Below are 143,040 nucleotides of genomic sequence, written 5' to 3'. Positions count from 1 at the left end.
ATGTCAAATGTGTGCATAAATTAGGTATGTATATGCATATACGGTCAGCTAAGTGTATAACTAGACTGGTATCTAATTGCAATAATTATTAAATGAGATGGGTCTAACTACAGTTGTGGACCCCTAACTAAAATTTTGTTCTTCTGTGCAGCAACTATGGGAGATGTTAAGGGAAGAAACGAGGGCAGTGGTTTTCAGCCTGTGTTCTGTGGACCCCAGGGGGTCCGCAGACTATGTCTAAGATTTCCAAATGGGTCATCACCCCCATTTGAAATTTTTTAGGGGTCCACAAATAAAAAAAGGTTGAAAACCACTGAATTAGGACATAGGAATTGAGAAGGAAGAAAAGGTAAATCTGAAGAAGAAAAAACACACAAAACAGAGAGAGAATGAGGTGAGGGGGAAAAAGTTAAGACGATGGTTGCAAAAGGGCTAGTATGCACCAATACAATGTGGCGTCACTTGCTTTTCAATCCCAGTCTGACTACATTTACTTTGATGCCATGTTGCACAGAAAAAAGAAAGCTTTTCTGTCTGTCTTGTGCATATGTGGTGATCTTGACTTGTGTGAGTGCACTGTACCTTAAAAATATCTGTGAAATATTTGGAGGCCTTCAGTAACGTGGTAAGTGTGTTTAAACCAGTGGTTCTCAACCAAGGGTATGCATATCCCTGGGAGTACGTAGAGGTCTTCTAGGGGGTACATCAACTCATCTATATTTGCCTAGGTTTACAATAGGCAACATAAAAAGCATTAACAAAGTCAGTACAAACTAAAATTTCATACAGCCAATGACTTGTTTATACTGCTCTACATACTATACCCTGAAATGTAAGTACAATATTTATATTCCAGTTGATTTTATAATTATATGGTAAAAATGAGCAAGTCAGCAGTTTTTCAGTAATGGTGTGCAGTGATACTTTTGTATTTTTATGTCTGATTTTGTAAGCAAGTACTTTTTAAGTGAGGTGTAACTTGGGGGTAAACAAGACAAATCAGACTCCTGAAAGGGGTAAAGTAGTCTGGAAAGGTTGAGAACCACTGTGTTAAACTACCAATGTTTTATTTGTATATCAAAGAACCGTGTGGTACAGATAACTTTGCCTTATCTCTGGCTGGTCTTTCAGCAGGTATAGTGTTGCTGCAGTCTTCATTTTTTTTTGGTGAGATTGCTTTGTGAAGATCTGTGTTTTATCATTTTTCCCCCTATGAAGTCCTGAACCTTTTCTACAGACATTGATATGCTGGAGGAATTTGCCTATTTAAGAACACAAGAAGGAGGGAAGATTCATCTGGAATTGCTGCCAAATCAAGGAATGTTAATCAAGTAAGGGGAAAAAAATATTTGTTTTCTATTTCAAATGATCTGAAATGCATTCTGGTTGTCTGTTTGATTTATCTGAGCTTATGGCTAGTATGTTTGTGTTACAGTATTTCTAACATGTAGGAGGTCAAACAAGGCCATGGATTTGTGTCTCCCCACCAAATTCAGGGCTTTTCGGTGCACTTCAACTTTAAGCTTGTCTAACTGCATTTTTTGAATTGTGTTGCACTGGAATAACTGGTATTGACTGGCTACTGTATTACTTTTTCATTCTGAAACTTATACTGTAACGGTATTCTTAATTATTTAGGCATTAGGTAAAACATATTAAGAACTATAATTACAATTATTAAGGGGAAGCTCCCTTTTATACAGTTATGAAAGCTCACATGGAGCTATGTATAAATTACAGTCGGAGTAAACTTAATTAAACCTCTGCCTGGTTTTCATCTCATCTGAGCACATAAGCTAAGCAGAGTCAGGCTTGCTTATTACAAGGTGCTGCAGGAAATCATTTTGGTAAGTCAGTAGGAAGCAGACTTCCTTTTGAGTCAGACTAGACCAGTGCCCTCAGCAAGGTCTTGGAGGCAAAAGTGTCTTTGAAGATCTAGAAAATTGGTCATAAAGAGCCACTGGCATTTTTACAAATGTTGAGGTGTTAAACCTTGTGTCCTGGCCAAGTTCCAATGTTTTTAACAGTATTCTGGCTACTAATATTCCCACTACTTACAGGCTAAGGTTTTCAAAAACAGGAGCTTACAGTTAGATTCTTGAGTCCATATTTAGGTTCCTTAGTACGTCTGGCCTGACTTTCAAAAGTGGTTGCATCCACTAGCTCCCATTGAAGTCACTGAAGTTGTGGGTGCTTAGAACTTACAAAAACTCCAGCCACACTCTCTGTGTGTGTGTGTGTGTGTGTGTGTGTGTGTGTGCAAATGTGCCCAGCTATTTGATGGCGTCATCGTCAGCCAGGTGGAGAACTGACAGCCTGCTGTCAAAATAAGTCAGTGGGCACTCGTCAAGGATATGCAACATAGTCTGAAGTTGACCCAGCTGTATCGCAGATCATTATAAAAAACCCATTTAAAGAGATTTTGGTGTTTAAATACGCACTTAGGAGCCTAACTTTAAGCTTCAGATTTTGAAAACCTTGGCCATGACATTTTTCACTCCTCTTCCTAAACTATTATGTAATAAGTTGACTATTTAACAGTATATCTGTGGTGCTGATCCTCCTGGTCATGGTTATAAAGCTACTCAAAAGTGATGACCTTTATGATGCTGCCAGTCTGGAGAGCAGTGCCAAGCATGGTACTGTAAGGGAGAGACCATGCTTTACAGATATATAGGGAATTAGAAAATGTAACACTGAAGACCTAGGCTACCTGGGAACTTTCTGGGCATTGCTTCATGTTAATTACAATAGTTTAATACCATTTTGTTGTTCTTTCTGTCCTTTCTTATTGGGTAACCATTATGCTCAGTGTTCTAACTGCACCAGCCAGGAAATAAGAGAAAAGCATTGTCCATTGCAAGAGAGAGAATCTTCCTAGTTGGCCTCCTGTCCAGGTAGTACTTTGCCTCCTGTATCATGGAAGCAAACAGGTACAGATGCCCAATTCCTTTTGCCCCACTAATCCTTCCTCTTTCTGGATCCTGACCACTCCCCACTCTGATATGTTTGGGCTGCACCTTTCTTCCAGGAGGCACAGAGGCTACAGAATTTTTCCACATCCCCAGCAGTTCTGTGCCAGATTGTTTGCTACCAGCCAACAGAACAGAACATCAGCTCAGTTCTCCTATCGTACCCCGGTAGAGCTTGGCAGTATCCAGGCAGTAGTAGGTGGTGTGTATTCATCCCAGCTGTCCCTTCATCTGACTCAGTGGTTTCAAGAAAAGTCTCCATGGACGCTCTGCATCTTTGCTTCTTACCTCACCTGGCAGTAAGGTGACCTCTTCCATATAAGGACATCATCATACTTGTGCTTAAAAAGACTTCTGTGATGTTTTGCAGCAACAACCCAGACAGATCCCAATGAGCTCTTTCCTCAGTACTGAATGCGCTTATGGGCCCAGCACTGCAATATGGGAGACGTATCCCAAAAGCTACTTTCTTACTAGGTGGCAGTTTTAGTTGGTGTGACTTGGATTAATTGTTTCTTTGCCTTACGTTTAGTTTTCCCTAGATGCTGCAGTCTGGCCTACCCTCAGAATTGGTTCCCAAACGGAATCCAGGGTTCCACCTTGTCTACCAGCATTTTGCCCAGAACCTTCCACTTCCCTTCTGAGGAAATTATATTCCTCTTGGTCATGGGCTTGCCTGAGCCAATGGAGCATCTCACAAACTTACCTTGTCTTACAGAAGTCCCATTAATACTCACTTTAGGCTGATCTTCCTGGGCCCGGCAATCCACAAAGTAAACAAAACCATTTCATTGACTGACAAAAGGCGCAGTCAGCCAGGTTCTGACCAGGCCAGATTTCTTGGGTTAAAATGGGGAGATCCTTCTCCACTCCCAGCTTCACCCAGACCTGGCCCCCGGAAGAAGCAACCAGGGTGTACTAGGCATTTGCTGCTCCCTGCTGTGCCCTGACTGGTTCCTACGAGCTCCCAGCCTTTTTCGCCACTGGAGAACTGAACATTCATTGGTCTTACCTGCAGCTGATGGTGGGTGGCCTTTCTAGGCAGCTCCTGCAGGACTAAAAGCTGTGCTCTCCCCCCCCCCCCCCCCCATCCTTCCAAAATGACACACTGGGGTGCTCCAATGTGGTGGGGTCTTCAGCAGGGAGCAGCAAATGCCTGGTACACCCTGTTACTCTTCTCCTGAGCTCAGGAAAACAGGCTACTATTTGTGTACTTCAAAGGCTGCAACGAGGGCAGTGTAGCTTGGAAGACCTTGCTGGCCGTAAGGATAAAGGATTATAGCTGGCGGGTTTATAATTTAGGCTGGTAAAATTCATATGTTTGTCACATTCCACTCTAGCCCATAGAGATGAGATGGGGTAGGGGTGCTGAGCTGTGTGCCTCTTTCATCTGTGGTGAGGCCCCCTAGTGGTTTTTACATACATTCCTTTACTGCTGTCACTAGATTATCTGCAGTGACATCTGACTTCAACCATTCAGTCGAATGGCACTTCAAGCTCCCCTGTAGATAAACCTTCCTTCAGAGTTACACTGTTTTCTATGTCCACTGAGCGTAATGGTGACCTGTTAGGATAGGAGAAAATGAGACTGTATGACAAGGAAAGAATTACTAACTTTAGGCTCCTATTTCCCAAAATCTTGTCCTGAGAATAATACATTATAAATGGCAGTTAATTGCCTATCACGTGGTTTTGTCACCTTGACTTGAAAGTAGATTTGTTTTTTCTTTACTCCTCAAACATATTTCTGAGTAAAATTTCATTCCTAGTGTAAACTGAAACAGATTTTAGTTATAACTTTATTCAGATTTCTACACTTAACTCTAGAGTTTATCCAAACATTTCCATCTTGATCTTCTGGTTTTTATGTTTCACTTACCAAATTTGAAAGAATGAATTACAAGATCCTCAGAGTTTTCCTTTATTGTATTGGCTGTTCACTAGTCAGTATTTTAATATTCTCAAACTAGCACAAGCCTGGGAAATACTTCTAATTTAATATCAGATAGCAAGAATCAAGTTTCTAAATCTGGAATATGCCTGGAATGTCTCACAGTTTAACAGGTTTTTGATTGGGTATATCAGCTGTCATTTGCTATACAAAAACAAAAAACAAGGTACCTCTTGTTAAAGTATCTCACTTCCATGGCAGTACTTCGCAGTTTGGTAGAAATACAGGCATGTATTAAGGAGTGTGTATGGAAATCATTACTGTTTGTGTTTAAAAAATATTATGTACATGCACAACCGCCGTTGCAGTCTTGTGGTGATGTACCTTTAGGCAGTCAGATTGCAAAATTTGGTATGCCCTTTAATGTGTATCACTTGGTGCATGCATTTAGCCCTGATTATGGCTTCCTGTAAGCAGCAGTGAAGTAACAGGCAAAGAGAACCGGTTTCCAGTCCTGCCCTGCACAAAATACTGGATCAGATTTTCAGCAGTGCTCAGCACCCAGCAGCTCCCATTGTCCTGATGTAATTTCTCCCTGTCCTCAATGTCTTCTTAAAAATCTGACCCCAGTTGTGGGTACAGAGCACTTTTGAAACTCTGTCCCACTAGTTTAACTAATCTTTGTGGACCAGTTATTTCAGACCATGGTGGTCTAATTTTGCTGCTACTCAGCAGAAAAGTAACACCCGCCCCGCATTCTCCCTCTCTCTTCCTTTGAATGACTTGACTGACTTTTTGCATAGCTCTCCATCCCCCTGCATTAGTAAATGATAAATACTGGCCAGAATGTTCACGCTTGCAAGCCTGAAGATAGGCACCTATGTCCATATTTAGGCACCTAGTATTGCGTGGCCTGGTTTTCAAAGGTGCTGAGTAACTTCAGCTCCTAGTAATGCTAAGGCAGGTGGTGGATGCCGGTCATTTCTGCAAATCAACCTATTTCCTTAGGTGCCCGGATATGGATTTGGGTGCCATTTTCAGGTACTCAAGTTGGAAAATTTTGACCACTATTTCTAAACCAGATTTCTTAAGTCTGGTCAGGTGGGACATGGAATTTGCTTTTGTTAGCCATCTTGAGATTTGGATTCTCTGCTTGCTGTGGATCACACATGTGCTATGGACATGTGACTTGTCAGAGAGGGTATGAACCATCTTTCAGCTATAACAACCTGTGGTAGCTGGTCGATAGCCAGATGACCAAGACTTTACAAGAGACTGCCCCACACCCAAGTCAGAGTATTTTCTCGGTGTGTGAGCCCATATCAAAAGGGAGAAGGTTTAAAAAGGTATATAAGTGGGGGGCAAAATGCCTAATGAAGAAATGACCATTTGCCATTCCATGTGCAATTCACGGGGTTAGCATTTGGACACTGACATTGGCACAGCAGCTCAAGATGCTAATCTCTAATACTTTGGTTTTCTATTTTAATTTGGAATGACGAAGGAAAGGCGATCCATGTACAAGTTGCAAGATTCTTATGTGTCACATTAATGCTGAAATGTACAGAACTTCACTGTTCAGAAGATGGCCACCTGGCTTGGGCTCAGCACGAGTTCCCTTAGGTCAAAGTTCTAAACCACTGGACCCAGCTGAGATGTGTCTTGCCACCACTACTATGATACTTGGCTGCTTCCTGTGCTCCTGTAATTAATTCCTTTCTGATTGCAGTCAGTGAAAAGCTCTTGGGGACAGTGACATTTCTTTGCAATGTGTCTCTGGATGGCTTCTGCCCCTCACAATATCCTTTGTCCTGGTGTATATTTTGACTGCCACTGAGGCACAGACTTGCAGTGGTGTCCAGGTTGATGTCCCCAGGGCTCATGCCACCTTTACTTGCTCTCCTTCAAGCATCTTTTGGAGGCCTCTCTGCATTATCACTCCCAGGGCATGGAGGTCACTTTCTGCAGCACCTTTATTCTCCTGTCCTTTCCCTGACTGACGGTCTGCACTTCTCCCAGGAGCACTGAGGCAGGACCAAGAGGTTTGGCTGCATGCAGGGGCGAGGACCATCATTCTTGGAATTCTCCAGCGTTTTCTGCCTCCACCCCCTGTGCAGACAACAAACTATGGGCTCCCCATCCTGCTTCCTCTTTATGGACCTTTGTTTATCTGCCCACAGGCTGTTGACCTTAGTGGAGTTTTGTGCCATGTTGCTTCTTATCCACTAGAGCATTTCTTGACATCAAGCCTGGGTATTGTAACTATTGCTTGATACATTGAGATTTTTGCTCAGCACTATTCTGGAGACTTTTGACTCCTTCCCATGTCTTTCAGGTGGCAAAGCAAACCAGTAACTTCAAATATTGTTGTGTGGTCATGCTGTGTGTCTCTTAGACATGCATGCCTGGAGTCTGGAAATAAACTGGCTGAACTGTCAGATGTGCTCACAGATGTAACTATAAGTTCTCAGTTCCTGAGAAGGGCTCTTCAAAGCCCTATTCTGATAATTCTTCTAACTCAGCTACAAAGCTAGCACAAAAAGTCTCAAGAGTCCAAGTCAAGATGCCATTGCAGGCACTGAGACTGTCGGCGTCTCTCTGGAGGGTGCAGATCTGACAGGAGAGATTGCGTAGCTCCCATTCCACTGCACCAAAGTGTGCAGATTAAAACTGTGTCTGATGCCATTCTGCACCAAGACCTCTGCATCCTTGTTGCTTCAATGCACCCAACAAGTGATGCATGACAGAATCCTCATTACGCAAGGCATTGCTTCAACTAAAGTTTTGAGCTTAGTCTCGGTTTTGTTTTGTTTTTTAAAAAGGGCTTTGTTCTCTGTAGCTATGCAGTTGGATCTGGCCACCTCTCTGACTCGTTGATTGCCACATTAGGTTCTGATTCCCCAGCCCTGCTGTCCTGAGTTTGCAGCCTTCAAGTTGATTGCACAGAAGGCTTCTCTTACAAAGTTGCACCTTGTTTGGCTAACAGTTATCAAAGTTTACTCGCAGGATTAAGTTACTTTTTCAGACTGCTACATACAGATAATATCACTTTCCACACGCTCCCTTCAGCAAGTCTTGGAGTTTAACAAGAACCTGAAGCTCCTCTTTCTGAGTGCAGGTTTCTGTAATGTTGGCCTTCTGGCCTCCAAATGGCACAAGCTGTTGTGCTTGATTATCATAATCCTCTCCTTGCTGAGACACATCCACACAAGCTGTAAGTAGAGAAGATGTGTGGAGTTCCCATGTAGCCAGATTGCCTAAAGCCTGACTTCTGGAGAGGATGAAGGGCTTGGGCATTGGGAAAGGGCATACTTTTTGGAGAGAGAATAATCTTTGGTGGTGTAGCTAAGTTCCTCCTCAAGAACTTAAGCGCCTTAGACAGAAGAATAGCTAACTCAGTTTTCATCAACACTCCAACTCTGGAACCAGCCTTGCTCATGTCCTAGACTGAAAATGCCAATGCATTTGGCTGAAAAATGGCGAATAGCAAAGGAAGCATCACAGGAATTCATCTGAAGTTGATCGCAGTCTAGTAAGCCTCTGCCATCTGTGACGGACACGATTTTGTGTGTCACTGTGTTTTACATAAGCAAGCACGGAGGAACAAGATGTTTCTTTATTCAGAAGCCTTGTAAGTGGGGGGTTGGACAGTGCCCACAAGTCATTGCTAGCTTCCTTACTTGAAAGGAAATATACTGTTGCCAACAGGTTTGACCAGCTTGTAGGAGTCCCTCTGCTGGAAGTAATGGATCAGCCAATAGGATTGTGGATCCCTCGATAATCTTGTTATGACATTTCAGTTGCATGAGGAAGGGCATATATACAGCCTTAGTCAGCAGTACTCTTCTTGATGGTTCCAAGCTCATAGCACTGCAAAGGTGCTTGCACCCTAAAAGCATGGCCCTACAGAGGAAATGTATCCCACCAGAATAACTGATAAGTCACCTCTTGTTAAGTTCAGGAGGGACTCTGTGCATTTCTTGTCTTGCATTGAAGTCCAGCGTGTAATGGAATATTCATTAACTAAGCTGCTGAAAGCTCCCGGTGAGACACTTAATAATACCTGTGAGTTCATTACAGGTAGGTAGGGCACTTTTCCCAGGGGTGGTGACGACTTAGCCCACAGAGTGAGTGAACTTTGGGGCCATTGTGCCTGATGCAGTTGTTCAAAGAGCAGGCAACGCTAGCGTTCTGCATTCCTCGCAGACCTGGTGACAGCGTTCTGTCTGAGCCAATCCAGTAGCCTGCCATGGCTTACCCCAGCAAAACCCTTCTCCACAAACTCTGCCAAAGCTCCCTAGACTTTTACTTGGAGAATGCCAAAACCAGCTACTTTTAGTTTACATCGATTCAGTATGTACTGGGAAAGAACTGTCTCTCTGATTGTATCTCATTGCTACAGCCTGGCAGGTCTACTGGTGTTCTCCTGCAGGCCACAAGCTCTGCTGTGTGTCCATTCAAGAGATGTGCAAAGCAGCCCCATGGTGCTTTCGGCACATTTTCTGAGCAACATTGCTTCCATTCAGCCTCAGGCCAAAGGGGATTTTGCTTCTCCTCAAGTTTATAGAAACACTGCCTGACATCACGGGCCCCAAAACACTCTTTTCTGTGATTGTGTCCCTTCTTGCATGCTGTTTTCTTTAGGGCAGTATCTTCTCTCTCCACATACCAGGATAAGGTTTGTGTCATTCTTGCTATTAAAGGTATGCAGCGCACAGTTTATTGCTATTTTGGTTGCACTGTTTTTTCTTGAGAGTCATCTTTGCAGCTTTTTTAGTCTCTAAGAATGGGGATTTGCTTTGTTTGGTATCTCTTGTTGGTCTCTGCAGATATACACCTCAGCAGATTACTGCTCCCTGGTGACTCAACATTCTCTTACTTGGCATTGCTGATATATACATTTAAAGAATGTCCATCTATTATAGAGTAATTTTGCCTCCTGCCCAAAAGGAATAGATTACTGGCCCAGCTGAAATTCCTCACTGGGGAGGAAGGAGGGCCCAAAGCTGTCTCTTGTATGTCCTACCACATAGAACATTGAGCTAAGGGAGCTCCTGTCATGGCCATGTGAACAAGCAAATACCTACGAATAGTAATTTGCTGAGATGTGTATCTGCAGAGAAGAGAGATTACAGGTAAGTAATAATTACACGTGCTCAGTTCTCCATTGCATAAAGGTAAATTGTCTGATACACCCCATTGTACTGCTTAAAAACAGAGCGGAAATCTGGATCAACAGCGTGTCACCCTTCTTGCTACAGCATCCTCCCTTTTCCCATTCAACTTTCCAAAATGGTCTCCTGCTGCTCTTCACTAAAATCAGTGTTATGGGTGCTGAGGAAAACATCCCAGAAAGCACTGCTGTACACTCCCTTTTCCCATTCAACTTTCCAAAATGGTCTCCTGCTGCTCTTCACTAAAATCAGTGTTATGGGTGCTGAGGAAAACATCCCAGAAAGCACTGCTGTACACTCCCTTTTCCCATTCAACTTTCCAAAATGGTCTCCTGCTGCTCTTCACTAAAATCAGTGTTATGGGTGCTGAGGAAAACATCCCAGAAAGCACTGCTGTACATTGGATTGTATTTCCACCCACTTGTGGCATGATGAGCCCTGGAATGGTCTATTGTGGGTGTGCTAGAGTGATGGGTAGAGGGGGCTCTGGCCTTCTCGCCTCCCCTTACTTTAGCTGAACAGTTGGTCGCACTGTGATCTCCCTCCAGTTCTCTTCTGTATCTCTTTCTGGAGAGTTGTTTTGCAGCACAGGTGAGTCAGTGTGGTTTTTTGAATGCTGCTGTTTGCTGTTTTTTAAAGGACTTCTAGCCCTCCCATGGGGTTACTGCAGCAGGAGTTCATACCTGTACTACAGCCCAGCATACAGACTGCTGACAGGTACCAAGCGGAAAAACCCTGCTCATAGTGTGCTGTGTTTTGTCAACATATTTTTACTGCCCATGGTTTTCAGCTCTTCGTTATTCAGTACTTTTATTCATGGTTTTTTTTTTGTTTTTCATTTGTGCCTACTTTCTTTGGGAAACCATGTTGTACTAGTGTAACATTTATTTTTTTCCATAAGTTGCCAAATGTGTATATGTTCTTCAATTTATTAATAACTGTCGAGTTCAAACAAAAATACAGGGATTCAGATCAGATGATACAGAAGTCCAGTCAACTTATTAAAATGCTTCTCAAGACTTACTACCCCATTGGATCTACTTGTAATAACTTTTTTCCTCAACCAAATTGGTTGCAGTTGAGAATTTTCTTCAATGCGTACTTTGCTGTTAAGTCAGAAACACTGGCTTCTGCCACATGCTGCTAGTAATAGTCAGTATTATGAGTTTTGTATTGATATTTTGTGTTCCTGGTGGCTGATTGACACTGAAAACTTACACTGGCATGGCTACATCTCTCAGGGTGGGGGGGGTGTGAAAAATCCACGCTCCTAAGAGATGTACTGAAGTTGACCTAATGCCTGGTGTAGACAGCACTAGGTCAGCGGAAGAATTCTTCTGCTGACCTAGCTACTGCCTTGGAGAGGTGAATTAACTACAGCAATAGGAGAACCCCTCTCATCCCTGTAGCGAGTGTCTACACTGAACCGCTACAGAGGTGCACCTGTACTGCTGTGGTGTTTTAAGTGTAGACATAGCCTAAGGGCTTGTCTTCACGTAAAGCGCTACAGTGGCACAATTGCACCACTTTGGTGAAGACACTTCTTCCGTCGGCATAGTTAATCCACCTGTCTGAGAGGTGGTAGCTATGTTGATGGGAAAAACTCTCCCCTTGACATAGCACTGTCTACATGGGGCAGTATAATTGTGTTGCTCAGGAGTATGGATTCTTCACACCGCTGAGCGACGTAATTATACCGATATAGGTCTGTAGTGTAGATCTGGTCTTGGATAGGAGCTGAGTGTGCAGCCCACCACTGTCATCAATGCTTGTGAGAAACTGAGGCAGTGAGAATGGAAAGCAGGATTGTCCCATAAGCTGAATGTACAGAGCTCTATTTTCAGCACCACTTGTTAGCATTTTAGTGCCTGGCTCCCATTAGCATTAAAAGTCATAACAGGATATCCATATTAAAATCATTTTCTACTATGTTAAGAGTTGATGTCTGGATATTAGTTCCCTTTAAGTTGAGTGCTAGCGGAGCCATTTGCTATTTCTGTGTAAAGTATTAAAATAGACTTGCTATTTAATTTAATTGCCAGGGAAGTTTTCTCTCTCCTTTTGAGAGGGAGCGATTTGTTGATACAGATATTCAGTGTAGGAGATAAAATACTTAAATAGCTGGTTTTGGTTTAGGACAGTGCTTCATTGGGGGGTTTAATTTCTAGATCGTTCCTTTCGGCTGATCCCTCCCCCAGCTCTGGATATGTATGGGTTGTTGCCTCTTTCCATCCTCGCTTTAACTGGATTTGCTCCTAGTTCCTCCCTACTCCCTGAACTTCAGCAATTCACTGACTCTCCCCCAGAGCCCATTTGTGCTGAGGCATTTGCTAAACAGCAACTCCCTCCTCCTCCCAGAGCAGGGACTAATGATACAAGGTCAGGGACTCTATATTCAGTCCTGGACCACTGCCAAAAAACCCAACCCACTGCCACACTAAAAGCCCAGTGCGAGTGAAGCTTGGAATCCCAGTGTTCACGTGTTATAGAACGTTTCTCTGACAGCAGCAGTTGAGGACAGTGGGCTCTGAAATTGTGTGAATGGAAATGGGTGTTGAGGGGCAAAAACAGACCTTAGAATGGCAGTCTGATTAACAGCTGATATCACATGACCTGCTCTGGCTAGAACCACTTTGGTTGCAGCCGTACCAGAACCATTGTGCTTTTTCCAAGTACGAGTCTTGGACTTGTAATCAAAAGAAACCTTTGATCTTTGCCTGGAAGCTGACAGACAACTCCAGCGAGAGCTGCTGACCTCAGTCTGATACTAGACATAAGGCACTCACTGCCTCTTGGGTTAGTGTAAGTGTCTGATCAGCTCCCCCAGGCTTGTATGTGCGCTTCTGCACCCACCCTCAGAGCTTCCCCACAGCAGCAGTGAAGTGAAACAGACAAGAGCCTAGCAAGCTTCATGCTGCTGTTCCTGATAAACCCATGGCAGGTCCAATTCCCCCCTGCTGCTGGGGTGGGAACTCAAACTTTTGTTAGTCTCTTTTGTACTTTTGTCTCTGCAACTGCCGTGACAGTGATTAGAATGGGGAAGTGTTGGTAGCGATTTCCTTCCTAGTGCAGGACAAGCACTGCTGGGGGGGGAGGGTGGTGGTTGCCGCATGGAATAGTGAGTGGACATTCCTGCTAGCTAAAACCAGTGACACTTGATGATTTAAGCATTAGACTAAAGGCATTTAAAGATCCCAAAACTGTCTTAAAATTCAAGTAAGCAAATGAACACTTGAAAGTATAGAAAACATCTTAACTCTCTTCAGAGATGGAAGGTAGATGTTACACTTTATTTCAAAGTGCTGTGTGTATGAAGGCCTCATCTATTGCTCAGAGTAATTCTCCTTTGTCATCTTTTGTTTCCTTGATGACTTCAGGCATCACACAGTAACCCGGGGAATAACTAAAGGGGTGAAAGAGGATTTCCGCTTGGCTATGGAGCGCCAAGTCTCACGCTGCGGGGAGAATCTGATGGTGGTGTTACACAGATTCTGCATTAATGAGAAGATACTGCTACTTCAGACGCTGGCCTGAGTGGAGCGGACAGTGCAGCAGGGTGTCTTGCTGAGAAAGCAGAGGGCTGTATTATATACTCTTAACACAACATAGCTGTTGCAAAGGGACTGTTCTAAACTAATCATGCTCATGTTGTTATGGGACTCGGTCCTAGAGTACATGTAAACTGAAGTTCATACTTAATCTTATTTTGGTAGATCAGACAAATTTTATAAATAAATCATTTGAAAATTCTTTGAGAAGTCAAATGTTTGTGTAGCTTCCATAGCTATTCTGGAGTCATGGTGTGAGAATTGCAGCTAAGGAAGCACTTTAACAGACTAAATTTACATTGAACATCAGTGGCATTAGTTTTCCTGGTGGGGCTGAATCAGGCTCCCATTGACTACCATGGAATGTTGCTTTGAAAGGAGGTTAAGGGCCTTGAAGTAAATCTAGTTTGGCAAAAACTGTGCCATCTACACGGTCCATATAAAGTCAGTTTGTAATGGCTTGAAATGTTGTGCCAGACACACAACTGTAAGCCAGAGCATCTATATCAGTTCCCTTTATGAAAGACGCCAGAACTGTCTTAAAACTGTTCAGGTGTTAAGGGCTATCCAATATGGCGGTCTGTTTATTGTAGGTAGAATAGCGGCACGCTGTGCCCTGAAACATAGTACTGTATACAAAGACAGGCAGACAACACAGGTCAGGCAAGTTACTGTGTCTTGGCTAAACAGGAAGATACTGTCCCTTAGGCACCAGAAAGTCTCCATTCCCGTTCCCCATGAAATGTAAACTGAACACATGAGCCCTTTTTAGTAATGAATCCCACCAGAAATGGCATCATCTCTGGGGAGTCCAACTTCAATATCTTATCTCCCAGAAGAGACCATCATTAACCCAATCAGATTTTCCAGAATATCCTTTTCTGGTAGAGTAAATACGATATGATGACCCAGATTGATGTTGCAACCAGGTTCTGAGCCAAGTGTTCCCCATGGGACTGACTGTCCTTCATCTTCCACTTAAAAGGGAAATAGTTCTCAAATACTTCATGCCCAACATAGACCAGGATTGAGTTCATTCCTTAAAATAAACACAAAGAAAACAATTCTATACTCCATTGCATTCTAAGAGCAAGCTGTAGCAGCAGGGGCTGGCAGAGTATTTACGGGAAAGGGAATCAGGAAATCCTAAGCTTCAAAGACAAGTTGTTCCTGTCACTAACTTGCCCTGTAGCCTTGAATAAGTCACTTTACCCCTCTGACTTCACAGCTAAAGAGTGATTAATAATTCTTACCTGCCTCCCAACAGCAGTATGAACATGTAGAGAATGTAGTTTTTTAATTAAAGCAAAGTTTAAGGATCTTTTTTAATCAAAGGTTTTTCATTGCAAAACTATTCTTGAAGGGAAACATTTTAGCAGTAGGTCTTGCTGCTTGACATGGCAACAGAATGTTAATTTTACTGATAAGGACAGGACTAAACCACCTATTGCATCACAGATAACTAAATATGCTTGAGTTTACTGACCTGGGTAGAAAAATGGAGCACCTGACCAGCATCTCTTGACATCCACAAGATAGTATATCAGCAATAAAAGCATGAAGGCAAAGCAGCTCAAGGTTGTCACATAAGAGATTGACCTACATATTTTCAATGGGAATATAAAAGTATATTTAGAGAAGTTCAATATGGACTGATGTTGCTACAGTTAAATACATTGTGTCCATATAGCTGGAGAGAAACACATTGAATAGTAAAAAGTTACATGTCTCTACTTACCATAGATTCTTATTTGCAGGAATAAACCCTTCATCTTTAGAGCATTTTGTCAAGATAGCAGAAATAATCCCCTGAAATAATGAGTTTGGAGTTTATATGAACTTTCACTGCAGCACATCTTAGAAATAGAAAGCTTGTGCTGCATGAAAAGATGTGGTTGTTAATGAGTAATTTAAACTTTTAAGAAAAGATGTTACTTACCATGACTACACTCCATATAAAAAACCTACTCATTATCTTCTTGTGCTGGTCTTTGTAAAACAGGAATATTTTTCCTGCCTATAAAAAACAAAGGCATAAAAACCAGTAAACATACCAGGTATTTTCCACCAGCCACTTGCAGTAGAATGGAGAAGCTTAAACTGCTTTATTTGTGCTAAGCAGTTGGAAGACCGAGATTAGGAACTCTTCTAGGAGAATGCATTCAGGTGAAAAACAAGTGATGTTTGTTTAGCAACAAAAAAAATTCTGATTTCTACCCCATGTGAGTAACTACACCCACACAACTTTTACAGCTGCTCCAGTGCAGCTCCTATTAAGGCAACTAAAAAATAAGGAAAATCCAGAACAATCAAGGCAACATTAACATTTTCACCAACCTAAATGGCCATGCCTTGCCACCTATATACCATTATACCCAAAAGCACTCCTTGACCCTTCAGGGCACACACTCCCTTTCAGTTCCAATCCACGTAGCCGATTTCTCAAACTCATACTCAGACACAACTAATGGCACCCCATGGACAATGCAGAACTCCTTTCCTCCATGGGATATGCAGCGTGCCATTCTACCTGACAAACTAGGGCGGTTGGATATCACACCTAAGTCCAGATACACATATCTAAAGTCAGCCACTACAAGGTTGCTCCCCACACCTAGTATCTGAGACCCCCCTAGTTATTTTTGGTTTTAAGTGACAGGCTACGAGGGAACTTTTGACATGTTAATGGTTTGAGTGGCAACGCGCCGTCGCCTATTCTGGAAAACGAACACATACGACAGGTGCTAAGCGCGTTTGAGAGATGAGGACGGTGATGGAAACACCACAGCCAAGGTTCTCTAACATATGAGCTTAAATTTAACAGCCTGAGTCCATTTTTAATCTTACTTTCAGAACCCCTGAGCAGCCAGCTGCTACGAGTGATTGCCAGACCTCACCACAAGCCACTGGTGCGATGGTTCTAGGCCTCCCCAGATAGGACAAACAAGGGTTTCAAGAACTGAGCAAAACACCTGGTTTTTTTAAACCTCAGAATCACGCAGGTCAATGTACCTCAAATTTTGATTTAAAGCCTCTGCCAGCTGGCCCCTCCTGCCCTGCCAACTTGGACTCAGGAGGTTTTCAGAGCGTTTGGCTAGTTTATAATGGAACTGTGACTGCAACCTTACCTCTAGAGAAGATGCTGCCACTCCAGCTCGAAAAGCTCTTTTTCCCCTTACCCCCACCTTTGACAAAACACCTTCAGTTGTTTCTGGGAGACGAAGGCTTGCTGACAATGTAGGTTCAAAAAGCAAAGACGGTACCTGAAGTCCCAAAAACGCCATGAAGATTGAATTAATTGTTCCCAAGATGCCTTCGGGATCATAGGCCACTGTTGTTTGGTAGAGCACCTTGCAGAAAGAGAGATTTAGGATTAAAAAGATATGCACCCAGCCCTGAACTTCCTTCTCCCCTCTCTCACCCTGGGGCCATTTCCCTAGCCCTCCGCTGAAACCTGACTGTTGTCAATGCCAGATTTAGATTTCACATTGAAATCATTCCATTTACACTGTATGACAATCCCTCCTCAGAACACAGCCCAAGGAAATGGTCTTTGGAGCAGAACCCTCTCCCCACAGCCCCCAGGCCAGTGTGCTGCTGATGTAAAGCTGGTGAACTTGCTGAGTTGCAGATAGGCCAGGCCAGCCCCACCCATCCACAGCAGTTCCCAAGTCTAGCCTCTCCACCTCCCACAGTGGTACCACCAGAGTTGTCAACTAAGTTTCGGAGAGAGCTTCTAAGCAAGGAAGAGCCCCTCTTAGCTGTCACATCCCAGACAGAGTGGGAGAGTTGGCATTTAAAGAAGGAAGTAGCTTTTTCTTCTTGAAAACTTAGCTAATTTTATATTAAAGTTGTTGACATGTTAACACAGAACCTAACTGCAGCAAGTCAATGGTTTATGTGCAAGTCAGAACCACTCACATTGGATGATGGGTGTTGGTAAATATGCTTTTCTCCCAAGAGCAAGTGATCAATATAACCGGCTGCTCCTCCGGTGCAATTGGGATATTTTCCAAAATCCCCAATGCCACCGGGGCCAAGGTAACCACTGGAAAGGAAGCAAAAGGCCATGGGTCTTTGCAGCGCTATTCTGTTGAAAGGCTTAAGCATGAACAACAATGCTAAGTTTTGCTGCTCTTTAGGGATCTGCTGAAGCAGAAACTCACCCCCACAGGCAATCAGGTCATACACCGAACTACCTCCTTCCCTGGTACAAGTCGCAAGGGGAAGGGCAGCCCAGAGGAGACACTGGCCAATGCCTGGAAAGCAGAGCACCTGGTAACTAGTTACCACCAGTGCGCTCTGTAACTGCCAATCCCCACAGGCAAACTAGACACGTGCCAGACTCAGGCTGATCAAGACAAGATCAACTGTCAACAAGCCATAGCACCAGGGCAGCCAAAGCCCAGCACTGCCCAGCCTTGCCCTTAACTCCAAAAGGGAGAGCTCACCTTCCCAGCCACCAGCCCAGCCCCTCGTCCCTCGCCCCCCCAAGAACAGAACAAGCCAGTGCAGCATCGGTGCCGAAAGGCAAGGAAATGCTCACGGACTCCCACAGCAGTAAGGACAACACAGGGGAGCTCCAAGAGACCCCTCAGGCTGCAGCCACTTGGAAACAAGTGGCTGACAAAACTCCGTGGTGGGCAGCTAGGTGCTGTTAACAAGAAATCCCCCAGAACCCAGTGCCTTGATGCTATGAGACCCTCAGCCAGTGTCAAACAGAGACTGTACTTGGAAATGGCAAGAAGAGGCCACACATGACTAGTCAGCACCTGAGGCTAGTGGCTGGGGAAGCAAGCACTGGCAGGGGAGGACATCTCCAATGCTGACTGCACTCAGAAAGCAGCTCATTGAGAAGGGGCATAGAGATGAACAAGGTACTTTGAACAGGCTTAGTAAGGTCCCCATCCAGCATCCCACAAGCCCAGGCACTTCTAGAAGCAAGGAGAGTTCCAGGCTGTCTCAGCTAGAAGCACCACGCGTCATTACTAGGACCCAGGTGCACGTGATCTCTTTACAAGGAGGGGAGGTCCTCATCTGCCTGAGCACACAAGCTGCGGCAGGGATGTAGCTGGCAGCAGACAGCAAGCATCAACAGCAGCAGCCTGAAAGCTCAGCACATATGAAAAGACTGGCTTGTTGAGATGTCCTTTCGGGAAGAGAGCTCCTCATTCCCGTACCTCCCAGGGGTGCAGGGAGGAGACATGCATGAGAGATGCGAGCTGCTCAGATACTACAGTGATGGAGACCATAGGAGAACCTCAGAGGGAGATTTTAAACCTGCTTCTTACTTAGGTGAGTAATAAAGATGTCCTCTACATAAAGCCAAGTACTTCACTGCAAAGTGGGGAAGGGGATGTTTCACTGAGAAACATTTTCCTACTGACTCAGAGCTAGACATACTGAAACATGGTCCCTATGCAGCAGAATAACCCCTGACATCACACAGAAAGCACCCAAAGGAAAAGGAATCCAAGCATTCAACTTACTTTGGGCAGCCAGGTACAATTAACAGGAAGGTCAAACCCAGCCAAATCGCCTCCAGCGTCAGAATGAAAACCCACTGTGGCCAGTAGAGCAGGATATCCCGCAGGGCAAAATACGGGGTCTCCTGCTTAAGAGGTAGGGAATAAAAGGAAAACTAATTGGCAAATGATCACTGAGCATTTGGGGAAAAGACACCTTTCACTTTCGAACAGTCCCCTGGCACTGCAGATGGTTGGGAGTGATAACTGCAGAGTTTGCAAGGCTTTCCATTGTAACATCATTTTCACACACCCACAATGTCTGAAACTGACATTCACCAGGTTTGCCTTCAAAAGTGATTTTGTTTTGAAAGTCTGAGCAAAATCCTTTCTGCAGACTGAGAGTCACAGACAGGAAAACAAGGCACTTTTCCTTGTTGTACAAATCCTAGCTATGCTAAAGTGGGTGAAATTTGAAACTCTGGATTCAGCATGGACTAAACCCTTGCTTGGCTCAGTTGGGGGTCAGAAAGATTAAAATAAAAGCACTATAAGTGATTGGAAAGGGTCATGTCCCAGCATGCTTAGTGTGTTTCTGCTAAGCCCTGCTTTCTTAGGGCATTACTGCCCGGTCTGTCTGCCTTGCCTTCTGGCCCAGAGGGTGGTGCTCAGACTGACATGCAACAATTCTAGAAGAGGGAAGCATTTGGAGCCTTGAAGTGGACAGTGGACTGAATTAAGAGTTCAAAATTACACCTGTGTTTCAGCACCCTTGGAATCCAAGAGGCATTGATTGCAGATCAGGAAGGAGTGAGTTCGTAAGGACCTCTATAATCCTTTATATGGCAACCAAGCTGGGGCTAGCCATGCGGAGTAGTTGAAATGCACCCTGCTCTGCTCAGTTCCTGAGCAACCCCCTTGCACTGCTCTGTACAGTTAAACAGATATTAATCTTGTGCAGCAGGGCTCCTAAAACCACACAAGAGCTGCCGGAGACAGGACTACAGTGGCAGGCACGGGAGGGGCGACCATCTAGCAACAGACTGCACGTGCAAGAGGCAAATGTGATGGTGCTGTGTATCCTACACGTGTTTACAGCCTGCCCCTCCAGCATCATCGAAGACAGAGCTATAGCCAAGGATCACTCACCAACGTATCATTCTCAGCCACAGCTTTAGCAAACCCGAGTTCTAAGACGGCAACCACAAGGTAGGTAAATCCCAGTCTCTGGAGTACACCTGGAATCCGCAGATTACTCCAAGACACTACAGGAAACACACACACAATGTAAGAGGGGGGCTGCTGACCTATTACGGTGGCTCTCTGGCAATGCACATTGGTAAATTCTGGCTCCTTCTCAGGCTCAGGTTGGCCACGCCTGGGTTAGGGCCTATGTACTCATGCTGCCTCAGGGAATGTCTATGCAGCAAAGAAAAAAACATGGCTGACCCCTGCAAGCCGATTGCAGAGCTATTTCATTGCTGTGTAGACTTCCGGGCTCAGGATGGACCCTGTGTGTAGGAGGGTCCCAGAGGAGGTGTGTGATGCACTCACTTCGTGCCCCACTTCCACAGCTTTGGGGATATATCCTACCCACCCCGCCTCACTGTACAGGGAGGGAGAAGGGCACAAGGCAGGACCGTCCCATGAAACTCAAGCAACACACTTGCACTGCGCCCCTTCCTTTAAGCACAACTTTTCCTACTCCAGGCTTTCCTTTCCCACTCCCCTGCAACTTCACAGTCCGAGTACAGTTGTTATGATCAGGATACAAGAGGAGGGCGTGACGGTCTAAAAGCAAGAACTGGGAGGTCCCAGTCTCCTATGGACTGGATCTCTCTCTGGAAGTTACGCTTCAGTCAGTTACTGGGCTCAAATAAATGGCTGAACGGATTAAATTCTCCAGCTTGTGTTACACAGGAGGTCAGACTAGATGATCTAATGGTGCCTTCTGGCTTTATAATCTAGGACTATAAGTAAGGAGACAGCCTTAAACCAGACAGTTGTTGAGTTATGTAGCACAGCTGAACAGCTCACCATTCTTGGCCTGTTACAGCACTTGCAGAGAACTGCCCTCTGCCTGCAGTTGGTCCATGGGGTGGGACTGATCATATATTCATTCTATAAACAGCCAGGTAAAAATGGGAAAGCTACAAATTCCAAAAAGGACAAACAAACAACAAATGAATTCTCTCCACTTACAAGGTCCAAGGCAATAATTGGGATTGATGATTATGACGCCTATTAGAAACAGCAAGAAACTCCTCCAGAGAGCTTTCCCCAGCACTTTCCACTTCGAACATCCCCGCCTCAGCATGGAGTTCAGTGACAGTGAAATTGAGGTGCCCATGATAAACACAAACCTAGAAATGCAGGTAGCTGTGAAATGGGTCTATTCAGGGGAATCACGACTAATCACACATACTCCAATGCTGTGGCTCCTGGAAGCAGCGGCATGTCCCGCCCCGGCTCCTATGTGTAGGGGCATCCAGGGGGCTCCACACGCTGCCCCTACCCCAAGCACCGTCTCTGTAGCTCCCATTGGCCAGGAACTGCGGCCAATGGGACCCGCAGGGGTGACGCCTGTGGACGGGGCAGCACGCAGAGCTGTCTTGCCGGTGCCGCGCCTCCGCGTAGGAGTCGGGGGGGGGGGGCAGCATGCTGCTGCTTCTGGAAGCTGCGGGGGCGGCAGCTGCGGACGGGGCAGTGTGCAGAGCCGCTTGGCCACGCCTCCGTGTAGGAGCCAGAAGAAGAACATGCCACTGCTTCCAGGAGCTGCTTGAGGTAAGCGCCGCCCAGAACCTGCATCCCTGACCTTCTCCCGCGCCCCAACCCCCTGCCCCAGCCTGATCCCCCTCCCACCCTCTGAACCCCTCGGTCCCAGCCCGGAACCTTCCCCAAACCCTTCTGTACGCCAAACATCTTATCCCCAGCCCCACCCCAGAGCCCTCACCCACCCCCCACACCCTGAACCCCTCAGCCCCAGCCTGGAGCCCCCTCCTGCACCCTGAACTCCTTATTTCTGGCCCCACTCTGGAACCTGCACCCCCAGCCCACACCACAGCCTCAGCGCAGAGCCCCCTCCCATATTCCAAACCCCTCTGCTCCACCCCAAGCCTGCAGCACCCTCCTGCACCCTAAACCCCTCATCCCTGGCCCAACCCCAGAGCCAACACCTCCAGCCGGAGCATGCATCCCCTCCCGCATCCCAATCCCCTACCACAGCCCAGAGCCCCCTCCCGCACCCTGAACTCTTAATTTCTGGCCGCAGCCGGAGCCCTCACCCCCTCCCGCACTCCAACCCCCAATTTTGTGATCTTTCGTGGCCCGCCATACAATTTCCATACCCAGACGTGGCCCTCAGACCAAAAAGTTTGCCCACCCCTGTACTAGCCCATAGGACATATATCACATCACCAGATTAGCCCTGCCCCTGGCACAGCAGCAGACTCTCATTGGTCTGTGCTTAAAAAAACAAACAAAAAAACCCCCAAACACATACACCCCAAAATCCATTTTCCAAATGGATTTAAGGTGCATTTCAGTGCAGTTTAGCAGCATTCCACTGTGTGGCCCTTCTCGTCTACCAAGGGGAGACATTTATTCCTTTCAGGGAGTATCCTTCTTCAAACTCTCCTTTGCTGTGAAGCCCACAGAAACCTTGACAATGGTTCGGCTGTTGGTGTGCTCAGGTCACAGCTCATCATGCTGACCAATACTGTCTCATTGTTTCCTTGTATTTCCCGGTCTATCTGTCAGTTGACTTTGTTGTAAGCTCTTTGGCACAGGGACTGACTTTTTGTTCTGTGTTTGTACAGTACCTAGCACAATAGGGCCCTGGTCCATGACTAGGGCTCCTAGGCGCTATGATAATACAAAATAATAATATTCGCCACAAAGACTTACCATGGAAACACAAGATCTGCCAGCGTTAAGCCTACAAAGGAATCATTAGACAAGTTTTAATTGCCTCGAAAGACTGAACTTATGATGACCCTCATTTCTAAGTCTGCAGAGGAACTGCAGAATGCTTGTAATGATTCAGTAAACCAAATTCTTAAGCAGCATCCTAAGAGATACTGACAAATAATTACTCCTTTGACTGTATCTGCTTCACTTTCCCTTCAGTTTGTTTGCCCCAAACACTGTCTGAATTAACGGCTGTGTCACAGGGAAGACTTCTGGCATGGGATCTTCACAATTTACCATGGTATTAGCACAGCACAACGTGTTACAACACAAGACCGTCAAGCATGATCACTGGGGCAGGCCTGTCATTAATGTTATCTGTACAACACCTAGCACAATGGGATCGTGACCTGGCAGTCACCTCTAGGTCATACCACCATAAGCGTTAAATAATAACACGGCCACTCAAAATGTGTGGCTGTGTTAAAGATGTAAGCAAAAAGGTTGTGTGACAATATAAAGCCTTCCCAAGATTGTCGGATACCAGGAACAATCACACCGTGCTTTGAAATATTCTCCTGCTAGATGCTGGGGGCTAGATCCTTTGCTGGTGTAAACTGACGTAGCTCCACTGAATTCAATGGAGCTATACCTATGTGCACTAGCTGAGAACCTGGCCCGGTCTGTTCATTTCTGTGACTAAGGACTGCATTACATGTATGAACCATACTTTACCATTCCAACTCTGATGTCTGAAGAACCAGTATTTTCCTCCTCCGTAATTAACAAATACCATAATTATGAGAGAGAGCCTAAAAAGACATAAAAAATAATGAGAACGCACGTACAATATTGTGTGTCAGAAACAGACATACGCTTAATATTTTACCCCGTTAAAACATTTTTCAATCTGTCTTTTTTTAAGCAAGATTATAAAAAGAACAGCCAAGCATGCTGTCCAGGGATCAGTGAAGGACCTTCATTCAGAGGAAACTGACGTTGACTGAAAGAAGGAGAGAGCACTGAAAAGTCACATCACTAAGCATGCTGAGTGTGATTTTTGTTCATATTCCCATATAAGTTCACAAAGCTGGCTTCCCACCTTGCTCCAGCCCAATTCAAAATGTTTCAGGAAACCCAAAAACTAGGATCCTACAGTTCTTCCCAGTTAAATGGACCCCCTGGGGCTGTCAGATCTCTAAGCCAGAGATTGCACTGATTGGACCTAATAATTCCATGTACTCCACCAACTTCATTTAGGAAGTCCTCAGCCCCCCACATGGTCCCCTGAAAGAGGAAAAGGAATCATTCCTCCCATTGTAGACAGTGGATAAATCAGAACATGGAGTTAAGAGACTTGACCAAGGCCACACAGGAAATTTGGGAGCAGGGCAGGGAACAGCAAGGCTGTATTTTTACTTGTAAGCTGCATGGAGGGAAGAGAATGACTGAGTACGAGGAAGGAGCACAAGGAAAATCTAGCTAGAAGTCACCCAGTGCACATGAGAAAAAGGAAATGGAGGTTGGACACCAGGAAAAACTTCCCGCCATGGAAATCTGGCAGCCTGTGGAACTGTCTGTCAAGGGAAGTGGTGAAAGGCCCATCAAAACCAGGCAGGACAGATACCAGTAAATGCATTACAGGGAACAATTCTCACAGGGAGGGAGAGGAAGAAATTACCATAATATATAGGGCTGGTCAAAAGTTTTCCATCTAAACTGTTTTTCGATGGAAAACTGAGTTTTTGACACACTGTTTTTCATGAAAAGTGTTTGCTTTCCATGGAAAATTTAAAGTTTTGTTGGATGCCTGAAAACCAAAAAAATAATAGCTGAGTTTTTAGCCTAAAAGTGAAAGATTTTGATTCTGAAATGCCCTCACAGTGCCACATGGGAGCTGAAGTTCAGTTGCCTCATGCTCCCTCATCTCCTGTACTGGCAAACTTCCCACCCAGACTACATTTCCCATGAAGCACCAGGGTCACAGGGCAGCCGTGATGCCTGGCCTACACTATCCAAGAGGGAAGATCATGCTGCATGATGGAAGATGTAGTCTGACCAAAAAGCCCACCCTATAGAAGAGGATGAGGCACCGGAACTACAACCCCCATGAGGCACTGGGGCAGCATTACCAATCAAAATATTCTGGTTTTTGATTATTTGCTGAAAACTCAAAAGTTTTCACAGGAAAAAATAATTTCCAGCTATCTCTGTTAATAGGCAGTTTCCTTCTCCATAAATATAAACCTACATCCAATACCATGACATTCTACCATACCTGGGGGCGAAGATTTCATACTGTGGCCACAATTACATTTCTTCAAACCTAGAGAAGCTTTATAAAGAAGTGGTAAAGAAGCCTCTGAGGCTGCAATTTACCCTCGAAATGTGTCAAGGGAGCGCAGTCGCCGTTGGGAGATGGTCCACGTGGTAGCTGGGACATCGCTGCTTGTGGAATCTGTTCTGGTCGGGGATCCAAGCTCCTTGGAATAGAAACACCACACAAGAGGAAAAGCTAGCAATTGCCTCAACACCTTTGCCATCCTGATCATCTGGGGAATGCGACTCAGCCAGCTGAGGCCTAGAGATACTGGGCATTTCAACACACTCTAACTAATTCTGTTCTTCCCATTTCTCTCTTTATTCCTCACTGAGGGATTCCTTGTATTTCACACTTCATACATCTCACTTCTTTAATCAGCGTAGGAGGCATGGTCCAGTGGGCAGGGCACTGGTCTGTGACTCAGGAGAGCTGGGTTTAATCCCAATGTTGGCCATACACTCCATGTGACCTTAGGCAAGTCATTTAATCTACCCTGTGCCTCGGTTCCCCATGAATAGGATGGGGATAACACGTCTCGGCCTATAGGGGTGCTGTGTGGATAAAATTCATTAATGATTCTGATGCACTCAGCACGCCACCAGTGAAGAAGGCCATGTACAACAGACTCCTGAGAGAATAACTGGGGAGCATAACACGGAAGTGTGCTCATCCAGCGTGGGCAGAGTACACTAGGCCAGATGCTGATGTCATTTACACTAGTGTAAATCCAGAGTGATTCCAACAGCTATATTCCACATCTGCCGAGTGTGTAACAGCGCAGACTGTGGCCCACAGCCTCTGCCGCACTTCCAGGCCCTGGGCTGGTCACAGAACTCTAGGCCTGAGTTCAGAGTGCCTAGAAGAGCAGCTTCCCTCTCTTGACGCTGTCCACGTCACAACAGGGTAATTCTTTCAGTGGAACATTTCCTGCACTGAAACTAGAGAGAAAGAGGCAAACACCTGCCTGGGCAGTAACTGACAGGGTACATGTACACTGGAGCTAGGGGTGTAATTTTCAGCTCAGGTAGGCGTACGCACATTAGTGCTGATGAAATTAGCTTGCTACAGATAGAAGGGTAGCCACGGCCGCAGGACAGGCTAGCTGCTAGCGGTTGCGAGTACGCAACCAGGGTCTCAGACAGGATTGTACTTGGGGAGGCTAGCCCATCACAGCTGTGCTTCTATGTTTAGCATGCTAGCTCAATCAAAGCTAACACATATATGTCTACCTGAGCTGGACATTACACCCACGGCTCCAGCATCGATGTATCCCGAGAGTCATACGTGTCCACTGCACATACATTAAACATAGGTGGCGAGCCCCCTCCAGCACTCCCCAAAGATCGAGACAGCTGTCTACCCACACTTGGAGGATTACCCAGGAACCTGTTCATGGGGGGATGTGGCTGACTATTTACTGAATCTCAAAAAGGACTAGTTGGTGTGAACGCTTCAGTGTAAAAACATGGACGGCAATTTAGCGCATTCTAGCAACTCACAGAATTAATGAGATGATCAGTGTCTCTAGGATGCAGTTTCTTGTAAAACCAATTCCTGACTGGATTGATGCTGTGAACCAATAACAGAAAGAAAAGAAAAGAAAAAAAGATCACACTCTATTGCTTATTTAGAACAAACACACGCTATCAAATCATGTTGGAGCAGCATAAACCAGACGCTGAGAACATCTACCCCTCTCCCCCCGCCCGTCCCACTCCCCTCCTCTCCCCGGATTAGTACAACCTTATTAAGCTTGCGAAGTCAAACACACAAAAGTCAGAGTGCCAGAATTAAGCAACCTTAATTCAGCCCTATTGTGTGTATACACTACGGTACAATTACCACAGGCTCAGATTTCCTCCCCCCCGCCCCCTTTTTTTTGTTTACACTCAGGACCACCTCGTTCAGTGCACAGGATGGATGGCTAGGTAACCAGATTTTCCAACCTTTATAGTTAAACACATACTTAAATCGTATTGACCGGAATGGGCTGAACTGCTGTTCTGAACAGGGGATGCTTTCCTGATTCAGGGCCCTAGACACTCCATAGTAGTGGAAGCACATGGAAACATTCCCTGTATTAAACTTTGCAACCCTGTGGTTTAGTTGGAGGATATCGGCATCTGGAAAACAATAACTGTGTGATGATTAAATGAAGTTGGCCTGAACTGTTGTGTGGACTGCCTGAAGCAGAATGCAGAAGGGGTTTCCCTGGGATGACAACAAGGATTTAAGCACATGCTTCAGTGCGTTCCTGAACTCAGGCCTACATTCTCCTATTCATTTCTCATCCCAGCTCCTGTGCTATAGTCTGATAGAACAGCTAAAAATACAGCAAACAAGGAGGATTATGTGACAGGCAATAAAACTCCATTTACAGTTCAGGCATCACAAACATAATAAGGGCATGGGAGTGACTGTAGTGCTGGTGAAAGCCTTCAGAATGACCGCCTGACAGAAAGTATCCCAAGAAAAAAACCAAAGCACGGGCAGCAGCAATGTGGGTCTCTTCACCCCCATCCCATGCATAGGGCCCAGCACTGAGCTGCAGAGGCTTCTACAGTGAGGAGTTAATTAATATGCTGCAGCTGGCTCTTCAGTAAGACTGAGAGCAGCAGTTATCCATCAGCCACCCACTGAAATGCAAACACCTAGCACCCCAGCCTTGGACCGAGAGTACCAACAGCTGTATGCAGTGTTATTGTAGCTGTGTTGGTCCCAGGATATTAGAGACAAGATGGGTGAGCTCCAAAGAAGAGCTCTGTGTAAGCTCAAAAGCTTGTCTCTCTCACCAACACAAGTTGGCCCAATAAAAGATAATACCTCCCCCATTTTGTCTCTCTAGCACCAACAGCTGTCAGACTGTTCAGACTTTCAGACACTACCCATCAGGACCAGAAGAAGTGAAAGGTTCCATGTCCCATTGCCCATATTGTGAGCCATCCAGTCCCCCATTAACTCCTTTGTTTCACAGTAGCTCTACTAAATTCAGTCAGCAGTTAATCTGTTGAATAAATTTCTTATTCTTAAATCAAGAGCTTGGCCCTTAGCAAACAAAAGGCCAGGTAGTCAGATGGTGCATATCAGCCTAGCTCCAATGAACAGGAGACTCCAGCTGTAAGACAGGCCAGTTTCCAGTTTGCACTCATGAGACAGCAGGATCTTTTTGTTTTGTGATTGTACAACGCCTAGCACAAAGGGCCCTGGCTCATAACTGGGGCTCCTGGATGCTATGGCAATACAAATAATAAATAATAATAGTGAGTGTGTTTTCATCTACAACAAAAACCCCAAGAGATTCTTTAATACGTACAGGAATGTTTCACAAACAACGTCCACTTACATCACGAAGACGTGTCCCACTGTCAGGATACTGAGGACCCCCATATAAATGAGGAATGCATACAGGATAGCTGCAGGAAAAGAAGAGACATCTTCATAGCTGAGGTAACAAAAACAATGGGCATTCTGGGCCTGATACATCAATGTGTTATACCTGTGTAAAACTGGACTAACCCAGCGAGAAGTCAGGCCTACAGCTTGCTACAGGAACCTCACTGAGTGGTACCGTAAACCGAAGGAAGGATTGACCGGGGCTAGGGCACAAGCATGGTTTTGGGAGACCAAGGTTCAATTCCCTGCTCTGTCACAGACTTCCTGTGTGACACTAGACAAGTCACTAAGCTTCTCTGTACCTCAGCTCCCCATCTGTAAAATGGGCATAATACTTCCCTCCCTCAGCCCTGTGGCTGTTGTACACTTTGAAGACTGTGAAGTACTTTGAGTTCTACTGATGAAAATGCTAGGTATTGCTTTGTGAAAGCACAAGCCCCAGCAAAAAAAACAAAGTGCCTGTATATTCCAGTACAAAAATAACCAAGGCAAAACACATTGTAGTGGTAGCAGCGGTGACAGGGAGAGGATTGATTTGGTAGATGTTGTAAAGGAAGAACTGGCTGGATTTAGAAACAGCCTGAATGCAAGGAGTAAAAGAGGTAGCGAAGTCAAAGACATGCTGAGTTTGCAAGCATGGGGAATGTCTCTGTTAGAGCTTAGGGAAACAGTTTGCTCAAAACTATTTCACCAAAAAAATGCAGATTCGGGGGCACTGAAATATTTCACAAATTTAAGACAAATTTGCCAAATTGTTTGCCCCCCCAAAATCTAAAAATATTCCAAAACAACAAAACATTTCACTTTGACCTTTTTGGAGCATTTCAGTTTTTTTTTATCTGAAATGACTTTTCATGTCAAAGCTTACTTCAATTTTATTAAAAATAAAAAAACATGTAATAGGGCTCAAAAACAAAACAAAATGTTTTGTTCAACCTGAAATTAACCCCCCCACACACAATTTTTGGTATGGCTATGAAATAAAAAACATCACTATTTCACACAGGTGTAGTCTCTTTAGAGTTAAAGGAATGGAAATATTATTACAAAGAGCAAGAATAGGGAAGGATGCTGACTAGAGAGTGAAACAGCTCTGGGAGGGACACACAGAGAAGAGAGACAACAGGTATTAACATAAAACAAAATGGGTGGCTAGACAAGGTTAAATAAACAAACCCAAAGCTTTGTGGCAGAAGCAGGGCTCACCGAGTGCAGAGGAACAAGCTGGGTGTATGTTTTGGGAGGAGGAGAAGGAAGTGGGATCTAAATCTTAAAACAGAACACAGACACATACCTTGTGACTTTTTTGCTTTTGTGTCTGTCTTGCCTGTTTAGACTGTAAGCTCTTCGGAGCAGGGACTGGCTCATGCTATGTGTTCGTACAGTATTGCACAAAACGGGGCCCAATCGTGGTCAAGGCCTCTGCGTGATCATGTAACGTATATAAATAAATAGTAAGATAAAGAAGGAGAAGAGCAGCAGGCCAAGAACAGAAGCCCACGGGACACTGTAATGGGATGTACCAGCCCCTTAAGGTGTGAGGGAGGCCACCTGGGCCAGTGCTATGCCACTGTACGTTTTGCCGGGAGACATACCTGTGTGACAGATCAAGGTCAAAGAGCAAGCGAAAGGGGTGTCAGAGTGGCATTCTGGGAGAAAACACTGCCAGCTCTGCTTTTAGGGCCGACAAGTGGTGCTCCAGGAGCAGGGCAGGCTGGAAAGCTCCACCCCCCTCCATGGTGAGGAAAAGGCCTGGCTCAGGGCAGTTTCCAGATGGCCTCCCTCTGGGATCCAGAGAAGCAGGGTTGCTCACAAACATATTTCCTGCCAGCCAGATTGCGGTCCTGGGCTGGGGTAAGGCATCCTAGGAGATGAAGGCATATATATATCCTGCCCCTTCCCCAAATATGAGGTGAGACCTGGAAGACAGCTGGCTATGCCGCTGGGTGTCTCCTGAGCCCAGCTTTCACTGTTTGTTTGGGATGCTTTTGAGCCAGACATCACTGAGAAGCGTCTGATGCACTTTAAAACAACCCAGCAACCCTGCAGACATTTTTGACTGTCTTACACAACCAACTGGAGCATTTTGATATGGTGTGGCCTGCCCCTGGCACCAACGGAGAGCAGAAAGTGACAGGACAGTGGAAAGGGTAGACACTACAGGCAGGAGAGCACTCAAGCATGGAGTCAGGAAACCTCCTGGAAAGCTGGGAAGGAGGGCATAGCTAACAAGTGAGAAAGGATGTAAATGGTCTCAGACAGGAATGGGTTCATTGGTGACCTTCAGGAGAACAGAGGATATTGAGAGGAGCAGTCGGATGAGAGACAGAGATCACAAATAAGTAAGAGGGAAAGAAGAAAGGCAGTTGTTGGAGAAGTAAGGAAGTGATAGGATCAAGGGTTTGGAGGAAGAAGGTATGAGAGACCATCCAACGTCTGAGTAAGGAGCAGGTAGCTGAGTGTGGGAAGGTGGTGGCGTAGCAGGGCTGGCAGAGGAAAGGGAAGGAGGAGAGCTCACATTACACAGAGTCAATATTTTCCCAGAAGTAAGTAGCAGAATCTCGGGTCAAAAGGGAGGCAGGGACATGAAGAGGAGTGGATTTGAAGAGAGAGTCGAAGCTGGAGAAGGGCAATGAAGGATGTAAGTGATGGAGTCCATCAGGGAAGAGAAATCAAGCTGTGCAGTAAGGGAAATAGCAGAGCAGAAAGGACAAAACCGTAGTGGAGGCAATTACTGTGGTCACTGTATTTAATCCAGAGATGTGTTATGATGGGAGTTGGGCAATCATACCACCTTGAAGCTGTTGGGTTTGATAACTGCCTTCCCTTCAGGCTAAATGAGAGAAAAATAAAATGGCCCTTTGTTCAGTAATAGATAAAACAATGGAAAACTAGCTCCCAAAGACTGAGCCGCATGCAAGCCTGGGCCATATAGTTCAAGGGGTTTCCCAGAGGAAAAATGACTAAGGCAGGGGATTGATATGATTGCAGCTGTGTGTCTGTATGTTAGAGGCAGCAGAAAAACCACAAAATGTCCTGGAGAAGGTAGCAAGGAAGCCTAGATGCACACAGAGATGCACCTGTAGCATGGCCCTGAAAAAAAGCTAAGAGAGAGAATGTTTGGGTAGAGTGCTGGCTGAAAGAGGCTTGGGACTCTAAGCAAAGAAACTGCCTCATGCTGTTTGATTCCTACTGTATTCAGAGAAATAAGACTTTGTACAATCTTTGTAAATAAACAGGATCACATCAAAGAGATCCCTGACTCCATCATCAATTCCTCCTCCTAATAGGAACAATCTGCAAGACCCCTGAATATCGGCTAACTGCTTGGGCCAAATGGATAACAGATGCTCTGTGGCATGGGAGCAGGTGCACAGGGAGTGGATGCAGGGAGTTCATTAGGTTCAAGGATTTGCTAGGAAGGGGACTAAAGAGAATTTTAATGAGATGATTTCCTGAAAGAAAAAAACAACAACTTGATTTACACAAGGAAAGGGGAAAATAAAGTGGTACGTACGGAGATGGCTGTTGACAGGACTTTCATTGATGATTATGTCACAGGAAATCATCTTGGTGCTGCTATCAAAGCTCTTTACCACAAGAGAATAGTTCCCAAATTCTCCAAAATGATAATGGATCCTGCAAAGAATTAAGGGAGACAGAAAGGGAACCTGTGCTGGTACTTGCTGTGCAATCTCTACTGCCTGCAGGTACTGTGGTAGGCACCGCTGGGCTACAGGCTCGGCCAGCTGGGAGGTGGACTGAAAGAAAGGAAGGGCTACAAAAACAGGGCAATGGGAAGAAGGGTAGGGGCACGCTGGGAAGCACACAGCCCATGCTCCTCCTTGCTGCGGGGCTGCAGTGACCGCCTCTCCCTGCACATACAAAAGGAGATGGGGCTCTAAAGGCCCCAGCCTGTGCCCAGATTTTTCTTTTTTCCTACTTGGTGAGGTCTTCTAGTTGCGTTGCCATAGTTACTGCAGCTTGGCTCCTGCTCCCTGATTTGGTGCTTTCAATGCACTGTTCATTCAGCCATTTCTTTGATTGGCCACCCAGCAGCTCCCAAAGCCACTTCTTTGTCAGCATTGGCTTGGCTTCCCCTACTGTATCGTTTGATCGCTCCAACCCACCCTTGACCCACTCCACCCTTCGTACATCACATGACTTCTTACACTATAGACTATGTCGCAGGAACCATGACTTCATAGACTTTTGGTCTGATTTTGTTGTTGGGTTTAGTGTGCGGGTGCCTAGTGGCCTGTGATATCCAGGAAGTCAGGCTACATGATCTGGTTGTCCTTTCTGGTCTTAAACTCTGTCTCTGTGCATGTCTGTACAGCATACAGCACTACGGGGTGCCACTTGTGATTGGATGAGCTAGGCACTATTGTAACAAATTATATTTTTATACTGTTGGTAAGATGAAGATCAAATTGCAAATCTAACTTCCGAAGTGCTCAGTAATAACTGCGGTGAGGAGGCCACAGACTTTAGGGACAGTGGCTGGCAAATGACAGAAAATGTAAGCATTACTGGGTTATTTCAAAATACATTATCTTCAGATCAGTTACAAACCTGGGAAACTCTCTGCCTGCCCTAGTGCCATTGAGCTGTAGGGTGATTGGATGCTGAGAATCCACGGCAACTGCTACAATGTTGGGCTTTCCCGAAGCGTTGCTCATTGGGACAGATACCAGATCTTGATGCAAGCACTAGAAAATGAGGACAGATGAAGGATTACAAAAATAAAAAACCTACTTGATTTTACCAGGCAGAGCAAAAGTATTATTATTTTTTAATTCAAAGAAGAGTACAAAGGAAGCCTGGTTTGTCCAACAGCAAGGAGGTAACATTTCTGTGAGCTGCAGCTGGAGGAAGAATTATTGGGCAAGATTTTCAAAAATAGGAGCCTAAAGTTAGGCACCCAGAGTAGGATTTTCAAAAGGGCTAAAACCCAACCCATTAAATACAAATGACAAAAAAGAAACAAATTAAAATACTGGAAAGTTGATCATTTAAAAACACGAGACACACTCCACTAAGAACACAGGAAATGCCATACCAGATCAGAGCAGCTAGCCCAGCATCCTGTCTCTGACCGGGCTAGCACCAGGAAGATACAAGAAAGCCTGAAGGAGGTAATTATGGAATAACCTGACCATTAAGGAGCTTTCTTCTTAACCCCTCACCAGTCATCCGTGGTTAGCTTATGCTCTAAAACATGAGGGTTTACACACTTTTCAAACTTAAAAAGAAATCTTTACAATTGCACTGTAACTACGGACAGTCTCATTATCCAAAGAAATGACCTATCCTTCTTTTGCATCCTGCTGCTCTTTCCCTCAAGACATTGTTGAGGGTATGAGTCCCATAGATATCTGTCATTCACTGGCTGAGCGTCCAGAATGGGGTCAGGGCTCACGAGGGATAAAGGAGCTGGGGGAGAAGATGTTGGAGGCTGTGGGGAGCCTGGAAGATGTCCACCTTTCCCCACCGTCTATGACACGGATCCTTTGCCCATCCAAGAACTAGCTGAAAAAACTGGGCAACAGAAAACGAGGACTTTCAAAACACTAGTATTTCCACAATCCCTTAGGGGAACAAGTCTTTGGGTATGTCTACACTGCAGTCACAGGGTGTGACTGTAGCTCACGCAGACATAACCCTGCTAGCTTTAATCTAGCTATCTTGGGTGCTGGAATGGGGAAGGCATGTGGCAGCACACACTGCAGCATGGGTTAGCCCCACGAGTAATTATCCAGGGTTCTGGGCAGGCTCGTACAGCCCACAATGAAGCTCACACTGCTGTGGCTTCACTGCTTTGCTACCTGGCTAGATTGTGTCCACGAGCTCAGGATTGTCTACATGAGCTGCAATCAGACCCTGGGTCCAGGGCCATATCCTTGCCTTCCCCTAGAAGGAAACCTTACATAGCATACAAAGGGAGAGGGCTGTTTACCTGGTAACAATAATCAGAAAGCCAGGAGACCGTCAAGTTCTCATGGATCAACTCATTGTGCACCAGCAGTAAAGCCTGATCAATTTTCAGCCCTAAGGGTCTCTTTCTGGATAAATCTGTTACGATGCAGAAATGGAGAGAAAGACGTATGTCAATATTGCGAAAGGGAAAACTCTGCATAACACACTTCAGGACAGAAGGCAACTCGGTTAACAGAATGACAATAGCTCAGTAGACATCATATCGCAGCCTTACCAATCCTCACACATTTACGGCGGTTCATACTGGAGAATCTATACACCACAGAAATTGTATGGGAAAGGCCCAATCTCTCCAGCCCTGCTTCCACCTCAGTATGGCTCCGGAGTACTATTATTGCACGGGGGAATCAGACTGGCCAGGTAACAAGAGCATTCACCATTGACGTACAGACTGAAGGTATGTGGCTACAGCAGCACAGATACAGTGCTGCAGTTGGGCCACGGCAGCATAGACGCTTCCTACGTCGACAGAAGGGACTTATCCATCCATATACATAACCCATCTCTCCAAGACGTGGTAGAATTCTTCCATCAATTTAGCGGTGTCTACAGCGAAGGCTAGGTTGGCCTAACTATGTCACATGGGCCACAAAATTTTTCACAGCCCTGAGTGAGACAGCTAGGTCAAGCTAATATCTAGATATAGACCAGGACTGTGTCTACACTTCAAATGCTACAGCAGAGCCACTGTAGTGCCTCAGTGTTGACAATCACTACAGTAACGGGAGGGATTCTCCTATCGCTGCACTTAATCCATCTTCCCACTAGGCAGTACCTAGGTCAACGGCAGAATTCTTCCATCAACCTAGTGTTGTCTACAATGGGGGTCATGTTGGCTTAATTATGTTGCTCAGGGATGTGAGAATTTTTGTGCCCGATGCAATGCAGTTAGGCCCCAGTTATAAACCAAGTTGCCAAGTCTTCCCTGCTGTTGAAACCCAAGCAGGCAATCCCAAGTTAAGAACACACCTTTTAGTTTCAGTATAGACATACCCACAGATGTCGCAAGGGGGCAGGAGAGAGGGATAGTGCAGGGGTAGTACCTGCTCCCCCTGAGCTCCCCGCAGACTAGGTGCTCTCATCCAGGAATCTAATCATCAGAAGGCAGAACCTACATATATACAAAGTCCCATTTTGTTTTGTGTGGAGATAGGAATCTCTTCTGGATGAGCTCCAGGGCCCTGATCCTGCGAGTTACTTCACACCCTGTCGCTGCCCAGAACTTGTCGTCAGCTGGCATACGTGTGTGTTCTCACTGTGTGCCACTCCAGCTCTGTACAGACAGCTGGCTCACCAGACCTTGATAGCACTACCCAGAAAGACCACAGCCTTCGGTGGCGAAGGCGCTTGGCCAGGTTTATTGCTGAAGAAGCACAGTCCTAGCACCCCACAGATTCTACATGCACACTAACACACGTACGCCTCTGACAATGGACCAGCTCAGTCAGCAGTGGGACTTTCTGCTGTCCCCTAGGCTGAACAAAAGTGCCCCTCCTATGACTTCTCTTTCATACATTGATACAAACAATTGATACGTATTACTCTCCTGAGACTACCGACCCTACAGCTTGTGCCACCTGGTTTAAACAAAACATCTTCGTCCATCACCCTGCCCTGCCATACTTGGGGTTGATGTGTTCCTATACCATCTCCCAGGACTGTATTTATGCCATAACTCTATGTTGGGGTGTACCTGTACTAACCTCCTGGAATGCGTCTCTATGAATATGCAGTGCCTAGTACTTCGTGGGCAGGGTGGATAAAAATCAATGATTTAAAAAAAAAAAAAAATCAGATTTTTTTTTAATTTAAATCGGATTTTTTTGATCAAATGCTTTTTGAGGAAAAAACCTATCTAAAGGCAGTTTGAATGAAGATACATTATAGCTCAAAGATATCGCATCATGGAATAGGGATTATACATTCTAATTCTATAGGAGGAGACCATATAGTCATGTCACGTTTAAGAAAAGTTTTGTTAATGACTTCCCATAGTAGTTCTTGGATTAGGGACCCGATCTCATGGGGCTCCAGGGGCTTCTGTATCGATTACTTCGGTTAATCTTTCTATCTACCCAATGGGACTCCGTGCTCACTCGAGAAGATACCATCAGAGAGGCTTAGTGTTGCCGTTCTCAAACTGTGGATTTGTGTCTCCAGCGATAACATGCTTGATAACAGCAAAAATGTTTTAAAATAAATAAATAAATACAGAGAGGTGAGAAATAACAGACCTCAGCCCTATTGTCCCTCTGCAAATGTGTGTACACAGAGTCAATCCCTTACCTCTCTCTAAAAGTGCAAAGTTTCAAGAAGTTCAATGAATAGAAGATGGTTGTGGGCGGAATAGATCTGGACAAGGAGAAGAAGTCTGGAGATAAATGTGAGAAGGGAGGGACAGGCAGTAGAAACAAAAGTGAAACTGTTTGAGCAGCATATTCCAGAAGTCTCGAGGTCTTTTGGAGTGTAACCTTCATTGATTTGCGATCTACCATACCATTCTCTCACTAGAAGGGAAAATCTATAATGGCAGCAGGCCGTAAAAGAGACCAAGTCTGGGAACATTTTAATGAAGTTCCTCTACCTGTGGGTAAGACAGGCATGTGTGCAAAATGCAAACAGTGCAACAAAGAAATGCAAGGCCGGTTGACTGAATGAAACAACATCATGAAGAAGTGTTCCTTCTCAGAAGGAAGCTGTCCTGAGGATGATGAAAGAAACATGTCTGAACATGCAGGATCTTCAGGTTGGTAAACTTTTTTATTTCATACTTCTTTCTTGAGGACTGCCTGTCTTCCTTCTGGACTGTTCTTGAATTCTCATGTTTGAGCAAAAAATAGAGTTGTTACTCTATGGTACTAGCATTTTAGATGCAGTTGTCATAAAAAATAAAGACCTGAAATAGGCAGATTTTCCTTTTACAATTTCACCTTTAAAGTAGTACTGTCAGTGAATGCAATAAGTAATACTAAATGAGCAGTATGGTAATAATAATTAAATAACTGCATTGGCTTATTTTGTTTAGGAGAATCCATCCTCAACATACAGGATTCTGAAGACTCTCCACCTTAAAGATCACCATCATTTTATATAGTTTCAGAGTTATCTGCCAATGATAGTGTTTCAGTCACATCATGTATGTCACATAGCCACAGTATATTTATCACCTGTAGCAAAAAGAAAAAAAAAACCGCCATCATCCAGAAACAATCATAGATAAGAACCAGCAGATTACAGAAAAAGGTAATTGATGAAAAAATTGCCTGGTTTGTTAATCATACGGAAAGGAGAGTTTGTTGCATAGAGAACCCACACTTCATTAACATGGTTCAGTCATTAAGACCAGAATACATTTCACCCAACAGAGCACATGTCCCAGGCAAACTGCTGGACTGTGAATCACCAGTGTAACACTGTTGCAAAAAAAAATAAAAATAAAAAAGCAAACATCATTCTGGGATGTATTAGCAGGAGTGTTGTAAGCAAGAAAAATTGTATGAAAGAGAAATTGAGCAGTGTGCAAAATGTGAAATTGTTAACCTGAGTCTTGATGGGTGGAACAATGTCCACAATGATCCTGTTGCATGTGCTTGTGTAACAGAAGGGAATGTCTTCCTTACAGAAACAATTGATACATTAGGAAATGCACACACAGCAGAATACTTACAAGAAGTAGCAGTAAAAGCTATAACAAACTGTGAAAAAAAATTCAAATGTCTAGTATGCAGCTTCATCACACAAAATGCTGCAAATGTATCCAAGATGAGAAGAAATTTAGAAGAGAGTCCCAAGCTAATAACATACAGTTGCAGTGCTCATTTGATGCACCTCCTAGCCAAAGACTTCAGTGTTTCAGAAATAAAGGCTAAGGTTGAAATTGCAAAATACTTCCATAACAACCACTTTGCACCAGCTGCTCTGAAAAAAGTGGGAGGAACCAAGCCAGCTCCCCCACAAGACATGTGATGGAACTCAGCAGTGGACTGTTTTGAGCACTAGATCAAGAACTGGCCTAATCTGATGACAGCTTGTGAACAAAATTGTGAAAAAATAGGTGTTCCTGTCACAGCCAAAGTTCTCAGCATTGGGCTTAAGAGAAATGCTGAACACAGGCTGAGTACCCTGAAGCCTATTTCCGTAGCCTTGAACAGAATGCAGGGAAATAACTGTTTTATTGCTGACGCTGTTGAAATTTGGAAGGAACTGAGTGAGATCTTAAAAAGAGAACTATGCAATGACAGCGTTAAATTACAAGCACTAAAAAAACCGAATGGGACAAGCACTATCTCCAGCTCATTTTCTTACAAATATTCTCAATAGTCGGTACCAGAGTCAAACCTTAACGGCTGAAGAAGAGGAGTTGGCTAGGACATGGACATCCAGCAATCATCCCTCCATAACACCAACTATAATAAACTTCAGAGCTAAAGGTGAACCCTTCAAGAAATATGTTTGCTGATGATGTTTTAAAAAAAGTCACACCAGTGAACTGGTGAAAGTCACTTAAACACTTGGATTCAGAGACTGTTGAAGTGATAATCTCACTTTTAACAGTAGTAGCCTCTTCTGCCAGCGCAGAAAGAATATTTTCTTCCTTTGGACTAATTCATTCCAAATTGAGAAATCGTTTGGGACCTGGAAAAGCAGAAGAGCTTGTTTTTCTTTTCCAGATTATGAACAAACAGGAAAATGAAGGTGAAGACGACTGAGTTAGCTGTAGAAGCCAATATTTTAAGTTTCTCGTGTTGACCTGGTGGACATAGTCGATTTAATTTTTGTTGTTTTTTTAAAATATTTCATTTAACTATTTTAGTTAAAACAAATTTTAACAAAAACAAACCTGATTTTAAAAAACTTGAATGTTTAACTAAATTCAAAAATTCATATGCTTGTTTTATTAAAATCTTATATGTTTGCTGTTGAAGAAAAGAATCCAGAATGCATAACGCTGTTGTTTTACTTAAATAAAACAGTTTAAATGTCTGTCTGGTGATGTTCTCCTCCTAATATAGCATGGCAAGAAAATCCTCCAAATATTAATGATTAACCTGTTGAATTGGAGATAGTTCACCTCCCAATGACTTCATAAATATCTGCTTCAATTACCTTTGGTAAATGAAATAACCAATCATTCATTCATTTTCTGATATAGCTGTAAAACTAATCTGAAGTTTTCAAAATAAATCACTTAAAAATGTATAGTGTGTACCTTCTAAAAATGAAACCTACATCTATCTGAGTTGTGAAGAATATGTATTAAGGTTTTAACAACCAACAAGAATGCACTTTTATGTAGAAATCCATGATTAAATTGAGTCTTCCTGACTAGTAATTTAAATCAGATCCACCCTGTTCTTAGGAGTGCCTGTGTTTTAGCTATGGCTCACCATGTCTTTGCCAAGTTCACGTACCAGACAGTGAACTTGTAAGCAAGCCTTTGCTTATGGCAGGGCCTGACTTTTGCTCATAGCCTGCCTTTTACTAACTTAACCCTGATCTACACGGGGGGGTTGACCTAAGATACGCAACTTCAGCTCCACGAATAGTAACCTGCAGATTCGGGCCTAGGTGGGGACGATCCCAACGGAGCTCCAGTCTGTGGTGTGCCCAAGCAAAGAGCTTTGTTCTAAACCAGGCAGGCATTTCTAGCTATGAAACATGTTTGGGAGGACAGGAGAATGGAAAACCAACCCCAGCCCAATCCAGGCAAGGGTGGGAGCACTACTGCAGAGAACAGACAGAGTACCCCTGAAACTGGGGGAGGGACACAGGAAGGTGGTAGGGGAGTGAGAGTGATGGAGAGACTGAGTTGGGGAGAAGAGGGGGCGTGTGTGTGAGAGAGAGAGCACGGAGTGCGAAAGGGCAGTGGGGAGAGTGTGACAGACAAGTAGAGAGAAGGAGGCAGGGGTGGGGGGGGGCAGATGAAGTGATGGGGGAAGACAAGGGGCAGACAAAAGGGTGTGGCAAGTGTGAAAAATTGGGAGGGGGTGGGGGGGAGTAATGGATGCCTGTATAAGACAAAGCCCTGAATATTGGAACTGTCCCTATAAAACTGGGACATATGGCAACTGCAGGTGTGGGGGAGAAGGAAATAGGGGGCAGACTGGGCAGGAGCAATTCAGCTGGCAGGGCAAGCCAGGCACAGGAGAATGGGGGGCAGGCCGGGCAGGGGAAGCAGACGGGGGTGGAATGAGGGGGAGCAGATCAGGTGGTGGTTCATGGCAGAGGCGGGGAAGGAATGGAGAGCAGGGTGGAGTGGGGGGAATGGAGTGGAGAGCGGGGTGGGGGGAGAAGATGGGGGTTTCAGGACAGGTGGGCGGGGGCCTCAGGCTAGGCGGGGAGGAGGGAACAGGAGGCTGGGGGGGAATCAGGCCAGACGGGGCAGAAGGAGCGGCTCAGGCCGGGGCAGGGCGGGGCGGGGGGGGAGAGGAGGCAGGTGGGGGAGGAGGGGAACCAGGCCAGGCCAGGCCAGGCCAGGCCGGAGGGGGGGGGGGCGGTGGTGTGTGTTCAGGCGAGACAGGAGGGAGGCAGGCAAGCGGGGGGGGCTCAGGCCACGCAGATGGGGGGGCCTCAGGCCAGGTGGTAGGGAGGGAGGCAGGCAGGCAGGCAGGTGGGGGGGGGGGTTCAGGCCAGGCCGGAGGGGGGGGGGCGGTGGTGTGTGTTCAGGCGAGACAGGAGGGAGGCAGGCAAGCGGGGGGGGGCTCAGGCCACGCAGATGGGGGGGGCCTCAGGCCGGGAGGGAGGCGGGGGGGGGCCTCAGGCCAGGTGGGAGGGAGGGAGGCAGGCAGGCAGGCAGGTGGGGGGGGGGGGTTCAGGCCAGGCGGGAGGGAGGCGGGGGGGCCCCTCAGGGCAGTAGGGAGGGAGGGAGGGAGGCGGCTCAGGCCAGGCCAGGCAGGCGGGGGGCCGGGCCAGGCGGGAGGGGAGGGGAGCGGCTTAGGCCAGGCCAGGCCAGGCAGGAAGCCGCGGGGGAGGGCGCGGTTCAGGCCAGGCAGGCGGGGGGCGGCTCAGGTCAGGCCAGGCCAGGCCAGGCAGGCAGGCAGGCAGGCAGGCAGGCGGGGGGGGGGGGGGCATTACCGTGCGGCTGGGTGAGGCCGGGCGCCAGCAGCGCGGCGCTCAGGGCGGTCACCGCCAGGCAGAGGGTGGCCGAGGGGCGCCATCCCCGGCCGGGCCCCGCCATCCCCGCGCCGCCGGCCGGCTGGCCGGCCGGGACTCCGCTCTCCCGCCCGCAGGGGCTGCGGCTCGCGGCTCCCGGCCGGGGCTGGGCCCGGGCCCGGGCTGGCGGGAAGGGGCCGGGCTGGCAGCGCCTGCGGGCCCAGCTCCCCCGGGACCGGAGAAGGCTGGAGCGGGCTGGGGGCGGGGGCGGGGGCGGTGCATGCCGGGGCAGGGCCCGGGAGCGGGCTGAGGTAAGTCCCGGCCCGGGGGCGGGCGGCTCCTGCCCCGCGAGCGGCACGGGCGGGTTTCACGGCGGGGCTCGGCGAGGTCTGTGCCGTGCCCGCTCCGACACGCAGCCCCTTCCCTCCCCGGCCCGCGGGCTAAGGCGCCTGCTCCGGAGTCACACCGGTTCGCTGGGGTGACAGACACAACGATCGGGCCTTACACGCCTCGGTTGGCAATAACAGCCTGTCCAGGGGTACCCTAATGTCAGGCCGTTGCTGAATGGACAGGTCTGGGGCCACCCGCCCCGTGCCAGGCGCTGTACAAACACCGTCTCACCTGCTGACCAATATGACAGCAGCAGTCCTTCCTTCTCCCTGCCTCTGCAGCTCTGCTTTCCTCTCCCTGGGTCCATGCAGAGCTCCTTCACTTCCTGGACAAAGCATATTTGTGGACTGGGGCCTATGTCTGTAAAAATCACAAAAAAGGACAGGGGGCTGTGGAGGCAGGAGTAGAGCTCGAAGTGCTTTTCTTTTCTTTTTTAATCAGCTGACTCTATTTCACACTGAGGGTTTCTCTTTAAATATCTTATGGAGTATTTGGGTGGCTAGAGGGAGAGGGTTTTGCAAAAAGGCCCCCAAACGTTTGTCCCCTGTCTTTCCTTGTCACAAAAGAGTGTTGTGTTTACTGGGTTGTTTGTGTATTACAGAGAATGTAGAAGATAGCAACATGGACAAAAAACTCCATTACATTAAAAAAGAGCTGCTCCGAAGGGAAATTCCTCCAGTCTTGTTGGTGCTGCTGCTTCTAGCTGTGCTGCTCCTGAATTTCCTTCTGTACATGCATCTCAACAATTTCTCGGTCACCACTGTGCAGCCTGACGTGGACTCCAGCCTCTGCCCATTTGGGTACTTCAGATTAGGACTATTGAAAAATTGCTCGCCCTGGCTGACTTGTGAAGCCATAAATACAGAAGTCAGGAAACTGAAGTGTGTTGGTGAAGGGGCTGTGAAAAAGGTTAGTATCATGTTGGGTAGGTGGATCTCCAAGAGGAAAAGTTCACATGGTGTGTTGGCTGATTATCAGTGCATATACTACTTCTGGGATAATTGTCTCCACAGTAACTAATTATTATAGACACGCAGAGAGTTATGATGACTATAGATGGCATAAACAGAATCCCATAGAGTCAGACTTTGCCTCACTTACACTGAATCGTAAGTTACTCTGCAAGAAATGGTGCTGAAATCAACAGCACTGCTTGCGGAGTATGATGCTTCTCAGGGCTGGTCTTCACACGCTCAAATCGATGGGAGATTGCTCTCCCATCGATTTCTGTACTCCACCTCAATGAGAGGTGGAAGCAATGTTGGCAGGAGAGCATCTCCCGTCAACATAGCGTAGTGTGGACTCTGCAGTAAGTAGATCTAAGCTACATCGACTTGAGTTATGTTACTAACTAGGGCTGTCAAGCAATTAAAAAAATTAATCGTGATTAATCGCACTGTTAAACAATAACAGAATTCCATTTATTTAATTTTTTTTGATGTTTTCTACATTTTCAAATATATTGATTTCAATTACAACACAGAATACAAAGTGCACAGTGCTCACTTTATATTTATTTTTGATTTACAAATATTTGCACTGTAAAAAACAAAAAATAGTATTTTTCAGTTCACCTCATACAAGTACTGTATTGCAATCTCTTTAGCATGAAAGTTGAACTTACAAATGTAGAATTATGTACAAAAAAATAACTACATTCAAAAATAAATCAATGTAAAATTTTAGAGCCTACATGTCCACTCAGTCTTACTTCAACCAATCGCTCAGACAAACAAGTTTGGTTACAATTTGCAGGAGATAATGCTGCTGGCTTCTTGTTTACAGTCACCTGAAAGTGAGAACAGGCGTTTACACGGCACTTGTTGTAGCTGGCGTTGCAAGATATTTGTGTGCCAGATGTGCTAAAGATTCATATGTCCCTTTGTGCTTCAACCATCATTCCATAGGACATGCATCCATGCTGATGACGGGATCTGCTCAATAACAATCCAGAGCAGAGCTGACCGACTCGTTCATTTTCATCATCTGAGTCAGATGCCACCATCAGAAGGTTGATTTTCTTTTTTGGTAGTTTGGGTTCTGTATGTAGTTTCCACATCGAAATGTTGCTCTTTTAAGACTTCTGAAAGCATGCTCCACACCTCGTCCCTCTCAGATTTTGGACAGCACTTCAGATTCTTAAACCTTGGTACCTCCTTTGCGTTTTGTCAAATCTGTAGTGAAAGTGTTTTTAAAATGAACAACATATGCTGGGTCATCATCCAAGACTGCTATAACATGAAATATATGGCAGAATGAGGATAAAACAGAACAGGAGACATACAATTCTCCCCCAAGGAGTTCAGTCCTAAATTTAATTAACACATTCTTTTTTTTAATGAGCATCATCAGCATGGAAGCATGTCCTCTGGAATGGTGGCTGAAGCATGAAGAGGTATATGAATGTTTAGCATATCTGGCACGTAAACACCTTGCAATGCCAGCTACACAAGTGCCATGTGAATGCCTGTTCTCACTTTCAGGTGACATTGTAAGTAAGAAACAGGCAGCAGTATCTCCCGTAAATGTAAACAAACTTCTTGTATTAGTGATTGGCTGAACAAGAAGTAGGACTGAGTGAACTTGTAGGCTCTGAAGTTGTACATTGTTTTGGTTTTGAGTGCAGTTATGTAACAAAAAAAAATCTACATTTGTAAGTTACACTTTCACGATAAAGAGATTGCACTACAATACTTGTATGAGGTGAATTGAAAAATACGACTTCTTTTGTCTTTTACAGTGCAAATATTTGTAATAAAAATATATAAAGTGAGCACTGTACACTTCGTATTTTGTGTTGTAATAGAAATCAATATATTTGAAAACGTAGAAAAACATCCAAAATATTGAATACATTTCAATTGGTATTCTGTTGTTTATCAGTGCGATTAATCGCAATTAATTTTTTTCAGTTAATCGCATGAGTTAACTGCGATTAATTGACAGCCCTATTACTAGAGTAACTCAAATTGCATAGCTTAAATCGACCGGCAGCGGTAGTGTAGACAAGCGGTAGTGTAGACAAGCCCTCAGATCGAGTAAGGGTGGCAGGAGAGAGAGTGGTCTGTATAAGATCTCTCTTATAGACCGTTTGATTTAGTGGCCAATTTGCATTTAATCCAAGTCATACGCTCATGAGGGGAGCACAAGAGATCAGTAAATACTATATGCAGGAATTACCATGTCAGTGCTGTGCAGCTAGCAGTAACTCCACTGTAACATGTAGGTGTATACAAAGACTCACCTAACAACTTCAGTAGCAGTTAAAGTCTAGTTTGTAATTGTGTAACTTGTTCATTTAACAGCATTGTGTCTCGTGAATGCATAGCTTGCAATCTTGTGGCTATTTCATTACCTGCAGGTCCATAATAGCTTCTGCTGATCAGTAGGAAAAGGTTCCAAATGTTTTGTTTGTCTCTTGCTCTGTTTTTAGGTCTTTCTTTCTGAATGGAAGGAAAACAAAGTATCCCTTTCCCAGCTCGCCAACTCAGAGCTGGAGGAAGATTTTCTTCATGGACTGAAGATGCTGAAATCTCTCCAGAGCAAGTATGTTGTCAGACTGCTTGGCTATTGCGAGAAGCAGTTCACAATCCTTACCCAGTATCACCCATTAGGCTCCCTGAAGAACCTGAATAAAATGCTGGACCTTCCCAAATATAAAGGCTTGAATACTTGGCATCGCAGATTCATGCTCGCAATCGACTATGTGAGCATCATCCATTATTTGCACAACAGTCCTTTGGGCACCTTAGTAATGTGTGATTCCAATGACTTGGACAAGGTGTTATCGCAGTATCTGCTGACAAGTGACTTTCACGTTCTAGTGAATGACTTGGATGCCTTGCCTCTTGTGAACAAGAGCGCTGGCAGGCTGGTGAAGTGTGGCCATCGGGAGCTCCAAGGCGAGTTTGTAGCTCCTGAACAGCTCTGGCCCTATGGAGAGGAGGTGCCATTTGAAGACGACCTCATGCCTCCATATGACGAGAAGACGGACATATGGAAAATTCCTGATGTCTCCAATTTTTTCTTGGGGCACGTTGAAGGAAGTGATATTGTCAGGTTCCATTTGTTTGACATCCATGCAGCATGTAAGAAGAAGAACCCAGCTGAAAGGCCTTCTGCCCAGATGGTCGTGGACACATACAGGAAAATTTTAACATTGCTGCTCAGAGAGGCTGCTATGCCTGGTACCAGGGAAATGTTATAAATAACTGTAAGAGAACATACATGTACTTTGATTTTATGTCCTTTTATTTATTTAGCACCCACAGGGTGCTAGGTCCTTTACAAACTGGTAACAGGACAAGGTCCCTACCCAAAGAACAAAGAGGAGACAAAATTTACACTAGTGATGGTTTGAAAAATGGTAAATCTGTTTCATGAAAAAAATTGAAATGTTTTGACCAAAAAACTCCAATTTTGAGGGGTTTTAGTTTTTTTGGTATCTCCCCCTCTCCCTTTTTCTTTTTTGCCACTGGACAAGGAGGGGCAGGAAAGGACGATAAAGCGGGGTGGTATTTTTGGTTTTGAAAAACAAACTTTTTAAAAAAAAAATTTTAATCAAAACATTTGAAAATTTTTTTCAAAAATTCCACAAAAAATTCTGCCTTTTTTTTTTTTTAAGGCCAGTTTTTGTCAAAAAATGGCTTGAATGAAAAATTTCATCCAGCTCTAATTTACACCTGGAGGATTGGAGAAAGGAGAACAACAAATAAGCAAAGTAATCCAGATGAGAGAGAGACATATTCCTTATTAGCTCCGTGTCAATTCCATACCACTAGCTTGTCTAAACAGTGTTCTCCTCCTCTCCCTTGCACCTTCCTCTCTCCAGTCATTGGGGGCTGTTCTAATGGCCAGCCAGCACCGTGCGGTACTGAACAGATCTCCCTAATGGAGGCACAGTAGGCTGGTGTCCAGCTGTTTACTGGGGCAGGGGCTTGTCATGGCTGGCCAGATACCTGCCTCCTGAGCAGCTCCCATCTCCCTGGAGATGTGGTATGTCAGTCTCTCTAGGCCTAACTGGAGGTAGGAACAAGAGCCTGTCTTCAAGGCCCCCCTTGTTCAGAGCAGCTACTTGCTGGCTCTGCCTTCTTCTGCCTGGGAGACATGGGTGATTTCTGGCTCCAGCTGAATAGGATGGGGGACAGGGGAAGCCCATCCTGTCGGCTTTACTGTCATCTTTCTGTCTGTGGGCCCAATTGTTATTGTTCCAGCTCCCAGAAGCATGCTAGGCAATTCAGACATACAAACATTACAGGTGTCTGCCCAAAAGAGATTGCAATCCACAAAGTCAACATACTGACAAAGGAGCTGGAAACACACTGCCTTGATTTTCAAACCATTGCCCACTTACCAATTATATTCTCATAAAGGCCCTTTGGAGAAAGAGCATTGTTTTCCCACTGCTGTGTGAAGTGACTAGCACACTGCATACACAATAATCATTTTTCTCACATAACTTCATTCCACTGAGATTTTGCTAGTTTGTGCAGATTAAAAACTCCCTCTCTTCCCCCTGCATCCCAGAAAAATCCCACCACCTTCAGAGTAGAAATGAAGTACTATCTCTTTGCATTCACTTTTCCATGACACTGTCCTAATGACCCAATGGGCAGGTGGTGTTAACAATGGAAAACGATCTCTTCCGTAGACACTCAAGTAGTATAATTAAAGGAAGGGCTGGAAAATACAAATCCTTCTATATTTTGCATACAGAATTCTCTGAGGGCCTGATCCAAAGCCCACTGAAGTCAATAGAAAGTCTTCTTTGGCTTCATAGAGCTTTGGATCAGGTTTTTAGTGCCCAGATTCCATGGTTATGGGCTTGATATAAATACCTGGACAGAGCATTTTCAGGGAACAGAAATGCCTTACTACAGCAGCAGAGTTTGTTTTCAGCAATTCAGTTATGCCCACACTGCCTCAACAGGCATGTTGAACATATGTAGAGTATTAATGATGTCAGATGGACTTTGACTTTAGTTTTCTGTGGATTATACTTTCAAATATCTAGGAGTAGGCTGGAGTAACTGCCATGTTGTTTTGAATTCGGATACAACCTGTGGCAGAGGAGATAAACTCTCCCAGAGGGAGTACAGTGTGTACTTTTGTTCCTTCTTGTTTTGCTCTTCTCCTTTAATCTAAAACAAGCCTGAAAATGTATGGCTGATTTTTGGTTTAGAACAACATACCCCACACACTGTGTGTGGGGATCTCTGAGTCAGATTGACAGCTAATTGTTTGCTTACCAGCTGAAAATATAGCTTCCAAATATTTAAATTTTAAAAAGTGGGAGCAGAGATCTTGTATTGGTGATATTGGTGGCCATTCTCCTGGTTAATTGTGATCATGTGCGGACAGATTAGCATGACTGTTTAGTAAGACACAGTCTGCTTGTCATGGAGGCTTGTGATTTATAGCTTCTAGCCTAGCCAGCTAAGATGCAAGAGAAGTTATCTTCTGTGGACGCCTACGAGTATTATGTTGACACCAGATGTAAAAATCTTGCTTATAAACAGGAAAGCTTTTCTTCAGATGGCTATGTTATAGTTGCTCTCATCTTGTGCTAGTGTCTCTTTTAAGGAAGTCTGCCTTGTTATTTTCATTTCTTTGATTATCCATGTTCAGTTTGGCTTGTTACATTTTATGGATTTTGTTATGTGCCCCTATTCCCCCAACCTACTCATCAGCACCCCTCAGAAGCCTCCTCATTGCTCCGCCGTGAAGGAAGCAGGGGGCAAAGATCATAAACCAAGATTTTCAAAAGGGACTTGGGGTTTTTGGATGTCTCACATCTTTCGCCATTCTCAATTTAAAACATCTTAAGGGAGCCTGATTTAAAAGAATGCAAAGCTGCAATGGAATTTAAAAGAATGCAAAACGGCAATGGTTGATTCCTATGGGACTGCTTACAGAGTAAGGGGATACTCAATGTGAGTAAAGGAATCAGGATCTGCTCCTGTATTAACTATATTGATCTGAGTTAAATAGCTTTCATTTTAGTCGGGTATGAAGGAAAGCTGGATGTGGTGAGTAAAAGCCAGACACAAAGTTTTAACTGTACACCAATAAGTTTATTGTACAGTTAAATGGGATTGCAAGAAATATAAATGTATGATGACTATAAAATAGACACGTTATACATCTGCTGTAAAAAGAGACCAAAAAACTGTCAGGTTTGTTATACTGAGCTTTCGGTAAGGACCAGAGTCTGTCCTCCTCAATCATGTTGCACAGTATCTTACTCTGCAAACAGCCATATTGGTTTCACAGAGTGAGGAGGACAGATTCTGTCCCTAAAATACCATTTTGCCTTGGAAACGTCAAGATTCATTAGTGGATGAGGCCATCAAAGTCTCTCTGTTTTTGGTTACAACTTAAATGTGAGGTATTTGTACACACTGACTCCAGGACCCAGAGCCATCCTCTCCACTGCCTCCCACTGGGCCTTAAAGTTTTCTGCCAGTGTTTTTCATTTGAAGTTGAGCACCAGTGATGAATTAAACCTAGTTTGAATGTGGTATTGTGTGTTCAAAAATAAAAATCCTTGTATAGAATGTTGCCTGCTATTCTATGTGGAAACACTAGGTGGCAGTGTGAAATACCATTTAACTTCAATTGTGTGCCGTTGCACAGTGACTGAATAACTTGCACCTTAGGCCTGGAGCCACCTAGCCCTTCATCCAGTAGTTTGTGCATAAACTGCCTCTTAATTCCTTGGCAGGGCTTATAATGTTCGGGTTAGTGGAATCCTTAATTACAGTGGGTGAGTAAATCACATGGGGCAGGTTTCAATGTGTAAATTACTTCATTGGGAAAACTTGTGGGATGAGTGTAAATGAAGCAGTTCCCCCTGGGAGCAGTGCACTCAGTACAGAATAGCCTATTGTCTTTGCTGTGTCACATTAACCCCTTTACTGTGTACCTCTGGGACAGTGCACAGCCCATGGCATGGCTGCAAGGACACATGTGGGTACCTAGTGAACATACAGCTGGATGGAGAAGCTGTGGAAAGTTGTACATATGCAGGATTTTGCTTTTTTGTAAGGAAGAGCCCCTGCGCTGTGCTGTTAACACCTCAGCGGCAGGCTTTGCTTTTCATCCCTTCATGTGCAAATCTTCAAATAAGCTTAGAGGCCACCAACACAGCTGCTAGAGCCTAGGGTGTGCCTTCCCCAATATGCCAGATATGGAGAATGTCCCTTTGGTGGAGAGCTCTTGGTCACTTGGGCAGACAAGAAAGTCCCAGTCTTCTCCTGGGCGAGAGAGCAGATCCACTCTGCCACCTTTAATCATTTGATCCAGGTCTGTGTTGAATAGTCCCTCCATTCCCACCAAGGGGCGAGCTGCTATAGAAAATACCCAGGACATAGGTGAGAGTCACCTAGACAACCCCAGCTTGTGCCTCAGAGCTGCTGGCCATCTCGGATGAGACGTTCTCTGCCAGGACCTGGTCTGCTGTGTTTGGGTTACAATTTATACCACAGTGCATGTGAGGAGAATGACTGGCAGGGCAGAGGGAAGGATTCTGAATGAACTACTGCCCCTTTCTGTCTCCATAGAAGCACCCAATGCCTATACAGTCTGTCTGGTTAGCAAAGTATGCGGAGCCAGGTTCCGCCTGTCTGCAGGTTCATCTGTGTCCATGGTCTGATGGGGGCTTTGGAGCAGACTGTAGATAGACAATCTCTATAGCAACCAGCACATTTTTATTTTTATAGAAGCTAGAACAGCTGTTTCCATGTCCCATCAACTTTCACACAGAGTTGAATAAAAACTGAGAAAGCAAGGTAGGATATGGCCCCATTTCATTCACTAGAGGCATTTTGTTAGCTGAAGTAATTTTAAAGTCCATGTTCCTCTGCATTTAATGACACAATAACTATTAATCAGTATCAAAAGTTCACAGTATGAGAGGGACACATACTTAGTGGCTTGTGTAGGCTGAGCTCATTGCACAGCCCAGGGGCACCCTGCATCCCTCCCAATAAGCCCCCTCTGCTCCCCCTCTATTTCAGGGACTCCGTGCAACTCCCCCCAGTCTCCCCTCTGCCAGCAGCCTCTGTGTGCCCTCGTTCCCACCTTCCTCCATTCCGCCCTTTCCCAATGGTGGGCTCTGTCTGATTCCTCTTTCCCCCATAAGACAGTGGCACTGTGTGGCCCCGTTCTGCCATCTCCCCACACCAGGGCCTCCGTGTTCCCCCACACCCCACCAGCAGTTCTGTGTGCATGCCCATTCCCCCCAATACCCTTTCCCCATATGCTAGGAGGGGCTCTATCTGCCCCCCAGTTCTTCATCCCCCAATCTCCCCTCTACCAGGAGTTGCATGTCCCACCTTTCCCCGTCCCAAGCCAGGAGATGTGTGTATGGCCCCCTTTTCTGCATGTGCCCCATCATTATTATTTCTTTTCTTCCTGACGGGAGACAAGTTATTCAGGGTTTCAACATGTTAAACTGTATTGGGCGGATAGGCAGAGCTGAGGTAGGAGCATTATTAAACTGGAGAGTGTTAATGGGTACTATCAGCTGGTTATTGGATCTACAGACAATTGATGAAGTTGTTGTTCTGCTAAAGACATGCCAGGGGCTCCATGTCCCCCATTTCCCTCTTTGGTTTTCTGATTTTCCCCCAAATCAATAGGATTCTGCCTACTGATGCCTAGAACATTGCCTGATGTTTTGGGATTGATTGGATGTGGCATTCAGTAGTAACCATACTACAGACAGAGAAATGCTGTCAAGTTGAGTGAAAGACCTCTCTAGTTCACCCAATAAACCAAACCACAGATTATCTCTATGAAACAGAGGCTGTGGTGTTTCCGAGGTACTATAATTATTACGTTTGGCAGAATGCAATCATATACAAAATCTGTCTTTATGGCCGAAGTGTCTTACCAAGAGCTAAGAGTCCATGGGAACAAGAAAGCTTGAGGCAGAAACATCTCTTTACATTAAATAAAGCATACATTTGAGGTTTCCATCATAACAAATTATATGCTATGTGGGGCTTTTAACAAAAATGACTTTATGGTTTTATTCTAACTGAAATACCATATACTTGCAGTAACCACATGATTTAAAAAAAAATCACTCTGTGTTCTGATGTCTATAACCCAGTATTATTCAGGATGAAATTGTGGGTATATTTACATTGCAGTGATGCTTATAAATGGTTCAGGGTTTCCCACAAACAGTTTAGCTTCAGGTTACTCAAACTCAATAAGGAATTCAATGCACACAAGGGATCTTTGATATATTCTTCAAATTAAGTTTTATAGACTTTTGCCAAGATTTTCAAAAATAAGAGCTTGAAAAGTTAGACTCCAAAGTCCATATTTTGAATTCTTAAGAACTGGCTTTTCAAAACTGCAGAGCGTTCACTAGGTTTGCTGGTATAGCTCATTCCAGACCCTCAAAGCAAAATATTGGTAAAAGTCCATTTTTGCTGATATAACTGTGTCTATGCTAAGGGTTTTTGCCAACACAGCTAAATCACTTGGGGATCACACACCAAGCCAATATAGCTATGCCGGCAAAAGTCTGAAGTGTAGACCTGACTCAACTCCCCCTGAAGTCAGCAAGAGTATTTCCATCCAAGTTAATGGGAGTTGGCTTTCATTTTTTAAAATATTGACCATAGAAATGTAGGGCTGGAAGAGACCTCAAGAAGTCATCTAATCCAGCTCCCAACGCTGAGGCAGGGCCAAGGAAACCTCGGCCATCTCTGACAGGCGTTTGTCCAACCTGTTCTTCAAAACCTCCAGTGATGGGGATTCCCCAACCTCCCTTGGAAGCCTGTTCCAGAGCTTAACTAGCCTTGTAGTTAGAAAGATTTCCTTAATATCCAACCTCGATCTCCCTTGCTGCCAATTAAGCCCATTACTTCTCCCTCCCATCAGTTTACAGCATCTTCACCAGAAGCGCTACAGTAGCACAGGTGGATTGGTGCAGCTGTGCTGCTGTAGTTGCTATAGTGTAGACATAGCCTGTGTCCTCACTGGGGCTGCACTCCCCAACATGTGTTAGTAGGACTTGTAGGGGCATATCCCATAGTGCTTTGCGCTACAGTAAACTGAGCGACTATGATTTTTTTCTAGTGAATTGTGGGAGAACTGGTCTATCCTGGGCACACAGGGGGAGTTATGGGAAGGCACTAGAGGAATATCAGCATCCTCACTGCAAAGTGGACTCGTTGTTATACCAATAAAATAAAAACCAGCAGGATCTTATTAAAGGGAAAAAGGCAAAATACCACATTTATTGTGAATACAGAAAGAATCATAGTAAGCAGTTAGTTATAGCTATAACATTCCATTCAATCTCATATTTATTCACACATTCATTCATACAAACACACACGCACAGGTTCTGCAAGGTTGTTATTATAGTTACCAGCCTTAGAGTTGCTCATGCCAAGCCACTGGCCAGGTGGCCTGGACATGAGGAGGGAGCAGGGTCTTGTCAGATGCTCATCTGATGCTCCTGGAAGTTGGTTTGCAGAATCAGACCCCAAAGCTCTCACTTTTTAGAGTCTATTTTTATAGGAATTTCTTCCTATGCCAGTCTATGGGAATTGCTTCATCATGCTGTTGCTGAATCAATCAGCAGATAGCACATTCCTGACGGCTCCGTGCTGCTAAATGTTATCTTGTTCTTTGGTTCTCCCATTCTTGAGGCTGTTGGGTGGATTCCAGTCTGCCCTCTAGGGGTCCTCTGGTTATTTCCACTTGATGCCTTCTTCAGCCGATGGACACTGGATTCTTAGGCTGGCACCTCCCTGATCATTCAGTTATTATCCACACCAAGCATCCATCCACATACATCCTCTATCTCTATTTTAATCACAATTGTTAATACAACAAAAGGGCGGGGAGTCTCTCCGTGTTGTTTCTGTTGTTAGAGTATTGCTTTGAGTCTCTCTCTCTGTGAATTGCTTTGAGAACAGACTCTGTCTTAGAATGTACTAACACAATTAGCAGCTTGCAAGTTTCACACAGAGAGGGAGAGAAACAGTACCAAAAACCAAGAGACCTCTTAATTAGTAATACCCTGGAATTTAAACTATGGGGAATCAAACTTATTTGTGATTTTAATACAGAACTTCTTTAATATGATCCAGCATCGTTACCATCCTGAATGAAAGTACCCAGGCTCTAATCCACGCCCTACCTGGGCCAGTTAGCCCAGGTTGAAAGCACCACCACATGCAGATGAGAGGATTTTGTGTGTGGATGGTGGGGTGGGCAACAGCTGAGCAGGAGCTCTGGTTAACTCTGTGGTGAAGACAGGCTCAGTAAGATCTACAGATAGAAAGTACTATATAAGAGCAAGGGTTGTGTGTTTTGGTTTTAAATGTGAATTAAATCTGTTCAGCTGTGCCTGCTTCAGAGCTGTGCATGAATGAAAAATGACATCTCCCCCTATTGAAAATGGTTTAGCCTTGCAGCATGGTGCTGTGCTTCAAGGCAAAGTATTGGGTTGTCACATTGTATTTTCCAACAGTCATAACTTTGCACGGTAGAAATGTTTTGTCTTGTTCTGCAAACAAGGTTATTGTACTGAGAACATGATCAATTTAAATCTTATTACTTGTGTGACAGATATGGCAATTTCCTACAATATCGTTAAAAGACCGTATCATATTAAGTCTGTGTCTTATGGGCCAGGAATTGCTTGCAGCCTCTTTAGGGGGAAGATGTGAAATCTGGAAGTTCAAAAGACTACACTGAAAATGTGACAGACAGGTGTAGACTTCTGGTGCAATAAGTGTTAAGTGGATTTCCTGGGGAATCCCGAGGGTGATCTTAATGCAAATTCCCCAACTCCAATTATGCAAAACCTTAGCCTTTTGAAGTTCTGAGGAGAGGATTATTATTTGCTGATTACTTCTTACAGGAGGCCCAAGCTGTATAAAGAAACAGCTGATCTGCCTTGTCTCTCTTCTGGTCATGGATGTAAAACGGATGAACTTGTAACCACAGGGAAAGCCCAGTTTTGGGTTTTGAAGGACTAAAACTTAGGCTGAAGTTGGAGGTGACCTCTGGTATGCTTTTTTAGCATGTGTGTAGGTTCTAATGTTTTCTCTGTAATAATTTTATCTTAATAAATATGTTTGCTTAGAAAGGGCTGTGTGGGAATTTATAACGGTGTGCAGTACACTTGGTTGTAGCCCTTGGAGAGAAAGCAAAGCCCAGGCCCTGGCCTTTTTAGGCAGTCTGGCTTGCTGGGGATACCACAGCGTAAAGCCAGGTACTGACGGGGAGAGCCACATGAATGTTGATCCATGTCTCCTAAAAGTCTTACTAAAATCAAAGTATATCATATCTAGTGCTTCCCACCCATCCACTAGGTCAGTAACCCTATAGAAGGAAATTAAGGTGGTTTGGCTTAATTTGTTCTTCACAAATCCATTAGAACCCTACTATCCTCCAGCTGCTTATAAATTGATTAACAATTTGCTCCAATATCTTTCCAGGTATTAAAGTTAGGCAGACTCATCTGTAATATGTCTGTTAATATGGCTAAATTAAACGTATACATCTGGAAACAAAGAATGCAGGCCATACTTACAGGATGGCGGACTCTATCCTGGGAAGCAGTGACTCTAAAAGAGGTTTGGGGGTTATAGTGAATAATCAGCTGTACATGAGCTCCGCGTGTGACACTGTGGCCAAGAGCTAATGCAATCGTAGAATGCCTAAAGAGGGGAGTCTCGAGTAGGAGTAGATAGATTACTTTACCTCTGTATTTTGCAAGGGTGTGACTGCTGCAGGAACACTGTTTCCAGTTCTGGTACCCACAATTCAAGAAGGATGCTCATAAATTGGAGAGGGTTCAGAGAAGAGCCATGAGAATAATTAAAGAATTAGAAAATATTTCTTATAGCGACAGACTCAAGGAGCTCAATCTATTTATCTTAACAAAGAGAAGGTTAGGGGTGACTTGATTACTATCTACACAGGGAATAAATATTTAATAATGGGCTCTTCAGTCTAGCAGAGAAAGGTCTAACCGGATCAAATTGCTACAAGTTAAAGCTAGACAAATTCAGATTGAAAATAAGGTGTACATTTTTAACAGTGAGGGTAATTAACCACTGGAACAATTTACCAATGCGTGTGTTAGATTCTCCCTAACTGACAATTTTTAAATCAAGATTGGATTATTTTTCTAAAAGATGTGCTCTAGAAATTATTTTGTGACAGTTCCATGGCCTGTGTTATACAGGAAGTCAGACGAGATCCGAGATTCTCAATCTGTGGTCCGCAAGCTCTATTCAGGTGGTCCGTGGATAGTTCCCTCTAAGGTGCACGTCTGTGCGGCCGCACACAAGAGAATGAAGGGCCACCCACATAATTAGGTGCCTGGACCCTGGAGAAGATGCACATGTAAGGTGAGGTAGTGGCCTTGGGGGGAATATGGGGTACGTGGGAGGGGGCAGTGGAGTAAGAAGAGGGGGTGGGGGGAATTTGGGACGTGCAGGGCTGTGGTGGCCAGAGAAAAAGGTGACTTTCCCCAGCTCAGGGGCTGCTGTGGCGGGGGAGAGACCCCCCTCCTTCCCAGCCCCAGCTCGGGGGCTGCCATGGTGGTGGAGAGGGCACATCCATCACATTAGAAAGGTAAGACTACTGATATTAAAAGATAAGTTGTGTGCTTTTATTTGTAGAACAAAAAAAGTTTATTAAGTTTTTTTATATATAGCGCTTTTATCCAAAGCACTTTACAATAGTTAGCTAACAGTACAAACAACATTTGGAAAGATCATTAAGTGGTCTGCCGAGACCCTCAGCAATTTTCAAGCAGTCCATGGAAAAAAAAAGTTTCAGAACCACTGGACTAGGTGATCATAGAAGATTAGGGTTGGAAGAGACCTCAGGAGATCATCTAGTCCAACCCCCTGCTCAAAGCAGGACCAACCCCAACTAAATCATCTCAGCCAGGGCTTTGTCAAGCTGAGCCTTAAAAACCTCTAAGGAAAGAGATTCCACCACTTCCCTAGGTAACCTGTTCCAGTGCTTCACCACCCCCCTAGTGAAATCGTGTTTTCTGATATCTAACCTAGACCTCCCTCACTGCAACTTGAAACCATTGCTCCTTGTTCTGTCATCTGCCACCACTGAAAACAGTCGAGCTCCATCCCCTTTGGAACCCCCCTTCAGGTACTGAAGGCTGCTATCAAATCCCCCCTCATTCTTCTCTTCTGCGGACTAAACAAGCCTAGTTCCCTCAGCCTCTCCTCGTAAGTCATGTGCCCCAGCCCGCTCATCATTTCTGTTGCCCTCCGCTGGACTCTCTCCAATTTGTCCACATCCCTTCTGTAGTGGGGGGCCCAAAACTGGATGCAGTACTCCAGATGCGGCCTCACCAATGCCGAATAGAGGGGAATAATCACTCCCCTTGATCTGCTGGCTACTAATGCAGCCTAATATGCCGTTAGCCTTCTTGGCAACAAGGGCACATTGCTGACTCATATCCAGCTTATCATCCACTGTAATCACAATGGTTCCTTCTTCTCTTGAATCTATACTGAGGGAACTCTCTGGGTCAGCTAAGCTAGCTTTGAAGTCTCTTCACAGCAGTTGAGCTGCTATAAAGAAGCTGCAGCAGGCCCCAGACTCAGGGCCTACATCTCCAAAACCCCTATGGGGAAAGCCCTGTGGGGGTGGGGGGAGAACAACAGCTCCCATATGGCAGGTTCCATGTTGTCTCACTGAAGGAGAGTTGCCACATGCTGCAGGTCTGGGAAGAAGGCTTTCTGAGGATAGGCCTACACTGTAAAGGAAAACCCGCAGGTCTACGGTCCCAGAGCTCAGACTCCAGCCCCTTTCCTGCCACCAAAAGCAACATATAATGCTACTAATCACAAAACTGTGTGTGTGTGTGAGAGAGAGAAGGGGGAGACAGAAACCTGCTTTTTTGGCTGCAGGAGGGGTGTAGAAACAGGCCCTTAAAGATAATTAGTGTTACATTTAATTAATTCAAACCCCAAAAACAGTACATTGAGAAGCAGTGTAGACCAGTGGCTAGGGTACAGGACTGGGAGTCAAGTCAAGAGACCTGAGTAATATTTCCAGCTCCGCCACTGACCTCCTGTGTAACCTCAGGTCTGTCACTTCACCTCTCTGCACTTGTTTCATCTCCCACCTTTGTCTTGTCTATTTAGACTGTAAAGCCCAGATCCTCAGAGGGAATCAATGGGACAGGCACCTACAACTCTTTGTGGTCGGGACTGTCTCTTACCATGTGTTTATCAACACCCAGCACAATGGAGCCCCGATCTCAATGAGGGCCTATAGGAATTAGTGAAAAACAAATGACAAAAACAAAATCGAGGGAACAAAAATTGTTCTTTTTATTCCTTATATCTCCCTTTACAGATCACAAGGACCTTGTCTTGGCAAGCTATCCTAAGACAGTTAGCAAGAGATTTTAACAAATTGGTAAAAAGAAAACAAGACCCCCTAGAACACTGCAATTCAGTGAGAAACTGTTTAAATTTCCTATGAATCAGTGTTTAACTGTTTTAAATAAAGTTTGCGAGATGATAAACTCCCCTTAGTAGTTTACCCAGCAGTCTAACTGGATGCTATTATGCTTTAATGAAATGTAATTATGCCTAACTGGTGTTCTTTAGCTCTTGTTCCCCATGCTGCGTGGGCAACATCACTCTTCCCAGGAAGCAGATACCAGTCTCTATTTCTTTGGTATATAGCAAGCTTTATAATTTTTATTCTGAGATGTGTTAGTTTTAACTTGTCTCAGGTTCATAGCCTACTGATTCAGTAGAAACATTTTGAAACAGGCAGTGGAGGCAGAGGGAGTCTTAACTTTTCACTGAAAAGTAAGCATGTGCTTACTTAAGATGAACTTAAGTCCATGCTTAAGTGTCTTCCAGAATGTGGTCCTGGATGGAGACAATGCCATAATCATCCATGTCGTCTTTGTCAGCTCCAGGCTGGATTACTGCCGTGTATCCTACTTGGTGCAAAATGTAGCAGCCCTCTGATAGCCTGATCTTGTGCCCACTGAAGTCAACGGCAAGGCTTCCATTGAGTTTAATCGAGCAGGCTCAGACAGTGGCTTAGTTGTGCTTTATGGCAGGACCATATTACCTCAGTGCTCCCTGTTTTCTAATTCACTTCCACTTCTAGCTTAGAGAATGAAAACCATTTAAGTGTTGGAGTTTGGGGAGCTTTCACTCTTAGTGTTTTACTCAGGCAACTGAGAGCAGCTGGGATGTTCGTACTAGTAAATCTGAGCTGTGTACACTTGCCTGTTCTTGGCGGAGGGCATCTGGCTCCAGAACCTGCTTGGTCTGATACAGCACAGGTTAGTTGACTTTCCAGGAATGTTAGTGCCTTTCTGGTCAGGCAGGCTTCTTCCAAATGGATGGGTTGAGAGCACTTTGGCTGTCTTGCTCTGCCATGAGCCTGGGCTGCATTTCACCTAGTTACTCCTATATTGAACCCAAGAGCCTGTGTTTAGCTAAAGTCTTTCTAGAAGATATGCATCAAGTCTTGACTTGAAGATCTAGAGATCTACTACATCCAATGGTTAATCACCCTCACTGTTAACAATTTCTGCTTTATTTTTAATTTGAATTTGTCTTGCTTCAGCTTTCAGCCATTGTTTCTTGTTCTGCCTTTCTCTACTAGATTAAAGAGCCCCTTTGTACCTAGTATTTTCTCCCTATGAAAATACTTATACACTGTAATTAAATCACCTGTCAATCTTTTTAATAAGCTAAACAGATTTGGTTCTTTAAGTCTCTTACTGTAAGGCATGTTCTCCAGTTCCCAAATAATTTGTATGGTAAACTCTCTCCAATTTTTCAACAGCCTTTTTAAAATGTGCACACCGGCACTGGACATATTTCAATATCTGGCTCACCAATGCTGTATACGTAAGTAAAAGCTCCTCCCTACTCCCCATTTATACATTAGCTGTTTTTGCCACAGCATTGTACTGGGAGCTCATGTTGTTGCTTGTCCAGTATGACCCCTAATTTTTGTACAATCACTGTTTTCCAGAGTTTAGTCTTCCATTTTGCAAGTAAGACCTTGTATTTGGTTGCATTAAAATATATCTCTGTATAATTGCCCTATCCTCATCATATTTTACCCGTCCACCAATCTGTGTCATCTGCAAATATTATTAGCAGTGATTTTATATTTACTTCCAAATAATTGATACAACTGTTGCATAGTCAGTCCTAGAACCAATGGAACCACTCTAGAAACATAGGTTTCAGAGGAACAGCCGTGTTAGTCTGTATTCGCAAAAAGAAAAGGAGGACTTGTGGCACCTTAGAGACTAACCCATTTATTTGAGCATGAGCTTTCGTGAGCTACAGCTCACTTCATCAGATGCATACCATGGAAACTGCAGCAGACTTTATATATACACAGAGAATATGAAACAATACCTCTCCACCGACTACTTTTTGAAATTGGTCAGTTAGTTCCTAACCCATGTCACATGTGCTTTCTTGTTGCTGTACAGTTCTAATTTTAATGAGAATGCCATGCCGTACTCGGTCAAATGCCTTACAGAAGTTTAAATAGTTTACGTCTATGCATTTACCTTTATCAACCAAACTTATAATCTCATGAAAGAATGAAGAAAAGGAGGACTTGTGGCACTTTAGAGGCTAACCCATTTATCTGAGCATGAGCTTTCGTGAGCTACAGCTCACTTCACCGGACGCCAGCTCAAAGCTGATGCTCAAATAAATGGGTTAGTCTCTAAGGTGCCACAAGTCCCCCTTTTCTTTTTGCGAATACAGACTAACACGGCTGCTACTCTGAAACATGAAAGAATGAGAGTCCTCTTGGTTTTTTACACAACACCCTAACTGTATGGCGATTATGTTTCAATGAAATATAATTATGCCTCACTGCCGAGTATTCTTTCACCCCTTTCCCATGCTATGTGCTGGAGCTAGTCACTCCCATGCTGCAAAGGCCAAATTGTTGTTGTTGTTTGTTTTTTGGTTAATAAGGATTGGGTTTGTAATCTGTATGCTGACACAGCGAAGTCCGCCGTGTCTGACACTCGCCTGGCGCGACCTTCTTGCTGAGTCCTGATTTCTGGGGCTGGAGGCCTTGGGCTCATCGTAAGAGCGTTAAGCAGGAAGGGCCTCAAGAAATCCTCGAATCCAGCCCCCGCCCCCCATGCTGAGGCAGGACGAGCTACCCCCGGAGCATCCTCCACGGGCGCTTGGCCGACAGCGCCTGCTCTTCGAAACCGCCCCCAGGGGCCGAGCTCCCCAAAGGCGGGCAGCCTCCGGGCGCCCGTGACAGGCAGGAGCCCCGCCCCTCCGCGCGCGCGCGCGCGGGCCCCCCCCGCCCCCCCCGGCTAGCCCCGCCCCCCGGAAGTGATGGCTGAACCCGTGCGCCCCCCCCCCGGGTTGCGTGGCCGGCGCTGGCCGGGCGCCCTATGGCGGCGGTAGGAGCCGGAGCCGGAGCCATGAGCGACAGCGGCGCCCTCGACTACTCGGTGCACGAGGCCTGGAACGAGGCCACCAACGTCTACCTGCTGGTGGTGCTGGCCAGCCTGGCGCTGCTGGTCTACGCCCGCCGGTGAGGGGACCCCCTGCCCGGCCTCCGCCCTGGGCCCGACTCGCACGGGGCGGCCCCAGGGTCCCGAGCCGCCAGGGCTGCGCTCGGAGCGGCCGCCCGCACAGCGCACTGCCCCCGGGGAGGGGCGGGCCTGGCCTGCCTGCCTGCCCTGCTCAGCTGGGCCTCTCCGCGGCGGGCGGGCTGCACCCAGGCACCTGGTCCTCCTGGGGCATTTCTGTGCCCCCCCACCCCAAAAAAATTAAAAATTCTCCACAACGTATTTTAAAATTCTGCATATTTTATTTGTCAAACATCCTGTCTCCCGCCAGTTTTAATTAGTTGGGTAATGTATTTCCAAATACCCGTCTGCAAGTATGTTATGCAAAAATGCAGACAAAAAAATAAAAAAAAAGATTCAGGAAATGGTTGCTTGACAAATAGATTCCTGCCTAGGCATATTAATACAGAACTTTCAGCAATAATCCGTGTAGACTACAATAGGGAAATCTATTTCCTGCACCCCTCAGAAGGAGTACAAAGTCTTTGGGGAGCCGTGGTAATGGAGGAGCTCAGGGACGGGACAGGAAAGGAGGCTGGGAGTAAACCTGTAGAGTTGTTGGATGTGGGTGGGAGAAGTATTGAACAGTTTTTTTAAGGGAGGGAAGGATTGTTGGGGAGCATCCACCATGTAGACTCTGGCTGACCCCCTAGCCTCTCCCATTCAGTCATGCATATGTGCCCCTTTCCCTGTGTGTCCCTGCAGCCCTCCTCCCTTGCAGCCCCTAGCTCAATGCTGTCCCCTCACTAACTTCTGTAGCGTGCCTCAGTCTGTCTTCCCCCCTCTAGCCCTTCTGAACCTGCGTTCGCTGTAGACTCGCAAGGGCCGCGCAGGCATGTGGGGAGAGGCGGCCCTACCCCAGCCTAACCGGAGCTGCTGTGGAGAGGAGCCCTGGCCCAGGCCCGCGGGAGCTGCTGGGGAGAGGAGCCCTGGCCCAGGCCCGTGGGAGCTGCTGGGGAGAGGCACCCTTCACCTCATCCCGAGCTCCTGTGGCGAGAGAGGGCTGGGGGGAGTCCTCTCTCCCCACTGCAGCCCTGGGGCTGTCTGCACCCCAAATCCCTCATCTCTGGCCCCACCCTAGTGCCTGCACCCCAACCCTCTGCTCCAGCCCTGAGCCACCTCCTGCACCCCCAGCCAGTGCTCCCCCTCTCTCGCATCCCAACCCTCTGCCCCATCACTTTCATACTGGTACACATAACAAAATTCATTCTGCCACACAGATGTACAGAATTAGAGGGAACACTGTTCTGAACCCCATTCTGTGATCCTCGAGCAGTTCCCTGTGCCCTGCTCTGTCCCTCCCTGCCTCCTCACTGCTGTGGGGAATGCAGCCTCTCCAGCTGGACCTGCTGTGGGGAATGCAGCCTCCAGCTGGCTGCCCTCTGTTCTAGCACCACAGCGGCCCCTGGTGGGTGAAAGGCATAACTTCAGCGCCGTCTGGCAGAATCTATATTCTGTGGAGAAAAAAATAATCCGTGGGACCATGAATTCTGTGAGTGTGCAGTGGTGCAGAATTCCCCCAGGAGTAACATGGATCCAGCAGAGCCACTGGCTCCCTTAAATTAATACTCTGGATCCCATACGCTCCTCCTGCTCCTCCAGTTCCTTGCCGTGGCACTTCCTTGTTCCTAGCATGATTTCCATCCTGGGCAGCAGGTTACATCATTGTCAGTGTAATCTGTGACATAGCAGCAACAACACCTTGCTAAAGGTGACTCTCTGCCATATAGCAACAGAGGTGCTAACATGGCTTCCCTGGATGTGAACAAGACTTCAATAGAAAGGATAGGGAGGATCTAGAAGATCCCAAGAAGAAACAGATGTGTTAGTAGAATTGAGGTTTAGGGAGGGCAGTTTTTCTTTCTTATGTCTTGAGGCCTGTGTTTTAGTTTGATGCTTTTTGGTACTTTAGTAAAGAGAATTAGTGTGCTGGCTTAGTACAGTCTTTGTAACCTGTGAGAGCCAACTGTTGGAGAGGGGAGACAAATTGGTCTCCTGCCACTCATCTACTTGCCCAGCACCGTTAAGTCTAATTGATGTAGTGATTTAGTGTACAGGAGTGGGAGTTATCACTAATGGCCTCTTATTTAAAATCTCATCTACCATCCCTCTCTGTTTCTGAATATTTCAGCTGGAGAATAGGGGAGAAGATAGGGCATAATTTATCGTCTTTTATATTATTCTTCCTTCAGTGTGATTAATGCCTGTGCTTCTCTCTCATGGATCAATGCCTGTGCATCAGTGGATCAAAATACTCCAGACGAGTGTGTTGGAAGTTGAGTATTTATTTAAGAGTAACAGTGTTCTGCTAGCTTCAGTGGTTTGTGTGACCTCCCATTCCTTTATCTGATGCAGGTAGGACTGGAGTTTGCGCTAGCATTCGGCTGAATTATGCATCGGGCAGAAACAGAGAAGGGACACAGTGGTAAAGGGAAAGGGGCAAGAATGGTACTGAAAAAGGAGAGTGGGGAAGGGATAGAGCATGGACAAAGAGGAAGATGATGAGGGATTTCATCCAGAAGCAGCATGATTGGTGAGGTAGGGACAAAACCTCCTGTTGCAAAGGGGAGGGGTGTTATGGAGCAAAGCAGCAATGAGTGTTCTTCTGGGAACGGCTACTGACTCGCTTTTAATAGCACCTGCCATCCTTCTTAGGATACTCTTCAATGAGAAAAAGTGTGTTACTTTAATTAAAATATGTGCTCAAGGTAGTCTTTTAATACTTAGCTTCTAAATAAAGACCCTGGAAGATACTCTTTTTGAAATACTTCAAAATATTGTGTTGCGGGTTATTTATTATTCCTTTCATATTTTAGGAATAAAAGGAAGATCATGCGAATATTCACAGTACCTCCTACAGCAGAGGCACCGTCAGAGCCAAACTTCTATGACAATATGAAAAAAATCCGCTTAAGACAACAATTAGAGATGTATTCTATTGGTAAGATCGTGCTCTGTCCTCTGAGATGTTCAGATTCCTGAACAGTCAAAGAAAGATGCATGTTTTAAAATAGAGTAAATATTTCGACACTATAGCCCTTTGTAGAACAAAACCCAGAATCTTACACTGAGCTATTTGGTGCAAGGTTCTACGTTGTCAGAAACTAACAATTATGGAAAATGTAAGGGCCTAGTTCTGTCCTCACACATGTGTTAACTCTCATGTAAGGCTCTCATCCTGAAGTATGGTAACTTCAGTGGGCCTCTATGCGAATTCACCATATGCAGCACGTTGCAGAATCAGGCCCCTCCTGTATGGGTATTTTAGTTGTCAACAATGAATCTAATATGGCAAGTAGAAATAGCTCTTAAGGCAAGAAGGGACCATTATGATCATCTAGTCTGACCTCCAAATACTAACGTTCAGCAGAAGTATTTATAACTGCAGAGAGCTCAAGGTGGGATTTTCATAGGCTCTCAGCATTGGCCTAACTTTGCTTCCATGGAAGATTTATTATTTTATGTGTATTATTTATGTGTAGCAGCAGTTCCCAATTCTTTATTACAATACCAGCTGTATCTGTTCAGATGGCACAAGCGGGGTGGGATCTGGCCGTAAATGGTCATCAGGGAATTTCCCTGGTGTTGGGCAACTCTTCATTGGCATGTAGCTGTCAGAGCTGCACTAGCCACCCCCACATTGTCTTAGGAGGCAGTGTGGCAGAGTAGAGCTCCAAGTGGCTGCTCTAACTGACACTTGGCCCATTTCAGGCACACCCTCAGAATCTGAGCCTCAACAAGCTCCCCCACCCCAATGAGCAATAACCATAAACAGTTGTGGAAGGGTAGATGATGAAGAAAAATATAGTGCTTTTGAGTCCTGGTGTTTAAAAGGTGAGTGCCCAACTCTCCCACTCCTTCTGAAGTTATGGGCTGTCTTTATAGTTTATCTCAGGCTGAGGTACTTTGCTTCATGGTCACAACTGGCATATTAGAAGTGGCTTAAATCGAGTTTATTACCCAGGTAGTTTCCACTGGGTAATAAACTTGGCCAATCCTTTTTTTCTTAGTAGTCTCTAGAGCTTTTTAGTCAGAGAGTGGGACTATATTCTAAATAGCTAGAATCTGTTACAAGTTGTAACAGATTCATTCATGCCCACACAACCTTCCCAGCAGTGTTGTGTATATATATTTGCATCCTTTACTGTTGTCTTCAATTCCGAAATAACAAATGGTGGCATTAAGGGTTGTTCTACTTAAACTGACGGGGTGTAACGTAACATCTGATTTCTGTTGAGTAGTTACTGCCTCCAAATTTAATGAATTGGAAATTTTGTGAAATCAGTAGTTTTCCTTCAGTGAAACGTTTATTTAAATTACAGACCAAGACTGGTCTTCTACCAGAGCTAGTCTTTCTATTAAACCCACCTTCCCAGTGATCACCATGCCTTTATAGAGTATAAGGGATAACAATTTAATTATGTTTTAACTCTTTTCCAGCAAGGAAGTATGACCAGCAGCCGCCACAGAAACAGACTGACAGCGTACAACTCTCAATGGAATGAAGTCTCAAATTGTGAGAATTCAAGCAATTTTCACAGTGCTGATAATGACAGGAGAGTTGGTATGGAGTCATTTTCAAAGGAACTTTAATGGCATATGTTTTTTAAAAAATTCTCTCCTATAAATATATTTCTTGGAAACTTTTCTTTGGGCCTGTTTAGGTACTTACTGAACATCTGCTGATTCTTTAAAAATGAAAGCACCTAATACGTTCCAGTCTTGCTCAAAGAAACACTTGAGGGAAGATGGCTGTAGTCCATAATAAAGAGATGTTCAGCATGTTCCAGTGGTTTCCACTGTTGCCAATACTTCGGTGATCAGCTCCTTTGCTGAACAGGGGTATTTTTGCAACATGGCAATAGAGGACATTGGGCTTATTGGGTAAGTTTCTACTGTCTGTCTCCTCTGATGATGGTTTCTTAGGGGAGCACATGGAAAAGTCAGGCAGTGCCTATGTGCCTGAACATTGCCAAGTTTTATGTCTCATTTGAACACCACTGGCTTCTGCTGTCAGGGAACACAGAACAGAACATTTACAATACATGCAATTGTGCTCCTGTAAATTCATAGCTGAAGTGAATAGCTCTTGAGAGCCAGAATTGTATATCATTGGCCTTATTGGAGAGAAAAAGTGAAATTTTCATCTGTACAGCGAGCATAATTATAATACTGTACCTCCATGTTGAAGCTTTAATGAAAGCTCAGATCAGGAGGATGGTAGATAAGTCTTGTTTGCTAAAGAACTGTATATTGTAATGCTGTAGTAAAGATTATTAAAAAAGAGAGGAACCCAATAAACCAGCTAACTAAGTGAGGACTCCCCCTGGAGCACTTATTGCCTGTTCTTTTCATTCCCTCTGGAGCACCTGGCATTGGTCAGTGTTGGAAGATGGACCATTGGTCTGATCCAGTATGGCCGTTCTTATGTCCTCCCCCAGTCCCAGGGGCAATTATCAGCCAGTGCAGACTGGTGAGTTTTTGGTCTCTTAGAATCAGATTATCTGAAAATCAGAAAATCTGACTTGTATCCTTTAAAATACGATAGTAGAGCTGTATAAACTATAATCTATGCAGACGGAGAAATAATACATAGGGAGCGATAGAGGAAGGAAATGCTGATTCTGACAGGAAAAATGCAGCCTAACACATCTGTAGAATAATATTCAGTGGGAGGGGAAGTTAAACTTGTAAACATGTAGGATATCAGAGAAATTAGAGATTGAAGAAACCTATTAGGTTATTTATGTCTGTCCTTCTGCTAGTGAAGGATTGTATTTATACTAAAGTTTCTACTTGTAAATTTCAAGTGGTGGATCTTCCTTTGGAAGATTAGTCAATAATAACAGATCTCATGTTGGGAAGTTTCTCCTAATTTTCAGCCTTAATTTCCCCTTCTTAAAGTACTCCTGGGTATGTGAAATACTGTGTTTTGTATTGTCTTTTAATTGGTTTACTGGCATTTAATAGTAAAATACATATTGAACGGAAGTTGACTGACGAGCTTTTCTGAGAAATTTTCTTGGCTACAATGGGCTTTGGGGGACACAAGCCTGGAGTTGGCAGCCCCGAGTTACGCTTACTTGCCCCGCAGCGAGCCGGGTAGATCTCCTCGATCCTGGCGGCGGGGTGGATGAGTGCAGACCGAACTCCCTGCCCTTGCCGGGCCAGAGCTTCGCCGCCGAAGCCGGGAGCGCAGGGGGGTGTCCTGCGGGGACACCTTGCAGCCAGATGGGCAGCGGGCGGGCTCGGGGCCGGGGGCGACGCTCCGTGACGGGGCCGCGGCCGGGGCCGGCCTGCCGGGGGCGAGAGGGGTCAGTCCGAGTTGCCTCACGCGGAGCCGGGGAGGGCGAGAAGGAAACGCCCCCGCGGGAGGCAGCGGCCCCCTCAGGCCCCTGCGGCGCGCCCTGGCCGCCACGGCACCCCTAGCAGACGCGCGCACTCCTCGGCCGCCTAGTCAGTGGCGCCCCCCCCCCCCCCCCGAAGTGACGCTGGGCCCGTGACCTCACGTCCCTCCGCGCTTCCGCATCCGGTTCGCGCGCGCTGCGGCCGCTGTTGGTGCTTCGCCGAGCGCGAGGCTGGAAGGCGCCGGCTGGGCGGTAAGTAGGAGCTGCCGCGCGCGCGGCGCGGCCCCTCCCCCCGGCTGTGTGTCCGGCCCTGGGCCTGCCTCCCGCGGGCGGGGCTGGAGGCAGGCTCCCCGGGCGGAGGTTACCGCCGCTCCTTCGCCGGCGGAGCGGGCCGGTCCCCGCTCGGCTCGGGGGCGCGACGGGCTGCCCCAGCCCGGCCCTCACGAGCGCTCGCTGCCGGGGCGGCTGGGCCCCGCCCGGCGCCAACCCCCCGCTCCCCCACGCCCCTCAGATCCCACGACACTCTAGTCCGGGCGCCAGGCCCCCTGCCAGGCCGGTACCGGCCGCGGCGAGAGGCTGTGGGGCCCTCGCGCTTCGGGGGGAGGGGTACGGAGCGAAGGAGGCTGCGCGGTAAGAGGAGCAGCGGGAAGGGGGGGGGCACCCCCAGGTACAAGGTACAAATGCCCTGGCTCGGCCACGCCGCCGGCCCCCGGCCAGGACAACGCGCCGCGCCGCGGGCTCAAACCAGCGGCTGGCGCGCCGCCGAGGCGGCCCCGGCTTGCCCCGGAGCGGTTGTTTCAAAGATTTTCCTCCCGGACCGGCCGCGTCCCGGGGCAGGGGCGGCTCGTAGCGAGCACAACGCTCCCCGCAGCGGCTTCGGCCAGGGCCAAGGCCGTCAGCGGGGCAGGATTCAGTCCGGGTGATCGTGCCAAAGCCTCGCTTCCATTGACACCCCCCGGGAGGGATTGTGCCGAAAGCAAACACCGGGCCACTAACCTTGAGACTTTTTTTTTTTTCTCCTTAAGTGAAGAATGTAGTTAAATAATTCAAGCAGGCAGAATTAGGGAAACTAAATTTTTTACCCTGATTATGGAGATGGTTCAGTTTAGGGCAGGTCTGCAGAACAGAGAGAGGTCAGCCCAAGTACATTGCTTGAGGCTGTGAAAAACGTCCTGCCCTGTGTAATGTAAGTAAGCCAGTAGAGAGAAGAATTCTTTCGATCTATTGCAGGGGTGGGCAAGCTTTTTGGCCTGAGGGCCACATCTGGGAATAAGAAAACTGTGGAAACTTGCATCCGATGAAGTGAGCTGTAGCTCACGAAAGCTCATGCTCAAATAAATTGGTTAGTCTCTAAGGTGCCACAAGTCCTCCTTTTCTTTTTGCGAATACAGACTAACACGGCTGTTACTCTGAAACCTGACATCTGGGAATAGAAATTGTGTGGTGGGCTTTGAATGCTCACCAAACGGGGGGGTGGGGGGGGAGTGTGGGCTCTGGGGTGGGGATGAGGAGTTTGGGGTGTAGGATGGTGCTCTGGGCTGGGACTGAGGGGTTGGGAGGGCGGGAGGGGGATCACGGCTGGGGCAGGGGGTTGGGGCATGGGGAGAAACTCAGGGGTGCAGGCTCCGGGCGGCGCTTACCTCAAATAGCTCCCAGAAGCAGCAGCATGTCCCTTTTCCAGCTCCGACACAGAGGTGCAGCCAGGTGCCTCTGCAGGCTACCCTGTCTGCAGGCACCGCCCCTGCAGCTCCCATTGGTGTGCCGGAGGGGGTCATTGGAGCACATAGGAGCCAGAGCGGGGCCATGCAGCTGCTTCCGGGATCTGCATGGAGTGTCCCTGACCCTGCTCCCTGGCTGCAACGTCAGAGTCGGGCAAGCACCAGATCCCACTCCCCAGCAGAAACTTGAGGACCGGGCTTAAAATGGCCCGCGGGCCATAGTTTGCCCACCCCAGATCAATAATCACCTCTCAGAGAGATGGATTCACTACAGCAATAGAAGAACCCCTTCCATCGCTATAGTAAATGTCTATGCTACAGTGACACATCTGCAGCGTTTCTAGTGTAGATTTACCCGTAGTCCATGTGACACCAATAGAAAAGAACAAATGCAAGTAAAATATAAATGGAAATTAGGAGGACTAAGAGGAAGCTTGAAGGGCAAGCATCTAAAGAGATACAAACAAGAAATTATTTAAAAAGCAAGAGCATCTAGAAGCAAGAAGCCTGTGAGAATTGTTATGTTCAATGAACTTCCAAAGAGTAAAGGGAGCAATTAAGAGGAAACGGACATTGTGGAAAACTAATGATTCTTTGCATCAGGCTTCATCACAGACCTACCCCAGGCCTATGATTTTTAGGCATTAAAGTTGAGATACTGTCAGAGACTGACATGTCAAAAGAGGAGATACTGGAAAAACAGTAACAAGTTACTAGGGCTGGATGATATATAACCAGTAGTTCTGAAGGTATTTAAGTATAAAGTGCTGAGCTGTTAATGAAAATGTGCAATCTCTCATTAAAATCAGTCCCTGTATCAGAAGACTGGATGGGTAGGAAATGCAGTCCCTATCTAAAACAAATGCTAGGGACGATCACAGGAATTAAAATTTCTTCAATGGACAGTTAATTCCCTCATTTTCCAATTTGGGGATTCTTGCGCCTTCCTTTGCGGTATCTGATACTATTAAGCAGGATATCAATCTGACCCATTATTTGCAGTTCTTCTGTTTGTAAAATGGTGGTCAAAGAAAGCTATCTGCACTTTATAAATCTTTGGCTAAATCAGTGTGTAGTGGGATTGACTGTGCATAGACCTTGTCTGCATTCACACTGAATCCGTGTTAGTAAGAACAGGCTATCCACTAGTTCAGGCATTCCCAAGCAGATGTGTGTGTGTATATCGTTGGGGGTACGTGAATTTGATGTTCTATCAGCTCACTTCACAACAATTTTTAAGAAGGTAGTATATGAACCAGTGAAGTTTGGGAACAGCTGCTAGTTGATTACCATGGCCTTATAATACAGTTTATGGAAATATGGCAGTCTTGACATAACCTTTTAAATATAATCTTACTAGAAACTTAAATCTCATCTAAAACATTGTACCTATTAGTATTACTAGTAACATGTCCGTTACCTTAACTGAAATAAATCAGGGGAAAATATTTTTTTCTACTTCGTACACTCTGTTTCTAATGGAGTCTTGTCAGTTTCTCCTGTTTGTGGTTTTTCCACATAACAGGGGATACAAGTTTTAAATAATCAAAAATGTTGTTGTTGGGAGGGGTTTTTTTTTCTTGTTTTTTGTTGGGGGAGAAGGGTTGCCAGGGAGCATGGGCAGATCAGAGTTAATCAAAATAATTTTTGCTTTTTGTGAAATTGACGAGTTTCAATTTGTCCCTTTAAAGATGGGTCTTGCCAAGTCCCTAGTTCCAGTGTGAGTGTAGACAGGCTACTAGAGAAGTTGCTTTCTTTCCTACTTGAGGAAAAGGGGAAAAAAGGGACAAAGAGATGTATTGGTCCTTTTGGGCTTGCAAAATTAATGTAGCGGAAACGACCAAAATGACTATCCTTTAGTTGGTAGTAATGTTACATGGGCAGGCAATAGTTAAGTGTCCATCATATTGTGTACAATCCAGTAAATGAATCCAAATACTTCATCCACTGGGTCCACAGATGGTTCTTTTTAATACCCCTCCAGAAGATGACTCAACTTCACACAAGCAGAGAGTTCTGAATATTCCTTTTCTGTACAATACATACCTCACATTAATGGAAATTGGAAAAGGTCCTGATGGTTCATGACTGGATTTCAGAAGTTTCACACTGTCATCAGTGAAAAGAACTGGCTTACAGACTGAGAAATAAGATGTTGAATCCTTGAGTAAATGCTTTCATTTTCTGGATTTGTTTTAAATGATAAAAAATACTGTTTGGAAAACTGGAGTCCCTTTCATGGTACTCACTAGTCTGTAAAATGGAAGTGCATCTATGTCTATCAACAATCTCTAATACTCCTTGTGTATTTATTTTAATAAAACATTAAAAAAATCTTTCCAATTTAATTATCAAAATTACCTTTCTGTGTACAGTAGCTAAAAATTTTCCAGGTTTCTGCTGAACTGAGCTGGAAGCAATTGTGAAATGTTCAGAAATTCTGAAATAGTATGAAGCTGTGTTTGTTTTCATGGAATCAGGGTACAGATATTAAAGCAGATTAGGTTTAGCTCTTACGACCTTTACTTTGAAGAGCCAAGATAGTTTGATTATTTTAAGATGGAGGAAGAAGAGAAATCTTGTTGTCCAGAATACATATATTTTACAGTAAAGAAATCACATCTTGTAGTGGCTTTTGAAGAATGGTGCTTGAACCATGAATGCGAGAGAAGTGGTTATATTTTTTTCCCCTCTGTTGGGTAATACTGCATTAAATTACAGCAAATCGTTCACTACATCATTTGGTTTCTGTATTATATTTAATGTTGCGTGATAGTTTGGGGTAGATGTGAGTGAGAGTACTGTTCTAAGCTTAACAATGCAGACAAAACAGCCAGCATGCAACTTTTAAACATGTACAATTTAGATTATACATTTGTAAGATGTTTTTAACATTTACCAGTTAATTGTCAATATTGACTATGTGAAAAAAGTAGTTACTTTCATGGTAGCAAAGAGCTATACCAACAAAGTGACGTACGTAAGATTGCAGCTTCTGGTGTTGAAATGATTAATCAAATTTCCTGAATCAATTCATAATAGCTTGACTAATAAGAACATACAGGAAGTCTCATTACTAATCTTCCTGATGACTTTATTCTTACTAGATTATTGGATCTTGTTGGACAGGACGCATTTGTGATCTTTTAAAACTATGTGCCAGGTTTCACGTAAGCTGCATTTGTTTTGGGGAATGTTACATAGAGACTGATCAGTACATTTCCTGTTAGATTGCTCAGCCCTATTTAAAAAGATGTTATGGAATCTAGATAGAAGTAGTTCTGTATAATCACAGAAAGTGTGTAAAGGAGAGCTTTCATAGTCTGGTTTTGTTCAACTGTAAAATTGATGTTTCAGGGTTATGGCTGCAAATGTTTTTAACTTTGCTTTTGCACACAACTCTAGGGTTTTTTAAGAAGTGATACTGTCAGTCTGAGAATATTGAATTAAATGCTAAAAGTAACAGAGCTAAGGTAACTGATGTACTACTTAACAAGTGTAGTGCTTTCCGCCTTCAAAGTACTTTATAAACATTGACTAGTTTCTGTAAATTACAGGTCAGATTTTTAAAATTGTTCAGCATCCAGGAGCTCTCACTGCTCTCCAGGGGAGTTGTTAGGTGCTGAGGCTCTTGAAAAAATGACCACTTAATTAGATGCCTAAATAGAAGCTGTTAGGTGCAAGGTTTTTTTGAAAATTAGGTCCTATAATCTTAACTAATCTTAACTATCCTTGGGAGGGGGAGAGAAAGCTCAGTGGTTTGAGCATTGGCCTGCTAAACCCAGGGTTGTGAGTTCAATCCTTGAGGGGGGCATTTAGGGATCTGGGGTAAAAATTGGGGATTGGTCCTGCTTCAAGCAGGGGGTTGGACTAGATGACCTCCTGAGGTCCCTTCCAACCCTAACCTTCTATGATTCTATGATCCTAACTTAAGCACTTCCGTTGTTTGTGTGGTAAAAAATAATCTTTTGGTCATAACTAAAATATAGGGAGGTTTTGCTTAGTATTGTGCATACCTAAATTCTGCCGGCAGAGTTTATAAATTTAATGAAGCTGCAAATGTGGTTCTTAGGAGTCACACATTTGTATTGCCTTAGAGACTAACCAATTTATTTGAGCATAAGCTTTCGTGAGCTACAGCTCACTTCATCGGATGCATACTGTGGAAAGTGTAGAAGATCTTATTATATACACACAAAAAGCATGAAAAAAGACCTCCTCCCACCCCACTTTCCTGCTGGTAATAGCTAATAGGTATTTTTTCATGCTTTTTGTGTGTATATAATAAGATCTTCTACACTTTCCACTGTATGCATCCGATGAAGTGAGCTGTAGCTCACGAAAGCTTATGCTCAAATAAATTGGTTAGTCTCTAAGGTGCCACAAAGTACTCCTTTTCTTTTTGCGAATACAGACTAACACGGCTGTTACTCTGAAACCACACATTTGTATTGTTTGTGAGCACAATCATATTGGAAACCTTGCAGGAGCTCTAAGTTTTCTAATGAACTCTGCCAGTTACAATAATTGAAATATGCCCCCTCTTACACACACATACGCATATTTCAGGCTTTGCTAAAATTAATAGGGTCACATCCTCAGCCTGGTGTAAATTGGCATATCTCCATTGAAATCAATGGAGCTATGCCAGTTTACACCTAATGAGAAATGTAGGACTGGAAGGGACTTTGAGAGGTCATTGCGCCTAGCCCCCTGTGTTGAGACAGGGCCAAGTAAACTTAGACCACCTCTGACAGGAGTTTGTCCAATCTGTTCTTCAAACTTCCCATGATGGGGATTCCACAACCTCCTTTGGCAGAGCTTAACTACCCTTATAGTTAGAAAGTTTTGCCTAATATCTAACCTAAATCTCCCTTCCTGTAGATCAAGCTTTTTACTTCTTGTTCTACCTTCAGTGGATGTGGAGAACAATTGATCACTATCTTCTTTATAACAGCCCTTAACATATTTGAAGTCTGTGGTAAGATGATTGGTCCCCCCTTAGTCATCTTTTCACAAAACTAAACATGCCCAGTTGTTGTTTTTACTTTTCCTCATAGGTCAGATTTTCTAAACCTTGTTGCTCTCCTCTGGGCTTTCTAGTTTGTCCACATGTTTTCTGAAGTATGGTGCCCAGAATTGGAGACAGCTGAGGCCTCACCAGTGCTGAGTAGAGTAAGGCAGTTACCTCCCAGGTCTGCTGTTTGACATTTGTGTTAATACACCCCAGAGCCTTTTTCTCAACTACCTCACATGGTTGACTCGTATTCTATTTGTGATCCACTATAAGCCCCAAATCCTTTTCAGCAGAACTACCATTTAGCTGGTTATTCCCCATTTCGTTGTTATGCATTTGATTTTTCCTTCCTAAATGTAGTACTTTGCACATATTGGATTTCATCTTGTTGATTTCAGACACATTTTCTAATTTGTCAGGATTGTTTTGAATTCTAATCCTGTTCTCCAAAGTGCTTGCAGTCTCACCCAGATTGGTGTCATCCACAGATTTTATAAGTGTACTCTCCACTCCATCATCCAAGCCATTAACGTAGTGGTTCTCAACTCTGGTCCACCGCTTGTTCAGGGAAAGTGCCTGGCGGGCCGGGCCAGTTTGTTTACCTGCTGCGTCTGCAGGTTCGGCCGATTGCGGCTCCCACTGGCCGCGGTTCGCCGCTTCAGGTCAATGGGGGCTGCAGGAAAAGGCGGCCAGCACATCCCTCGGCCCATGCTGCTTCCCGCAGCCCCCATTGACCTGGAGCAGCGAACTGCGACCAGCGGGAGCCACGATCGGCCGAACGTGTGGACGCGGCAGGTAAACGAACCAGCCCGGCCTCCCAGGGGCTTTCCCAGAACAACCGGTGGACCGGAGTTGAGAACCACTGCATTAATGAAAACACTGAATAGTACCAGACCCACTACTGACTCCTGCAGGACCCCATTAGATATGCTGTCCCAGTTTGACAGTGAACCATTGATTTATTTCTTGAGTACAATCTTTCAAGCACATGTGCACCCACTGTATAGTAATTTCTAGACCATGCTTCTTTAGTTTGTTTATGAGAATGTCATGTGGGACTGTGTCAAAAGCCATACAAAAATCATGGTGTGGCACAGGAGCTCCAGGGCATGGTGCTTATCAGATGCTAAACTCTGTCAGAACTTGGTTTTAAGACTCCACGTGATACATTGTAAAAACCACAGAAGAAACCTCTGCATGACTTACATTGCCCAACAACACTGGAAGCTCTGAAAGTGGGAAGACAATCCTGATAAGACCACAGCCCATCATGCTGAACAGTACTGTCTCACGGTTTACTTGTACTCCCGTCTGCATCCATCTATTGTCTCTTGTTTTATACTTAGATTGTAAGCTCTTTGGGACAGGGATTGTTTTTATTCTGTGTTTTTACAGCACCTAGCACGGTGGGGTCCTGGTCCATAACTGGGGCTCCTAGGCACTAAGAAATACAAATCAATAATATTAATGACGCCTTCAGCCCCGGATGCCTTGTGTGGAAGGCCTTAAATTGTAACCTTAAATTATTTAGTCATGGTGATTCCTTTTGACACTGTTATGAATCTTTTTATAACTCGGTAATTTTACTTACATGTATATATGAATGGGCAGGATTGACCAGAAGCCCAGCTGATCGTGCTGGGCTCCAGTGTGCTCCCCTTCTGAAGCAGCCTAATTTTATGTGTTCAGTAGGGAGGCTTGTCATGGTCTCATGACTCTCTGCTTCCTGAAGCATGACTCCCTCTTTTAAAATTCCACTGAGGTCAAGAGTGCCATAGCCATGGGGCAAGATACAATTGCATGCCCCCACTCAGGTGAATATGCTGCTGCTCAGCCCCTGTGCTGGGGAAAGTTGAAGAGTTTGCCACTGCTTACCTTCCTCATGTGAGAGAATAAGACTCTATCTCTACATGCCTTCTACCGGGGGGGGGCGGGAAAGTAACTTTTGTTGGAGGGAAACACAGGAGTATTAGCTCACTTCTATCTTTGGCCCAATGCACTGTAAGAACAGTAGTGTGAGAAGACCTGGCTACAAGACTGACCACTCCAGGTCTCAGTTTGGTCATGCCAGTAGTTCGAGGAGATGAGTAAAAGACTACTCTGTCCACATTACATGATTGGACTGTGTTTTAACCATGGTAGGAGGTGCCCTTATGTTGTAACCTGGTTCTCTGACATGGTGGTTCTTTGACTGAAGATGTAGTCTTTGATGTGGACGTGAGACAGCTGCTGTTTAGGAAGAGAAGGCTCAGTGCCTCGGACTCATGAGAATGGAGGTAAGATCATCTGCTTTCCAGTCCCACTCTACAAGTGGTATAAGGTGTAGGGTGTTTCCTGGAGTCACCTGCAGATGGTGAATGCTGCGCAAACACTCCTTCCTACCTTTCTGCGGACTCCCTCTCATTTGGGAGGGATGTTGAAGGGGAAGGCACTGAAAGCTTAATGGTACTGCGGGGCAGAGCTACTGAAGCCTAGGGCAGATGTCTGATGGAGGTTGTGGAGGGAGGAAGATTTTGCTGCTGCTCCAGCAGAGGGTGTAAGGAAGGAAAAGATCCTGATACCAATAGTAGAAAAGAATGAAGGGCTTTGGCTGCTGTGAGATGGGGGAATCAAAAATGCTGTTTCCCACAGTGGGCGAAAAGTTGGGGGAGCATTTAGCCAGCCAGTAGGGAGTGTTATCCATCTTTATGAAGGGTATTAGGCAAGACAAAGGGCTAGGATTTAGATATTTTTAAAGAATGAAAGCTTACCTCTTCATTTGACCTTTGTGTGGAATGCATAAAATTGAGGGTGTTACTATAGTTTAATAAAAATAATTCCAAATTCCAAGACTAACAGACTTGACAAATAGTCAAAGGAACCAATCTTGAATTAGAAAAACAATAAACCAAATTTTAAATTTCTGAGGTAAGCCCTTTTTATTAATTTAAGATATGCAGTGGCAAAACCTGGTAGCCTTTTCAAAACTGAAAAACCTCCCATTTTTCAAATACTTATCCAGCATTCTTGTCAATTACACCCACACATCCCTTTAAAAAAAAAAAAAAACTCCTCCCTGGCAGAGATCTATGAATGACACATTTTAGGAGGACTGGTTTAGCACTGGTGAAATCTGAAGAGGGTTGATTTAAACTAGTAGGGTTTAGTGCAATTGAAGAGATAGAAGCAAAATCAACTTTGTGTATATAAATACAAACTTAGATTCTGCATAAACGTATGCTTAACTGTACACATGGGTAGTCTCATCAAGGTGCTGACTAGGGCCCCAGTCCTGCACACACAGATGTACCTAATTGTACACGTGGGACTACATTCATGTGTAAAATAAAGCATGTGCATAAGTGTTGGCAGGGTCAGCACCTATATAGTCAGCAACTGTATAGACTGATTACCCCTTTCCACAGATTGTTAGTGATGGTTTTTAAAATACAGCACTCAACATTTGTAATCTTAGAGACATTTTTTTTTGTAATGCAGAATAGAAAGTTATCTTTAGAACTGAACACCAAATGGATGTACTGCTTACTAAAATATCGCCTGTATCATTCGGAAAGAATAGCCTGTAATATGTTTTTGACTGACACTGTGGGGTGTGAAGTCTAAATTCCTGCATAGAAAGATGTACACTGGTTGTGCAAGGGAGTTCCATGTGATCATTTTATTTATGGCATGTTTCTCAGATGTCTTTCCATGAATAGAGCAGCTGTTATGAACTTTAACCAGCATGGAGCTGTGAGTGCGTTTAGCCTACTCCCTTTTACTATATTCAGATATTGCTGTAGGCCATGATGAACAATATCAGAATTAGTTTGTGACACTAGTTTTATGAAATCAAGCAGTAGCTTAGCCTTAGTAAATACATGTTATGGACATCTGATAGAAAACTTAAGCATAAAAAGGGCATATTTTTTGTAGCTCAACTTCAATGGAAAATTTAGATTAGGAACACAAGTTGGGAGCTGATATAAGCCTCCCACATCCATTTCTTTAGTGTTTAAGATGAAGAAAGGATGGGGCTGGAAGAAGAGGAGGGCTTAGATTGTTTTTGGGGGTGGGAAGAGAAGGGGGTTCTTGACTGTCTTTAGCTATGCTCTTCACCCACGTCTCCCGTGTTAAACAGCAGTGGGGCCACTAAATAAACTTGCAGGGATTTTCCTTCTTTTGGTAATGAGCTGTGCATTGTTAGAAGTCGATGCATGGGCAAGACTTTGAAAAATTTATGTCCATAACTGTGCTAATTGATACATTTACATGACCTATATGTGGAAGATGGATTTTTTATTCTGATTTAGGTAAATATAGAGTGTAAGAAATACAACTTTTTGTCTAACACACCTTATTGAAAATTGCAGCAGCTAAAGCTACCTCTCCTATGTGTTGCAACAGATTTCCTTATCCTGACTCTGTTTCTGCAAATACCAAAGCTTTAGCATTCTAAGTCCATTAATGACCTAAAACTGATGAACCAGTGTTGCTCTTACTGCTCCTAAGAGTATCTCTGCCACAGCTGACAGCAGCAGAGCTCTCCATCACTACTGCTATTCTGCTTTGACAATAGCAATGTCCTGAGGGCCCAACACTAAACTACTCTGCTTGAATTTCAGCTATTGTGGATGAGGTTGTGGGGTCTGGGAGCAGCACTATGCTACAACCTGTGAATTGGACCTTTGTTCCTCTTAGTTTGGGAAGGGCAGTGGGGAAGGGCCAGGACCATTATTGATTATTCCTTGCAACCTGTTGGTCTTCCTGGCAGGAGGGAAAGGAGGACAAGGGGCAAGTGTTTTTAAGGAAGGTATTTTAAGGTAATTTCTCTAGAAACCAACTCTTGTTACTGATACACAATGTGGGGGAAGCTGGAAGGTGAACTTATGAGTGCATCCAGAGGGAGAAGCAATTGGTTGAATACATGCCTCATAAATTTTGGGCATCAGGTTCTTCTGGATTGAGAGTGAGAGGAATTATATTTCACTCTACCCCAGTCTGTGTTACTAGTCCTTGATAGAGCTTAAGGGATTTAGGATGATCTGTTACTCGGTTAAAGATGTTGGAAAAGAAGGGAAATGTGCCTAAATCCAGTGTCCTCTGTTAAAGTTTGAGTGGGCTGTTTATGTATAAACCAGTGTCTTATGCTCACCTGGAAGATGGTGTTCAGGCAGGGTCACCCCATCCAAAAATATATACAGCAGAAATATGGAGCTTCAGTGGTGGATGATGGACAATTATTAGAGGCATGGAGAGACTTTGAATGAAGAATGGGAATAGAGAAGGTAAATAGCATCACCTGTTGTCCCACTACAAGAACAAGAGGACATTCAATTAAATTGAAAAGCAGTATATTAAAAACCTTGATATACAGTGCATACTCATGCCACATGATATTGAAGCCAAAAGCTTAGTGAGTTTACAAGGAGGATTAGACATTTATATAGATAATGAGAACACTCAGAGTTATATTAAATAGGATTAAACATAAATTAGGGATATAAACCTTCATACTAACTGATGAGGTTGGGAAAGAATTTCTCCTGTGGGAAAATTACATCATTGTTCACTATAGAATTTCTTGCATCTTCCTCTGAAGCATCTGGTACTGGTCACAGTCAGAGCCAGGATTATAGACTAGACAGACCACAGACTTGATCTGATATGGCAGTTCTTGTGATCAGCTATGATGGATAGAATTCCCATGAGAAGGATTGAGAGGGGTCCTTTGAAGTTTTACAAGACAAGCTACTGCACACAGTGGGCTCAGTTTTCTATATATTTTTTTTAATGAAAAATGACAGCTTTTGTTGAAGTGGTATTAAAAGAAAGGGTCCAGAGGACTATCTGTCTTCTTGGTAATACTAACCGCTTATATAATTATGGAGCCCAGGATTGCTCTATGCTCTACTGCAATACAAACATGTAATATAACACATGTACAAAGAACTAGGATCTTGTATAAGCAGGCTGCTCTTTGCAGACTAGTTTTCTCAAGGCTATCAAGAAATACAAGAACACACCCTTGTTGTTTGAAGTACACGCTGACTTTAAAGGGTGTTCTGTCCAACATTAGGGATTTCAGAAAGGGCAGGAGAGAAAAGGGGTTACTAGGGGGAGGGAGGGATAGCTCAGTGGTTTGAGCATTGGCCTGCTAAACCCAGGGTTGTGAGTTCAATCCTTGAGGGGGCCATTTAGGGATCTGGGGCAAAAATTGGGGATTGGTCCTGCTTTGAGCAGGGGGTTGGACTAGATGACCTCCTGAGGTCCCTTCCAACCCTGATATTCTATGATTCTATGATTCTTTTGATGGTCAGAGTAAGGCAGAGCACACTAATAGAGCTAATAGTTCCAGCAGGTTTTTACTGAGCTAGAGGATCCTCCTGGCAGTATTGGCACAACAATGAGGGTTGAAGTTGGTCTCAGCCCTCTAGTAAGTAAATTTTTTTCCCTTCCTTGAAAAAAATCATTAAAGGTCTTCAGTGGTCTGAGCTTCAAGGTAGTGGACAGAGTTTGATTCTTCTTATGTATTTGCAAAAAGAAAAGGAGTACTTGTGGCACCTTAGAGACTAACCAATTTATTTGAGCATAAGCTTTCGTGAGCTACAGCTCACTTCATCGGATGCATAAAGTGGAAAATACAGTGAGGAGATTTATATACACACAGACCATGAAAAAAGGGGTGTTTATCATACACATTGTAAGGAGAGTGATCACTTAAGATGAGCTATTACCAGCAGGAGAGTGGGGTGGGGGGAGAGAAAACCTTTTGAAGTGACTTTTCGAGTGACCAGAAAGATTGAAGTGTTCTCCGACAAGAATTATAACATTCATAATCCAGTCGGAGAACACTTCAATCTCTCTGGTCACTCGATTTCTGATCTAAAAGTGACTATTCTTCAACAAAAAAACTTCAAAAACAGACTCCAAGGAGAGACTGCTGAACTGGAATTAATGTGCAAATTGGATACAATTAACTTAGGCTTGAATAGAGACTGGGAGTGGTTGAGTCATTATACAGAGTAAAACTATTTCCCCTTGTTTATTCCCCTCTCCCCCTCCCCCCCCACTGTTTCTCAGACCTTCTTGTTAACTCCTGGAAATGGCCCACCTTGATTATCACTTTGAAAGGTTTTCTCTCCCCCCACCCCACTCTCCTGCTGGTAATAGCTCATCTTAAGTGATCACTCTCCTTACAATGTGTCTGATAAACACCCATTTTTTCATGGTCTGTGTATATAAATCTCCTCACTGTCTTTTCCGCTTTATGCATCCGATGAAGTGAGCTGTAGCTCACGAAAGCTTATGCTCAAATAAATTGGTTAGTCTCTAAGGTGCCACAAGTACTCCTTTTTGCGAATACAGACTAACACGGCTGCTACTCTGAAACCTTATATATTTGGGCTCAGCTATTCCAAGATCCTTAGATACTTCCTATGGGTGTCTTTCCACATATAATGTTCAAAAAATGTACTTCGATATCCTGTACTCTCTATACATGCATGTGTGTGTGCGCACACACAGAGACCTGTGTCCATTGAGATTCTTGGATACAGACAGACATACCTGTGTCCACTGAGACAGGTGAAGATGGCAATTTAAAAAAACAATACTTTAATTAGATCAGTTTTGTAAGCAGTTTATTCCTGGTGCTAAAAAAAGAATAGGACGTGTGTGTGACTAATGGCCGTTATAAAACTGAGAGATACCAGTTTCTCCCATTATGCAAATTACATATCATGGTGGAAGATCCATGTTTTAAGGTACACCCTGATGCAGGAAGACTGGCTGGTGAGGTTAGACCTGAGGAAAGTGCACCTCTCAGTCCAGTGGTGAAAATTCCTCTTTGTCTGCCTCTGCTCTGTGGCATTCTGCTAAACTCCTGAACTCTGTGGTAGCCCTCTTCTCAGTCAGCATGTTACTTGAGATGGCATGCTGGTCGAGGCACAGAACTTGAGGATTGGTTGTATCAGAAGTCTGTTTGAAGAAAACAACTCTGGATAACCTGAGATTCTTGAGAAATCCACAGAAATGATTCATGCTCTGTGCTCAGCAAATATATTTCTACGTGGGTACTTATATGGCCCTCAACACTGTAATACCTGAGCACTTGGGATTTATTGTGATTTTCCTCTAGCAGATTCTCAAATGACTCCTGGAAAGGACACTGAGAACAGATCACAAGGTTTTTTTTCTGTATCCATTCAAGCATTAGTCCCGAGCCACATTCATCTACTGTAATCTACAAGGCTCAAAGCACAAGCCCTCTGGTGATAGAGAGTGAGAACCCATCTCTATGTTCATCCCTTCTTACTAGAGGTGTAAGAGGAACTGGCATGATTGCTCTGTCATTTGGAGCAGGTTGAGGGATGTTAATTATGCAGTCTGTTGTGGGGCAAAGTGTCCCTGTGTGGCTAGAATGCTATCATTAAATAGATTAAAGAGGGAAGGAGGGATTTGTATTTAATCTCAGGAGGTTAGACTCATGGGAGTTGGAATTTGAGGAATTTGGGATGGCAACTGATAAGGTGGAATGTGTTGTGGTTCTCCTGGGAAGGGATTTTGGTGCTGATGTGTGTTTAAAGATGACCTTGCCCCTGGTAGGGACAGATGGAATTGTTTTAGTGTCTGTTCTGTTCTCTGTGAAAGAATTAGAGAGCAGTTTTGGGTAACTGCTCCTCTGCCTTAAAGGGGTTTGTGACTGGGGACGTTGCAGAGTTCTGTCCGATCACCCACTCAAATTCACTGTCTATGTGAGACAGTGAGGCACTTTGGGTTAGGGTGTCTGCAGTCTCTGGGTGACTCGTTGCTATACTTTCCTCTCATTGGACTTGGAAAGTGCTGCAGTCTGGTTGGTCTCAGGACTTGGATGAGAGTAAACCAGCTGAGATGAAACTGAGGGTTATGTTGGTAGATCGGGGGAACTACTAGCAAAAAGATCAGAAGCCTGCAACACTTATTTTGGGATGTGGACTAACAATCCTTTGTAACCTCATGGTTAGATTACTCTAAGGTCAGTGGAACACATGCCTGGGTGGCAGTTACGTATTTGTTTTGCACCAGTGTTTTACAAGATACAAATATCAGAATGCTGTGCCCTGGAACTCTGAAACCCCTAGAAGACAGGCTTAGAAAGAGAAAATACAGTGGGCAAACCTAGAGGAAAGATTTGCATTTTGGGGGTGTGTAATATGTTTTCCACCATGATTGTGGCAGAGAACTCTAGATCTCCTGGGGGGTCCTGCAGATGGAATCTGGATAGAAAGAACTTAAATCTTGTTCAGCAGTGGATAGGTCGGCAATTTCTTTTAGCTGAACTGGCTGCTGGAGATTAGATCCAGAGGCTTTGGCAATAGATCCCATCCTCCAGGGCATGTAAGGATAGCATAAGCTTTCCTCCCATGCACCATATTATCATGGACAGAGGCTCAAATGAAGAGATTATACTGTTGACCCCAATGCTGGCAGTATTGGAACTCTCTGGTCTTGAAATAAAAGTCCTTTTTCCTAAAAGGACCTCAAATCAAAGTTAGGATTTTATTAAAGACACAGAGGAAAGTTGTTGTGCATCCTTCTTTTTTTCACCCCTGTGATGTTTCCTATTTTGCTTCTTGAGATACAGGTCTCATGATGAGGAGCTTCTTGGAAATGGAAGTCTGTTGGATGAGTCGGAATGAAGAAGAGTCACAAATTTAAGAAGTTGGCTCAAGTTTTCATTGCAGGCACTGGATGTTTCTGAGACCAAGCCCTGTGAGAAGAGCATGGGCAAAGAAGAGGGAAATGTAGATCCAGTCTTTATAGGAGGAAGCAGGGACGGCAGGATCTGAGAGAGGACGTGCCACGTACAGCACATAACTTTTTTTTTTTTTTTGTTCTTCTCCTTCATCCATGAACTATAACACTTCTTGTTTCTCTGTTCTGGAAATGTGAAAAAATAGATCTCATCTGTGTCTTTAATACAACCCTGACTTTCCTTTGAATTCACTCTCAGAAAAGTATGAGTTCGCTGCACTTAGATTTTTGTTGATGATTGGATAGCTGCTTCTTTGTATTTTGGAAACAGATTTTCTTTTTATAGGAACATATTGAATTCCCAGAGAAGTTTTCAGCGTGTACCAGTTACAGAACATGGCATAGCCGGGCTTTGCTTATATTTAACAAAGCAACTTGTAATACAAAATATTATAAATGTGCATTTAAATCTGAGGAAAAAACTCCAGTCCCCTCTCATTCTATTTGCCCCGGGATATATTTACTTTATAAAATGTTCCTGTCCTGTACTCTAGGTGCATGTCAATATCAAATAAACTTTAAAAAAATTGAACTGGATATCAATCTTCCCAAAACGTTCAGCCCAAAAGAACTAGAAACTTTTACTTCCCAACTTCTCTTCTCCTCAAATCCCTGTTCCTCTTCAAGCTCCTGGGCAAACAGGATAAGCTTGGCCATGTGCTGCGTAGGCCAGTGGACGTTGGCTTTGCATGACCAAAGGTTTAAGGCATGTTCCAGAGTTGAGTGTTCTTCACTGAGCAGAGCTTGTGATCAGCTTCTTCCCATCTAAACCATGGGGCTGTTTGCTGAGGTACTTGGACTGATTCCAATAGCCACAGTATGAGGCAGGGTGAGAGGTGATCTAAAGTAGCCAGGGCCCAAATCATATAGGGATTTAGAAGTTGAAACCATCACCTTGAATTGCACCTCAAAATGAATTGGGAAGCCCTTGGAGATCATGGTGCACGGGTATGATGTGAAGTACTGCTAAGTACTTTGGCCAAGCTGTTCAAAAATTACCTAAAGTTTGGGTCTTGAATAAATAGTGATTTTCAAAAGTCAGAATGGCCAGCAACTCCCATTGATGTTAGTGGGAGCTGTTGGGTGTTCAGGACTTCTGAAAGTCAGGTTACTTATTCAGAAGCGTAACTTTAGGTTCTTATTTTTTAACATCTTGGCCCCTGTATGAAGCATCTCCAAATAACAGCTAGCCATGTTCTGCACTACCCGAGTGATTTTCAAGCTACACATGATATTGCCTAATGTGTTATGATCATGTAATTATGCCTCATTGTTTATAATCAGTATGTGCAAGGGGGCCTTTAAAGTTTGCCTGACATGTACATTTAAAATCTTAAAGTTTAATATAGTTTTCTGTATTTAATAGTGTTTCTGATGAAGGTGGATAAGAAATCTGCTGGTCTTTCTAATCTGAAGAAAACAATGTATCTGTAATGGTGTTCTACCCTTAATAAAATGTTAGTTATTTTTTGCATCATGACTAAATGCTTGGCTTTGGGGGTTGGTATTTTTATATATAAAAATTTTATAAGATTAGTTTTTGATAGGTATAGTTCTTTAATGAATAATTTGTATAATTTTGCTTTTAAGTAAATAAATGTAATTAGACGAATTTATAAGTGTGTTGGAAATAGTTTTACAGTTTATAAGGGAACAGACATTTTAGACACCGTAACGGACAGTATCTCCTGACTCACCTTCCTAGCCAACAACTGTATTCTAAACCAGTATTATTTTGCTAGGTAAAGAAACAATGAAAATTCCCATATCACTGAACTACTAAACTTTAATTGGATTCAAAGTGTCTGCTTTTAGAGATTTTATCAGTGATATTCATTTTAAAAAATGCACTGTATTACTGTATATGGCATACTGATCTATTAGTAGCTCCCAACTAATGTGAGACATTCCAGTACTACAGTGATGGGCCCATATAAACACTTGGATAGACTGTCCATTCTGAGAAGTTACTCTTGATGCTATACTAAAACCTTTTCAGGATTGTTTAGCTGCTGATGCACAAACCAGTACGTTTAAAAAAAAATCAGCTACCATCCATTAGATTGGAATATGAAAACCTGAACATTTATCAGTGTCTATATATGGCTCTACCCATTGCTGGTGTTTCTCCCAGCTTCCCTTGTTTCACGATACTTGCCTTGTTCAGCTAGGCATTCCTTCTGGGCACTCTTGTTACTGGTGTTCTTTTAAGATCTCTATTAAAGCTTTACTGGTTTTTGAGAGCTGTAAAAGTGAGGGACTTTGTGTGATTTTCTTCTCTCCTATCTTGAGATGCTACTGCAGGTATCGGAAGAGAAAATCCCTATGAATATAAGGGAAAATATACCTCTAGAAACCCAAACATTAGTAGACTCACAGGATTAGCAGATGGTGCAGTCAGCAGCTTCTTTCTTATTGTAAATTTTTCTTATTAGTCTGTGAAGAAGAGTGTGGCTTGAATTTGATAAAGTTCTCCTCCATACAGCCCCATGCCCCAGAATTGAGCACGAATTGCCGCAGACAGTTTTCACAATTCTGGGTTATTTTGGATGGTGGAAATATATTTTTGTTGATTCTGAATAAACTACAAGGTAACTTAGATGCCATGGTTGAATCTTGTCTAGAACAAGGAGCTGTTAGAGGAATTTATGATAGATGGATTTGATGAAGACTCTACCAAAACCTTTTATATTTCAATGGGCTAGATATTTAGTTTTGATGGGAACTAGTTTGTTTTTCCATACTCAAATCTGTTCCTCATAATTTTTTGTTTTCATTCATTGCATTCTTCAGTGGTATGCTGTATTACATACTCCTATTTTAACCGTGATGGAAAACCTTTCTGGGATTATGAGTTTTCCTATGACTGAGGTCCATGATGTTGATTAAACAGAACAAAAACTTTAAAGATGTTTGTTTACTTTTCTTTGATCTAAAAGTTTAGATATTTTTGTCTACGCACTTTAAAATGAAGGATAAAATAACCTCTGTGACAGGACCAGCGTGTGGAAAGTTGCACAGAAAACAACTGCAGACAACTGTGCGCTTGGGCCTGAGTTACTCCATGGAGTTGGAAGTCCTGATTTTTTGATTAGCAGTAAATATATCTGTTAAGCCAGACGTAAGAAATTATTTTAATCTGGGTACATTCATTCATTTTTACTGTGTGGGAGTTTGTGGGAATTAGGGTTGGGTTTGGGGTTTCATTCTTGGAAATTCTCACTTCTCAGCTGGAACAGAAGAGGTAGATGAGACTTCAAGATGGATATATATATATATTGGAGTTTTACCAAGCCAGAGGTCAAAAGGTCAGCAGTGATAAACATAAGGAATATATTTTAAATCCACCTCTGTCTTTACATGCTAAAGACTGTTCCAAAAAGTGGATATTTTGCATTCCCTCCCCTATCAAACCTGGGGCCCAATCCTACAAACATTGATAGTGATAGTGTATTCAACCATGAGTAGTCCCTTCATTAGGGCTACTTGAGAGTATCTTTAATCAGATGTGTAAGAATCTACAGGATTGAACCCTGGTCTTTATTATTAAAACAATGTCACTTAATAGGTATGGAAAGGCCAATAGGAAAGTGCCAGGTGCTTCAGGCTTTCTCACGCCTGAAACTTGTGAACATAGTCATCAGCTATTCCAGAGTCAAAAGGAAAGACTCTACAACCACAGAGATGTGACTTCTTAAGTAAATTATCAAGTATAATGCAAGCTTAATAGCATTTTGGATCTTGAACATAATTAAAGCAATGTTGTCTGTGAGGGATTGTTGACTGGAAGAGAGGACTGAATTTTATCTTTGACTTTAGGAGGCTATGCGTTTTGTAACTCGAGTTTTGCCCTACTAATTCTTTATGTGGAAGACAATGTAGACTTGCTAGAATGTATGAGACTCCTTGTAAAGACTGAGTCACCTTTTGGATTCGCTAAGTTACACATGGATGACTATGACCACCAACTTAATCTGGGAACAGACAACCAGTTTAGACATCTCTAAACACTCCTTACTAGGAAAGGTACTTTATTCAAACATTTTAAGGGTGAGATTTTCAAAACTGGCTGCATAGTTAGCCTCCTAAATCCATATGTAGGCCCCGAAATCAATGGCCTGATTTTCCCAAGTGTTCAGCATTTAGCAAATCCCTTTGCTTTCAGCACTTTTTAGAATCAGGCCACTTTTTAGACACCTAAATATGGACTAGGACTAGGAGCATAACTATGCCTCAAGTTCTACATGTTTTGGTCAAAATGTTCAATTTAGAACATAATTTATTGGTAAACCTGAAAACTGTCAGTTTAAGTTTACTGAAATCTGAAACATGATGATTGAAATTTTACAGTAAATATTTTTTCATATAAATCAGGTTTTCAATTGTATGCTAAATTTAAAATAGTAATGCAAATATCTTTTATAAAGCTAACCCAGGTGCTTTTCTGGGGGGCGGGGATTAAATCTTTGCTACTGTATATTAATAAGAATGTTTTTCATTTTAAGGAAAATGGATCAAGGAATTTTGATTGGGTATTTTAATGTGAAGTTTTATAACAAAGGTTTGTGTGCTTGGGCCTCAGTCCTGTAAAAATTCACGCATATGCTTAACTTTATGCACTCTGAGTTGTCCCATACAAGCCAATGGAACTACTACTCGCATGAGTAAAGTTACACACAAGCAAACATCTCTTTTGTACTGTTAATGCAGTTTTCATAATGTGAACTAAATAGATGCTTGGTCCTGCTTTTGAATAGCAGACTTGTAATTTTTCAAAACTACTTGATCGTGCTAAAAATCCAAGCAGTGACTTGTGAAAATGAGATTTTCCCCCTCTCTGAACCGGTGCTTTGAAAGGGGTGGAGGTGGAAGAGAACATTGTTTCTTTTAAGATGAGCTTTATTGGATTGGTTTGTATGGTTAATATAATCATGACGTTATGTTGTGTTTTATCAGTGCCCGCCCCCAGCAGAATAACTTGTTAAGAGGAGGCAGATTTTCACTTAGTGAATAAATCCCTGGACACACATTGTTCTTTGTCGGTGTTGTCTTGGCTGCTCTCCTGTGTTGGAGTTAATTTTATCCTGGAGCTGCTGTGTAAGTTGTAGAACTGTTTACCCAATGTAAGTTTGTGTGTTCAGTTGTGGCTATGTGATAAGATATCTATTTTAGATTTCAGACTATATGTACAATCAGGAGGGAAGTCACTTGAAGAATTAATTTAGCTCCTCTTTCTCTTCAAAACAGCCTGTAAATATTAGGTGAATTTTCAAGATTTATATGTCTTTACAAAATCTATTATTGGTATCCTTCAGTATTTATTGTTTGGCTTCTAGTCCAGGAACTAAAATCTGTAGTGTCAAACAATAAAAAGGTTCGATTGATTAGAAAGTTTCTACTCATTTGCTGCAGGACAAAATCTCAGTTCTTCCAGCAACAGTTTTTTTATTTAAAACTGAATGAGCAACAAGGACTTGTAGCTGCTTGCATTTATTTTCCCAGCCTCTTTCTTTGATTTCTTTATATGGTGAATGGAACCTCTTTAAATAACTAGTTAAACATAACTGCTGTTTGTATTGTCAGCGACTCTTTTCTGCAAACGTTCTGAATTCATTTCACCAACAGAACAAAATGCCCATATTTAATATTTTGTATGGCTTGAACAGGAACAGTAAAGAGAAGCTTGATCTTAAAAATATGTGTAAAGGAATTTTTTAGCTGAGATGGGGGCTAGTATTTTTAACCTTTCAGTAGAAGAGAGGGGGACAGTAGGAACTAATAAATGAAAGTATCCTCTGGAAATTTTAGTAGCAGAAGCTGAAACCCTCCCCCACCCATGTTAAACTTGATCTGAGTCCTTGAAAAACTATGAATAGCAGTACTGCTGCCCTGTAAAGTAATTGCTTAAAGCCTTCTTAAACTTTAACCGGATGGCTGTAGCTGAAATAGGAATTGGCTGATATACTGACTGCTTCTATGTGTACTGGGATTTTTTTATTTATTTATTTTTAAAGCAGTCAGGGCACCAGAGGTGCCCTGGAACATAAAACTTGTATCACAGTTGGCCCTGTGACAAATGCTATGCCTGAAATTTAGAGCCATATAGGGATGTTCTTTGCCTAGAACCACTTGAATTACACTACCTTTCATGTCATGGCTGGTTATTAAATAGATAATGTATGAGTGTTGTGGCCTGTGGAGGAGCAAGGGAAGATAAGAACTATTAATGTGAATTTTAATTTGCTTGTATCTTCAGTTACAAGATGTATTTGATGGTAATAGAATGGAGTGCAAGATCTGTGGGATGCTGTAAAGTCCATAGATCTGTCAGGAAGGAAAACTTGACACTCTTTTTGAATGAAAAACACGATTACATGAGAGTTTGAGGGGTGTGGAATAACCTACCACGTGCTCCAGTGTACTAAGTTTTTAGACAGACTTCTCAACTAATGGTAGCTAGAAGTGAACTTGCTTTTCATTACAGATCAGATGTGATTACTTAAAGAGAAATGTCTATTGTTTTGAACGCTGCAGGGGGAAAATCCTGTTGTCTTGTATGTTTTATCGTCTAAACTTTTCTAAAGGGTACTATTTGTTACATTTGCACCTAGAAAATGGTAAATTTACCCTTTAATGTTTGCTAATATTCAAGCAGCAAAAAGTGCTTTTAAAACTGAATCTCCCTGTAAAGAGGAATTGTAATTCACCTTTTCTCTTGCAGAACAGATTAAAACATGTTAGCCTAAATCAGGTGTTGGGAGGACGTAATGCACAGCAAGGTTCATGTCAGTTTAATTTTTGCCACTGCCTGAATAGATTGTGTCCTAGTTTTCATCAGCGGGAAGATGAAAAGACACATTGTGGGTTCTCACTCTCTGGTTGCTTGTTTCCTTCATGTAGCATATTTGTTTTGTCACTGGTTGGTAATGTGTTCTAGTTGACCCCTTGGACTCTGAACTTGGCTTTGTGAGTGTCACTTTCACCCTTCACCACTGTTGTCTGATGGTTCCTGGCCCTCAGATTTCTCTCTTTGGTAGCAATTTGTTTGTCTAGAAGAGTAAAAAACTGGCAAATTTATGCTCTAAATTTCTCACGAGATTTTCGCTAAGGGTTTTTTCTGTCTATAGTTGAAAATTTACCAAAATAGCTATTACAGCATAGTTATTTTAGTATAAGCCCCTGTGTAGACACACTTTACCTCCCAAACAGGTATTTTGGTAAATTTCCAAATGTAGGCAAGCACTAAGATGAAGTGTGGGTGTTACACCCCAAGTTCATTCCAGCGGTCCCCTCTGAATTTCATATAAATCGGGTATGCACCTACCTGTTTTCTACCCCAACGCATATACCACCATAGAAAACAGAAGCTCCATTCTCTGGATATCCATCGAGCTTTTGCTTTCCAGCAGCAAAGGGCCAGAGCCTTCAGGAAATCTCTGAGACTCTTTATTACCACTGCTGAGCAGATGAAAGGTGAAGCAATCTCACAGAGACTTTCTAAATGGATCTCAGATTGAATTCTGCTTTGCTGTGAGCTGGTGGAGACTGGTGGAGTGTAAGGCCCCACTCAACCAGAGGCCTGGCTACCTTGGTGGCTTCTCTTTAGGGTGTCCTCCTCCTGAAGATCTGTAGCGTGGCAACATGGGGCTCTGTGCGTAACTTTACTTGATATGATGCCCTAATACAACTGTCTTCAGCAGACACATCCTTCAGTACAATGGTCCTGTAGTCTGCAGTGCAGCATGGTTTCTCAACGAGACGCCCAAAGCAAATACCCATAGGGATCACAACTTGAAGAAGGAAGGAAGATGACTTACCTTACGATAATTAGAGTTCTTTAAGACGTTTGGTCCCTACGAGTATTCCACTACCTAGCCTACTTCAGATCCTTTACTAGGTATTTGCAGTAGAGTAGGAAGTGGAGAGGCAATCGATCCACACCGCCCCTTACGCCCTTGCTTCGGAGCATGAGAAGACTCAGGGTGCAGGCATGGATCAACAGACGACGATAGTAAAAGTCTTCCAGTTTCAGGTGCATGAAATGCATGCAAATTCTCAATGGAATGCCCATAGGGACCACACATCTCAGAAAGCTCCAGTTATTGGAAGGTAGGTAGGTAATTTTTCTTTTTGCCTGGCTCCTTGTCTTCATCTCCCCTTCACAATGATAATTCGAGAGGAGAAAAATCTGGGGGCTTACATAGACAATGATCAAGCTTTTAAAAAAATGTTTGTTTGTAAAAATACATATATTGGCTCCTGTTGAGACAATATCAAAGTTTAAGGGCTCAAGAGGACTGAGATGAGGTTTGCGTAATTGTGTATGTGTGAAGAAATAAACCAGGCTTTTTCTCTCTCCTGAAATCCATTCTTTTCTGTACATTCTTTGTTCGGAAAATCTGAAGAAGTAGCACAAGATAAAACTTTGCCAAAGGATGTCAGAACTCTCTCTGAAAGCTACACAAGAACCATTGAAAAATGTATATTTGAGTATAATAAATCCAGTAGTGCATCATACCGTTCAATGAACTAACCAGTTTTCTCTAGGAGGAAAAGAACCTTACATTTACTGTTTTAACTTTTTTGTTAAATTTCTGTTCTGTGACCTGGACACACACAGATGCATGTAGGTACACTGAAATAAACATTGTGAAAAATCACAGTATGTTCCAGTGATTGGAAGGCCATAAGGCTAAAAGTATTCCCACTACCCAAAAGCAGCAATAGATAAACATTTGGAGACATCTGGGTGCCTTCTCATGTGATGTTTAATGAATAAATGTTTTCAAAATTAAGGGCCAGGTCCTCACCTGCAACTGGTGTAAATTCACATAGTTCCATTGAAGTCAATGGGGGAAGGCCAACTTACATCAGCTGAGGATCTGGTTCTTTTTAAGCTATTCACTTACTACAAGAAAAAAAAAGTCATCTTGTTTTTCAGAGAGGACCAGTCACACTGTTTGCTTAGAATTTAAAAACAAACAAACAAACTTTACAAATATATCCTCTCAAAGTGACCTAGTACATATTTCAGTCACTGATAACGCTAAAAACTTGTATTGCTTTTGAGTTGACCTAGTTTTAATCTTGTCTGAATTGCTTTATGGTTAGCACTGTCACGTGCCAAAAATAGATCCCATTAGTGGATTTAAATAATTTCTTTACTTCTGAAAGGACATACTGTTACAAGCTTTGCAGACAGACTGCTTCACTTTTTCAATCTTTCTTCTGTTACAGGAGAGGACGCTGCAGTTGTGCCAGTTGTGATGCAAAATATGGAATGTGTTTCACTGCTGACTGAACACAGCCAAATGAACAGTATTGACAGTAGTTTAAAAATCAGCAGTTAGCAGTTTGTTCACTTCCCAGCACTTTCCAGAGAGAACTAATTGTTTTCAAGAAATCTGCTTTACAAATCTGTTACAATACTCTCCAACTTTGTCTATTTAAATATTTGCAAAGGGGAAGCATTTACCTACAAGCACACACTGGGAAAAATGGCAATGGAAGAGTACCTATGGATGGTCATTGTGGGTTTTATCGTCGCTTTTATTTTGGCATTTTCAGTTGGTGCAAATGACGTTGCCAATTCTTTTGGGACTGCTGTGGGCTCTGGTGTGGTCACTTTGCGCCAGGCCTGCATTTTGGCTTCAATTTTTGAAACCGCTGGCTCAGTATTACTGGGAGCAAAAGTAGGAGAAACAATTCGGAAAGGTATCATTGATGTTAATCTGTACAACAGTACTGTGGATCTGCTGATGGCAGGAGAAGTTAGTGCAATGGTTGGTAAGTAAACGTCTTTAATTTTTGAGTAACTATAGGCATCTAGTTATAATCCTGTTCATCATGCATTTTTCTATGCCGTTTAGACACTCCAACTTTCAGTACTTACATGTCTGGTTTTTCTTTCTCTTTTAAAAGGAGACCTGGACTACTTTTATGAGTCTCTTGCTTTTTTTATTACTTAGATTCTAATCACTGTCTTTTCTTTAATGTTCATAACTTTTCATTTTTTAAAAAGAACGCTTGTTTTGTAAAATGATTTGAATAAATCATTGGGGGGAGATACAGCACAGTGGTTTGAGCATTGGCCTGCTAAACCCAGGGTTGTGAGTTCAATCCTTGAGGGGGCCATTTAGGGATCTGGGGAAAAAATTGGGGATTGGCCCTGCTTTGAGCAGGGGGTTGGACTAGATGACCTCCTGTGGTCCCTTCCAACCCGGATAGTCTATGATTCTATGAAATGGTCTAAAGAGGCACTGAATAAGTGACTTTTAATTTGGAAAATGTATTAATAGGATAAGACACCATTTATGTGTCTTTATTTATACAAAAAATCTTGAGGAAATGGCAGTTTATAGTGAATACCTATTCTGAGGATTTAGTCAAACTGTTAATTTTACTAGAAAATTAAAATATTCACTTAGACTCTTCACTGACCACATGACTGATTATAATTACTGTATACTTGTTCTAGGGCCATAACAACATTAAAAGGAATAATAGATTAGGGAGTGACCAACTTCATGTAATTTTAATCCTTCTGATTCATAGTCCCTCATAAAACTAAAAGACGTGTTTGTTTTTTCTGTCTACTGACATAGCTTTTGTTTGCTTTTAATCTAAGCCTTGGTTAGATCAAATACTGCGTTCAGAGGGAAATGAAATTAGTCCCAGACCATGTTCTTTGTTTCTATACAAGAAGTGCTGTGAACTTTGGAGACGTGATAGGAAGGGACAGCAATAAGCACAGATGCAACCACATTTTAAAAAGGTTAGGGAGAGCCAGAAGAGACAATTTTCAATGTATAAAAACAATTAAAATGGAGTCTGTGTGGTCACCCCAATCTTACCCTACATTCTCTCTACAACCACTGTACAGTCTTGCAATGTGTTCCTTAAAGCCCCAGCTGCTGAAGTCATCTGATTATGTGGGAATATCATCTTATTTTTAAATGAAAGTTTTCACCCCACCTAGCACACGCAGGAGTTCCTCCCCTCAGAATCTTCTGCACCTTATCATCCTTCCCTTCTATACCCACCCATGCATTTCTGTCTAATTCCTCTAATCTCCCCACAGTTTGCACACAGTGCTTGTCAGCAAAGTATCTGCTGCACAAAGCCTAACACACACAGCTGTTGTTCTCTGTCTTTTCCTCCAGAAAACACTTTGTGGGGTGCTTCAGTCTGAGCATCGAGTGCTGGTTTCTCTAATACTGCTAGGAGGTTGTGTGCTCTGGGGTGGGGAATCAGGATACCTCTTCAAAAGGGGAGATGGCATGGGCTCCCAGAAGATCTTTGCTTTCTTTCACTAGCCAAGAGGGATAGGAGTCAGTCACTTGGGATATCATCCCCCCCGCCCCCGCCCCTTACCATGACTACTACTTGTGGAGATAATGCCAAATTCTGGGAAGAAGAGTACAATAATATCTCTGGCCCAGTGCCTGACTTATTGTCTGGTAAATCCTCAGACACTAGGTCTCTCTAGATCTAGGATAGTGCCTTTTTCTAGGTTTGCTAGTACCACTACACTGTATACTTCGACTTGCCAACACGGGGGCCTTTTAGCACAGACGTAGCTGCATAAATTTAAACTGCACTTGCTCCGGTGCAGCATACCCTGCATTGAAGTTTAAGTGACACATGTCTTCTGACAGTACATTCTTAATAAACATGATCTCCTTTAGCAGGAAGGCTCCATTTTCCTCATTTGTATCTATTTGATACCCCAGTCCTGGAAACCCCTAGTCTAGGCAAAGGTGGCCAGATTGGTAAGCATTGAATACTGCCTGCAAAGGCATCTGGCCAGAAGCTCAAAGAACAAAGCTCATTTGCAAAGACATTTATATAAGCCAGTCTGAATTTTGTGACTTGTTGCATTCCTGTCCTCCAGTGATGGCTTTAAAAAATAAATTCCACATTTTAAATCTCTGAGTTAATGAAATAAAGTTCACTAACCGCAAATGCTCTTTTTATTTGCCTTGATTTCCTCTCCAGATTTCCTTCCTTTCTTATCCATACCAATTGCTTTTTTTCCTTTGTGTTTTTCTCTCTTCCTTTTAACCAGGTTGTTTTTCTCCTTTTCTTTTTCTCCCTTTTCTTTGGGCAAGCTTGGGAAACAAATTTTCTCTCTACATGGAATGGACTCTTACCCACCGTGGTCACACTGTTGTGCACAGGGTCTGCTTTAGTAATTTGAGGAGGGTCAATGAAATGATTCTTCAGGGCACACCTAAACGTAACTTGATAGAGCAGCAGTGGGGCTCTGCTACTTAGCCTTGGACTCTGCATCGTTCCCAGCATTTACAGTGTTTCATTGAATTGGTTTCCCAGTAAGCTGGAGCTTTGGGGGCCAGTAGGATTTGGGGGGCATTTTGGTGAATTTTACCACTTGTATAGCATCAACCAATTGTCACAACTATTACCCCAGTGTTATTGATAGGAAACTCAGGCAGACAGCTTAGGTGACCTGACTAAGGCAGCAGAGGAAGACAATGTCACAGCTGGGATTAGAAAGCCTGGAGTCCCTTGCTCTCAGTCCTGTGCTTGGTCCACTCTTCCCAGCTGCCTCTTGCACTGTGGGATGCCCTACTGCCATGTGCACAGCACAGGAGCGAGATAGGCAGCTGGCTAAGAGGGGGAACTTGCAGCAGTCATGCTCATAGCATTTACCCACAGTTGCAGATTGGTCTGAGGTCCCCCCAAAATCAAAAGTCATGGACTTCACAAGTCTCAAATGCCAGCCCTAGGTGGTCATAGTGGGAGCAGTGCAAAGCCTGTGGTCTTTATACAATAATGACAAAGATGGAGAATGTTTGTAGTGGTGTTATAGCTGTGTTGATCCCAGGATCTAAAAGAGACAAGGTGAGTGAGGTAATATCTTTTACTGGACCAACTTCTGTTGGTGAGAGAGACCAACATTTGAGCTGCACAGGTCCAGACAATCGGTGGCCTCTATGACTTTGGGCTTTGCAGGCTCCAAAAGCTAATTCTGCCCTCACCCAAATTGTATTTCCCTCTGGTCCCCAATCTCCTGCCTTAAGTATCTCTAGGTCACCTTTCTTCCTTGGGTCTTACCATCTAATAGTGCCCCAATTACTTTCTCTCTAGCTCTCCTACCTTCTGCTGGCTGGGGATGATAAAATAAGGGATAGTGTCACACCTTGTGTATTCATGAGCAATCTTGCCACAATTCCAGCACAGCTTTGGTTTTGTTGCACATGTTTTTGTGACCTATCAGGGAGGGAACCAAGTATATTCTATTTATTAAAAAAAATTGCTACATAATTTTACAATTTTATATCTGGTTGACCTATCTGATCTTTTTACAGACTCTACCACGTCTTCTCATTCACAGCACATCCCACGTGCTGGCCTCAAAAGTTTATAAGTTCATCTATTCTAATTTTAGAGTAGGACAACAGAAACCTATAAATTACAGAGCAGGTGCTCCTTGTTTCAGCTAGGGTTTCCAATAGGGGTAGAAGTGCCAGTTGTTTTGGGACAGAGTTCCGGGAGAGATTAGTTTTACTAGTTGACTTCCATATTGAGCTATATGCAGTGCCAAGATTGAATAGCTCGATCTCTGTAAGAGGGAAATTTGATCATGAAATAGCTGATTTAAAATGATAAATTCTTGTTCAAACCTGTCTAAAGCATTTTCATAAGTGTACCTTGGGTTCTGCCATCATGTTCGTTGATCAGAGTTAAATGTGTCAGATTGGTCAGACTCAGCCAGAGTTTCCCAATAAAGGTCATATTGAAGAGCTGGTGCTTACTCAGGTGATAGTTGTCCTAGCAATGGGCATTGGTATCATAAAATTCCAGTCCCCATCCTCAGAAGGGCTTGTATGGTTTAGGTCCCCCATTCGGAGTCATTCCCAGAAATCACATTAGGATTACTGGGCTTCTCTTCTCCTGCTCCTGTCACTTCCAGCCCCTCCCTTCCTCTTTTTGAACAACGCTCAGTCTGATTTCTCTCCCCTCCCACTCTGTTACTATTATCTGCTGACCACGCAGCCCCTCCATCCACCTTCCTTTGTGACTCCTGTCGCTCTCTCTCTCCTCACAATCCTTCCACTTGTCTCCCCTTGCCTTCCACTTCAATGTTGATCGCCTTTGTCTGCCACTGGCTGCCCACCTTATTGCTCTTTCTGCCTTGTTTGATCTTGAAGCCTAGATCAACTCGTCTACTTGCCAAAACAGTCTTCACAAAGCACTGCTCCCTCTGGTCTTCTGATTCTGGTCATCACCTTGTCTCCTCAGCATCACCGACCTGTCCCTTATCCGTTGCTGCTCCACCCAGCCCTTCTGTAGCTTTCAATCCACTAATGTTTTCTCTGCCACGTCACATCTTCCCTCTCTCTCCTCGCTCTCGTCCATCAAGTCACTGGTCCTGGTGCTCCAGAACTTCCTCACAGTGCTCTGTTTCAGCACTTCAGGTGGCTCGTCTGGTGCATAATCTTTTCAGCACGTTACCCCGTGAACTCTGAAGGCCCGAGAGCCCTCTTGTGAGGTATCCTAGAGAGGCTCCTGTAAATATTCAGAGCAGGAAATTTGAATCAGCCAATATGCATTTTCCCAGAGTGCCAGGACTGGGACGCATCAGTACACGCCCAGCTGCCCTCTGCCAAGCTCAGCAGGGCAGCTTCCCCTCCAGAGCATCTGGCACTGTCGCCCTGGAAGCAGAGGACTCCTTCAAACACTGGCTTCTCTACACAGTTGCAGCCGTGTTGCCATGCAACAGTGGTGCTGAGCTCCAACAAGAGACTGAGGCAGGAGGCAGTGAGAGAGGGGCAGCAGCTTCCTGTCTGCTTCTGTCACAGCCCCCAACTCCCAGGTGGCTCCATGCCAAGGCCTCCAGAGTTTCCCTGCTACACGGAGCAGAGGGGGGACAGGGATTCTGGGTAACAATACATGCTAAGAGACCTTCCCCAGTCATTGAGGGTCTCTGCAAAGCACTCCGTACTGGCTGCAGTGTGTTGGGAGAGGTGGGATCTCTCACGGCAGCCGGGGTGCTGTGGCTGGTGCTCCCGGGCACAGAAAGATTTGGTCCGGATGCAGAGTTCCGGCCTCTAGTGCAGCCCGTGTCAGAGCCCTATGAACTTCTGTCAATGCGCCAACCCTCACCCATCACAGAGACAATTCAGGCCACTTCAATCCTCTACCTGGGCCAGTCTGGACTCTGTCCTCACTTTGATCTGAAGGACCTTGCCTGTTAGCGGGAAGGCAAAGGACCTCTGCTTTCCACAGGTGACAGAGCATCCATCCTGGGACCAGAAGTTCCTTGATCTGCCAGAAAAAAATCAGGGAACTTCCTGTTTGTCCGTATGGCTTGCCTAAGAGGTTCCCCAGCTCCTGCAAGTGACAAGTAGCAAAGGGCACAGCAAGGCACCCTGGTCTCTATGCTGTTGAGCGGTAGGCCTGTTACTATCAGACACCTAAGATGAAACCCTTGACCACTTTGACTAGGGTGAGCTGCCCGGTCCAAGAGACAACCACCCACTTAGGGAAGATTTATTTCATCCTATAGCCACCAGAGAAAACACAAATTCAGTTCTGGGTATAAAATCTGGCTCAAGATGTTCAGGGCCTGAAAAGCCAAAGTTAGCAGGACTTGTGAGAAAGTGAGCCAAAGGGATTGTAGCCATAAAGAGACTGTTGAGTCCAGCATTTGGAGATATGCCCAGCTTGTGACCTCAATTGCCTGCATCAGGCCAAGCAACCTGATGCTTTAGCTTCAATAATTATGGCTTCGAGAGAAGCAATCTGCCTGACCCCATGTGTCAAACCTGTGAGATTATAAAATAGACACATCTCACCATTTACCTCCAGAAAGAGCTGAACTTTATTTTCTGCACAGATTGTAGCTTGCTCTGATTTTGACTCAACAGAGACTCCTGGAGTGATGCAGCCTAGGCCACCATTGCCTTGTGAAAGAGACAGGATGCTGTGGCAGGACTGAAAGACTGCACTTTGATCCACCAGTGGCATCCTAGATGCATAAGGAATTCAGTCAGGGTGGAGATTTGGGGGGAGGCATCCTGCAAGGCCACTATGCAGTGGTCCCTGCCTAGTATTCTTTCTCCTCTAATCCCAGTCTTGAACTCTGGGGTGTCTCCTACTGTCACGGTATAACCTGCTGATGTGTCCTCTTGACCCTATTCTTACTCCTTTTCTCATTCCCACCCTCTATCATCTCTCTTGGCATGCTCTGGTTTTCTAAAACCTAAAAATCCTCTCCCTCAGCCCCATCTGTCTCTTTATCTTTCTTCCTTTTCTCTTGAATATGCATTCTCTTCCCACTGCCTTCTTTCTCTAATTCTCTGTTGCAGTGGTTCTCAACCTTTCCCATACCTGAACTGCCCTCAGACCCTCTGCCCATTTAGCAATATGCAAAGGGTATGGTGGCCACTCTCTCCGATGCCTTCTGTCCCCCAGGTTGAGAACCAATGTCACCCTTTGCCCGTGGACAGAAGCATTCAGAAAAAAACAGTGCTGGTCAGTAAGGTATTCAGCGAGGTATTCAGCCACATTCAGCAAGAATAATCTTGGGTCTTCTCTGAGCAATATCCAGCAATTCTGAACTTTGCCATGTGAAAGCCAACGAATGTCCGTGTAGAAGAGGAGCAGCCATTGTTGAATGCCCTTTTCTTCACATAAAATAGCAAAGAGGGGTGTACTGGTGGGCTTAGCTTTGTTAAAGTTCACAACTTTTCCAACCTCAACTACCTTTTTTCAGTTCCACTGACGTCGTCTCTGCCACCAAAGCTTCCTGGCGAATTGAACAATGTGCCCAAATGAATGGGGTGTACTCATTGCCTTTGAATGGACCATGCCGAGTTCCCAGTCCGGAGAGCAATGGCACTGGAATATTTGCCTGGATGTTAAGACCTTGAGCTTGACAAACTAGCATTAGTGTTCTCTTGATGCACTGCTCCAGTTTTTTGCTCAAACTGTGTCTGTCCCTTAATTGTGAATCTAGTTCCTTCTCTGATTTTTCTTTTCCTTACCTTACCACTCGTCACCCAGCAAGAGCATTGTGTGTTCCGACCTACGCTGGGATACTCAGCCACTTTGGAGCTTCTCTGTGTTGCTTCATGCCCCCCTGGTAGTCAGTGTTGTTGAAAGGGCATTGCACCCTCCAGTACTCACCTTTGCAAAGCACCCAAAATGCACCACAGTGTTCTGCTGCCAAGTAACTGGGCTTGCTCCAACAACATTTGAGACCAAGAACCTCCACAGCTTATTGGTCAAACCTTTCATGTCTCTTTTGGGGTATGCTGGGATATTCATGTCTCACAGGGGTATGGAACAGCTTCCGTATGAGGAGAGATTAATAACACTGGGACTTTTCAGCTTGGAAAAGAGACAATTAAGGGGGGATATGATGGAGGTCTATAAAATCATGACTGGTGTGGAGAAAGTAAATAAGGAAGTGTTATTTACTCCTTCTCTTAACACAAGAACTAGGGGTCACCAAATGAAATTAATAGGCAGCAGGTTTAAAACAACCAAACGGAAGTATTTTTTCCACACAACGCACAGTCAACCTGTGGAATTCTTTGCCAGAGGATGTTGTGAAGGCCAAGACTATAAAAGGGTTAAAAAAAGAACTAGATACGTTCATGGAGGATAGGTCCAACAACGGCTATTAGCCAGGATGGGCAGGGATGGTGTCCCTAGCCTCTGTTTGCCAGAAGCTGGGAATGGGCGACAAGGGATGGATCACTTGATGATGACCTGTTCTGTTCATTCCCCCTGGAGCACCTGGCATTGGCCACTGTCAGAAGACAGGATACTGGGCTAGATGGACCTTTGGTCTGACCCAATTTGGCCGTTCTTATGTTTGTCTTGTATGCTTGAGGGTATCCGCAGTCGTTACCGAAAGTGAGGTTTTTTCCCCCAGCAACCACTCTTATGCTTGTTAGCTCTGACTCTATGCACAAACTGATCAAATGGGTCATAAAGGTTAAAAGATACCCAAAAGCAGCACAACTGTAGTAAAACACTTCTGTGCCACCCCAATGTCCCGTTAGCCTGAACTAGACAACAGGACAAACTTGAACTAAAGATAAACCTGGTCCGTAAATATTGGAGTGGTCAGGAAGTGCTGTTTGTAAGACAGAATCTCAAGGAGATGTGAAGTTCAGAGGTAAGCTATGTCAATGTGTCCTTCTAGAGGCTGACGGAACATCATAAAGAATGTTTTGTTCAAGTTTCTATTGTGGGTGCAGGGAGTAGGCAGCCTTGCGAGAGGAATGTGAGCATGTGGTGGAGAGAGCCATGCAGTACACTGTTGTTATTGTTGGTGCTATTATCATTGTTTATATCTGATATTTTCCCCCCACCTTCAACTTCTAGGTTCTGCTGTTTGGCAGCTGATTGCCTCTTTCTTGAAACTCCCAGTATCTGGGACCCACTGCATAGTAGGTGCTACCATTGGATTCTCACTTGTTGCAATCGGTACGCAGGGTGTTCAGTGGATGCAGCTTGTCAAGATTGGTAATTGACATTTCCTTTTATGCGTGAGGGTATGTGGAAAATCATGCACTGACTGCATACAGAAATACTCTTTCATGATTGTAATGTGCTGTATTTAACTTCTATCCCCCTCAAATCCTGTTGTTCAGAAGGAATGTGTGTGTCATGTTCACTAAGGGCTAGAGAATGACTTGAGGCACAGTCCAGAGCAAGGGGTGGTGTGTAAACTGCATCACCCCAGAAGTAGCTCTTGGAGACTTTGTTCCTCAGGGGCACTCCCTGGGCTGACGGTTCCTCCCCTGCTAACTCCCAAGCGGTAGTACTTTTGGTGGTGGCTGATACCAGCAGCAACTTTTGACATCTCCCTTCTCTTCTCTCCTCACACACACAAGGCTCAGCTGCACTGGCCAGCAAATGAGGGGTGGAGCCACGGTGCCCCTCATCCCCTCCCCCCCCCCTTGCTCCAAGGAGGGAGTAAGCATTCATGCAGCACCCACCTACGCTTGAGCCCCTGGTCCCAAGATCTAGGGTAGCCCCTGTAGGAGTTTAAGGGGGTTCTTACTACTCTGCATGGGCACTTAGTCCAAGTCACACTCTAGCCCTATGTTTGTTTTTAGGGAGACGGTACTAGTGAACCACAGGGGCATTTGACTAATTGAAACTACAATTTTTAAACAATTCGGTTCTTATATTTTTGTTGAAGGTAAAATAGCCAAAAGGCAAGCGTGAAACATCAGTGTGCACAAAACTTTTACACTGAGAAGTCTGTTCTTAAAACCACATATCTCAAACCGTAAGCACTCTTGGGTGGGATTTTCAGAAGTATTCAGCACTGGCTTAACTCTGCTCCCAGGGAAAGCAGTGGGAGTTTTACCCCTGACTGCAGTGGGAGAAGAGCCAGGTCAGCTCTGAGCACTTTTGACAATTGTAAAAAAATTATTTGCCTTGTCAAAACATAGACAGAACTCAGATCACACAGTATATTCTGTAACTTGTTGCAATAAATGTTGGCCCTGACCCTGACCCTGTGAGTTGCCCCTAACAGGCAGATCCCTGTGCCTGCACTGAGTCCCAGTGAATTCAGTGGAGCTCCAAACTGGAACAGGGGTCTGCTCACCCAGAGCAGCTTTCAGGATTCAGGGCTATAAAGATTAACCAAAGATCAGGATTCTTATTCCGATAGCATTCAGCAATGGAAATTCTTGTGAGTGGTGCAGTTTCTATAATTCCAGTGTTATTCTGGAAATCCCCTGCGTGAGATTTTCAGAAGTGCTTAGCATTAGTAAAACTCCCATCAACTTCAGTGGGAACTGACGTAAGCCAGTGCTGAAAGCTTTTGGAAATCCTAGGAGAGCACCCAAGCTATATAATCACAATGCCAGCTGTGCGAGAAGAATCAACATAAACATTGTCCATTGGTTATTTTCCTGTTTGATAAATACAGAACTTCCTCAGTTACATGGGATGTTACCACTTATTGTTTGTTATATCTTTTTTTCCTCAGTTGCCTCTTGGTTTATTTCCCCACTGTTATCTGGTTTGATGTCTGGACTGCTGTTTCTGCTGATTAGATTCTTAATTTTAAAGAAGGTAAGGGGCTAGCAACTCTCCACTCCAATGCATGGAGGTCATGACTGCTGTACTGCTGGCTATGCACCATTTGGTTGTTGACATTTCCAAGGAGTTAAAAGGGTGCTATGTAAATCTAAAGCATTAATTTTAGTATACACTGCTTCACTGGGACATGATGTACTGGGATGGCTGCTTTATCAGCATATCTCCTTGAAAATGGCTTTGCACAATGATGATAAATTATAATGAATGCTGCTTAACCAGGACAGCACTAGCATAGCCTTTATTTAAAAGCAGTGAATTAGCTAGTGCCAAGTAACAAAACAGAGTTTAACAGGTGTGAAATTCTAAGCTCTGGTTTTCTGATACACCAGAAGTCAAAAAAAAGATGTATGTTATCCTGGGTACTCAGGAAGCCTCAATCAGTGGCAGCTGGGTTTCAGTGGCTTCAGTTGAGGTGAGGGCAGCAGCATCCCGGAAGCAATAAACCAAATAGTTCCACATTATGGAATTTACAAGCTCTGTCTGCATTTGTTTGCAAGACAGCAGTGCTTGAAGTCAGTTGCTCCTTTATTTATCATTTTCTGCCTCCCTCAGATCTTCTAATCTGCTGTGGCCCAAATGTGGGATGCAATGTCACACAGACCCAAAACGAGGAGAACAAAAACCATTCAGGAAATTTAAATAGATGCAGCATTAATTCCTTTGGCACAAGTAACTCTTCAGTAACCTCAGCTTCTTCATCCTTTATTTCTAATATAAATAAATGTCAACAATAAAAGTTGGGAGATGCCACATTTGTGTGGGATGAGGAGAACTTTGGGATTAAAATGCATGTCAGCCTGGATCCCACCGTTCGGTGACAGGTGCCTCATGTGTGAGGCCAGAGTGTGTTTGTATAGCAGTGTCTGTCCGGGCTGTGCATGCCTCCTCGTGCTCCCATATGAGGGTAAAACGGATGGGATGGTCACGACCCTCCGCTCAGTTCCCTCGCATTTGGCAGTGAGAGAGAACCTGGTGAGCATCCAAGCCGCTAATTCTAAGCTTTGGCTAAACCTTCTACAAGCAGTCAGAACTCTTCTGATTCTTACACATACAACTGCCATGATCTAGATCAACTCATCTGGACTGAGTATTATTGGTTAGGCCCCCTTCCTTCGCACCCCCACATTACATTTCCCCCCATCTTCCATACAAGGTTACTTAGCATGGTGGACTCAAAACCGGCGGGCTTCAAACCCTGTCCATCCTGCAACGGTCTAATTCCACAGAAAGATGTACACAGTGTTTCTTCTGCCTAGGAGAGTCACATACATTGAGCAGACGTTTGTGCCTATCCTTCAGTGGTCACCGCCATGGAAAGACCTGCCAGCTTCACTTACAAGGCTCAGCTGCCACCAACCTTGTCTGGGTACTGACCAGTCCAATGCCAGTCCTAAGAGCCAGCCTATTCATCTAGTATGCTGCCACTGCCCTGTTCGGGTTACTGGGGTCCACCATCCATGTATTGAGAAGGTCAACTGGTGATCAAAGTGGCCTTGCAAACAGTGATGGATGTCTTCGACACAAATGGCCAGGTCTGTGGCCGCTGTAATAACAGTGCATGGAACACTCTGGCTCCAGGTACTGGGAGGTATAGGCCACAATTGAGGACTCGCAGAACTGTTTAGCCAGCAGATAGTGCTCTACGCTCATTAAGACTTGTGATCCTGCACGAGACTCTAGTAGACAAGAAGCTGCATACTTAGAATCATAGAATATCAGGGTTGGAAGGGACCCCAGAAGGTCATCTAGTCCAACCCCCTGCTCGAAGCAGGACCAATTCCCAGTTAAATCATCCCAGCCAGGGCTTTGTCAAGCCTGACCTTAAAAACCTCTAAGGAAGGAGATTCTACCACCTCCCTAGGTAATGCAATCCAGTGTTTCACCACCCTCTTAGTGAAAAAGTTTTTCCTAATATCCAATCTAAACCTCCCCCACTGCAACTTGAGACCATTACTCCTCGTTCTGTCATCTGCTACAATTGAGAACAGTCTAGAGCCATCCTCTTTGGAACCCCCTTTCAGGTAGTTGAAAGCAGCTATCAAATCCCCCCTCATTCTTATCTTCTGCAGACTAAACAATCCCAGCTCCCTCAGCCTCTCCTCATAACTCATGTGTTCCAGACCCCTAATCATTTTTGTTGCCCTTTGCTGGACTCTCTCCAATTTATCCACATCCTTCTTGAAGTGTGGGGCCCAAAACTGGACACAGTACTCCAGATGAGGCCTCACCAATGTCGAATAGAGGGGAACGATCACGTCCCTCGATCTGCTCGCTATGCCCCTACTTATACATCCCAAAATGCCATTGGCCTTCTTGGTAACAAGGGCACACTGCTGACTCATATCCAGCTTCTCGTCCACTGTCACCCCTAGGTCCTTTTCCGCAGAACTGCTGCCTAGCCATTCGGTCCCTAGTCTGTAGCGGTGCATTGGGTTCTTCCGTCCTAAGTGCAGGACCCTGCACTTATCCTTATTGAACCTCATCAGATTTCTTTTGGCCCAATCCTCCAATTTGTCTAGGTCCTTCTGTATCCTATCCCTCCCCTCCAGCGTATCTACCACTCCTCCCACTTTGGATATGTCCAGAACTTTGCTCTATTTTCTTAATAGGCCCAACGCTTTCTGGCTGTCTCTCTCCCTATTTGTGGCCATTTATGGCACCCATCAAAAGGCCAAACCATCTAGTGATAGACAACCTCCAAATGGATCACAATGTGTGTTTCTACCTTCTATCAGATGGCTGGCGAGTCTCTCCTTCTGAACATCAGTGCACACTCTACCAGGCCACAGGCAGCCTCTTCTGCCTGCTACAGGAACATTCCAGTCTCTGAGATCTGCAAGGCTGCAGGCAAGCCACTGACTCCTTTTAAACATTATGCCTTTGACAGGACAGCCAGGTCAGGTGCCAAGCTCAGGAGAGCAGTACTGCTACCACTGTTTGACTGATGCAGCTGGAACGCCTCACTCCTACCATCCAGTGTAGATGCTGCTTGCCAGTCACCTGTACTGGGATCTACAATGACACGTACTCGAAGAAGAGAGAATGGTTACTTGCCCTAGAGTAACTCTGGATCTTTGAGATGTTGTGGTCAGCGTGGAACCTGTGACTCATCCTCAGCTGCCAAAGGAACCGTGAGGGAACAGAGAATCATAGAAAATCAGGGTTGGAAGGGACCTCAGGAGGTCATCTAGTCCAACCCCCTGCTCAAAGCAGGACCAACCCCCAACTATGTCATCCCAGCCAGGGCTTTGTCAAGCCGGGCCTTAAAAACCTCTAAGGATGGAGATTCCACCATCTCTAGGGAAGCCATTCCAGTGCTTCACCACCCTCCTAGTGAAATAGTGTTTCCTGATATCCAACCTAGACCTCCCCCACTGCAACTTGAGACCATTGCTCCTTGTTCAATCATCTGCCACCGCTGAGAACAGCCAAGCTCCATCCTCTTTGGAACCCCCTTTCAGGTAGTTGAAGGCTGCTATCAAATCCCTCCTCACTCTTCTCTTCTGCAGACTAAATAACCCCAGTTCCCTCAGCCTCTCCTGGTAAGTCATGTGCCCCAGCCCCCTTATCATTTTCGTTGCCCTCGGCTGGACTCTCCCCAATTTGTCCACATCCCTTCTGTAGTGGGGGCCCCAAAACTGGATGCAATACTCCAGATGTGGCCTCACCAGTGCCGAATAGAGGGGAATAATCACTTCCCTTGATCGGCTGGCAATGCTCCTACTAATGCAGCCCAATATTCCGTTAGCCTTCTTGGCAACAAGGGCACACTGTTGACTCATATCCAGCTTTTCATCCACTGTAATCCCCAGGTCCTTTTCTACAGAACTGCTGCTTAGCCAGTTGGTCCCTAGTCTGTAGTGGTGCATGGGATTCTTGCATCCTAAGTGCAGGACTCTGCACTTGTCCTTGTTGAACCTCATCAGATTTCTTTTGGCCCAATCCTCTAATTTGTCTAGGTCACTCTGGCCCCTATCCCTACCCTCCAGCATATCTACCGCTCCCCCCAGCTTAGTGTCATCTGCGAACTTGCTGAGGGTGCAACCCATCCCATCATCCAGATCATTAATAAAGATGTTGAACAAAACCGGCACCAGGACTGACCCATGGAGCACTCCGCTTGATACCGGCTACCAACTAGACATCGAGCCATTGATCGCTACCCGTTGAGCCCGACGATCTAGCCAGGTTTCTCTCCACATTATAGTCCTATTCATCCAATCCATACTTTTTTAACTTGCTGGCAAGAATACGGTGGGAGATCATATCAAAAGCTTTGCTAAAGGGAGAGGGAGAGTCTTGGCCGACCTACCCTTTATGCCCTGGCATGAGGAGGCACAGTGTACATGCACAGCCCCAACAGATCCTGCTATTCGAAAAAACTCTGGTCTTGTGCATGTAAGATACATGCAAAACTACAGTGAGACCCCCATGACTACAACATCTCAAAGAACTGTAACAGTAGGATAAATAGCCGCTCTTTACAGTGAACAGCATTACTTGTGAGGCACACAAGGATTTATTTGAATTTTCACTGTTACACTCATCTGCTACATTTATACATGTGACTGTTAATATGCTACTCCGATTTAATACAGTTACCTGTTTAGCACATGCAGAAACCTTTGTCAGCAGATGATAACATTCAGTGTACACTTGGTTTTAAACAGAGAGGCTAGAAATATGTTTTTAGAAATCACTGAATAAGTCACTGCAGTGATACCAGTAATACCTAGAGCCCTACCAAGATCAGGGCCCCATTGAGCTAGGTTCTGTACAAACACATAGTGAGAGAGAGTCCTTGGCCCAAAGAGCTTAGAGTCTAAATAGACAAGACACATAAATGGATGGGAGGGTAAATAGAGACACAGAGAGATGAAGTGACCTCCCCAAGGCCATTTAACAGGTCAGTGACAAAGCCAGGAACAGAACCTAGGTCTCCTGACTGCAGTCCACGAGACAATACTGCCATCCACAAGACAATACTGCTACCAATAAATTTAAATTACTTACCATTGAACTGCTATGGTGGCTGCCTTCCCCAAGCTGCTATACTATTTGTGACTGGAGGCACCACTGCTATGAAAGTAGGTTTTATGAATAATCATACAGACCCAAATCTTTTCCTCAGCATCTACCCAGGGTAACTGGGCTGGAGAGTAGGGAACACAGTGATTGGAAGTAGGGGGCGAAAAGCCAGAAGATTCATCCACCTGATTGTGGGGGTGGGTGATTTTTTTTGCTCAACCTTTGCTAGTCCTGTTTCTTGTGTACAAAACAAACCCATGTGACTTTTCCTCTTTACTCATTATTATGCAGGAAGACCCTGTACCCAATGGTCTTCGTGCACTTCCAGCGTTCTATGCTGCTACAGTAGCAATTAATGTGTTTTCCGTCATGTACGCAGGGGCACCAGGTGAGTGCAATCTCTTGCATGTGAAGTCCAGAAGGAAAGCTTTGTTCTGCCATGCATTAGTATTAATTCATTTTGTATTTGCTAACAGGTCCTGATGTGCACTGTTGAATAATAATAAAAACTTAATGCATGTTTAATTCTTACGTTAACAAATAATACAGGCAAAGGATTCGTAGATCTCGCTCCGTTAGTCTCCCAGAACCTTAATGGTTGTCTTGTTTTTTAACATACAGATTTATGACAATCTGAAGATCAAGCAGTCTGTTCAGAGGGTTTTATCTTTTTACCCTTAGCTCCATTGCTGCCCTCTTCTCTGTCACTTGGAGGCACAGGACCAGCCCACTTGGATTCTTTCAGGATGTTTTGCCAACGAGGACACAGTGCTGCAGTCCCTCTAATGCTGCTTGGGTGTTGTGAGAGTGATCAGACTTTTTAAAACTGCAGTTAGCAGCCCAGATCCTCAGCTGGTGTAAACTGGCATACCCAATGGAGCTACATTGTTGAGAGTCTGGCCCATTGTATCTAAATTCATTTCCTTTATTTTCCCCTCAAGATAAGAAACTGTCCACAGCTGGTGTAGCATTAAGGCAGCTCCTTTGAGGGTGTGTCTATATTACAACGAGACTACTGGCAGTGCTACGTCGCCCTAGCTATGTTGGCATGAGCCCGTAGTGTAGAGGCAGCTTACTCCGACAGGAGTTTTTCCGTTAGTGTAGGAACAGCATCTCCCTGAACGATGGTGGCTACATATGATGGAAGCGTTCATTCCTCCACATAGCTGCATCTACATAGGGGGCTAGGGCAGAATAGTGAGAGGTGTGGTTTTTCACAGTCCTGACCAACGTAGCTATGTTGACTGAACTTTTAAGTGTAGACCAAGCCTCAAATAGTACATGGAAGGGACTGGGGATTCTGAAGGGGATATTGATGGATAGTACTGTAACTATTCCCTTCTCTTAATTGGATTGGTGCACATGCTGTTTAAGGATCACCAGAAATGTTCCTTTCTAGTTCGGTTCACAGCGTGTCAGCCAGGCATTCTGCAGTGGCTTGATAAACAATGTAAACAAAAGAGTAATCTTAACATTCTTCCTTTCCTGTCACGCTTTCTGAAATATATAAATGAAGGGCGAGGTCTGTTTTAGACAAAGCAAAATAAGTAATCAGACTCCAAGGCCCCTGTTCTGTAAGCTCTTACACAGGTGCTTAACTTAAGCATGTGAGTGTTCCCATAGTTTTCAAGATAAACACAAAGGTAAGTGTTTGCAAGATCAAGGCCCAAGTTCGTTCTTTCTTTAGGGCCTGATCCTGCAACTCCTAAATACATAATCAAATTGAGCTTGCTCAAGATGCCCTGTTGACTTCAGTGAGGCTACTCATGTGAGTACGAGTTACTCACATGATTGAGGATTGCAGGATTGAAACCTTAGTGAGCAAGGCACTCAGGTGGCCTATTAAGCAGATGTTGAGGTGAGCATCAGGGTTTATTGTCCAAAGCAAAGATTTACCGTAGTGGACAATATGTCTTGATGTATGCTAAAATACTGATGTTCGCACTCATTATGGGACTGGTCCAGCACCAGTGATGTTGACTGGAATTTTGCACTGACTTCTATGGGAGTAGGAGCAGGGCTTATGTGTATTGTTGCAGAAATCCTAAGGACCAAGTCTTAAAACCTGTGCATGCCATCTTAGGACTTCAAATATCCCATTGTGCAACCACACGAGTCAGGGTTACCTATGGATGCGTGGGTGAACCTGACCATCCCTCTCACATGGGTTACCAGGAGGCTGTGGACTGAGAACATTTTGCATGCAGTGCAGATGACCTGATGATGTTACTTCCTTTGGTGACAGTAACAAAAAGCTGCTGTTCTCTAGTGGACAATCCCCAGAGGGGGAGACAACACCCACTTTGCCAGTGTTACTACCTTAACACCAACTTTCTTCTGCATCTCAGGGTATATACATGCCTAAATAGTACCCAAGAAAATACTCATGAAAGTATGGCCCCCAAATCTCTAAGTGTTGAGGCTGACAACAACTGAGAATCTGTAACACTCAAGCCTGTACATTTTTAAGAGTCTTTTCTTTATTCTTTTAGTCAGTGTAAATAAAGGAGTTGCACTGAATATTCTCAAGTGAAATTCCTGTTCCGATGCATTTATTTTCAGTATAGTTTGTAAATCCACTTCAAACGGTAACTTTCTAACCATAGAGAAACAGTTCGTTCTTGACCTCAGTGTATGGCATTTGCTAAATACGTGAAATTTCATTTTTGCCATAATTGAGGTCTTAATTGGCCAAACTGACCCTTTTCAAAAGGTTTAACCCTTCCCTTGTACAGGCTTGCTGCATCAAAACAGAACTCCAGCCCTGCTGAAAGAGCTTATTGGCTACCAAGATGTGGGGTTCAATTTTGTTACAGGTGCAGCAGAAGTAGGCAGTGTGTTATCTTTAGTTCTGAAGCTGTAATATTTTAAGGAACTGACATTTTTGCACATTTAACCTTTAACTTTCTTCTTCTTTTCTCTTCACAGTGCTAGGACTGGTACTTCCTTTATGGATAATAGTCCTAATATCATTTGGTATAGCTATAGTATTTGCTGTTCTAGTGTGGATTTTTGTGTGTCCATGGATGAAGAGAAAAATAGCAAGTAAGTATTTGGTAGATGAAATGCAAGTAGTGTAAAATCCCTTGTGAACTTGAATATATTCTATTTTAGGTTTTAAAATATAGGTGTTAAAGGAAAGAAAAAGGATTTGCACAGTGTATTTAAACCATTTCTTTTATTTTACTGTAAAGTTAAACTAATCAAGGCTTTTTGTTTTACAATAGGTTTTTAACTTAAAACAAAACTACCTTGTGATGTCCACTGAATGGGGTTGCAGAGTTTAAAAAATAGAAAGTTTCAGATTGCATTAGTAAATTGGAGGACTTCAATAACATCACCTAGTGAACTTGTAGATAGGCACAAGGCATTTTCATGGTTCTCAGAGAGGCAAATTAAGATAAATATGCTAGTAATAAATTCCCATGAAAGAATGTATGTCTAGATTAATTAACAAAACAGAAACCAAACCACTCAAGGTGCTGTATTTGAGTTTATATTTTTAATGATACTGGCATTTTGTTAGGAATACCAGCAGTAATATAGATAAGTTTGAATAACCCGAACCATCCAATTTAGAATTGTAACCCTGGCATTTTCTTAGGCCAGTTAAAGAAAGAAGCCGCCTTGTCAAGGATATCGGATGAAAGTCTTGATAAAATTCAAGAGGAGGAGACACCTGTTTTTAAAGAGCTTCCTGGAGTCAAAGCAACTGATGAGAGCACAATTCCCCTCACTGGCCCAATAACAGAAGCTGCTGGAGTGTCAGATAGCAGCATAGCAAATGGAAACCATCCCCGTGTGCCATATGGTAAGAAAACGTGAACTGTCTTATCTTTCCATTGTGTTGATGGGTTATCTTCGTCGTGGGCATGTGTTACATCCATCTATATTAAGTATAATTTTCCTTGTAACTTAAAATTTCTTACAAACCCTTCCTCTCACTATATACACACTTGTATGTTTTCCGACAGCAGTTCATGTTAGCAATTTTTTTGCTTGCTCACAACTTAGTGAAAATATTCTCTTTTTTGAGGTAAGTTTTCCAAAGATAATTTAAAAAACAGAGGAAATGTTGTTCAGCAGTATTTGAGTTTTATATACAGCTGAAAAAGGATATTCTTCTATTCCTAATAATACTTACTTCCTATTCTTAAAACCACATTTTAGAAGGCAGAGAGTACGAAAGCAGCTGAACTATAAAAGTTCAAATTTAGCATGGAAATTCAGAGAATACTGTTCTAGCTAGTTTTGGAAAATTTTGGGCTTGAGTTTACAAATTTATGACCATTTGGAGTATATCCACTAGAAGACTCACACTTACAAGTCCACACATACATAAAGTATCTATGCGTGTAATAAAGCTCTCGTTTGAAGCCCTGATTCTGCAAGCTGGTTTGTGTGGATGGATCCCTGTCCTCACACAGAGCCACATTGACTTTGATGGGGCTCTACATGGATGCAAGGGTTTGTCCATGCGGCATGGTGCAGTTGGTATGGTTATGGCCTAAGTGTGCAGTGCATATAAGTAAATGCAGTTTTTCACAATGAAGAGGCACATTCGGCTGAGTGGTGCCTATTAGCTAGTCAGCTGGGAGTTTTTCTTTTTCTCATTGACACCGAAGCAGTGTCTATACTGACCTGTATAATTACTATTAAGAGTGGACCATTTGATCTTGTGAGAACAAACTAATTGAATATATTACCTCCATAAATGTATACAACCACTACAGACCTTTTTAAAAATAAAACAAAACAACAATATTTTAATGTTGAATAGTTAAAATCCCCAAAGTGAGGAAATGGAAAAGTTAAGGTGTCTTCAGCAATGTTAACTTAGCCACTCTGTGAATCCTGTAATCTACATTTAATGTAAACATGTGTAGACAAGCATACGGTACAGCTAAAAATAGCTGTGTCACTGTGTTTATTATGTTAATAGAAGTAAAAAATACAGGATATTCAATATGTTGACTAACATTTCTTTAGCAGCTTTAACTTATCCATTTCTGAACTTTTAACTGGGCAGCGTTAACAACTTTATTTGTAATACTTTTAGAGTGCCCACAGTAATATGCTTTTATTCATAAGCTTTGGGGTTCAGTTTATGGAGATCAATTAATGCTCCCAAAATCCAATGATTGACTACCACTAAAGTTGCATGGCACTTATTATTTATTTAGTGTAAAATTTTCAAACACACCTAGATCTCCATTTTCAAAAGTGACTTAGGCACTTTTAAAAATGGGAAAAAGAAAAGGAGTACTTGTGGCACCTTAGAGACTAACCAATTTATTTGAGCATGAGCTTTCGTGAGCTACAGACAGCCCCGCAACCTGAAGCAAATACTCACCAACAACCACATACCACACAACAGAACCACTAACCCAGGAACTTATCCTTGCAACAAAGCCCGTTGCCACAGCCCCGCAACCTGAAGCAAATACTCACCAACAACCACATACCACACAACAGAACCACTAACCCAGGAACTTATCCTTGCAACAAAGCCCGTTGCCAATTGTGCCCACATATCTATTCAGGGGACACCATCACAGGGCCTAATAACATCAGCCACACTATCAGAGGCTCGTTCACCTGCACATCCACCAATGTGATATATGCCATCATGTGCCAGCAATGCCCCTCTGCCATGTACATTGGTCAAACTGGACAGTCTCTACGTAAAAGAATAAATGGACACAAATCAGATGTCAAGAATTATAACATTCATAAACCAGTCGGAGAACACTTCAATCTCTCTGGTCACGCAATCACAGACATGAAGGTCGCTATCTTAAAACAAAAAAACTTCAAATCCAGACTCCAGCGAGAAACTGCTGAATTGGAATTCATTTGCAAATTGGATACTATTAATTTAGGCTTAAATAGAGACTGGGAGTGGCTAAGTCATTATGCAAGGTAGCCTGTTTCCTCTTGTTTTTTCCTACCCCCCCCCCCCCCCAGATGTTCTGGTTTAACTTGGATTTAAACTTGGAGAGTGGTCAGTTTAGATGAGCTATTACCAGCAGGAGAGTGAGTTTGTGTGTGTATGGGGGTGGGGGGATGTGAGAAAACCTGGATCTATGCAGGAAATAGCCCGACTTGATTATGTAAAGAGTTGTCACTTTGGATGGGCTAGCACCAGCAGGAGAGTGAATTTGTGGGGGGGGGGGTGGAGGGTGAGAAAACCTGGATTTGTGCTGGAAATGGCCCACCTGTTGATCACTTTAGATAAGCTATTACCAGCAGGACAGTGGGGTGGGAGGAGGTATTGTTTCATATTCTCTGTGTGTATATAAAGTCTGCTGCAGTTTCCACGGTATACATCTGATGAAGTGAGCTGTAGCTCACGAAAGCTCATGCTCAAATAAATTGGTTAGTCTCTAAGGTGCCACAAGTACTCCTTTTCTTTTTGCGAATACAGACTAACACGGCTGTTCCTCTGAAACCTGTCATTAAAAATGGGAGTTAGGTTTCTAAGTCATCTAGGTGCTTTTGAACATTTTCCCCTTACTCTGAAGAAACCCACAGTCAGAGGACTGTTCCTGTCCTGGAATGCTTACAATCTAAATGGACAAGCCAAACAAAGGCGAGTTGGAAAGAAGTATTTACTACCATTTTAGAAATGGGTAATTCAGGCATAGAGAGATTATGGGTAGAATTTTAAAAGTTGCCTTGTGTTAGGCACCCAAATTCCAGTCTAAGGCACTTGCCCAAAGTCACACAGCACGTCTGTGGGAGATCTGGGACTTGAGCAAAGATGTATTGAGGCACAGATTAGTGCCTTAACCATAAAACTATCCATACTCCCAGCTGTAGACATTCCCTTAAAAGTTATCCAGGTTTGTTTTGAAATTGATCAATGCATTCATGTATCTGAGATGAACTTCTGTATCATATACTGCAGATGGCTGTCCCTTCAGCCATTTACTCCTTGTTTCGGTGTCTTGCCAAGCATAGAACTTTCATATTTCATATGATAGAAATAAAATCTGACCATCTGCCTTTACAGGAAGGGCTTTTTCTATGACGCAAACCACCATGAAATCTCCTGTTTCCAATGGCACTTTTAATTTTGACGGCGGTCATGTGAGGAGCGATGGCCAGGTGTATCACACAGTGCATAAAGACTCAGGATTGTACAAAGACTTGCTACACAGAATACATCTGGACAGGGCAAACAACGATAGGCCCTCACAAGAAAACAATTACAAGATACTGCGTCGCAACAACAGTTACACTTGTTACACAGCTGCCATCTGTGGAATGCCAGTACATGCATCCTTCAAGGCAGTTGATACATCAACCCCAGAAGACAGTGAAAAGTTGGTGGGAGACACAGTGGCCTATTCTAAAAAGAGAGTTCGCTATGATAGCTACTCCAGCTACTGCAATGCTGTAGCTGAGGCAGAGATTGAGGCAGACGAAGGTGGTGTGGAAATGAAGTTGGCATCGGACCTAGCAGATCCTAACCAACTCCCAGAAGATTCTGTAGAAGAGGAAAAGGAGGAGAAGGACACGTCTCAGGTCCACCTCCTTTTTCACTTTCTCCAGATCCTAACAGCCTGCTTTGGATCTTTTGCCCATGGCGGTAATGATGTCAGGTAAGTGTGTGAGAACTCACAAGCTGAGTGCTTTTTAATTGAACTCAGTGCTTGGAGAATTATTTGGCACCCAGGAGGGGTGTATGTAAACTCTGTGACATAATTGCTTTGCTATAGAATGTTACTACATTGATATAACTAATGTTTCTAAAGACTTGGGCTGTTCAATTAATATTTTCTTTCCCCATAACAGTAACCTCTTTTCTATTCTATGCTAAATCGTTCAAGTTTTGGTGAACTGTAGCACATGGAGGCCCCTGCCAGGGATCAGGGCCCTGTTGTGTGCTAGATTCCATATAAACAAGCAAAATCAAAGACAGTCCTTGCCCTCGGGAGCTATTTTTACTCAGAGATCAGAGCCCATCAGCAAATGAGAAGTTTAGACAATTTTTGTCAATGTACTTAGATTGAAGTTAATCTTTCATTATGGTGCCCAATCATTCATTGTGTTCAAGTCATGTGGAATTCCTCTGTTCTCATTTTACTAACCAAAACAGCATCACCAGCTCGCTGTCTACTTCTTCCAAAGCTTCGGGGGGTGGGAGGGAGACTTCCCAAGGTGCAAATGGGGCCCACCAGGGAGTTGCTGCCTCTTGTGCATTTGAAAATATCCCGCTTAGTAATGCTGGTCCCAGTGCTAAACTGTGGGGCACCCTACTATTAACCTCTCTCCACTCTGAAGATCAAACATTCTGTTAGAAACTGGCTACAGTTTGTGTTGGCGGGTAAAGAGTTGACATGAAAACCAAACTTTGAGTCTTCTTCTGACACCTTTATTCCTGGGGAATAGCATTTTACTCCCATTCATTTCAATGAGACCACTTGTAGAGTGGTATCTCAGCTAGCATGATCTCCAGAGTCTGCACTTCTGTAGGAGAAAAGACGTGGCTCAGACTCTCTACAGTCTGACTTGTTGCACTTGATAGTTTAATCCCTTCAAATAATTGTTCATTTTGACTAGATTCATACTTTGTTCTAGGATCCGCTTTATTGCCCCACTTTGCCTATTTCAGAATATTTTTGGAATGTGGTTATGGGAGATAAACAAATATTTAAGTGGTTTTAACTGGCTGCGTATACTACAGTACATTCATTTTTTTAGACTGACTTGCTACTGTAGCAATGAGCCAGGAGTGCATTTTGCTCTTCCATGTCACATAGGATGTCCATAGATGTGGATCCTTATTCCCACACAGCCCATGCTGAAGTGATTAAGGCTAGGGTCTTCCCATCCATATCAGACTGCAGAGCAGGGGTCAGAGTGTGCACATTTTTCTCATATACTTTGTTTATTTCAAGGTCTCTTGACTGATAAAATTGCAAGGACAAAACAGACCTCACTTAATTTTGTGCAAGGCATTTATTTAACTGTTGCTTGTTAGCCTATTTTTCCTTAATTCAGTATTGTGTGTTATTTGTATTGTGGTGATGCCTGGAGGCTTCAGCAAAGGCTTGGGGTTCCTTCACGTTAGGCACTGTGTATACACCACAAAAAGATGGTTCAGGGTCTCTGGACTCCAAATCTAAGGCGCTGATCCTGCAGTTGACTGCATGTGGGTGTATTCCTCCCTACACCTCTGCGGAGCCCCATTGACTTCACTGAAACCCCGTGCAAATGCAGGAGTGTGTCCATGTGTAGTCAGCTGCAGGAGCAAGGCCTGAGTGTAGGAGTATATCCCAAGCAGTGTTTGGGATAAGCACTGCAAGAACTGGCAAACTTGTATATATCTCACCAACTCTTCTGGTTTCTTTCTGCCGCGCCCCTCCATGTTGAAAAAAGGTCCCCTCAATGTCAATAATGAGGCTTTCTTAGGAATTAGACTAGTGGGGACTGGTTGCGAGAGCTTTAAACCAGGACAAAAGGGTAGAATAAGGTGACAGGAGTCAAAAAGGCAGCATAGCAGGGGATGGCTTAGGAAGGGGAGAGGGAATAGGACACCAAAGTGGGATCTAGGCAGTAAATATAGAGTTGTACTGGACAATACCAGAATAGAAACCCGTTAAAATAAAAAGGGAGGGATGTGAGAAAGGCAGAGTCACATGGAGGCTGAGCAGTGATAATGGCCAGGAAATTAGGTACCCATGTGTAATGCAGCATGGCAGTGCAAAGGATAATGAGCTTTTGGGCTGCTGTATTACACACACAGGCTACTGGCCCGGTGCTTCTGATCAGGAAGCCTTTTCTCCCTCTGCGTGGCTTGCGCCCCTAGGTTGCAGGAAGTGGCCATGAGTAGGATGTGTGCTGTTGTGTGGTTCGCCTTTTGTCGGGGAAGCTCAGCGCTTCCACTCTTCTTTTGGATTTGTGGTGGACACTGCTTATGTATATTGTCGGAAACTTATGAGGCTTAGCCAGCTCATTCAGTCTGTATATGCCACCTTCCTCCAGCCTTCTTCCTCCTTGTCTTTCTCGCCAACAGAAGTTGGTCCAATAAAAGATATTACCTCCCCTACCTTGTGTCGCTAATGCCCTGGGACCGACATCCTACTCATCCAAGGGAGAGCACGCTCATTTCTGCCAGGTATTAGAATCAATTCCTTGGGGCCGGAGTAAGATAACTTGTGGGGCAATTTCTGGACCTGTGATCTTGCTGCTGAGGCATTTTCCAGTGAAGCGTATGCTGCCCTAGAGAGAACCTTTGACTCATGAGCTGGCTGTTGCATGGCAATTCTTGTCGACTGTTTCTGGTGGATTCTCTCTTGAGATTTCTACGCTGCTGCTTCCTGGCTCGACACGGTTTGCTAAAACTGCAGTTTCCCTGAGAACAGAACTCTCCCAGTTCTCACTTAGTCTTCCCAGGGGAAGGGCACCCTTCTGTTTGGTCTCTCTTTGAGGCAGACGTCTTTCTATTTTTAGCACACTCAGCACAAGTCCAGGTTTCCAGAAGGCTGTTGTTAAGCCCCCCAGCACGGCTTGCCAAGGTTAAAGCTGCTTCAGCCCCCTCAGTTCCCGTGGACAAAGCAGACCTGTATCTTTGGTGAACCTTAGAAGGATGTGATTCAGACTCCCAGATAAGAAGCAGCCCCTTGAGTATTGAGCAGTGAAGCCACATCCCTTCAGGCTTGCAAGTCAGTCCCACAGAGGTCGGGAATCTCCACTCTAGCAAGGTAGTGGACTCTCATTTTTCAAGATGGCCTCTAAAGCAATCCAGAGATTTGGAGAAAATAAATCATTTAAGAGACTGTAGTCCCTGTGTCATCTGATGCCTTTTCGAGGTTATTGCCTATACAACATTTCTAAAATCTGCCTATTCCTACCACCCAAGCCCTGGGCTAGGCCCTCTCTCACATTCTGACTTCTGCAGCCTTTTTTCTTTTGTCTTCAGCTTCTCGACTTACCTGTTTTCAGTCCTTTACAAATACAGCTGCAAAGCTTCTCTTTCACTCTCTCCCTTTGAATCCTCTTAGCTAACTTCCCTTTCCTTCTGTTGTAAGTTGATCTCTTTATCCACATCTTCAAGGCTCTGCACAGTTCATCTCCTCCTGCTCCCTTTCTGGGTTTCTCACTCCTGTCTTGTCCTCCGTCCCCAAGACTCCCCCTATACTGGAACACCCGCCCATTGTTTGCCAAGTCTCTTCTACCAGGCCCTTTCCTACAGACCCCTCAAGTGTGGTAGAGGATAAAGGGGAAGAAGAGGGGAAAAGTTATAAATTATCAGCTGTATGAAGTTTGATGTTCACTCTATTTTATATTTTATTTAAGTGCATTGTAGTGATATACAGTCTGATTGATAATTACATATAGACTGTAACAACTGATGTCTAATGTGGATTGTATTGTAAACTCCCTGCAGGTCAGTGTTCTCCCATGCTTTGTACATAGTTGATTGGACTTCTGGTGCACAGTAAATAATAATATGGATATGTTCCATGCATTCCGTGATACAGAAGAGACTAGGGGAGACTTTTGATTCAGGCCTTGAAGTGGTTAAATCGGTTTATTGCCTCCCAAGCCAAGTTAGAATGGACTCACCGACCATAATAGCTGAGCCAGGAAATCTGGCCTTGACAGTCCTTCATGATGCATATTTCCACATGCGAATATCATACCAACACCGTAAATAGCTCTGATTTTTGCCTCAGGTTTCGGCATTTGCAGCACTCTGGGCTCCTCTTTGGGCTGACATCAACAGGGATAGTAGCAATAGTGGCTGCCCATTAAAAGAAGCAGAGAGGGATGATAATACCTTATTTGGCTGGTGGTTTTGTTCAGGCCACCTCCCTGCTGTAAGCTTAAATGTGCTGTGGCAACGACACTGGATCTGGTCCAGGGCCTGGGACTAACTGTGAGCCAATCCAGGAGCCATGTGACAACGTGGTACGTGTGTGCTGAATAAAAGCTAAAGAATTTTAAATCCCAGATAAATGCTTTAGAACAGAAGCTCTGGAAAAAATGTTGTTAAACTTAATTAATTGTTTGGCATGTACAGGTTTCACTGGCTCAGCACTCAGGCACAAGGGGAGCACACGGGACCACTCAGAGGTCAACACAAGAATGAAAAGGGCAGTATGGAAAAAAAATGTGGCCCAGGAGTGTGACTGCATGCAGAGTTGCCACAGTTGTTTGGAGAACTGGCCTCAGACAAGTTGGAAGGGCTGAGGCCCTACTAGCCACCAGAGAGGGCTGTATGCATCTTCCGGAGAGCTGTGGATTTTAATGATCAGGAGCGCAATACTGTGATATTGTGTGCGATATAATATTGTGATATTTTAAAAATACCTAACCATCGGTGATGGGAGCACTTGCAGAGATCTGGGATCCAGCTAGGCATTCAGAAATCTGAACTGATGGATGTCCCCAAGAAGCCTCTCAGTACTGTCTCTCCACACAAAGGGGTTCCCCTGCCTGTAGCTGATTTCTGGTGGGGGACCCAGTGATCTAATAACCCACTGGCAAATTGGACACCTTCCTAATCCTCTGGCACCATCAGAGGCATGGCGCACAGCTCACCAGGGCTTGGTCCAAAGCTCACTGAAATTAATAGAAAGACTTCCTCTGAATTCAGTAGGCTATGGATAAGGTCCCCAGGGATGCGATGGATTCTCCATCCCTTGGGGGTCTCTAAAAGAGATACTCTAGTTTCACCACAAATTACTGGGCTTGCTGCAGGAATTCCTGGATGAAATCTAGGGCCTGTGTTCTGCATAGAGTCAGATTACGGGATCACGCCTGTGTGTGCATTGGGGTGGGGCGGGAAGAGTGTGTCCCTTATTAGCTTATTTCCTCAGATGAGACTGGACATTTTTCTAAAAGACGCATGTTCTGGTTCAAACAGGAATTGATTCAGAGAAGTCCTATGGCCTATGTGTTACACACGAGGGCAGACTAGGCGACCAGAATGGTCCCTTCAGACTTATATTTATGAGAGAGATTTTCTTTCCTCTCATCTCATCCACAAGGACTGGGCGTGTTGGAGGGGACAGATTCCCCTGCCATCAGCTGTGGCAACTCAGTCTTCCTGTACCTCAGTTGCCCATCTGTCCAGTGGGGATAATAGTCTTCCCTTTTCAGGACTCATTAGGACATCATCTCCTCTGTCTCTGCTGCTGCAAGATGAAATTAGGTTGTCCTATTTCCAGTGCCCTGGTGTGTGAGGCAGAGGGGAACTGGGGTGAGTATCTGTTCCTACTGAAACCAAGTTGTTCATCGTCCTCTCCTCAAGATTCCCTATCAGACTCTGTGGCCAGATGCTGGCACAACAGTCAGATTCCCCTCCTCTCTGCCCCTGCTTAGCAGCAGCCTTCCCAGCCAGACTCCTCTAGGACTAAGCACAGATCAGCAGATTTTGCCGTGCCTGTTTGTTGTGTGATACTAGCAGGTAACCCTTTCATTGTGGACTGGGCTTGTTCAAGTCAGAGATACCGTTTGCCAGTGAAAAGTATATTTAATTAAAACTATATTTTAATACAAAAAAGCATGTTGGCTGCTGCAGTTTATGAAGTCTTTTCTTTCTTCCGGCCAATTGCTAGCAGAGCTTTTAAGTGTCAGTGGTGTGTCTCTTACGGATCACTATAAGCCAACAATTTACTTGTTCTAAATTTACCTGCTGTTAATTTCATTGATGCTTTGTTCCTGTATTATGTAACAATATAAAAAGGAGGGACTGCTCAGTTTTCACTACATCCTTCAAGCCAGACTTTCTGCCTGGCCGTACCCTCAATCTGTTTCAGCACCCATAAGATTGCAGGTACTGGTTAGTGCATTTAGACATCTACTTACCTGTTTGGGCCTGCAAATCTGGTACTTAAACACCTAAGTACTTTAATTTGGCCCTACAAACTGTGGACACTGCAATGAAGTCTTAGTTTAAAAATTGTAAGTGATTCAATCAAGTGACTCTTCCTTCCCGGCAGAATCATTTTTGCAGTCCTACACTACAGGGCTCCAATCATTTCCTTTGTGCTCCTGTTGACTTGATCATTCTTAGCCATCTCTCAAGCATTCACAATGACTCCTTAGAAGATCCTGCAGATTTCAAGCACGTCAGCCTATGGGAATCTTAGAATATTTTTGCTAATTTAAATTACCTTATGTTTAGCTAAAATTAATTAAATCTGCAATCAGTGTAGTGCTTCTAAAAATCAGATTTTTATCTCCATTTTTCAGAGTTTTTACTAATTTAAACCATTTACTGCTGCTAGGGCCTTTCTCCAAATCACTAAGACTCTTTTACCCAATTTAAAGTCAAACAGTAAAATCACTTTTAAAGTAATACAATTTACCATGCAATTGGAATGTCTCATTTTTTTTGTCATGCATTCCTAAAAGAAACTTCCTTCCTAATCACTGCTCCAGGCCAGTTCTTGGAGTTATTTGCTTGGGATGGAAGTATTCATACTGATCTGTACGCAAAGTCCATTTATGGCAGTGTTTCTCCCATCATTTTAGAGCTTGATTCCTCATGAAATAATGGAGTGAGAGTAAGGGCCTCATTTTAGATGGAAGAAGATACAGGTAGTAGAAAATAATATAGTGAAGAGAATGGCAGGCAAGTGGAGGGTACATGGAAGAAATTAGGGGAAAGATGAACTTGGGACTCTAAGCAATAGATAGGCTGGAGAGTGCATGTTTGAGGTGGGCTGGACACATGGTAAGAATGGGAAAAGAAAGACCATCAAAGAGAGCATGTAAGGAAGAGGACAGCCAGAAAGGATGTGAAAGCCCGAGGATATGATGGAAAGACTGTCAAAAGAAGTTTGAAGAGAAAAAGACTAACTCCAACACTTATGAACCCATGCCAAGGGCCAGATGGAGTGGCAAAGAATCATGGGCACCTCTTTCTTCTCCCATGTAAATGGGAAAAAGAGTTGAGAAGTGAAGTGTAAGGATCTCATTTTGCTTCAGTGCTTCCTAGGAGATGCTGAGGACTCTCCACTCCCGGTAACTTTGGTAGAATCAGGCACTAATACTTTATTCCAATGAAAGCTGGGGCTCCAGTTTTGAAACAATATAAATGATTAATTCCTAGCCATGGTGGCTTGCCTTGTACAGTTTAAGACCTTAAACCTGTCCCTTGCTCTAGCTGTGTGTTTTGGTACTGTGCCAGGAGTAAATATAGCCAGTCCTGGACCCAGGACAAGTGTAACTGTCAATCCCTGGATTCTGCATTCTCAGAATCCTACTCACTATTATCAGTTTGTAAAGAGAGTAGTGGCCTGTTAGATTTTAAATCTATTGAATTACATTTGACTTTTAAAAATTATTTATCTTCCATTTTGTAATCACTTAGATGTGATTAGAAACTGATAATTACAATGTCATTTTCCTTTTGTGCTTTCTTGGGTTGGGGTAAGAGAAGTACCAATTAGCAAGTCCTATTGCAACATACCATATCAAGGAAAGTCCTGTACAATCGGTAAAGTATATTTTCCTTGGGTAAGGCAGTTAGTATGCTTTCTTTAGTGGTCTTAGCCTTGGCATTGTGACACAGCATTCATAGAACCCCAGCTTAGCTGTACACTGGGGCCAGATTTCCAAAAGCATTCATTTTACCTTTAGGTACTTAAATGAAGCATGTGACCTGATTTCTCAAAAATATGAACATAAGAACATAGTAAGAATGGCCATACTGGATCAGACCAAAGGTCCATCAAGCCCAGTATCCTGTCCTCTGACAGTGGCCAATGGCAGGTGCCCCAAAGGGAATGAACAGACACGTTATCATCAAGTGATCCATGCCCTGTCACCCAATTTCAGCTTCTGGCAAACAGGCAAGGGACCCCATTCCTGCCTATCCTGGCTGATAGCCATTGATGGACCTATCTTTCATGAATCTATCTAGCTCCCTTTTGAACCCCGTTATAGTATTGGCCTTCACAACACCCTCTGGCAAGGAGTTCCAGAGGTTGACAGTGTGTTGCGTGAAAAAATACTTTCTTGTGTTTATTTTAAACCTGCTACCTATGAATTTCATTTGGTGGCCCCTTGTTCTTGTATTATGAGGAATAAATAACGCTTCCTTATTTACTTTCTCTATACCACTCATGATTTTATAGACCTCTATCATATCCCCCCTTAGCTGCCTCTTTTGCAAGCTGAAAAGTCCCAGTCTTATTAATCTCTCCTCCTAGGAAGCCGTTCTATATCCTAATAATTTTTGTTGCCCTTTTCTGAACCTTTTCCAATTCCAATATATATATTTTTGAGATGGTGTGACCACATCTGCATGCAGTATTCAAGGTGTGGGTGTATCATGGATTTATATAGAGGCAATAGGATATTTTCAGTCTTATTATCTATCCCTTTCTTGATGATTCCCAACATTCTGTTCGCTTTTTTGACTGCCGCTGCACATTGAGTGGATGATTTCCGAGAACTATCCACAATGACTCCAAGATCTCTTGCTTGAATGGTAACAACTAATTTAGACCCCATCATTGTATATGTATAGTTAGGATTATGTTTTCCAATGTGCATTACTTGGCATTTATCAACATTAAATTTCATCTGCTATTTTGTTGCCCAGTCACCCAGTTTTGTGAGATCCTTTTGTAGCTCTTCGCAGTATGTCTGGGATGTAACTATTTTGAGTAGTTTTGTATCATCTGCAAATTTTGCCACCTCACTGTTTACCCCCTTTTCCAGATAGTTTATGAACATGTTAAATAGGACTGGGCCCAGTACAGATCCCAGTACAGTAACTACCCTCATAGTTAGAAAGTTTTACCTAATATCTAATGTAAATCTCTCTTGCTGTAGATTAAACCAATTACTTCTTGTCCTACTATCATTGGACGTGGCAGACCATTGATCACTGTCCTCTTTATAACAGCCTTAAACATATTTGAAGACTGTTATCTGCTCCCCTCTTGATTTTCTTTTCTCAAGACTGAACATGCCCAGTTTTTTAACCGTTCCTCACAGGGTCAGGTTTTCTAAACCTTTTCTCATTTTTGTTCCTCTCCTCTGGACCCTCTCCAGTTTCCCCACATCCTTCCTAAAATGTGGCTCTGACGGGCTGGATCACAGAAACTGCCTAGGAGTTGCCACCTGATGTGCCAAGACAACTTCTGCCCCTGCTTTCCTGCCCAGTCAGCTTAGGACTTCAGTATCCTGCCTGGTTTGAGCCAGGCCCGCCAGCCTGCTGCAAACCCAGACCCAGGTCTGAACTATGTCCCCTAACAGCTGTAGGCTCAATTGAAAGCTGCTTACAGAAATGTTCCTGTCCTTGACACTCAGATGCCCAACTCCCAATGGGGTCCAAACCCCAAATAAATCCATTTTACCCTGTATAAAGTTTATACAGGGTAAACTCATAAATTTTTCGCCCTCTATAACACTGATAGAGAGAGATGCACAGCTGTTTGCGCCCGCCCGCCTCCCCCCAAGTATTAATACAAAATCTGGGTTAATTAATAAGTAAAAAATGATTTTACTAAACAGAAAGTAGGATTTAAGTGGTTCCAAGTAGTAACAGTCAGAACAAAGTGAATTACCAAGCAAAATAAAATAAAACCCGCAAGTCTGTGTCTAATAAAATTGAATACAGACAAAACCTCCCAGTTCCAGTAAGATTCCTTTTACAGACTAATCTCCTTTTAGTCCAGGTCCAGCAATCACTCACACCCCCTGTAGTTACTGTGTTTTGTTCTAGTTTCTTTCAGGTCTTCTTGGGGGTGAAGAGGCTATCTCCTTAGCCAGCTGAAGACAAAATGGAGGGGTCTCCCACAGGCTTAAATAGACTTTTTCTTGTGGGTGGAGACCCGCTCCTCTCTCCTATGCAAAGTCCAGCTCCAAGATGGAGTTCTGGAGTCACCTGGGCCAGTCACATGTCCACGCATTACTCATAGTTTTTACAGGCAGCAGCCATTGCCCACCTGGCATCTGGACTGTCTCCAGGAAGACTTCTTATGTGGATTGGAGCCTTCCAAGATGCATTGCTCTTTAAGTGCTGCTTGACTGGGCATTTAACTTTGTGAATTCCTTTCTCCAGGAACTGACCAAATGCTCTACTAAGGTTATTTAGAAATCAAGCCAGTACATGGCCAATATTCATAACTTCAAATACAAAAATGATACATGCATGCAAATAGGATTAATAGATTCAGCAGATCATGACCTTTACATAGATATGTTACATGTCATACGTAGCGTAGAACATATTCCAGTTATGTCATGTATATTCATAAGCATATTTCCATAAAGCCTTATGAGGAGCACCGTCACAGTGGCACCCAGAATTGGACACAGAACTCCAGCCAAGGCTTCACCAGTGCCAAAAGAAGTGGGACGATTACCTCCCATCTGTTACATACAACACTCCTGTTAATACACCCCAGAATATTAGCCTTTTTTGCAACTGCATCACATTGTTGACTTATGTTCAATTTGTGATCCCCTATAATCCCCAGATCCTTTTCAACAGTACTACCACCTAGCCAGTTATTCCCCATTTTGTAGTTGTGCATTTCATTTTTCTTTCCTAAGTGAAGTATTTTGCATTTATCTTGGAGAATTCAGACCAATTCTCCAATTTGTCATTTTGAATTCTAATCCTGTCTTCCAAAGTGTATGCAGCCTCTCCCATTTTAGTGTTATCTGCACATTTTGAAAGCATATTCTCCACTCCACTGTCCAAGTCATTTAATGAAAATATTGAATAGTACTGGATCCAGGACTGATCCCTGTGGAACTCCACTAGATATGCCCTCCCAGTTTGACAGCAAACCCTTGATAACTACTATTTCAGTATGGTCTTTCAACCAGTTGTATATGCAACTTAAAGTAATTTCATCTAGCACAAACTTCCAAAGTTTGGTTATGAGAATGTCATGTAGGACTATGTCAAAAGTCTTCCTAAAATCAGTGTTTATCATGTCTACTGCTTCTCCCCTATTTACCAGGCCAGTAACTCTGTTGAAGGAAATTAGGTTGGTTTGGTATGGTTTGTTCTTGACAAATTTGTGCTGGCTATTCCTTATAATCCTGTTCTACTCTAGGTGCTTACAGATCGATTGTTTAATAATTTATTCTAGTATCTTTCCAGTTGTTAGGCTGCCTGGTCTATAATTCAGCAGGTCCTCCTTGTTCCCCTTTGAAAGTTAACTACTGTGTTTGCCCTTCTCCAGTCCTCCGAGACCTCATGTGTCCTCCATGAGTTCTCGAAGATCATTGCTAACAGTTCCAAGATTGCTTCAGCTAGTTCCTTAAGACTAAGTATTTTTGGATGAATTTCATCAGGCCCTCCTGATTTGAGTACATCCAACTTATCTAAATATTCTTGAACCTATTCTTTCCATATTTTGGCTTGCGTTCCTTCCCCCTTGTTGTTAATGTTAATTGTATTGAGTATCTCATCACCATTTCACTTTTTAGTGAAGACTGAAGCAAAATAGGCATTAAACACCACAGACTTCTTGATGTCAACAGTGATTGGCTTTCCTTCCCCGCTGAGTAGAGAACCTCACATTCCTTTGTCTTTTTCTTTCTCCTAATGTACTCATAGAACCTCTTCTTATTGCCTTTTATGGAACTCATTTTTTGCCTTAGCCCTTCGGATTTTCTTCCTACATGCTTGTGCTATTCTTTGATACTCCTCCTTAGCAATTTGTCCTTGCTTCCACTTTCTGAAGGATCCCTTTGTGATTTTCTGGTCACTAAAGAGCTCCTGATGGAGCCATATTGCCCTCTTCCTATTTTTCCTATCTTTCGTTCACGCTGGGATAATTTGCTATTGTGCCTTGAGACGCTGCCAGCTCTCCTGAACTCCTTTTCCCCCTTAGATTTTCTTCCCATTGGATCCTACCTACCACTTCCCTGTTTGTTAAAGTCTGCTCTTTTGAAGTCCACTGTCCTTATTGTGCTGCTCTGTCTTTCCTTTCCTCTCCTCAGAATCATGACACACTCACTCTGATCAACTTAAGCCATAAAAATGTTAAATATGTTCCCTCTACATGTATTTGGTGAGGAAATATTTAAAATTATTTAATGTCTGTTCCTTTAGGCTGGCTTCACACATTCCTACTTTTTTTTTTCCTAATGAGAAAATATGAAACATCAACAGAATAACGCGGATGTTAAATTTGAGCCAGCCAGCATAGCAGATGTAAACTCTGATCAAGGAACTCTGATGTGTTGCTAGAAACTGCAGATTTTTCCCTGAATGTCACCATATTCTTCCATAATTCTGACTCTTAAGTCACTGAAAGGAATCCCTAAAGACCACAGAGGAACAGCATTGAGTTGAGAGTTTAGATGCAGCATTTAATTTAGAGTTAGGTCTCTCCCCTTTTATGTCATTCTGCCTTGATTAGCTGCAGGGCAACACTTCTCATCAGCATTAAGGCATAAGGAGAAGATGTTGCACATACTGGTGTTGCTGATACTTTCAGAGTGCAAGTCAGAGGTGTGTACAGAGCTGGCTTACAAGCTCCCTGGTGCCCTTCTCTGACCTTGGCACAGCTTCTGGGCAGAGCTGGGTCCACGGTGTCATGTCAGAGCAGCCTGACAGCTGCTTTACCTTGTAATAGCTGTAAATGGCCACAAAAGGTTGATGTTGTAGCCAGAGTTTAATGTGGTACAGAGGCACACCAGCCATGCCCCAGTGTTGCCCGTCCCTGAGCATTCAAAGATTGGATTTAATTTAAAAAAAAACCAAAACGGTTACCTTCTCATAACTGCTGTTCTTCGAGATGTGGTGTTCATGTCCATTCCAATCAGGTGTGCACACCTGAATGACAGCTGGAAGATTTTTCCCATAGCAGCATCCGTCGGGCCGCCCTGGGCGCCCCCTGGAGTCGCACCTTCATGGCGCTCAGTATAGAGCCCGGTCGACCTGCCACCCCCTCAGTTACTTGTTGCCGGCTACTCCGACAAAGGAGAAGGAGGGTGGATATTGGAATGGACATGAACAACACTGGGCGGGAGGGATAGTTCAGTGGTTTGAGCATTGGCCTACTAAACCCAGGGTTGTGAGTTCAATCCTTGAGGGGGCTTGGGATGCAAGAGGGGTGCGAGGTGCAGGCAGGGAGTTGGGGGACGGGGTTCAGGCTCCGGCCCGGTGCCACTTACCTAAAGTGGCTCTGGGGTGGCAGCAGTGCACACCGGGACCAGGGCAGGCTCCCTGCATGCCTGCCCTGGCCCCGCAACACTCCTGGAAGTGGCCAGAACCACGTCCCTGCACGGCCCCTGGGGGAGCGGGGGGCACAGGGCTCCAGGCGCTGCCCTTGCCATGCCTCCAGGTACCTCCCCCGAAGCTCCCATTGGCCGCAGTTCCCCGTTCTCGGCCAATGGAAGCTGCAGGGGGTGGTGCCTGGAGGCAAGGGCAATGCATGGAGCCCTCTTGCCCCCTCCCCCCCGGGCCCCAGGAACATGGTGCCGGCTGCTTCTGAGAGTGGCACGGGGCCTTCGGCACCATGGGGGGCGATCCCGTGGGCCGGATCCAAAGCCCGGAGGGGCCGGATCCGGCCCACAGGCAGTAGTTGCCCACCTCTGTTCTATGGCCTATGGTATGTAGAAAATCAGGCTAGAAGATCGAATGATTCCCTCTGGCCTATGAATCTGTGTCTGTTCTCTCCCCCACCTTTGGTGAAATGGATTTAATTTAAAATTCTGTTTTAACAAAATTGTGGAGACACTTGTCCAGCCAGATAGAGCACCTTTTGATACCTGCACTGCAGCAGAAAGAACAGTCGCTCCAGGAGCGACATCTATAAGGTTACCAACTATCTAGCATTTCTGGAAAATTATTTGCGTAATAGAAACTTCTGTCAATTTCTGCCATAGTGATCAACAGTGAAATGTAGGCAACAAGGGGCTCCAGAATTTGGCTTTGATCACATTTGTCACACACGGCAGTCGTCCTTACAAATGACATTGTACGAAGTTTTAATCTATTTCATGCGGTAGGATTAGAATAATGCCACACAGTTTTGGAGAAAAATGAGTACAACAAATGTGACTTGTTGAAAAGCACTTGCCTCTGTTTTTATAACTCCGATGTAATGATTTTATTTTCTCAGCAATGCAATTGGTCCTCTGGTAGCTCTCTGGCTTATATATGAACAAGGAGGTGTAATGCAAGAAGCTGTGACTCCTGTCTGGCTGCTGTTTTATGGAGGTGTTGGGATCTGTGTAGGTCTCTGGGTCTGGGGTAGAAGAGTTATCCAGACTATGGGTAAAGACCTCACGCCAATCACACCTTCGAGGTATGTACAAGATTACTAATTTGATTGCCTGAATTTCTAATAGGATCTAGTTTGAGAAATTGCTGCTCTAGTTTTATTTTTAATTGTGTGGACTGCTGGGTTTGCTTTTGATTTGATTCTAATGGTAACTTATTTGACCCTTTACCTTGTTAAAAAAATCCCTGTAACTTAATGTGGTGTGAATTTGAATTGTAGAGGTCTAGTTGACAAAAGTATTCCACTGCTGTCCTAATTAACATGGGAAACTATGAAATTTGGAAATGACAAAATTAGCTTTTCCTCATGTGCTTCATAACATTAAAAAATATTAATCTGACTCTTATTTTTGCTTTAATGCATACTAGACCTCTGCTGCCGCTAACCTAATGACTAATTAAGCATGATTCACTGGACTGTAGAGTAGTAAAACGGCCTGAAGCAGTGAGCTGTGCAATCAGTTTAATGCAGATAACTAGTGTGTATTGTTTCCATTATTCAGTAGTCCATTGTTCTCCCAATGTAATTCTATGACCAATTAAGTTGGAAGTAAACAATTGAAGAAGATACTGGTAAGACATTGGCACACTGCATGGTGTCAGTCCAAACTGATACAAAGAGTGACTGTGAAGTGTTTTCTTATGCTTCCTGCAGTGGATTCACTATTGAGTTGGCTTCGGCGTTCACAGTTGTGGTAGCTTCCAATGTTGGACTTCCTGTCAGTACTACACACTGCAAGGTATGCTTTTGCCATGTGACTGCAGTCATGGCAGTCTGGACTGTACATCTTTAAGTTTGCTGCTCAGGTCGCTGTACAATGGCATGATTCAATGCAGGAAAAAGCTGAAATAGTTCTCTTCTGCAAGGCAAAATCAAATTTATTTTGAGGCATGGCCAAGTTCTGTTCTTTCAAAAACAAAAACAAAAAGATATTTTCATCAATGTAGAACTGGAAAAGTTTACTGTAAAAAATACATTTTTGATTTTCAGATTGAGAATCAGTTGTAACTGGGGCATAGGAGCATACAGGGTTTGAACTCGGTAGGCTCTGCCCAAAGTGACCCTTCACAAATATATCATCCACAGCTCTAAAGAGAGAATGATCACAAGCAAAATTAAACAGTTTCATGGTATGTTGGGAGTAGAAGTAGCTGATGTGCTTTCCTTTGATCATGCCATTTGAGCCTAGATCTGTAGCATTCCTGCGTGTTCAGAAGCTATGACACCTTCCATCGTTCATACTTCACTGTCTTGATAAGTGCATGGCATGGGATTTCCTTCATGTAACTCTTATACTACAACATTTCCATCTATCTTTTTTTATTTCTTCACAGTGGATTTTGCATTGAAGTAATGTGTGCGCTAACGGTACTTGTAGCCTCAAATGTGGGTATTCCAATAAGCTCCACTCATTGCAAGGTATTGGAGTTTGCAGTATAATATCAATCTAGAACAGTCAAATTATGAGAAATGCTGATCATTGCATTTTGCCTTCATTATGTTATGCACCAAATAGATTTTGATGACCACAAACAACAAAAAAAAGATTACATTCAAAGGAACTGAGCAATTGCACAAAAGGGTGGAAAGTTTAAGGTTCTTATCGTAATGTTAATTTGGGCAGTGTGAATCTGACCAGTGTAGTAGTGTAGTTTACTGTTCACAATGTTACATTTACACCTTATTGTAGACTTAGGTAGTCAAGTTAACATACGTGTAGTGGTCTTATGTTGAGCACCCTCAATAAAGCATGAGGATACAGTGTACGTGCAACATGTAGTGTTCAGACAAAAGCTTAAATTGCTAACTATGGCGAGTAGGAATGCAACATTCCTATTCCGTGAGAAGCTCCGAAATTTAAAAGGAAAAAATCCGTAGTTTTGCAACGGCCAGACCCCTGTCCCTGTGGAGAGATCCAGGAAGGCACAGAGTCCCTGTGGCTTTAGTCACTAACCCCTAAACGTTCGGTACCTTTCAGCTGTTCCAAGGTATAACATTTGTGAGCCAAGCCGGTTCCATCTACAAGGAGCCAACTGTAGCAGCAGACCCTGGAACTTTTGGTTTTGGCCATTGGTTCACATGCCAGAAAGTTACTCGAACTAGGCTTTTAGCAGTTAGCCTGTATTTATTCTAATCCATGAAGCCTACGATTTAACACACAGGGGCTTCTGAATAGCTTATACTGAACGTGACAGGCAGATTTGATTAGCTTGTCCAGCACTGAAATAGCAATGGCAAATGGGTGTTATAAACATCCTCTGTACAGAAGTGTGTATTTTAGCAGGCACCACTGTTGAATGCAGAACTACTTGTTCTATACATCTGTAGTTAAGCAGAGCATATGAAGGCAAACTGCACGGGTTTGAAACCAATCTGAAGGTAGCTGTCATCGAATGTCCACAAATCATTTTAGTTTTTCTCTTTTGAAGTTTTAACTGCTTTCCTAATCTTTAATCCATCAAATCATTATTAATAAACTAAACTTTCATAATGTTTAGAGCTGGTTTTACCAATGCCATCATTGCTGATATCTTTTTAAATTCCAAGAAAAAACTCAAAGTTCCATCTTGCTTACACACTAAACCAGGTTACTGTATCAAATGTCAGTCTTACACAATAGATTGGAAATACAAGCGGATACAAAAATTGTGTGAAATGTATAATATACATAGGGGTTCTGATTGTAAGTTTTAACTGATAAAACACCCCAATATCAAAACCAGACAAAACACCTGTTTTTTATGCAATAAACACCAGACATGTTTACTTGTATCTAAGGGCTTGTTTACACAGAGCAGTAACGTGGACTGTGGTGGTGTGATTTCTAAAGTGCACTAATATGTTGCATATTAATTGGTCCATGTAGACCCTGCTGGTGCATACTAAAGGTTCACTGGAGTGCTTTAACATAGTGCTGTTTGAGAGAGTTCTGCATTAAAGTGTACTAGGGAACTTTACAAATACTGCTCATTACAATATTTACAAAGCGCCTTGAAAGATCCTGATTTTTGAACCTTGAAAGACCCAGAAGTGTAGGACTGGAAGGGAATTCAGTAGATCAACTAGTCCAGTCCTGTGCACTCAAGGCAGGACTAAGTAATAACTAGACCATTCCTGGCAGATGTTTGTCTAACCTGGTCTTAAAAACCTCCAATGACGGAGATTCCACAGTCTCCCTAGGCAATTTATTCCAGTGCTTAACTATCCTGACAGTTAGGAAGTTTTTCCTCATGTCCAACCTAAACCTCCCTTGCTGCAATTTCAGCCCGTTGCTTCTTGTCCTATCCTCAGAGGTTAAAGAGAACAATTTTTCTCCCTCCTCCTTGTAACAACCTTTTATGTACTTAAGTGTCATCATGTCCCCTCTCGGTCTTCTCTTCTCAGTACTAAACAAACCAGTTTTTTCAATCGTCCCTCATAGGTCATGTTTTCTAGACCTTTAAATCATTTTTGTTGTTCTCCTCTGGACTTCCTCCAGTTTGTCCAAATCTTTCCTGAAATGTGGCTCCCAGAACAGGACACAATACTCCAGCTAAGGCCTTATCAGTGCAGAATAGAGCAGAAAATTTACTTCCTGTGTCTTGCTTACAACACTCCTGCTAATACATCCCAGAATGATGTTCGCTTTTTTTGCAACAGTGATATACTCTTGACTCATAGTTAGCTTGTAGTCCATTATAACCCACAAATCCCTTTCCACAGTACTCCTTCCTAGGCAGTCATTCCCATTTTGTATGGGTGCAATTGATTGTTCCTACCTAAGTGGAATACTTTACATTTGTCTTTATTGAATTTCATCCTGTTAACTTCAGACCATTTCCGCAGTTTGTCCAGATCATTTTGAATTTTAATGCTGTCCTTCAAAACACTTGCTATCCTCTCCCAATTTAGTATCGTCCCAAACTTTATAAGTGTACTCGCTATGCCATTATTTACAAAGATATTGAACAGACCCAGACCCAGGACTGATCCCTGTAGGACCCCATTTGATATGCTCTTCCAGCTTGACTATGAATCACTGATAACTACTCTCTGGGAATGGATTCCCAACCAGTTATGCACCCACCTTGTAGTAGCTCCATCTAGGTTGTATTTCCCTGGTTTGTTTATGAGACAGTCATGAGAGACAATATCAAAAGCCTTACTAATGTCAAGATATACCACATCTACTCCTTCCCCCCATCCACAAGGCTTGTTACCCTGCCAAAGAAAGCTATTAGGTTGGTTTGACGTGATTTGTTCTTGACAAATCCATGCTGACTTTTACTTATCACCTTGTTACTTTCTAGGTGTTTGCAAATTGATGTGCGTGGTTATTTGCTCCATTATATTTCTGGGTACTGAAGTTAAGATGACTGGTTTATAATCTCCCGGGTTATCCTTATTCCCCTTTTTATAGCTTGGCATTATTTGCCTTCTTCCAGTCCTCTGGAATCTCTCCCGCCTTCCATGAGTTTTCAAAGATAATCGCTAAAGGCTCAGATATCTCCTCAGTCAGCTCCTTGAGTATCCTAGGATGTATTTCATCTGGCCTGCTGACCTGAAGACATCTAACTTGTCTAAGTAATTTTTAACTTGTTTTTTCTCTCTAACCTCAGATCCTACCTCATTATCACTGGTATTCACTATCTTAAATGTCCAATCACTACTAAACGTTTTGGTGAAAACAAATAAAATAGTCATTTAGCACTTCTGCCATTTCCACATTTTCGTTATTGTCTTTCCCCCATCACTGAGTAATGGGCCTACCCTGTCCTTGGTCTTCCTCTTGCTTGTATATGTTGAATGTTTTCTTGTTACCCTTTATGTCTCTAGCTAGTTTAATTTCATTTTGTCCCTACATGATTGTGCTGGAGATTTTTTATATTCATCCTTTGTAATTTGACCTAGTTTCCACTTTTTTAGGGTTCTTTTTTGAGTTTCAGATCATTGAAGATCTCCTGGTTAAGCCAGGGTGGTCTCTAACCATATTTCCTATCTTTCCTACACCGTGGAATAGTTTGCTGTTGTGCCCTTAATAATGTCTCTTTGAAAAACTGCCAATTCTCTTGAACTGTTTTTCCCCTTAGACTTGCTTCCCATGGGATCTTACCTACCAATTCCCTGAGTTTGCTAAAGTCTGCCTTCTTGAAATCCATTATCTTTATTGTGCTGTTTTCTCTCCTATCATTCCTTAGAATCATGAATTCTATCATTTCACGATCACTTGCAGCCAAACTGCCATCCACTTTCAAATTCTCAACCAGTTCCTCCCTATTTGCCAAAATCACATCTAGAACAGCCTCTCCCCTAGTTGCTTTCTTCACCTTCTGAAATAAAAAAATGTCTCCAATACATTCCAAGAACTTGTTGGATAATCTGTGCTCTGCTGCGTTATTTTCCTAACTGATGTCTGGGTAGTTGAAGTCCCTCATCACCACCAAGTCCTGTGTGTTGGATGATTTTGTTAGTTGTTTAAAAAAAGTCTTATGCACCTTTTGTTCCTGGTTAGCTGATCTGTAGTGGACCCTTACCATGACATCAGCCTTGTTTTTTACCCCTTTTATCCTTATCCAGAGACTTTCAACAAGTCTGTCTCCTATATCCATCTCATCCTCAGTGCACGTGTACACATCTCTGATTTACAAGGCAACAACTCCTCTCTTTTTTCCTTGCCTGTCCTTCCCATGCAAGCAAACATCTACATAAAACTCAAAAATTGCTATAAATAACCCCCCCAAAAAGAAGCCCTAAATGTATCATCACAATCCTTTCTAGACACAGTTTTCTTTGGACCAAGGGGCTATTCAGAAATCTGCTGTTGTTGTGTTTTTCTTTATTTAGGCTGGTTGCCGCTCCACCTCTAGACAACTGCAAACCATCTGGGGCCATCTACAATACTTGCCAGCCCCAGACTAGTGTATCAGTGACTGATGGGTTTATTCAGATTAAATGTTACATAGCTAATAAATTTCTCTTTGAACAGATTTTTATACCCTCATGACCTTATTAGGTGAAATCTTCTCTTAATTTATTCCCACAGGGAAAGTGTCTCTCTCCACCCTCTCCTAAAACACCTTGCTCTGCCCAATGTCACTAAACCTCTTTAAATGCAAGGAAGTTTTTATTTTAAAAAATTAATGTGGTTCAGTCTAGTCCAGGCAAAGATGCCATTTAGGACCAAATCCAGCTCCGCTTTGCGCTCAGTGGAAAGATTCCTGTTGATAACAGTGCGACTGGGATTGGGGCCTTCCTTTAGGAAGGATGCTCAGCCACAACATGGTAGCATGCCCACAAGATCTTCTGTTAGCCTAGCTCATATCCATTCTTTAGGCTTTCACCCATATGGCAAGACAGTTAATCCTATACTATGGTGCTGGACATAGCTGACCAGCAGCTTTCATGACCATAGACTCCAAGCAGCCAGAGACAGAAGAGCTGCAAGTTCTTCTAGCTCTGCTCTCTGACACAGCATGTTTGTCCATATTATAGTGTCTAGTTTTAAATGCCCTAACAAATGGGGCTTTCAGCGCTTTCCTCAGGCAATTATGCCCCCGTTTGATAGATCTGTCAGCAATTCTTCCCCTGCTAGCCTCACTTTTCCCTTTAATTGTTGAAGAACACCATTAAATTCAGTCTGTGGAATTTTTGTTTCTTCCATGTTGGAAGGATTTCTTGCTATTTTAACATTGGCTTCTATGGAGTTACACAGATTTTATACCAGCTGAGGAGGCCCAAGATGCTGCTTCAGGAGTTGAAAGAAAATACAATTTAGAAAAACTTCCCGGGCATACTTGTTTCCACAAACTGTTTTAAAATGGTTAGGTTCCTCCCACCCCCAAGAAACTTCAATCTCAAACGATTTATTTCATACTCAAAAAAGTAGACTTGTAGCTGGTGAATTTCCTGATCTGAAAATGTAGTGAAAGGAAGTTAGATTTTAACCGTCTCCCTTGCTGAGTCTTATTCTGATGCAGTAATGTACCAGTTACTGCTAGATCCCCACAAGTCACTTCCTAACAGAGAAGCCTTTTCTGTTTCCAGTTCCCAGCTAATAAGAGTCGTGCCGCTACTAATAAATGTTTTATGTCCTCAAGTGGCCACATCATTAATTGCATTACTTCTCGGGCCAGAGGAACTCTATGTCCCAGTTATTAATTTGTAATCCTGCCGTAATCCTCTGGGCAATATTTCCTGAGATGAATAAAACATTCCTCTAGTCCGTTGCTGCCCATAGGTGGTGTTATACTTCGCTGAAGTAAGCCACCATTGCTACAATACTTAAAAAACTATCTCCCGTACAGTAGTACGTACATAGAAGTTGATCTGCCAAACCCTTCTGTTAACTATTCCTCAAAGGGTATTTCTCTGTTAACACCCTCTTGCCTTGACGTCCACACTGATTGAATTCTCCACATCATGAGGCTGGTCTAGTCATTTGTAGGAAGGGCTATGAACATTTGATACAAGGAGAGTTGCTGTGATTAGTGGTTGGCACAGAAGCCCAGGTTTTACACTAGAAAACATACTTGGCAGACTGCACAGGTTTTTATTTTTTAGATTTCAGTAGCACCCAAAATGTGTAAGATGTTTGGCAAACACCAAGGACAACTCAGTCCTTGCACCAAAGAGCTCTCGGTCTAAGGCCTCAGTTCTGCAACGAGCCCCACACAGTAAGATCCCTTTGCCCATGCAGGGCCTATGGAAGTCAACAGGCTCTAGGTGGGTGCAGTGCTCTGCCTAAATAGAGGTCATTGCAGGATTGGGGCCTAAAAAGGCAGAGGCACATAGAATTGCATTTATACGAGTAGAGTTAATTGCCATTTGACTGAGATACCGGAATCTAATTAAGCTGGCTTTAAGTTGATGCATATACTATGAAAGACATTTAAGAGTCAGCTGCTGGGTGAGTTTTTCCTTCATTTTTTTTTAACCCCAGCAACCTGCAAGTGTTAAATTCCAGCCTTCCTTTAACAAAGCATTAGTCTTCACTGAAGTCTGCATTATTTTAAGATCTTGGCTACTTACATTGCTGGGTATCAGCTGATTGGCATTGGGTTGATCATAGGAGTCTCTTAGAGGCTTTTTGATGTTAACCTTGTATCTGCTTAACCCTCTTCTCAAACTCCTAAGGTTGGTTCAGTGGTGGCAGTCGGCTGGATACGTTCAAAGAAGGCTGTTGACTGGCGTCTGTTCCGCAACATCTTTCTGGCCTGGTTTGTGACAGTTCCTGTCGCTGGCTTGTTCAGTGCTGGAGTCATGGCGATCTTGATGTATGGGATTCTGCCCTATGTCTGAATTGCCACTTCCTGCACGAAACACCCATGGGGGGAGGAGAGGGAGGAGAAAAGCCTTTGCTAACCTGTCCAACGGAAATGCTAGTCGGCAAGGATTCATCTTCCATATCTAACTTCTTATCTACTGTATATAACAATGTGTCATATTGGTGACATGGTGATATAATGTGGTGCCGTTCTTATATATTAAAGAAATATATGCATATAGTAGGAAATAGTACCTAAGTTATAATATAAGTGGGGTGAAAATATTGCCTAGAATTTAATATTTAGTAAAGTTTGTACATAATGTAACATTTCAGTGGTGATTTTTTTAATCTTTTAAAGAAGAGTATGGATTGGGAAATGTTTCTTGTCTATTTGATATAAGATAAAGCGAGGTACAGGATTGCATAACATGAATTTTTTTAAAGTTAAAAGATACTGGAACAAAACATGTGCATAAGTGCTTTTCGTAAGATAACTTTGTTCATATCAGATTGATCTTTGTGTACAATACTATATGGCAACTGCTTTTGTAAATACTTACAAACAGTAACTTTTTAATGGTGCATTTCCCTTATATATTTTGGATAAGAAAGTTTAGAAAGTACCAAAGAAGCAGGGAAATAGCTTGCTAGAGTTATGTTGTTGTCAACTTGTGTGTGTACCTGTTTGTTCTCACTTCTAATTAAAGATTGTTTTCACTAAGCTATCACCAGCAAAGCTGGGATAGTACTGTTCATGTTTGATTGTAACTAGCAAAAAAGTATTTTACAGTTATGCTTGTTCTCGTTATTCTGTATGCTTAACACTACTGTTCATGTGATTAGTCAACTAACTTAATTATGTTTTGAATCTGAAATACACTAAATATTCATCTTCCATCTTCCCTCACCCCTATCAAATCTGAACTCAGTCCTGCCATCAACCTGAACAGGAGCAAGATCAAGCCTTAAATATCTTCTCCTTCCCCAGTAGTTCTCCACCGCAGAATATCAGAGAAATGGGTGGGTGATTACATGGCCAGTACTCTAAAGTCACGCATAGAAATTGAGGAAGGTAGGTAGGTAATAAGTGTGCCTGGCACTTGGGGATTAGAAAGTAATGAATAATAATGGGCCCTGCCCCATGAATGAATTGCTTTCAGGAGTACAGTTGTGTAATTGAGGCTATTGGGTCAGCCTGTGTTATGGTTACTAACAAACACTCTAGGGCCAGGTTTGCATGTTGGGTAGCACCCTCCTCCACACGTAGCCCTTTGTTCTTCAGTGGAATAAGATGCTGCTCATTGTGACTAAGGGCAGGCCTGCACGGCAGTCTGAGGTGGGACTGCAGCACGGACAGACATGCCTGAACCAGCATGGCTGAAAGTAGCAGGACAGATATGGTGGCATAGGCCTCGGTGCAGGCTGGGTACAAACTTGCATTCCTCGCCTACCCTGCTGTTTTTAGCCAGTCTGCAATCACACTGCAGATTGTGGTGTAGACATGACCTGTGCGGGGATGAGAGTCCGGCCTGAGACTAACAGAGTCTGTGGATACCCATGTTAAGGTTGAGATTGTCACAGCAGTGCAGAGGATTACATGGAACAAGCGTGGCTTAAATCTCAGCCTAGAAGGCTTGATGCCATTCAGGCTGAGGTTACTGTTCTGGGGGTGGAAGACAGTGTTTGGATGGAGATGGGAACCTAGTACTGTTTAAATGCTGCTAAAATTTTGATAGACAAACATTCTTGGTACTCTGTTATGACTTTTTCCATTGGTCATTCATACTAAATTTATAATAAAAAGATAAATAGCCCCTAGTTTGTTTGCCTTGTGAATTTTTTGAACATTACTCATCTGCGTCAGACATGACTGGAAAGGGTACAAGTGCTAAAGATTTCTTACTGTGGGCAGCTAGAACTTACACTTTGTATTTGTTCAGATCCTGGTTGGTTTTGTCCACTTGAGTTCTTGGATAGATTTGGACAATCACATAGTAGTAGCTCAAATAAAAGCTCTGTGTACAGCAAACAACCCCTTCCATGATTTCTGTTGGTCTGGCAATCCCAGCACACACCCACCTCTCTCTTGAATCACCACAGCCTGGTCCAGTGAGGGCTCCTGTCGCAAGCATCATGGGTGGATGCATATTAAGGTGTCCCCTCAATACTGCCATGTATTCAGCAACTCCTGCCCTGCTGTCTGGTTCAAACAGGGCGCTCTAGGGAAACTCCCCTTCAGCGGAAGCCACAAACGTTTCCATCATGATGGTTTCATGCTTCAAGAGCACTGCCCCTGTAATCTCGTTCTGTGGTCTAGCAAGGGCACCCACTCTGGGCTTCAGGGTCATTGGGCTCTTGAACGGAGATCCGCATCTCAATCCCTTCTGCCCTGGGTATTTCCAGGCTTCATGTCCCCTGACTATACTGTGAAATCCCAAGGAAGAGAGACTGCCTAAGCAGGCCTGCTTCTTTTGTATTCAGAGACCAAAAGTGCAATTGCCCACCATTATAAGGTACCACACGGCACTTCCTATGCAAGCCTACCTTATTCATAAGGTAAAAGCACTACAGAGAAAACATTAACAACAAAAGAACCTACATGCATGCTAATAAGCTTACCAGAGCTTACCACAGATCTAACAGGCCTCTGGCAGGAACAGGCCTTAAAAACCCCATCCAAGAGGTCTCCTTGTGGTTTCAAGTTCACCACAGCTTCAGCTCAGAACTAGCATGGTCTTTATTAGGCCTCAGTAGGCCCAGTCCTTCCAGCCCCACCTTAGGATTGGGCTACTTCATGGACCAGGTGTCCT

The 143,040-nt window shown here is 43.8% G+C and overlaps 5 protein-coding genes across 18 annotated transcripts in view; 4 read left to right on the top strand and 1 right to left on the bottom strand.

Annotated features, from left to right (window-relative positions):
• INTS10 (integrator complex subunit 10) overlaps positions 1–13,787 on the top strand; it is a 42,368-nt gene extending 28,581 nt beyond the window's left edge. For 3 of the 6 annotated variants that reach the window (XM_048848249.2, XM_048848251.2, XM_048848250.2), the window contains exons 16-18: positions 1,238–1,331; positions 10,677–10,754; positions 13,415–13,787. In XM_048848249.2, coding sequence (XP_048704206.1) covers positions 1,238–1,331; positions 10,677–10,754; positions 13,415–13,571 — 329 coding nt within the window. In that variant the 3' untranslated portion in view covers positions 13,572–13,787. The remainder of the gene's footprint in view (positions 1–1,237; positions 1,332–10,676; positions 10,755–13,414) is intronic. The other 3 variants (XM_048848252.2, XM_048848254.2, XM_048848253.2) reach the window with 1 other exon arrangement.
• Positions 13,788–14,141: 354 nt separating this feature from the next.
• Positions 14,142–42,473, bottom strand: HGSNAT (heparan-alpha-glucosaminide N-acetyltransferase). Of its 4 annotated transcripts, none has more exons than XM_048848257.2 (18): positions 42,389–42,473; positions 34,635–34,750; positions 33,251–33,387; positions 32,193–32,314; positions 28,626–28,695; positions 26,782–26,851; positions 25,339–25,442; positions 23,695–23,771; positions 22,957–22,987; positions 21,253–21,413; positions 20,200–20,315; positions 19,075–19,199; positions 17,507–17,633; positions 16,849–16,935; positions 15,525–15,602; positions 15,324–15,394; positions 15,072–15,184; positions 14,142–14,624 (listed from the first exon to the last, which is right to left on the bottom strand). In XM_048848257.2, the coding sequence occupies exons 1-18, from the start codon at positions 42,462–42,464 to the stop codon at positions 14,443–14,445; spliced, it is 1,863 nt and encodes a 620-aa protein (XP_048704214.1). In that variant the 5' UTR covers positions 42,465–42,473; the 3' UTR covers positions 14,142–14,442. The 4 variants fall into 4 exon arrangements, with proteins under 4 accessions (XP_048704214.1, XP_048704212.1, XP_048704213.1 ...); XM_048848255.2 differs by lacking the exon at positions 42,389–42,473 and adding an exon at positions 41,750–41,992; XM_048848256.2 differs by lacking the exon at positions 42,389–42,473 and adding an exon at positions 41,750–41,992 and having other exon boundaries at positions 19,075–19,196.
• Positions 42,474–42,656: 183 nt separating this feature from the next.
• POMK (protein O-mannose kinase) lies at positions 42,657–49,713 on the top strand. Its single transcript, XM_048848260.2, has 2 exons — positions 42,657–43,066; positions 45,591–49,713. The coding sequence occupies exons 1-2, from the start codon at positions 42,779–42,781 to the stop codon at positions 46,362–46,364; spliced, it is 1,062 nt and encodes a 353-aa protein (XP_048704217.2). The 5' UTR covers positions 42,657–42,778; the 3' UTR covers positions 46,365–49,713.
• An 11,836-nt stretch (positions 49,714–61,549) lies between these two features.
• Positions 61,550–67,766, top strand: SMIM19 (small integral membrane protein 19). Of its 2 annotated transcripts, XR_007356184.2 has the most exons (4): positions 61,550–61,738; positions 64,592–64,716; positions 66,216–66,339; positions 66,440–67,766. XR_007356184.2 is itself a non-coding variant. In XM_048846642.2 (3 exons), the coding sequence occupies exons 1-3, from the start codon at positions 61,596–61,598 to the stop codon at positions 66,278–66,280; spliced, it is 333 nt and encodes a 110-aa protein (XP_048702599.1). In that variant the 5' UTR covers positions 61,550–61,595; the 3' UTR covers positions 66,281–67,766. The 2 variants fall into 2 exon arrangements, 1 of the variants encoding a protein (XP_048702599.1); XM_048846642.2 differs by having other exon boundaries at positions 66,216–67,766.
• Positions 67,767–68,292: 526 nt separating this feature from the next.
• On the top strand, positions 68,293–142,048 carry SLC20A2 (solute carrier family 20 member 2). 5 transcript variants are annotated; one of them, XR_012668007.1, is made up of 12 exons: positions 89,606–89,754; positions 93,869–94,417; positions 102,995–103,135; positions 104,619–104,704; positions 110,051–110,147; positions 112,688–112,804; positions 113,364–113,570; positions 116,775–117,366; positions 131,824–132,009; positions 132,640–132,724; positions 133,320–133,404; positions 140,098–140,228. XR_012668007.1 is itself a non-coding variant. In XM_048846637.2 (11 exons), exons 2-11 carry the CDS (start codon positions 94,129–94,131, stop codon positions 140,260–140,262), a joined length of 1,965 nt encoding a protein of 654 aa, XP_048702594.1. In that variant the 5' UTR covers positions 68,293–68,374; positions 93,869–94,128; the 3' UTR covers positions 140,263–142,048. The 5 variants fall into 5 exon arrangements, 4 of the variants coding, with proteins under 4 accessions (XP_048702594.1, XP_048702597.1, XP_074983535.1 ...); XM_048846637.2 differs by lacking the exons at positions 89,606–89,754; positions 133,320–133,404 and adding an exon at positions 68,293–68,374 and having other exon boundaries at positions 140,098–142,048; XM_048846640.2 differs by lacking the exon at positions 133,320–133,404 and having other exon boundaries at positions 89,602–89,728; positions 140,098–142,048.
• Positions 142,049–143,040: the final 992 nt, after the last annotated feature.

Source organism: Caretta caretta, chromosome 4, assembly GCF_965140235.1.
Source record: "Caretta caretta isolate rCarCar2 chromosome 4, rCarCar1.hap1, whole genome shotgun sequence".
Classification (NCBI taxonomy): Eukaryota; Metazoa; Chordata; order Testudines; family Cheloniidae; genus Caretta; species Caretta caretta.
Note: the sequence above shows the minus strand (reverse complement) of the source record. Positions and strands in the feature narration are given on the sequence as shown.

Coding starts and splice junctions, on each gene's coding strand:
- POMK (XM_048848260.2), top strand. CDS start 42,779: ATGGACAAAAAACTCCATTACATTAAAAAAGAGCTGCTCCGAAGGGAA. Junction 43,067..45,590: donor GTGAAGGGGCTGTGAAAAAG/GTTAGTATCATG, acceptor CTCTGTTTTTAG/GTCTTTCTTTCTGAATGGAA.
- HGSNAT (XM_048848255.2), bottom strand. CDS start 41,852: ATGGCGGGGCCCGGCCGGGGATGGCGCCCCTCGGCCACCCTCTGCCTG. Junction 25,443..26,781: donor CTGATCATCTCATTAATTCT/GTGAGTTGCTAG, acceptor TTCTATTCCAAG/GAGCTTGGATCCCCGACCAG. Junction 15,603..16,848: donor TGGCGTTTTTGGGACTTCAG/GTACCGTCTTTG, acceptor TGTTTTTTATAG/GCAGGAAAAATATTCCTGTT.
- SLC20A2 (XM_048846637.2), top strand. CDS start 94,129: ATGGCAATGGAAGAGTACCTATGGATGGTCATTGTGGGTTTTATCGTC. Junction 103,136..104,618: donor GATGCAGCTTGTCAAGATTG/GTAATTGACATT, acceptor TTTTTTCCTCAG/TTGCCTCTTGGTTTATTTCC. Junction 132,010..132,639: donor ACGCCAATCACACCTTCGAG/GTATGTACAAGA, acceptor TGCTTCCTGCAG/TGGATTCACTATTGAGTTGG.
- SMIM19 (XM_048846642.2), top strand. CDS start 61,596: ATGGCGGCGGTAGGAGCCGGAGCCGGAGCCATGAGCGACAGCGGCGCC. Junction 61,739..64,591: donor CTGCTGGTCTACGCCCGCCG/GTGAGGGGACCC, acceptor TTCATATTTTAG/GAATAAAAGGAAGATCATGC. Junction 64,717..66,215: donor ATTAGAGATGTATTCTATTG/GTAAGATCGTGC, acceptor ACTCTTTTCCAG/CAAGGAAGTATGACCAGCAG.